The sequence below is a fragment of the Pongo abelii genome, chromosome 1, assembly GCF_028885655.2.
Source record: "Pongo abelii isolate AG06213 chromosome 1, NHGRI_mPonAbe1-v2.0_pri, whole genome shotgun sequence".
NCBI lineage: Eukaryota > Metazoa > Chordata > Mammalia > Primates > Hominidae > Pongo > Pongo abelii.
Window position 1 is genome coordinate 39931538 of NC_071985.2, and position 144179 is coordinate 40075716.

Genomic DNA, 144179 nt, shown 5'->3' on the forward strand with positions numbered 1-144179 from the left:
CACTCCCATCGGACCATGCTTACCCTTCCAAGTAAACAAAAAAAGGGATCCTCTTAAGGTTTGGTATAAAGAGTAGAAAAGGGAGATGCGCTCATGAGGACAGAGCAATCCTTCCTCTGTTTAAGAGCGATTCTTGCATCACCTCTTTCTGCACTGTCTTTTACATTTAATTAGATCTCCAGATTGAGCTTTCTGGACAGCCAAATGACAAGACATGGTGATGTGCCAGGGTGGAAGAGGGAAGGGAAAATGAATCAGGAGAAAGAATTGGCTACATGAGAAGTCAGAAAAACAAACCAAAAAATGGTATGTGTAAAGGCCCTGGGATGGAAAGGAGCCACACCTGCTGGAGAAAGACAGAGTAGTGCATTGTGACTGGGCAGGTAGAGTAGTGGGGAGAGTAGCCCAAATGCAGCTGGTGAGGCAGGAAAAGGAGCAGATCATTCAAGGCCTTGAAGGCATGATAGGACAGATAATGAGGAGGAAGAGGGGACACCAAAGAGTAAATATCACTTATTTCAAAAGATATCTCCAGTTGGAGGTTGGATAACAGAGAATAGAATGTGCTCCTGATCAGGGAATGAGGGCTGGAGGGAGGGAATGGAAATTATAGGACCATAGAGATGGGCTGGCTCACAGGCGTGAATCAATGCAAGACTCGCTGCTTTAGTATTTATTTATGTTAAAAATAAGACACCAGACTGCTAGTATTTCCAGGAATAGATATTTTACACTGCTGTGTCTTGGACAACATTGTTCCTGCGGCCTGCAAAATGCTCATCTTTTATTTGAGCTGGATCTTTAAAAACTCTCCTCTCCTGAGCATCCTTCCCTGGGTCTACAGGCAAATGATGACTCCCTCTCTTTTCTCCCAAAGCTCTTGCCTCTCTGCAATGGCACCTGCCCTACTCTGCTTGGGTTAAAATTGGTATGATAGATGTCAGTGTTGCCCCTTAGATGATAAGCCCTCTGAGGGTAGAAGCCAGGCTTCAATGACCTCTACACTTCCACAAAGTCCTGAAAATTGAAGGGCTAAATAAATCCTAAAAAAGAGAGTTTTCTGGTGTGTCCTGAGTTTGACACCATTTGCCATTTGACACCGTGGAAGGGAGGAGGAGGACAATGGATGATAAGTACATGGGCTTTGCATTAGTCTGTTCTTATGCTGCTAATAAAGACGTACCAGAGACTGGGTAATTTATAAAGGAAAGAGGTTTAATGGACTGACAGTTCCATGTGGCTGGGGAGGCCTTGAAATCATGGCAGAAGGTAAGGGGGAGCAAGTCACATCTTACATGGATGGCAGCAGGCAAACAGAAAGAACTTGTGCGGAGGAACTCCTCTTTATAAAACCATCAGATCTCATGAGACTTATTCACTATCACGAGAACAGCATGAGAAAGACCCATGATTCAATTACCTTCCACTGGGTCCCTCCCATGACCTGTGAGAACTATGGGAGCTACAATTCAAAATGAGATTTGGGTGGGGGACACAGCCCAACCATATCAGGCTTACCATGGGCTGCCCCCATGGACACACAGAATCCTGAAGAATGTACAAAATGGCCCATTATTTGGTTTGTGTTGCATCTTCCAATTTCTTTAGATGCTGCAGAGAGTTGGGTGTCAAGGGTGGGCCATTCATCCAGGATGTCTGGCTGGGTCTTCATGGCCACTCTGCCTAGAAGGAAGGTATCAGTTCTTCCCACCTGGACTTTCTTCTTTTCTCCTGTTTCCCTGGGCCTCTCCATCCTATGTATTCTTTCCCAGATCTTTAATCCTCCTCCTCAGCCTCTGCCAGTGTTCATCAAGCATTTGGTCATGTCTAGCTGTACCTTGGATAACATGGGGGTAGCAGGGGATCTTGCAGGTGGAATGTCTACAAGGCATGTAGATTTTCATCTGTCCATCCGACCCTCTCTTCATGTGTGTGATTTGTGTCTATGTGCTAAAAGAATCTATCACCTCTACTGCTTTAAATCATATTCCCAAATGATCCCAGACTGGGTCTATGTCATGTTCCAGGAAGAGTTGGTGGAGGGCAGGATGAATCTCATCACCCTCAGCTTCTGGTTCTGGCTATGACCTAGTCACTTCCTGTGGGAACCTGCTTCTGGTCCTCAGCAGAGACTGGAGGACCTTTCACCTCTGCATCCTTTATTATCCACATGTATTTCTGTATCCAGAGCTGGAGGCATTTGCAATGACTCTCCAAGGTCACCAGGATGTGACCGGGAAAGGCCAGCAGGAGGGGAGTCAAAGGAAGTGGGTAGACATAAGTATCCCTAGCCTCATCCAAACTTTTATCAAAGCTACTTACAACGTATCTGATTGAGCGATTCCATTTTAACCTTGTTTTTCTGTTTTTTCCCAACCTTCTAGGGAATACACAAGTAACAAAGGGAGAAATTACAATGGTGAGAATTTCACCAAGGAATCTAGCCCATGTCATCATGTTTACAGATAGCCCTGGATTCAACTTGGGACTGGGGCTTAGGGAACCTGGCACCTTTATTAGCTGGGTAACCTGGGATGAGTCTAACCTTCATGAGTTGTCTTCTTATCCGTCAAATTGGGCTAAAGATCTCAGTCTACCCCAGAAGTCTACTGTCAGGGTCAAACAAAACGAAAGAATGTGTATAAAAACATCAAAAGTAATGTCACCTTTGTCCCCTACCCCTAGAATCTCGAGTCTACCTACCTCCAGGTGCTGCCCCGCCCCGCCCCGCTGGGACACGGTGATTTTCCAGCAGGATAGCTCTCTGGGAGATGGGATGGCCAGGCTCCCTCACTCCCAAGAATGAGCTGCACTGCCCTCTAGTGACAGTGTCCTGTCTAGCAACAGGCCCAGAGGTGCCTGTGTCCTCCCCGCTGGCTGACTGGTGGGGAGAACGGATCATTTTCTTGGTAGCACTGTGTCTGACCAACCCCTTCTTCTGCCTTGCCTCACAATTCTCCATATTTCTTCTGTATAAGTTTCAAGCGGTAACCCATTGAATAACCGGAGCATCATATTTCTGATACGGGCAGTAACTGCTGCTCCTTTCCTTTAATATTTTAAGAACCAACAGATATTTGCAGGTGTCTCTTGTGGGTAAGGCAATGCCCAGGCAGTGAGCTGCCACTGCTCCCCCACCGCCCATCTCTCTCTTCTGCCTTAAGAGGGAGCTGTCCGCAGCCTTCCTCAGCAAGTCAGCCTTCTGGAGACTTCCCAGGGACAATTACTGGGCCCCCTCCCCACTTGTGGAAAGGACTCAGTGGGATCACAGGGATTGCCTGAGAGTCTTCTCTGTCCCCCACAGTGACCATCATAGAGCAGGCATGGCACAGGCATTCTGGAAAGTTCTTCTGAGTGAATAGATGACCTTTACGAATCCCTTCCTTGGATAGATCCTGACATTCTGTAATATGTGCACACCTTTTTGAGACTCACTGTAGTGCAGAGGCTGAGTCAGACAGTTTTAAAAACGTTTCTGAGCCTCAGTTTCTCAAGCATAAATTGGGTATAAGAAGGTCATAAGCGCTAAATAAGATAATGTATGTGAATTGCTTGGAAAATGACAAGCACTCAGGAAGAGGATGCATTGGGGATCTGAATCAGTTTGAGACACAGCAGAGACCAACATGGTATGTAAGGTGTCTCAGTGATCTGGGCGAAGGGAGCAAATGGGGTTAAGGAGGGGGCAGTGTTTGCACAGAAGGCGAGAGGGTGCATACGCATGCTCACCCATAAGCCAGAGGTCTGGGACGGAGGACTTCCATGTATAGTGAGATCTCAGCTTAAGATCCTGTGATTTAGAGGTTACAGGCACCCTCATCTCTTGGGATAACTGTCTAGAGGAACCCTACTGAGCTCCTGAGCACTCTCATCTCCAAGGAGTCCAATCAATGTATGCCTTAGTTAGGGGACTTAGAAAGAGGGAGGCAAGTGAAAGACAAAACCTTTCCCTTATAATGGGTTTGGGAGGGTGACACCCACGACTCTTGAGCAACTAGAATGCCTAGGACTTGGGAGCCAAACAGCCTTCTGGGGACACATCCAGCCCCAGCTGGCCCTAGGGAGAGTAGCAAGAAGAAAATCCTTCTTCCAGTTGTCCTTTCCCTTTGCATTCCCTGCAGGGAGGTGAACCCCTCTCACTCCCACCCTCCTTCTCTTTTCCCTTCTTCTAGGCTTTCAGGAGGAGGAGAGTTTCTGAGGGAGCAGCAGCATCATCAGCTACATGTTCTCCTCTGCTGTTGTTCCTAAGATGTAATATATAAATAATATGACTGACAATAAGTAGAAATCAGCAGAAATAATGTACTCCTGAGGAAGGAAACAATTGCTTGATTTAAACACCAGATCTCTTGTCTGAGTGCTCTCAGTGCCATGGTCCACATTTGACCTTCAGAGATGGATTGAAAGAACCTCACATAGCGGTGGAATGCAGGCACAATGCTTCCAGAGTAAGGTCTGTGGGCCGAGAACAATGGCCTGGCTCCTTCTCTGTGCAGTGAATTGGAAACGAGTCACAATAGCCACTCCAGATCCAAGGCTGGTTCCTTCCGCTCCATGTTGGAGACAAGTCCTCAGCATGAGGACAGAAAGCAGGCTGGCATTGCCAGTCCTTGTTATGGATTGTTTTGATATTAGCTTTCAGCATTTCTACCTCCCCACAATAGGTGGAGGGAAGGAGAAAGAATGGTCTGCCCAGGTTTTCCAAAACCTTGGGAAAAACAACCAGCCTAAAGGATTGCAAAGAGACAAAGAATTATATTCTTGTGAAGGTGGCAAGGCCAGGTGATGTGGTCATGCCAGAAAATTATTGATTGATTTTGGGGTCCAGAGGACTCTAAATGGGGATACTGAAATCAGCCCCTTGTTTGGCAGCAAGATGGTGTGAACGGGAGAGAAGGGAAAGGGGAAGGAGAAACTTCTGTCCTCTCCTGGGTTTGGGCATGAGAAGGCAGATTTCAAAGACAGAAGAAAAGGGCAGCACCAAGGCAGACCCTGTTCCTTTTATAGCCCTAGGAAGCTCTGCAAGTGTCAGCCGACGAAGTAAGCCCAGGCCAGGCATTTTGGACATTTCTTTGTAAGGTAAGGTTGATCTTATCATAGCCTGTAACCCAACTGAAAATGGAAAGATTTAGAGACCAGAAGGGGCTCCGTATCTAGAGAGGGTGGTGATAGGGAATGGGTGCTATGTCCAACAAGTCATCACATCCCAAAGTTCCCATGAGAGGCGAGGTGGGGCATCACAACAAGTGTGCATACAGCAGGGTTCCCATAGAATAGGGAGTCTAAGAGAAGACAGTATCTGAGATTTTCAGGCCATGTGCCTTTGCATGGGCCATTTCCTCTGCCTGGAGTGTTCGCTCCTTTTCTGTTTAGAGGATTCCTAACTATGCTTCAAGAGCAGCTCACATCTTGCCACCTCTATGAAATCCTCCATAACAAAATAATCCTCTCTCTCTACAACATTTGGCAATACCTCACTCATAATTCCATTATATGCAAAATTTTCAATTATTAAATTAATCCATTTCACTAAATTTTGAGCCCTTAGAGTTCATTCTGTGGCTTTAACTACCCAGTGTGTAGCAGCTAGTAATTTACTAATTCATCCAACAAACGTAAATTAAAATTCAGGAAGCAGGCTGGCAGGTAGCGTGAGGAGGTTTGGTGGGAGAATTCAGGGCAAGAGCCATCAAGGCAACAAGCTCAAGGTGAGAGTGGAAACAAAAAGCTAGGATGTGTCTTTGTCCTAGTAGATTTGGACACTGGGCAGAGTTTCAGTGCAGGGATGGCAACATGGGAATCTCCTGTTCAGGGAGGAGAACTGGTTGTGGGAGCAAGGCAGAGACTTATACACAGTTCAGCATTGGGCCTGAGAAAGGCTGGATGCTGATTGAGTCTCACGAACATTGAACTGAAAGGGCTTTGAGGCTCCTTAAAGGAAGACGGTCCTGGTGTCTAGGCTTGGGACCATGCTGAGTCTGCTGCTGGGGACATAGCCTTGAAGTGATCTCAGTTGCAGCTGAGGAGCTGAGGGTGCAATGAGCCAACAAGTCAATAGGCCAGACTCTTGACATTGCTTTGTCCTCTTTTTCTCCAAAAAGGGAACACAGGCATAGATATCCCAGCCTTCTAACCAGAGCAAGGCAGCATTAGTGTCTGATGGAATCCCGAAGGAATCTGCCTCCTGCCACCATTAAATATTGGACATTTTGTGCATACAATTGGCATATGAAACCTGCAGCAGAGACACTGATGAACCATCCATACAGGTACTACCTGCTTCCTCTGTGTTCCACAGAGCCTACTTCTAGTTTTTTTTTTTTTTTTGAGACAGAGTCTCGCTCTGTCGTCCAGGCTGGAGTGCAGTGATGCGATCTGGGCTCACTGCAAGCCCCGCCTCCCAGGTTCACGGCATTCTCCTGCCTCAGCCTCCTGAGTAGCTGGGACTACAGGCACCCGCCACCACGCCCAGCTAACTTTTTTGTATTTTTTAGTAGAGATGGGGTTTCGCCATGTTAGCCAGCATGGCCTCGATCTCCTGATCTTGTGATCCGCCTGCCTCGCCCTCCCAAAGTCCTGGGATTACAGGTGTGAGCCACCGCACCCAGCCGCCTACTTCTAGTTTTTAAATTCAAGGACTGTTCTGTGCCTTTTATCTTCCCTAGAAGAGTATGGCACAATTTCTTCCTTCAGAGCAAGACCCCTGAGAGAGATTCTGCTTCTAGCCCATGGATTGGAGAAGGGTATGTTAGAGCTCAGGTGTGTAAAACAAAACACGTCTATGGGTGATGTTTAGTCAACATGAAAACAACTGGAATGTGACAAGAAAAAGTCAATCAATCACAAATCTTAGTATAAAGACAGTTCAGAGCCAGGCATGGTGGCTCATGCCTGTAATCCTAGCACTTTGAGAGGCTGATGAGGGCAGATTGCCTGAGCTCAGGAGTTCGAGACCAGCCTGGGCAACATGGTAAAACTCTGTCTCCATAAAATACAAAAAATTAGCTGGGCTTGGTGGAACGCACCTGTAGTCCCAGCTACTCAGGAGGCTGAGGCACGAAAATTGCTTGGACCTGGGAGGCAGAGGTTGCTGTCAGCTGAGATTGCACCACTGCACTCCGGCCTGGGCAACAGAGTAAGACTCCATCTAAAAAAACAAAACAAACAAAACAAACAAACGAACAGTTCAGGTCCTAGCGTCTCTTTGCAAATTCTTATCTCATAGAAGAGCTTTTCATTCTAAATTTGAGTCCCTGTCGGGTGACTTCAGATGAATCTGAGCCTTAGTTTTATCTACAGAACAGGAAGAATAATGCAATATTGACAGCCAGTGAGGTCTGATGAGCATAGAGAACATCTGCGAGGTCTAAACAGCACCCTTTCCCCTTTCTGCACTTCTACCCCCTTTCTGCTGGAAAATGCTCATTTCCCCATTATGTGACTCTAATGGGCATCACGACTTCTGTGTAGAACCTACCCCTGTTCACAGTTGATGGGTCAAGTCATGAGCTCAAGTCCATTTAGTTCAGTTTTGCTGCCAGATGAACTTACTTCAAATTTATATTTTAAAAAATTCTATTTAGATTTCCAGGGCACTTTGAATTTGGGGATTATGGAGCATGGGCTGTGGAATTGTAAGTAGTTGAGTCTAGGCATATTTGGATCATACATCTAATAGAGTCTGTCGTCTCTATTAGAACATGAATTCTTTGAAGGCAGGGATGAACACCACCCCTGTCCTACAGTCACTTCAAGTTGAGCATGTCCAGAAATGCACCTAAACAGGGAGTGAGAAACCATAACATATTAGATAGTGAAGTGAAGCCGGGAACATGAAGGATTGGGGTAAAGCAGAGCCATACAATGACCCTGACATCTTCTTCCCCACCTGTTCCTCCACCTGTGTCCTCTGTTGTCTTCTCCATCAGACTCACCTAGAAGTCTGAGCCACTTGCAGTCTCCACCCTCCTTTACTCCGCAACATCTGATAAGCCTCCAAGCCTTGCTGATTTTACCTCCTAAATATTTCTTATATTTGCATGTTCTTCTCCATCTCTTCATGGGTTGACTTCATCATCTCTTACCTGGATTATAGTAAAAGCCTCTGAGTTGGTCTTATTTCCTCTAGTTTTGTCCTTCTCCCATTCCCATTCTTTCCTAGCCCTGCTGGATTGATGGAACATGTCACTCTTGTTTAAAATTTTACCAATAAGTGACCAGCATGACCAACATGGTGAAACCCCATCTCTACTAAAAATACACAAATTAGCTGGGCGTGGTGGTATATGCCTGTAATCCCAGCTACTTGAGTGGCTGAGGCAGGAGAATCACTTGAACCCAGGAGGCAGATGCTGCAGTGAGCCAAGATTGCACCACTGCACTCCAGCCTGGGTGACAGAGTGAGACTCTGTCTAAAATATAAAATAAAATAAAATAAAATAAAATAAAATAAAATAAAATCTGATTAATGAACGTGGCTTTTTTTGTTTGCTTTATCCCCTGGCCATTGACATCCCCATCTAGCCTGGAAGATGGGTTGGTCGTTAGGGGAGGCATGCCCTCCCATTTGGGGTGAATTGTGTCCCTCCAAAATTTATATGCTGAGGTCCTAACCCCCAGTACCCCAGAATGTGACCTCATTCGGAAGTGGGGTCATTGCAGATGTAATTAGTTAATTTTAGATGAGGTCATACTGGCGGAGGGTGGGCCCCTAATGCAGTAAGACTGATGTCCTTATAAAAAGGGGAACTTTGGACACAGACACACACAGGGAGAATGCCACACGAACATAAAAATTCATGATCATAGGGATGATGCTTCTATGAGCCAAAGAATGCCAAAAATTGCAAGCAAATCACCCAAATCTAGAAGAGAAACATGGAACAGGTTCTCCCTCACAGCCCTTAGAAGGAACCAACCCTGTCAACTCCTTGATCTCAGACTTCTTGCCTCTAGAATTGTGAAACAGTAAATTTCTGTCATTTTAGCCACCCAGTTTGTGACCTTTGTTAGGCAGTCCTAGCAAACTAACGCACCTCTGCAGCGATGGTTAAGACTGAACTCTGGGGCAGGAAGCTTGCTTGGCTGGGCAGGGCTGCAGTAAGGAATTATGGGGCTCAGCATGCCTCCCGGCTCAAGTGCTGGAGCGAGAGCTCCCAAGCATCCCAAGTCTGCCTTTACCACCCTCTCAAGACATGGATTCGCTGACAGCATGAAATCTTGGATCTCCATTTTTTCCCTTTCGATCTGAGTCAGAGCCCATGGGGTGCCCTTCAGGAGCTGTGGGTGCAATATGCTTTCTATGTCAGAATTAGCCAAGAGGTGGGCTGCTGTTGACTTTTTCCAAAGCACAATCCCCGCTGCTGGTCCATCTGATAGGTACTCTTGCAAGAGAGGAAAGATATGTTTCATGCCTTTAACCACCTGGAGACTGGACCAGAAAGAATTGCTTTAGCCACTACTCCATGTGCCCTTAGTAATGCTAAGCACACCTTCAAGCAGGTTGGAGACCTCTCATAACACCGATCGTCGATGCAAAATAACTTGTTGGAGTGCTTAGTCAATTTCCAACCATTCCTTCTTCTCTGCTGGATCTCTGGTTGCAGACATGGGTTTGAGTTGTCAGCAAGAATTGTGAAAGTTGAGTGTGTGTGTGTGTGTGTGTGTGACTGAGAGAGAAAGAGAGATGGATGGAATGACTGACATGTATCTTTGATGGCTGTCCAACCAAAAGACAGGATTTTCAGATTTCTTGAAAACTGTAGTGATTCAAAATCATTGCCAGGGAGATTTTGAACTTTTCTTAAGAAAAACAGGAAATGAGAGACTCGTAAAACCCAGGGAGGAAATCTGACATTTTGAGGCCACTGACTGTCTCCATTTGAGACACTAACAAGAACCATCGAGCATCCTGTGTTTCGGATTAAACAGATTCTTCTTGGTGAGGGAACATTCCCCGCGAGATAACCTTTGAAGGCGGACCTGTAGCTTACATTTGAAGCTATGAGACTATCGCCCTCTGCTGGCCAGAGGCTCTTTGCAGCTAAATTCTACGCATCCACCAACGAGGAAAACAAATTCATCTAATCCAGTGAGTCCAGGTGGGATTTTTCCATCTCATATATATATATATTTCATTTCCCAACTTATTGTGGGGAGGGGGTATTTGGTGAGACAGAATAAAGAAACAGAGTTTTTAATAGCATACTCATTGAAGTTATAAGAGGCTATCACAATCAGTAGGGAGAAAGGTTATTTTTTGTGTAGATGCTTCAACCTGAAGAATTGCTTTTTCTTGCTGATGTTAAGACTTAAAGCCTCTTATGATGATATTGTCAAATAAGAACCTGCCACTGGCCCACCAGGGTAGAGAAAGAGTAGATGCTCGGGTCAGGGTGGGGACTCTACAGTTTGTAGTGTCTTTCCAGATAGAATGGGGCCAAGGGGAAGTGTAGGGGGAAACAGGGAGGAAAGTGGACATAAGAAGATTCCTGGCTCCCCTCCTAAGGGGGATCTGTATGACCTGGGAAGAATTCTTTGAGCAATGCAAAAAAAAAAAAAAATTGTCCATCCTACTGATCAATTTACTAGGAAGAGTGTGATTTTAGGGGGAACAGATACTACCTGAATGGCCTTCCAGACATTGTGGGGCATTAGTGAGGACCCTGAAAGCCCTTCTGTTGGAATTGGATCCCATTTTGACATATTTGGGCATATTTGGGATATCAGTAGAGATGCTTGGGTGGGGATCCCCTCTCTGTAGAACTGTATTCGGATTATTTGGGTTTGAACTATTCACTCATCTATTAATAATAATCAGGCCTTCTACTATAGTCTCCTCTTATCTTCAAAAATAAAGTTAGCTGGATAGTGATAGAGCAGAACAGTGATTTAAAACATGGACTCTGGTGTCAGACTAGCTGGATTATAATTCCAGCTGTGTCTCTTATAGCTCTATGACCTGGGTGAGCTATGTAATCACACTTTGCCTCAGTTTCCTCATTTATAAAATGGATATAAATGGTACTTATCATGTAAGGTTATTGTGAGGGTTAAATGAGTTGATACACAAAAACTACTCAGAACAGTTCCTGGAACATAGTGAGCACTCAGTAGTTATTGTCTGTCATCATCATCATCATCATCATCATCATCATCATCATTATCATAAATGACTAAGACTTATGAGGCCAAATATTTGTCCCCGCTAACCACAACCCCATTTTGCTGTGATCACACATGTTCTTGAGAGTGAAAAGAGATATGCTTGCGTGTTATGGTTGACAGTACTGTTCCATGAAAGGGCCGCATGTATAAGGCGACCCCCAAATGCAGAAGGAGCCAAGTAACCAAATAAAGAGGCAGACAAATCCAGTTTGTCAGTTTTGAATGATTTATTATGGGGAACTAACAGGCAGAAGCAAGGTCTTGGGTGGTCCCAAGACAGGTAGATCTCTGCACCACAACACCCCTGAGACCCAGGGCTTATATCTTGAAGAAAAAGCATACATGCTCTGGAAGGGATGTGTAGATGGCTATGGGTGTCACAGCCTTTGATTTCTGCAACTACAAGGGTTGTTTTGGGGGAAACTTAATGAATAGATGTTCCTACATAAAGAGTAATACATCAACTAGACATTTTGGAGGCATTCCTGGACTCGGGGTTAGTGAGAAGTTACATGATGAATTACCATTTAAAATAAAGTCATTCTTGTCCCCGAAAGTACAAGTGTTCGCCAACATCCAATCCACTTCTTCTAGAGACATGGAAGACTCCTGCCTGGAATGTGGGCAGGGCCATGTGAGTAGCTCTGGTCAATGAAATGTGAGTGCATGTGGCTTATGTCATCACTTCTGGGCTGAGACAGTTAAGCCCCAACATGATTCTTCAGTTTCTTTTCCTGTGTCACAGCAACCAAGAAGGTCATATGTTCCAGAAGCTGCAGCTATAAGGTGGGTGAGGGGACCTATGTGGGCCTGGGCTCTTGAGTGACTATGTGGAGCAGAGCTGTACTGACTCTTTCTTATCCATGGGTAGCACAAGTGAAAAATAAACTTCTGTGGTGCAAAGTCACTGAGATTCAGGAGCTGTTACCAAAGCGGAGCCGAGCTCAGTCGTTCCCAGTCTGGTCCCAGGTAAGTAACAGGGGATGTTTAAGAGATGCAAACCCCCAGGCTTCACCCCACGCAAGCTGAATCAGAGGCTGAGGATGGGGCCAGAGTCTGGGTTTTAACAACTCCCCCAGGTAATTCTGATCTAGCTCAGGATTGAGAACCACAGCTGTAACTGATCTTGAATGAAACAGGTGCCAGAAGCCTGAGGTGAGATCTCACTCTGTCAGCTTCCAGTTACACAGGGAGCTTGCCCCAGAGGCCACCAGTGTTTGGGATGATCCATTCTGCTTTACTTCTTTCCTTTGGTAGAGATATTTAAGCACTAAACACCTGAGAATATTTAACTACAAATATACTGATGTGGTTTGGCTGTGTCCCCACCCAAATCTCATTGTGAATTGTAGCTCCCATGATTCCCGTGTGTTGTGGGAGGGACCTGGTGGGAGATAATTGAATCATGGGGATAGATACTGTTCTCATGGTAGTGAATAAGTCTCACTAGATCTGATAGTTTTATAAGGGGAAACCCCTTTCGCTTGACCCTCATTTTTTCTTTGTTAGCCACCACGTAAGACGTTCCTTTGCTCTTCCTTCATCTTCCACCATGATTGTGATGCCTCCTCAGCCACGCTGAACTGTGAGTCAATTAAACCTCTTTCTTTTGTAAATTCCCCAGTCTTGAGTATGTCTTTATCAGCAGCGTGAAAACGGACTAATACATATACTAAGGCCCAAGCTACTTACCTGAAGTTAACAAATCACCTGGAAATAGGTTCAGTTGTAGCTTTAAGAAGGTGAATGCTTTCTAGATCTTCCCAGTTATGTCTGAAATCATCAGGTTCATTGGGCTCTTTCTCATTCTTTGCTTGACAGCCCCTCTCTGAAGCAGAGAAGAAAGAGTCTGATGATCCTTATTTCACAGAGGAGGAAAGTGAGGCTCCAGGCAGTCAAGTTATTTATCCACAGCCTGGAGACATAGCTTTGCCCTGCATACAGCCCTAGTGCTGCACCTCACACAAGCAGTACTCAGTGAAGAGTTGTAGAAAAATGAAGATACAAAGACATTTGCTGGCCTCACACGTCGCTTAATTGTCTGAGCTTGTCTGAGTCTCGGTCGGGTGCTCATTGCTGTGCCTGGGCGGGTGCCCCAAGAACTAAAGTTGAGGGTGGAGGCAAAGCTAAGGGTAGACACGGGAGGGACAAAGCAAAGGGCTGGGAAGGAACAATCTGATCCAGCCCTCTCTTAGCCCTTTGCAAGGCAGCAGCCGTCCCAGAGAAGTAAGAGCCTGTAGTCAGCAGGGGGCGGTGTTGTTCTAACAAATACCTTAATAATGGCTGGTGAGAAGGCTGCCCGCGCATCTAAGCTTGGGCAATACTGATGGAACTGAATTGATCGAGGCCAGAGGATCTGGTCCCTTTGAAAAACAAAAACAGCGAAAAAGATGGGCACCTATATACCCACTACCTATACTGGGCATTTTCTGCAAAATTCTTTCAATTTTTCTGTCTGGAAAACGTTATAATAAAATTTTGGAAGAAAAAAGAGGATGGAGCCCTCCTAGGCTGTGCCTGTCTCAGCCCTGCTGCTGCGGTTGGTGCACCCATCTGGGTCCAGGCCCATAGCCACGGGGGGCAGTGGCATGAGTCTTCACGGAGCGTCTTATTCTTGATACTCATCGTATTCTCCCTGCCCAGAGGTATGGTCTGCCAGCTCTCTTCTTTGCTTGCTCCTTTTTCTCCTCTGCTATTTCTCCTTCTTCCTGTCCCCCTCATACTCTGTCCTCTACCTCCATATCTGACTGTGAGTCAGGTGGATGGTTCATGAGTCAGCAGGGCCAGTACTGGGGATGTGAGGGGTTAGGCGTGAAAGACACATCAGATCCCGTCCCTTCAGAGTTTATAGTCGTGGAAAGACAAACCCACAGAGGCAGAACTTAGAGAAAGAAGACAGGAAATCATGACATCATGTTCTCTGGGCCATAGGATACATGCAAGTTTCAACCTCGATTCAATCTTGGCAAAGGCTCTCTAGTTGTTCAGGACTTCCCCATCATGAGCTTTCTGGAAGGCACCTCTTCCATGTCCAAACATCCTGCAGGGTTTCGCAAGATAGAGCCCATCCCTATACCCAAGAGACAAGCGGTGGATTTCTTGATTTGGCTGTGAGGGGGCAGGTCAGCTCAGCTCAGCTCAGCTCATCCAAGAGGTCTCACATAAGCCTTCTTGTGGTATTCTATAATCCATCCTTCCACCTACCTGAACCATTCCAAGGCTCTGTGACCCGAGGATGACCCAGATTTGAGTTCAGCCTCCTAGTACCACTCTATCCAGAGGCGGAACTCAGCCGGGTTCTAAATCAGCCTGGCTCCATGACCCCAGATACTAGCTTAGCCTTCTAAGGAAGGAAGCCATTTCCTGCTGCTCTGCTGCCAGAAGCCAGGATACCCCATCCAGAACTGGGTGTGGGGAGATGAGAGGCACCATTAGCAGCCATGGCTACACTGGCATTAGGAGATTAATGAGGCTTTTTGAATAACAAATGTAGCTTCAGCCAACTGTTGGCAATTAGTTAGAGCAAAGCCATGCTGTGCTCTGACTCTGTCCGCTGGGACCTCCAAAGGAGCATTACAACAGGAAGGACTAGACCCGGAGGGAAAGAGTTGAAATTCCACCTTCCACATTCCAGGCTGGCCCTGTAGGTGTACAGTGACCCTGGGCTAAGTCTTCTCATAACCGTCTTTATCTGAGATCATGTTGAGAGATATGTAAGGCAATGAGGGGCCTTGAGAGATCATTTTGTCTACCAGCCTGCCTCCTCTCAGGACCACACAGCAGTGCTTCTCGAGGTTTAATGTGTATATAGGTCACCTTGGAACCTTGCTCCCAGGTGACTGCTGATGTTGCTGGTCCAGGAACTACTTTGAATAGCAAGACCGAGAGAGAGAGAGAGAGAGGAGAGAGAGAAAGATATGGGGGCAGGGGAGCATGCTTTGGAGCCCAGAGCACATTTATTTCATTAAGTTGAGATTTTAGTCTCTATAATTCATTCATCATTTACTTCATCATTCATTCAACAGCATCTACTCTGCTAGGCAACTCAATTCACATGTATTGGTACAGAGACAAGGGTGAAAATAGTCTGGAGTAACCAGAGAGTCTCCTGGGACAGGAGGAGAAGCCTGGGGAAAGCAGAGTGGGTACAGGACTGGGCCCCTAGGGTGGGCCTAGCTGCAGGCTAGCAGATGCTGCTGTACTCCTCCCTTCCAGGAAGGCCCTACCAAAGCTGCAGTGACTACAGGCCCACAGCCAAGGCAGGCAGGCGGCAGGGAGAAGTAATGCTCACATCATCTTCTCTTTAAGAAAGAAAATGCGTCTTAAAAGCAGTGGGAGCTAATTTGCTCTTCTGTAATCAATCACCCAGTACAGGAAACAAAAACACAGGGAGATTCGAGGCAGGCAGGCAGGCAGGGGGACTCTGTAGAGAGGATGGTCTTCACTTCATGGGTTTAACAAAATAAATCTTAAGGACATGTGGCATGAACATGTGTATGTTTGGGGGTGAGGAGGTGTGTATGTGGGGGGCCATGTTTAAAGTGGTGCCAATCTTCTCCAGGCTTCCAAGCAGTCTCGCCTCATCTTGCCTGTCTTTTGATCTATATGGGGGTAGTGGGGAACTATTATTTCAATTAAGGCTTCTCTGAGCTCTTACCTCTAGAAAAGGAAAACAGTCATGTGCGGTGGCTCACACCTGTAATCCCAGCACTTTGGGAGGCTGAGGCCAGTGGATCACTTAAGGTCAGGAGTTCAAGACCAGCCTGGCCAACATGGTGAAACCCCATTTCTACTAAAAACATAAAAATTAGCCAGGCGTGCTGGTGCATGCCTGTAGTCCCAGCTACTCGGGAGGCTGAGGCAGGAGAATTGCTTGAACCTGAGAGGTAGGGGCTGCAATGAGCTGAGATTGTGCCACTGCACTCCAGCCTGGGCGACAGAGGGAGACTGTCTCAAAAAAAAAAAAGGGGAAAACATCCAGATGTCACCCTGGAAACAAGGAGCTTAGATTTACCTCCACCTTTCAGCTCATCGCTGGCTACCTTCTGTTCTCTCCCGAGCCTTGGCTTCCCTGTCTGTAGAATGGGGAGATTCTCACTCTTCCCTCTCTGTCCCACACCACTGAGGTGAGGAAAACGACAGTGTTACTAAACCAAACCTGGTGTAAGGTAAGCTCCAGGGGAACCTGGTGCTCGGGCTATTTCCATCTGAGCCTTGGGGTTGGGGTGAGAACAGCCCACGACAGTGTTAGACAGTGGCTGTGGAAACAGCACCCCTTGGGAATGCCGTATGGTGTGGCACGTGTTTTCTAACTGTTCTGTCCCCACTGCTCAAAGAAGTGTCCCAGCCAGGTCCCTTTCTCATTTGCTGTCTTTCCTTCCCTGTCTTTTCTTCCTTTTTTTCTCCCTCTCCGTCATACTGTTTCTTTTATCCCTGTATCTATTGTGACTATAGTTTCCAAATTAAAAATTGGGACATAGCCTGACAATATGTCAGAGTATTTGAGATAAGGACATCCACAGGCATTCTGGGATGGGTGAGCTAAACACCCCTCTCCATGTGCTGCCTCCTCTGCCTGTGTCTGCTCTGGGCGCCAACTCCATGGTCATATGACAACACGTTGGGGTCAATGTCATGCCAAATACCCAGATGTTTAGAAATGTCCGGATGGTAGATTTAATGTTTGCTGTTTTGTATATTCTGAGTGCCCTGTGCACACAATTCAGTAAAAACAAATACATGAATAAATTTTAAAAACCTCTGCAACCCAAGCAGTGATTTGTTTAGCATCTTGTCTTCAAAACAAGTGGTAGAGATTGGGTTTTTTTCCTTCCTCCTGGCATTATTTTGGTGGTATGCAATGCAGACTTCATATAAGCCATCTCTGACCAAACTCTCTGAATACCTTCCTAGGAAGAGACTCTTCTGTGCAAAGAACCCCATTCTTTGGTTTCCTGAAGCCACATAATCTGTATAACAGTGAGTGTGGTCCCTGGTTCAAATCCTTACCACATCATCCATCTGTCCATCCACCCACCCACCTGCTTTTTCTTCATTCCTTCCCTCCCTCCCTTTTTCCCTTGCTCCCTTTCTCCCTCCTTCTCTCCTTCCAAACTTATATGTCCCCTACACACCCTGCACTGTGCTAGATACTGATCCTTGTCTGCTAGGACTCGGGGTTTATTGGGTAAGACAGACGTGCACACAGCAGTTGTAGAACATGTTCAAGTGCAATTCTTCCCCAGACCTATCTCTGGATATTTTCCCCTTCTCTTCCTGACTTCATGTCCCATGCCTCCACCAGCTTCCCTGTACCCACTGTGTTTCCAGGGTGGGAGCTCAAAAAATATTAGAGAAGGGCCACTCCTTTGTAGCAGGGAGATTTCCTTCCCAAACATGTGTGGGTGTCTAGAAGAAAGAGAGATTTATACCCACAACTTTGAATGGTGTCCTTTTCTCTCGTCTCTCTCTAGAACACCTAGTTGATGTCTCCCCACAGAACAGCAGGCCTCCTGCCATGGAAGGCAGCACCTCTCATCTAGGGTGGGGGACATTTCTTCCTGCAGAATGTCCTCCCCTTGCATCCCCACCCCCATGTGGGAGCAGATGGACAGGGGGATGGAGCCAGTTGTTTGTTTCAGTTCTGGCTGGTATCGGCCTGGTGGGAGAGAGTGTAACCAAGAAGAGAGAAGGCTTGTGGCTTTGGGAGCTTAATTAAACATATTTACAAAGTCCAGGCCTGGTTAGCTAGTGAGGAACAATGAGACAGAGGATGGTATTGCATTATAAGATTAATAAACCAATTAAAGAAAGACTGCAGCAGCCTGGTGGCCCCACTGGGGCAGGAGGCAAATTTGACAGCTGCTCTTTTTTGATGATTGCCACAAATTTCGGAAGAAAAGACAGCCTGGGCTTCCCCCAGTCCACGAGAGAATACCCCAGGCTGTTGTCCTGTCTAATCGCTCAGACTGCTAGTCAAGTTGTTTTCCAAGCCTGTAGGTCAGATGTCATGTTTAGCCAACTGGGGGAAAAAAAACTAAAAAAAAAACCAACAAAACAAAAGCTACTTCTTCTTCTGTAATCCTAAAAAAAAAAGGCACACATATGAGACCATTTATTTTTTCTCAGGACGCACCATTCCCAGGAAGAGTGGGATAGTAGATAGGCAGGGGAATTTGGGGAGCTCCTGCAGGCAGTTCGCAGAAAAGCCTCCCTGAGGAGAGCCTGCCTCCCGTTGGTCTGTCTCTTGCCCGTTCTATCAACGTTAGCATGCTGCTCCACAGCTCTGGTTCTCTTGCAATCAGATTACTGTTAGGATTTTTGCACATGTTACATTATGTTTAAATGACTGCCCCTTGCCATTGCCTGGGACATAATTAGTAAAAACAGGCCCTTATGCAAAGTCCAATGAAGACTCTGACTTTATGAAGCAACAAAACAAGCACCTCGACTCAGGGAGTGGCAGTGGGGAGTGAGACCAATAGGACTCTCTTTTCTCACGACCTCCCCTCCTCATTAACATTATTTTCTCAAGACCCCTAAAGGCATGCCCCTTTCCTAAACACTCCTGGGCCAGGGCCCAAAAGCTCCTGCTCAAAACCAGGAATGAGGCTGTGAACACATAGTTTCCCTACATGATGGGAAGTGTGAGTTAGGAGCCCGCACCTTCAGTGATAGCCAAAAGCATAAGAAAGTGTGTTGGGGCTCCTTTCTCTTGCTTAGCTGTACCAGCCCCGGGAGCTCAGGGACCCCAGTGTTCATGGCATCAGCTGCCTAGGCTTGGTTTTCACAGCTGTCAGACTGCTCCTATTAGGAGCTGAAAGGATGCTAAGATGGCCACGCAAGTTTCAGAAGAGGTTCTAGGTATTTCAGTTCCTTCATTTGGAAAAAAAAAAAAAAAAAAAAAGAAGGGGGATAGTAATATAGTAAAATCAATTCTGCCCACTTTATAACATTGGCAGAGAAGCAAGGGGAATAAGGTATTTGGAGAGTTCTAGGTAAACATGACTATTTGTTGTTATCAGGCAGTGCTTTAATTCCTTCCTATCTGGAATAAAATAAGGAATGAATGACTCAGACTGACTTGGGTCTTACCAATTGTGATCCTGGCAACTTGTTGGAACTCTCAGACTCTAATTTTTAAATGGGAATGACAATGCTTGAGGTCAAAGTGTGGCTTTTGGCATCATTATCAGGTTTTTGTCCCTTCCTAGCTGCTTAGTCTTGCAAGATTTATATTCTCATCTGAAAAATGAGATAATTCCCACCTCATAGGATTATTCTAGAAATTGATTAAATCATTTATGTAAAGTTTCCAGCTCTGTGTCTGGTACATAGTAAATGCTTAGTGTAATAATAACCACATATAAAAATAATCTTTTCTTTTTCTTTTTTCTTTATTGAGACAGGGTCTTGCTCTGTTGCCCAGGCTGGAGTGCAGTGACAGGATCACAGCTCATTGCAGCCTCAACCTCCCGGGTTCAAGCAATCCTCCCACCTCAGCCTCCTGAGTAGCTGGGACTATAGTCATGCACCACCACACCCGGCTAATTTTTGTAGTGTTTGTAGAGATGGGGTTTCCCCATGTTGCCCAGGAGGGTCTTGATCTTGAGCTCAAATGATCTGCTTGCCTCTTCCTCCCAGAGTGCTGGGATTATAGGCATGAGCCACTTAGCCCAGACAATAATCTCGATTTTTCTTGTTACTAAATGAGATTATCTAGACAGCATCCTGCACAGTATCTAGCACATGGCAGATATTCAATAAATAAAGGTCTCCACCCTCTCTCCTTCCTAAATAAATGAAACCAGTCCATATAATAAAAAACCTGGCCCATCTCAGTCTTCTTTTGAACAGGAAGGCTATTGCAGCATAGAATGGTTAGAGCCTGAGAAGGTCACATACCTTTAAAAGCTGCTCCACAGGGTCACTGCTTTCTCCAGGAAAGAAGAAATGGACGTAAGAGGCCGGGCACCGTGGCTCACGCCTGTAATCCCAACACTTTGGGAGGCTGAGGCAGGTGGATCACGAGGTCAGGAGATCAAGACCATCCTGGCCAACATGGTGAAACCCCATCGTTACTAAAAATACAAAAATTAGCCAGGCATGGTGGCATGTGTCTGTAATCCCAGCTACTCAGGAGGCTGAGGAAGGAGAATCCCTTGAACCTGAGAGCCAGAGGTTGCAGTGAGCCGAGATCATGCCACTTACTGTGCTCCAGCTTGGGCAACAAAGTGAGACTCTGTCTCCAAAAGAAAAAAAAAAGAAATAGCCATAAGGAATGAAGTGGGAAGAACAAGGACAGAAAAATCACAACTCCACAGGAAGCACAGGGCTGGCCTCTCCTGCGAGGACCCCCCCCTTCTCCCCACGCTCAAAGACAGCGCCTTTCAGTTTTCCTCACACGCCTCTGAAAGTACTCTGAAAGTCTATGTAGCTCCTCAAACATCTTTAAGCTAATATCTACAATTTTCTCCATTAAGTTTGGAATCATTCCAAAAGGTATAATTTCAGGGTGTTATAAGTACTGACTCTTTAAAATGAAACCATTACTACTTGTTCAATGTATTCAATGGAATTGGAATACTATAGTTATCTATCATCATCCCTTAAAAACTATGTGAACAGACTGTTCTCTATTATTTCAATTTGGTTTTTTTTTGAAGTTTTGTACAGGCAGGGTCTCCCAGTGTTGCTCAGGCTGGTCTTGAATTCCTGGTTTCAAGAGATCCTCCCACCTTGGCCTCCCAAAGTGCTGGGATTACAGGTGTGAGCTACCACGCCCAGCCTCAAAGTGCTATTTAACATTGAGAAATTTTATTTCATTCTCTGATCTTCTTAAACTCACCTTTGTATTCTAACTCCCGCAGAATTTTATTCTAATGTGATGTTTTTATGCTTGACAGTCTTTTTTAAGTGTACAGTTCAGTAATGTTAAGTTCATTCATATTGTTGTGTGTAATCAGACATTTTAATAGTAGTATGTTTCCATAAGTTTCCAAATGTCAAAATTACTTCTTCAATGAGTAATCATTATATTTCAGTGTACACGTTACCAAAAAACATAAATATAACATAAATTTTGTCAATGCTAACTTAAACATAGTAGAAATTTATTGGGACTACATCTCTTAATGAGATTAGTGAGATCCTCCAATTAGATAATAAATATTCCTTTTTGCTAGAATGATAAAGGATATAAATCAATTCTATTCTTTATTGAAAACTTGTTTCACTTTTATAAATGTGCACATTGATTAATTTTGCTTACACGCGTAAGTTGATGGGAACAGGTGTTTTATTATGGTAACTTCATCAATTATTTGAAATCTTTTTGGGTTCAAATGCTCCAAATCACACAGTGACCTATCATCAAAAATTATTTTCTCTTTCAATTCTGTCAAAAGAGAAAAAGACTTCCTAAGGTATTTCTTGCCCATAATTAGAACCATTCTCTTTCTCAATTTCTGGGAATATCCAAAAAGCCTTTTCCAAAATTTATTTAATGACTATTAATTAGATCTTTTATTCATTTTTTTTTTTTTTTTACTTAGCAGCAACTTGTCTCATTCAACTTATTAAGAAAAGATTGAGGCCAGGCACGGTGGCTCACAACCTGTAATCCCAGCACTTTGGGAGGCCGAGGTGGGTGGATCACGAGGTCAGGAGACCGAGACCATCCTGGCCAACATGGTGAAACCCCGTCTCTACTAAAAATACAAAAAAAATTAGTGGGGTGTGGTGGCACATGCCTGTAATCCCAGCTACTTGGGAGGCTGAGGCATGAGAATCACTTGAACCCAGAAGGCGGAAGTTGCAGTGAGCTGAGATCCACTGCACTCCAGCCTGGCAACAGAGCAAGACTCCATCTCAAAAAAAAAAAAAAAGAAAAGAAAAGATTGAAAAATTAAAATATTGTAAATTTCAATATACTTTTTTCAATGCATTTTAAAAAGTCAGATGCATTTGTTTTATTGCATGCTTCGAGTGTCTTTTTGTCAAAACCATATAGCTCAGATTTAGCTCATTCAATTTATGAAAAATGCCTTGTGCATAATCTCTTTAGCAAAGCCAGTCTTTCTTGTCAAACCAGTATGCAAATCAGACTTACTTTCTACAAAAAAAGTCTGACTTAAATTTTTAATTCAAATCAACATCATATATTTGAAGGAATATTATAAAAACTACTGTAAGAGGGATTACTTATAATCTTGTAAAAAGATTACTAAAAAGCAGTCAAGATTAAAATCATGAAGGATATAATGTAATTAATCTATTTTATGGTAAATTATAAACGCAAGAATAAATCTCCATGCTGTTTCTCATTACTTAGTCACAATTAAATGTTATATGCAGCCAAAAATGCAAGTTATTTATGAAACAAAAGAAAATACATAATAAAAGTGTGGCAAATATGCATGCATATGCGTACTGAGCTTTAGAGTTGGCTTTTGGGAATAATTAAATTAAAATCTTGTATAAAAAACAGAAATAACTCCTTTAATTTCATTAGACATTGAGATAAACTCTCCAACTGATTTAATGAAAAAGAAATGTATAAGTTACTAAAGATGAATTGGTCCAGTAGCTAGCATTTAATTTTATTTTTTGATTAATAGAAGGTGTAGGAGAAACAAATTTTAAACATTTTATAAGATGAAATAGTCTCAGGATTGATTGTAACTGGAATACATATTACATTATTTGATAAAATAGATTTTAAGAACCTATTGAATAATGCACACTGCATTCAAAAGAAAGCACATACAATTTCTCTCTGTGGTTTTATCTGGCTTAACTTGTAAGTGTTAGTAGCCCTGAATACATTTTATTTGTGTTTAAAAGAATTAACATTACAAACCTGTGCTGCTTTGGTTATTCAAAGAGCCTTTCTTCCCTTCCCTTTTCCTTCCCCTTTTCCTTCCCTTTTCCTTCCCTTTTCCTTCCTTCCTTCCTTCCTTCCTTCCTTCCTTCCTTCCTTCCCTCCTTCCTTCCTTCCTTCCTTCCTTCCTTCCTTCCTTCCTTCCTTCCTCCTTTCCTTCTTCTTTTTGGTCATCCTAGGGTTGGTACTGAGAATATTTGAAAAGAGCTGCTTATGTTTAATATGTGAGGAAAAAAGGACATTCTTTTAGCCTTCGTTATTCTTTATGATGTCTTTTCTTTGCTCTCCTGGGACCCTGTCAAAAGCAATGCATTCTTGGACAAGCCTTGAGGAATGCAGAGAAGAGGTCCTTACCCCAAATTGCCAACATTCCACTGCCGCTACTCTATAGGATGACTGATTAAAGACCACTTCTACAAGGGCCCGTTACTGAGCTTGTAGCTTGCTCTTGACTAAAGCAGGGAAGGACTGAAGGCCTTAAGATGAGCTTTGTGCCTTAATTTATCAATAAGAAAACACACCCCTGAAAAATGTTTTTAATTGTCCTTTTTGTTTGGTGCCCTGAAAACTTTTCCATTCTGGAGAGTAAAGCACAGTAAAGTTGCGAATGGGTGAGGGAAACTCCTTTCTTTTGTAAAGTGAGAGAAAGGCAATTAAAAAGTGCAGGGGTGGGGAGAGCAAAGGGGACCGATAGGACACTAGGAAATAGTAAATGCGGTTTGAGTATCTTAGTATCTCCCAGCAATGGATCAAAATAGCCATATCTGAATACCCCTCAGAAGGTCCTCATGGATGGAATTATTTCCAAACACTCAAGCTCACACAAGCTCACACTCACCAAACATTCCCAAACACACACCTTCACACCTACAAACACTGTTGTACACACGGATGTATACTCACAGGCTCACCTATGTACACACCGTTATCCATATACACTCACAAACTCTTTCATACACTTTCACACTCACACATGAAAACACACACATCCACACACGTACGCACACTCACCTTTTCTTCACTCACACACACCTACACTTACCCACATTGCAGAAGTTGGTAGAAGGCTCAGAGAGGTCTTTCATTTGCTCCAGGTCACACAGCACAACTGTGTACCCCAGTTTTAAGACTACTGCTCTAGGATATCATGTACAGCTCCCCTCACCCAGGCCGAAAGTCTCGCTTTCCTTCTAGGAGACTGGGAGAGATGTGATTTTTTTAATGGAGATGGTTCAGCCCCTTCCTTGTCGAGGAGGAGAAGGTGCCAGGTCCTGGCAGGTCAGCATGAAACCCTGGCTGCCCACTGCTGTGTCAGCAAAACTCTGCCTGCCCTGGGGATCAGCAGGGTTTTTCTCTGAGGCACCTCAGCCAGGGCAACTTGTCTGAATAGCACAAATACCTAGAAATATACTTCATTGTCAATCAGGTATGGCATTAGTCACTGGTTGGCGGCAAACAGAAATCACTGTTAATGTGCCCAGACACACTTGTACACCTTGTGGTCCTGTTAGTCCAGTGGGAGGCAGTGTGGTCACCTAAGCAGTCACCTTGGGATATAGTGCCAGGCCTGCCCCAGTAGTGCTGTGTGACCTGGAGCAAATAAAGACCTCTCTGGGCCTCCCACTAACCTCTGCAATGTGTGTGAGTGTATGTATGGATGTGTGAGCGTGTGTGTAAATACGTGTATGTGTGTGTGCAGAGGTGTGTACACTTGAGCATGTTTCAGTGAGTCTGAGGCAGTGTGAGAGGGTTTGAGAGTGTATGGCATATGTGCGTGATGCTACTGTGCAAGTGTGTGAGTGTGAGAGTGTGTAATGAGTGTGAGCATTTGTGTGCAATGAGTGTGAGTGTGTGTGCATGTACATATAGATGGTGGAGAAAGAGAGGGTCAAGTAGAAGGGAATCTTTAAGGGAATTTCCAAAGTATATTAGTATCTCCCAGTGACAGGTGAGGACACAGGAGACTTTTTCTTCTATCAACAGATACTGATTTGTTCTATACAACATACATAGTTTGCTGCTAGGCTCAGTGTTGAAGTTGAATGATAAAGAAGACAAATACAGCCCTTGCCCTCATGGAGCTGACAGTCTCAGATTCCAATAAGAACACAGTCATTTGCAATTCAGTGTGAGAGTTGCAAGAGGGGCTGTAGGGAGTGCTATGGTCTGGATGTTTGTGTCCCCACAACATTCATATGCTGAAGCCCAAGGTGATGGTATTAGGGTAAAGGGCCTTTGGGGAAGTAGCAGGTCATAAGGGTGGGGCCTCAGAAGGACACTCATAAGAGAGACCCTCACCGGTTCCACCAAGTGAGGATACACTGAGAAGTTTGCAGTCCACAGCTGGAAGAGGGTCCTCACCAGAACCTGACCATGCTGGCACCCCAGTCTCGAACTTGCCTCCAGAACAGTGGGAAATACATTTCTGTTGCTTACGAGCTGCCCAGTCCTATGGTAATTTGTTATTGTGGCTTGAATGGACTAAGACAGAGAGCTACGGGAGCACAGAGGAGGAGCACCCGGACAGACAGGAGGAGAGGCCGGGCCTTGCTGCTGAGACCTAAACCACAGAGCGGAGAGCTGGGTGGGGTAGAAGCAGCGGGGCTCTAGGCCTGTGTTTCCACTATGGTAGCCACTAGCCACATGCGACTGTCGAGTACTTGAAAACAATGGCAAGTCCACACTGAGATGTGCTGTAAGTGTGGAAAACACACCAGATTTGGAAGACTTGGTACGGAAAAAAATGTAAACTATCGCATTAATCATTTTTATATTGATTCCATGTTGAAGTGATAACATTCTGGATAGATTGAATTATAAAATATGGTTATTCATGATACCATCACTCCTTTCTTTCACTTTTTTTGCACTGTGGCTACTAGAAAACTCACGATTGCCTATGTGACTCCCATTCTGTTTTTATTGGCTGGCACTGCTCTAAGCAACAAGAACGGTCTGCGCAGAGCTCAGAGGCAGGTGGGAGTTCGATGGATTTGGGGAATTGGAAGGGATTTTTAATTGCTGAGCTTGGGGTTTAGGGAGGTCACGGGGCAGCCTCATGAAGCGTCCCAGTGAGCCCTTCAAAGAAGCCTGACTGTGTCCTGAAGGCATCAGGAAGGATTTCAGGCAGGGATGTGATCAGATCAGACTGATGTGCTTCAGAAACCCTATTCTTGCTTTATTCATGGAAAAAGGGATGAGGAACGAGAGCAACACTGAAAATAGGGAAGATGAGTCAGAGGCTCTAGCAGGCAGGGGACTGGTGAGAGATGACCGTGGCCGGGGCTTGGTGTTCTCAGTGTGGATCGAGAGAAGTGAACCATCAAAATGAGTACTTTCATTACAGACACCTGGGATTTATTTCAGCAGGGAACTCTAGGAGAGTTAAAGTTTCCAGTGTCTGCATCTTATACTCATGGAATCCTCAAGCTACAGATGAATAGGGCAGGAAAGGAGTTTTCAAAGTGATTTGGACATTCCTCTTTAGGGGCTCTGATAGAGCAGGGCCCTTTTTAATCCCCAACCTGAAGAACTACCTAACAGGCAGGTGCTTTTCTTCCTGGGATGAAGAGAAGAGATTTTCTTCCCAACAGAAGCTTGTCAAAGCAGCAGTAGCTTGAGGGTACCCCAGGATGTGGGCCACAACACCCATGGAGCCTGTTTTGCATGTCATTTCTAACAATTGTCTCTGCAGGCTGCCGTCCCAGAGAACATCTGAGCCAGTGATTTTAGGTTTTCTTTCTGCGGAAGCCAGCGCTTTGGCAGATGCTTGTGGAATGATAGGGTGCCTGTCTGGGCTGGCTTCCTGGTGCTGTCCGCTTTTCCAGCCCACAGTATAACAGCCTCTGGCATTTGATGCACCTGACTTAGAAAATCAGCCGTTACTTGCCAGCTGTTCTTAAAATGGTCTCCCAATTGCTTTTCCCATTGCTGATCTTGTCCACTTCCCCCTACATCTAATTCTTTATTTGTGATGCTAAATCTGATTACCTTCCTCGTCTGCCTCAAAGTGTTCCAAGATGCGGCATGTACCATAGACCAAAGCCCAGCACTCCTCCACAGGGTATTCATGGCTCTCTAAAATCTGCTCTTCTTCTTCTGTGACCTCATCTCCCATCATTCTTTCCAAGTCTGTAGCCCTCTAATGATGCCCAGCTGTCTGCTAGCCTCGGAACACATCACACCTTGACTCATGCTGTTTTCTGCCTGCTATCAGCTTTCTGTTTTCTCTCCCTAGTTCCAAGTCCCAGGTAAAACTACTACAGGTTGCACATCCCTAATCTGAAAATTCAAAATCCAAAATATTTCAAAATCTGAAATGTTTTGAGCACCGATGTGGTGCCACATGTGGAAAATTCCACACCCGACCTCATGTGATGGGTCACAGTCAAAACACAATCAAAACTCTGTTTCATGAACAAAATTATTTAAGAATACTGTATAAAATTACCTTCAGTCTATGTGTATAAGATATATGTGAAATATAAATGAATTTCATGTTTAGACTTGAGTCCTATCCCCAAGATATCTCATTATGTATATGCAAATATTCCCAAATCTGAATAAATACAAAATGCAAAACACTTCTGGTCCCAAGCATTTTGGATAAGGGATACTCAACCTGTACCTTCTCCTTGAAGCCCTGTGTACTGTCTCTTATTGTGAGGAATCCCAACCTCCACTGCCTTCCACATGTTACTCTGTTATAGGACTTGGTCTGGCCAGTCTTGTGTTATTTCTTGCTTATAGGTTTTCCTTCCCCATTATGCCGTGAGTTCCTGACAGCCAGGAACTCTGTCTGCTTTGTGTTTATAACCTAGAGATACACAATAAATACTGGCTGAGTGACAGAATAACTTCATGGAGCCCTTGGGGTTGACAGTGTCCTACTTTAGTCTTTCATAGGGACCTGGAATATTTATGGCAACCTGGGGTAGGAGGCAGTGCTGGGACAAGGATGAGGTGAGTGAGGGGACCAGGGTGCAAAATATAAGAAGGCACCCCCTCTCTCGTGCTGATCTGGGCTTGCCCGACCCTGAGGGTGGGCACCTTCTAGGTGCCCCTCTTGTTTTCCCCTCATCCCAGCCCTGGCATGAGGGAGGGATGAGAGAAATCTTGGGATCTGAAATGAGTCTTGCCACAGGGCATCTACAGGGACAGGCTAGGCTGTCAGTTCCTCTCATTCTGACACATGGAGCTATCTGAACAAGTGAGCTCAACCCATGTCTAAGGGGCCCAGAAGTCCCAGCATGAATCCAGAGCCTACTGGCATGAGGAGAGTGGCCACAGAGATGTGGCACCACAGATGGGATGGCCTGGGGAATGGCTGACATTTGGAACACTCTGGAGACAGGCAGAAGGGTAGCCCTCACATGCAGTCTCTTTAAGGGAGCAAGGTACCAGCCTGTGGGCCGGAACACGAAGCCAGAGGACAGTCTTAGGATGCAGAGCTAGTACAAGCATAGAGATGAGTGGGGCCCATAGCTATTGACCGAGGCCTGGGATAGGATCAAGTCCTACAGAGATCTGAGGTACCAGGGTAATTAGTTGGAACTTCTGAGAGGGGTCATGTTTCCATGGGCAGGCCTCAGTGGACGAGATGAGGTGGAAAGAACAGAAATAGTTACATTCTGGGAGTCAGTGTAGACATTTAGTCAATGTCACTGGGAACATTATGTCCTTTGTCTGATGGCATCACAAAAGAGTAGGGGAGTCATGTGGGGCCAAGCACTCAGCTCTGGGGCACTGGAGCCCATCTCTGAGGGTATGAAATCCACCAGATCCATCTGAAGGAAGGAGAGATGAAAAGAGGAACGGTGAGGTAGAGTCTTTAAATATGGGTCAAGACATACTAGGATTGGTTTGGGGATGGGGGCAGTGTTGCTTTCATGAAGAGCAACCAACAGGCTTGGTTATAATCCTCTAGAAATGGTACCCAATTGCTAGGTCGTAGACTGGGGCTGAGTCTGAATACACAAGGAATTATGTTTAAAACACAGTTTTATGGACATCAAGATTTGGAGATTCTGGTTCAGTAGGTCTAGAGTCATTTTCAATGAATTCTCAAGGTGATATGCTGCACGATATCACTATAGGGGGTGACTAGCTAGAAACAAAGTTAAAGGAGGCAAAGAGACTGGTGGTTCATTTGGAGTTAGTCTCATATTTTCCTTTAGGTCTCACTGAAGGTATGAAAGACTCCCAATACGAGGTACCACTGATATGTAGGCAGAAATTAAGTGCACATTTTTAAGGCTACTAAATATTTCCAGCAGCTGTCCTTCCCTTTCCTCTGTATCACCCTTTTCATATGTCTTAGTGCTCATTTTCTTGCTTTAGCATGGTTGTTCTCAAACTTTGCATGCCAAAGAATCACCATGGAATAATTGTCTTCCATTAAACTAGTCCCTGGTGACAAAAAGGTTGGGGACCATTGACCTAGAGGGTTTCATTAAACACCCATTGCTGGGTCCCACCCAAAAACTTTTGAGTAAGTAGGTCTGGGCTGGAGTGAGGCCTAATAATTTGCATGTCTAACAACTTCCAGAGCGATGATGCTGCTGTGCAGGGACCACACTTTGAGAACCACTGATGTGGTAGGACAAAAGGTGTAGTACATGCTTAATTGTTCAGCAGGAGAACAGACAGAAAGGAACAGAAGAAATATTTGAAGTAATAATGGCCAACATTTTTCTAAAACTAGTGACAGATATCAAACCACAGATCCAAGAAGCTCAGAGAACACCAAGCGAGATAAATACCAAAAAATTCACACCTAAGCATATCATATTCAAACTGCGGAAAACCAAAAACGAAGAAAAAAATCTTGAAAGATGTCAGAGAGAGGAAAATACCTTACTTACAGAGAAACAAGGATAAGAATTACAGTGGACTTGTCAGAAACTATGCAAGCAAAGAGAGAGGGGTGAAATATCTAAGAAAACTCACCAACCTGAAGTGTATATCCAGTGAAATTGCTCTTCAGAAGTGAAGGACAGATCAAGACCTCCTCAGACCAAAAAAAAAGCAAAAAACAAAAAAACGAGAGAATTCATTGCCAGTGAACAGTGAACTTGCTCCTCTAGAAATGTTAGAGGAAGTTCTTCAGAAACTCAGGTCTATGTGAGAAAGAATAAGCACCAGAATAGGGATAAGTGAAGGTAAAATGAAAATTTTTATTTTTCTCATTCTTAATTGATCAAATAGATAAGTTTTCAAAGTAATAATAGTAACAATATATTGGGCAATTACAGTGTATGGATAAGTGAAATGAATGGAAGCAATGTTATAAGAGATGGGCGAGGAAATTGGGAATACTTTGCTATAAGGTACCTATACTACCTGTGAAGCAAATAGTGTTATTTGAAAGTAGATTTGCATTAGTTGTAAATGTGTATTACTTACAGAAGTAAGGACTCCAGATGACTGCGACTCCAAGATATGATCTAAGGCCTAGGGTCCTTTCATATCTGTGCTCTAATATCCTTAGCTTATTACTTCTATCCCCAAAGTCATTACATTGTCGCAGATGACTAATGATGTGCTGGCCATCACATCCTTGTTCTAGGAAGAAAATTGGAGCAAGTGGTTAAGGGTATTAGTATGCTCCCCCTTGGTGAGTATCTCCTTGAGGGGATTTCTTGGAAGCCCCATCCCATGACTTCTACTTGCATCTCTCATTGGTCACCTCTAGCTGCTGTGGAGGCTAGGAAGTGTAGACATAGAGCTGGGCACATTGTTGCCCTGAATTAAGTCAGAGTTTTATAAGCAAAGAGGAATTGAAGAAAGAATGTTGAGTAGGCAAATAGTCTCTACATAAACATCCAACTGAACATTCCTCAGGGCCAAGTTTGAAAAATGTTGATATGTTACTTTCCCACTAGTCTTCAGTGTTTTGTTCTACACACATGCTAAACGGTCTTGGTTGGTCTCTTTCTGTGTCTCTGTGTACTTTTGTCTTTCTTTCACACACATATATACAGAAATACCCATACATGTTCACATATGTATCTTAGGTTACTCATAGAATATAAGAGACAAATAAAAAGTTATAGCAGGAGGAAATGTTAAATATTGTCTACCTTGATGGCTCTCAACCCTGGTTGCACAGTGGCTGTCAGCCTTGGTTCCCCACAATCACTGGGGAAATTAGAAAAATATCTATGCCTGAACCCTACCAAATTTAATAATCATCTTTGAAGATAATGCCCAGATAGTCATCTTTTTTTTTTTTCTAAAAGCCCCTAGTTGGTGCTAATCTATAGCCAGAGTTGAAAGCCCCTGATCTAGACCAACTTCATCATCTTATAGGGCAAATGTCTGTGAAATTATTGCTTGCATGTTTATTTCTCATATTAGATTGAAAACCTTATATGAACAGCAAAGGTATCTGTTAATCACTATATTCATCCCCAGGGCATGGCACAAGGCTGGCACAAAGTTGAATGAATAACTGAGTCAATGGATGAGTAAACCAAGGCCCAGGGAGGGGAAGGAACTTAGGCAATGTCATGCAGCAAATACACATGTGACAGAACCAGCATTAGAATCTTTGTCTTTTGACTCCTTGCTTGGTGTTCTTTCAGTTATCCCATGACTTCCATGGTTGGATGGTCACACCTTGGAACGCTTTACTCCAGAACTGGTAGCTGTGCTTTTGTCTTCCTACAGGCCACATTGCCTGCTGTTGTAATTATTTGGGAGTCACAGGTTTGGAACTAGATCTTATTTTTTTGAGCATCACCAGCTGACCCACCACAAACGACTGATTTTAATAACTAAGGTGGGGAAGTGGTGGCTGGAAGGGAAGATGGGGAAATAAGCCCCACGCCGGCTCAGGCTTTTGAAGTACCATACCTTCATTTTAGGACTTCACTTGGCAAAGGCCACTTTGCTGTTCTTCAGCCTTCCCTACTGTGACCTACGTAAACTTGAATTTTCCATCTTCTCTAGCCAATTGCTCAATTTTAATTACCTGTCTGGTTGAAAAGTCCTGAAAACTAATTCACAGCAAGGTGTTAATGATTGATAAGCTTTGATGGAATACATCTTCCTGGAATCTTTGCATATCAGCCAGGGACAGTGTCCTGACTCAAAATAAGGGACGTCTAATTGCAACATTTTGAGTAGAAGGGAACAGAACTGTGAGGGGCAAGTCAGGGTGTAAACAGGGTGGCCTTCCTGGAGAGACTATCCTCAAATCAATCAGAGGAAGGCAGCCAGGAGTTTATCTTTGAGTAAGGCATCTGAAAGGCACTATTGGGGGTCAAAGTCTCAAGTCTACCTGGGTTAGAGGTGTACTTTGAACACAGAATTCTCACCTATTACCCGTGGTATGAGACCAGCAGCTTCCCTGGGATTCTGTAGGGGGCTTGGCCAATGGGCTCAGACCCCTAGTGGTCAAGGAGGAAGAAAACATATCGGTGCCTGAGGCGGAGCTCTTAATAAATGTTAACTCTCTTTCTTCTGTCAGCAGGGACTGCTCAGCCTGCAGCTCCAGAGGGAACAATTAGGTTGTTTATCCAAACCTCAGCCACTTTGCTATGTAATTGATTTTTCATTGAGTGTATTTAGGAAGTGGTTATTTACATGAATACAGGCACACCAGGGACATGGCAGCATCTGATCATAGGAAATGGGAGGGGACCGAGATCAAAGGGGTTGCTGGAGGAGGAATAGTAGGAGGGAGGGTGGGCTTTGGAGGCAGACATCCTAGGCTGAGATTCTGACTCTGCTGCTGACTGTGCAGATATGGGCAAATTATTAACCCTCCTTGGCCCTGGTCTTTTTTTTAAGAGGGTTGTAGCAACCCTACTTCCTAGTAGGGTTGCTACAAGGATTAAGCTAAACCATGCTTGCGAAACACTAAGAACCGAGCCTGCCGTATCATATACACTTAGTAGGCTGTTGTTATTATTACTACTACTACTATTGTCCATGCCTGGGAAGCTTTCCTATCCTCCACTTAGCCTGCTGCTTCCTATGTCTCAGCAGTTAGCCTAAGTCTCGCCCCTTCCCCAAAGCCTTCCCTGACAGCCACAGTCCCATCTAGTTCCTGCCATTTTCCATAAACATTTATGAGATTTAATCTGTAGCATCATATTTTAAACCTCACTTGCAAGCCACAGTATTTTATCCTTTTCTTCCCCTTGTCTAAACCGAGTGTTAGCAAACTACAGCTCACGGACAAAATTCTGGTCTCTTGACTAAGTTCATTTAGCCCACGGGCTAAGAATAGTTTTTACATTTTTAAATGGTAGAAAAAAATCCAAAGAAGAATATTTTGTGACACATGAAAACTATATCAATTCAAATTTCAGTATGCAGAAATATTTTATTGGAATGCAGCCACAACCACTCATTTACATGTTCTCTATGGCCGTTTGTGTGCTACGACAGCAGAGTTGAGTAGTTGGGACGGAGACCATATGACCCTCCAAGTAAAAAATATTTACTGTTTAGTCCTTTGCAGGTAAGTTTGCTAGCCCTAGACCACAAGCTTCTCTCCAGCAGACAATGTGTGCCATTCTTGTTTGAATCCTCAATAGCACATGGCAGAAAGCTCAGGTATATTGCAGGGGAGCAATAAAACCTATGCCTTGCTGATTGCAGCAACTCAGTTTTGCCAGAGAGGACAAACAAGGGGTCTCTTGTCCGTCCTCCCTCTGCTCCTGGTTTCAGGGTGTGGGTGGAAGGCTGTAGGGCAGGTGTTTGTGGTGAGCTGTGTTCATGGTGGATTTGAAACCCTTAAAGGCAGAGAGACTAGCTCTTATTGCAGTGCTTAGAAAACAAGATGGAAAGGAGAAGGAAATGAATATTAACAGGCACCAACATGCACCAGGCAAGGTGCTGTGTCTTTTGTACACTTTTCCTCATTTTTTATGTATTCATGTATTCAGTAAATATTTATCAAGTGCCTACCCTGGACCAGGCCCTGTTCTAGGCACTAGGAATGCAGCAGTGAGCAAAGCAGACAAAAAATTTTCTGCCATCATTGAGTTTACTTTCTATTTAGAGGTGGAGTAGGCATTCTAAAATAATAAATAAGCACAATATATTAAAATATTTTAATATTAAGTATAATAGTATTGTATATTAGATGGAATAAATAAATGCAAAGGAGAAAATAAAGCAAGGATGGGAGAGAATACTTGCCAGTTTTTTTGTTGGCGGGGAGGGCAGTGTTGGAATTTTAAATAGGGAGGTCAGAAGAGACCTCTCTGACAAGATGACTTGAGCAAAGACTAAGGTGTGAGCTTTGTAGCTATTTGGGGAGAAGAACTTTATAGGCAGGGGAAACAGCAAGTGAAAAGGCCCTGGGGCAGATGAGAACTTTGTGGGTCCAAGGAACAGCAAGAAGTGCAGTGTGGCTGGAGTGAGGAGACAGAGGAGAGGGCAATGGGAGAAGAAGGTAGAGAGGTAAGGAGGAAGGGGAGGGGGGAAGGAGACAATTTATGAAACATGATATGCCTCACATATCACTGTACGAGCTTAGCTTGTACCCTGAGATAGGAAATCATGAAAGAGTTTTGAATGCAGGATTGCATTCAAAATATCTGATTTCCATTTTAAAACAATAGCTGTATGAGGTAGGTGTTGCTTGGTTTCATCCTACAGATAAGAAAATTGAAGTTCAGAAAGGCCTGGTGGCACATGATTATACAATCAGGGAGGGGCAGGGGTGGGATTTGAACCTAGGCTTCACCAGATTCTCTCTCCTACCCTCACTCTCTCCCTGCCTGGCTGGCACAGAGTTGAGGCTCAATAATTGTTCATTAGGTATATTCAAAGTAACTTCTGAGGCTTGGACAGTGAACGAACTGCACACCCCACATGCTGTCCCATCTGCTCAGCCCTCCTTGGTGCCGGGGACAGCTAGTAACTTGGTCTAGGGGCTGGCCGGCAGGTCCCTTATGTTTTCCTTAACCTTGCACCAGCTATACAGCGGCCAAATGACAAACATTAATTAAAGTACGAGGGAACAACTTAATTAGCCCCTAATAGTCACATGCTGCCAATTAAACACGTCGATGGCTAGTTTACTCTGGAGCTTAATTAGGTGTTTCTCAATAAATCTAGCCACGTGCCACCACCTGTCAGTTTAGGAGCCAAATCTTTTCTTGGATGTGTCCTCTCTTAGGAGGAGAAGGATGGCTGGTTTGGGAGGAGAAGTGAAATCTGATATTGGAATATCTCAAGATTATTTCATGGTCCTGTTGCATATTTTACACTTGATGGAAATCACTGTGCAGGTAATATTTCACTTCCTGTCTGTGCCACTGCTGCACCTCTGGCAACAAGATCCTTTAGCTAAAGGGCCCTTAAGAGAGGAAAACTGGAATGTGCACTGCAGCTTTCCCCTTGTGTAGGTAATGTGGAATCCTACTCTTTGGTGCCAAACTGTCAACTGCCTAAGCACAGGCTATCCTCTTAATAATGGTGAAATTGAATTTGTAATGAATGAAGGGCTAGGGTTTAATAGCACCACAGGGGAGAAAGTTTTAGGCTCCTGCAAGGTCGGTATGTGTAACTGAACCAAGAGACTGCTGAAGACATCAGCCTGTATCTGTTGATGGAGTAGCCACAACAAGGGAGATGTTGCCCACTGGCACCTGGCACTATTCAGGGACATGAGCATTGAGTGTGGGGTGGCATTTTCCAAGAAATGTATACAAGCACAGACATTTCCCAGGGATGCTGACCAGCTTGGCAAGGGGACCTGGAAATCAAATCGGTTAAGGAATGGAGGAAGATATTGAAAGTGCTGAGTCTGGAGCCTAGGTATTTCTTGGGATCAGGAACTGGGTAAGGTAGGCATCATGGAACTGATGACAAGCTGCCATAAGCAGAGGGCATAAGCAAATTTCATGTTGCCCCGTAGGGCAGTACGAGTGTCCAGAGGTGAGTGTTACCATAACCCATGCTTTTAACTACTGTACTTTCTGGACGAAGAGTACAGGTTAGCAGGTTTACAGCCTTCCCCATAGCTGGAGCCATTTCTTCCCCATTTGCAGGCTGTGGCAATTTTTTTTTTTGTTGTTGAGATGGAGTCTTGCTCTGTTGCCTAGGCTAGAGTGCAGTGGCGTGATGTTGGCTCACTGCAACCTCCGCCTCCTGGGTTCAAGCTATTCTCTGCCTCAGCCTCCCAAGTAGCTGGGATTACAGGCGCCTGAGGCTGTGGCAATTTTAAGACAGGACCCGAAATGTCTTTGACTCTCTTCTCACCAAGAGGAGGGGTCTCTGCCCCCTTTCCTTGAATCAGCGCTTTGTGACTACTTCACTATTAGAATACAGGGGAAGTAGCAATGTGCCAGTGTCCAGCCCTGGGCCTTAAGAAACTGGAGGCCCAGTTTCTTAACTGGGTGAGAAGTGGAAGGGGCCACTTCTCTCTTCTGGGATGCTCACTGCTGGAACCCAGCCACTGCACTGTGGGGAGGCAGACAAGTACATGGACAGCCATGTTAGATGTTTCAGCTGACAGCTCCAGCTGAGGCCCCAGCCAGAAGCCAGCATCAACTGCCAGACACCTGAGCAAGCCTTCTGATGATTCTCTGCATGGAGCAAAACGAGCTGTCCCCACCAAACCCTGCTCACATTGCACGTTTGTGAACAAAATAAATGCTTGTTGTTTCCAGCCCTATATTTGGGATGGCTTATTAGACATCCGGAACATAAGCCAAGGCAGGCTCCCAATCCTCAGAACCTGAAGTGTCAGATATTTCTGTCTCTGCAGTAAGCCAGGTTAGCCTGACCTTGATTCATTGCCTGGTGCATAGTAGTGTCTCAGAGTATTTGTTTAGTGGATGAATGAATACATGTTCCCGTCATGCAAACTGGACTGTTGCCTTAGTCCTAAGATGGGATCTTCCTTGAGTTACCCTAGTTAAGTGTTTTTTAAACCTTGGTTTTAACAATGGTGTCCATTTTTCAAATACAATCTGAAGGTATTCAAAATATGTAAATGATCTAAGTGTGGAGTTCCTTTAGGTGAATTGAGGGGAGGGCTTTCAGCCCTACCAGCTCAGCCTCCCACTCACCACCTCACCAGGACCCCAAGGAACTTGGTTTCTGTGGCGCTCACCTGGAGAACCCAATGCCCTTGTTGATATAATTCTTACCTTTTGCTTTTGGTCCTGCTCCTGAGTCATCTCTCAACCACTTTTCTCTTCTTTTTTCTCCCAGGGGTAGCCACCACAGGCCCACAGGCTAAAATTGAGCTGGAGTAAGTGGCAACAGAGAGTCTTTATTGTCCCCTAAGAGCCCTGGTAAACTTCTGAGAAATTAAGTGCTCATTTCCCAGCAGATAAAAGTGAGCATTTGGCCAGGCACAGTGGCTCACGCCTCTAATCCCAGCACTTTGGGAGGCTGAGGTGAGTGGATCGCTTGAGCCCAGGAGTTGGAGACCAGCCTGGGTGAAACCTTGTCTCTACAAAAAAAAAAAAAAAAATTAGCCAGGTGTGGTGGTGCATGCCTGTAGCCCCAACTACTTAGGAGGCTGAGGTGGGAGGACTGCGTGAGCCCAGGAGGTCGAGGCTGCCATGAGCGAAGGTTGCACCACTGTTCTCCAGCCTGGGTGACAGAGCAAGACCCTGTCGAAAGAAAGAAAGAAAGAGAGAAAGAGGGAAAGAGGGAAAGAGAGAAAGAGGGAAAGAGAGAAAGAAAGAAAGACCGAAGGGAAGAGAGAGAGAAAGAAAGAAAAAGAAAGAAAAAGCAAGCAAGCAAGCAAGCAAGAAAGCAAGCCAGTCCCCGGCCCCTGAACCCTAGGACCCCATGGGGCAATGGTGCTGGCCCTTCCTTTGGGAGGAGATTGAGCTGGCTGTGGTCTGCCTTGCCACGATGGGGGAAGGGCAGGGGGCTGCGAGAAGGGATTCTCCACTTGTGGGTGATGGAGCATTTAGCAAAGGGGATCAGGAACACTTGCCTTTGGGCTGAAGCAGAGAGGCTCTGAGCTGTCACCTGGGGGCAGGCTGAGCGCTCACCAGACCTGGGTGGGAGGAACTTAGGTGTAAACATGGCCTTGGAACGGAGAATGTGAGGCCTGAGGGGAGCAACAGTTCATTTTTTGTCCGTGACTAGACTTAGGAGGCTCGGCCCAGGAGTGGACTTGGGGTTGAGACTGGGGTGCAGGGTAGTGGAGGGGTGATAAGAAATGGGGTCAGAAGGTACAAGGACATCAGAGAGGGACCAATGAAGTGGTCCAGGCTGGGAGGGCGGCCAGGGAAAGGACGGCTGGCAAAGAGCAAGGCAGGGTGTCAGAGAAAGGCAGCTGATCCAGAAGCTCACCCAGTTGGAAGTGCCTGAGGGTAGGAATACAGGAAAGAGAATGTGGGAGGGATCTGGGGAAGGGATCATCAAACTTGCTGAAGGCTCTGAGGGAGCCACTCAGTTTCCTCCTGAACTCCAGAGGGATCCTGTGGCCCAGGCCTAAGGGACCATTGCTTCTTTAGAGAGTCAGTGTGATGCAGTAGGAGAAATGCTGTCTAGGAGTCAGGGGGTCTGGCCTCTCGTCTGATTTGGCCACTGGCCAGTCATTTTGGTTTTCTGAGTCTTTCACTCCCTTGTCTGTAAAATGAGAAAGTTGATTGTTATTGATTTCCTGGTCCATTTGGGTTCTAGCAATTGCATGATTCACTTCGACCCAATAAACACAAGTGGGTCAGGTACAGCCATGGGCCCTGGTGGTGCAGGTGGACCAGTTCCCCATGACTTCATGGAGCTCATGCTGTAGTGAGGAAAGTGGACATTTCTACAGGTAGCAGGGCTACCAAGTGAAAGTGGGAAGAAAAGCGTGATTTTATTACTAGGACCGGGTCAAAAGTGAGGGGTAGGTATTAAGGAGGGGGTAGAAAACCTTCAAAATGGGAGCTGAAGGAAGAGCTGGTTGATTTGGAGGTGAGACAGGGAGGTCTGGGAGGGTGTGCTCAAGGGTTCAGAGCAGAACCAAGTTGAGGTAAGAAAAGATGAGGGAAATGTTTGTTTGTCCTTGGCCCATTGTGGACCTTTGGCCTGCTCTGAACAATTGGCTTCCTGTGCTGGACAAACGGGTGTGGGCAGGCCGCCCTAGTCCCCTTTGTTCTGGACACATTGTAGGGGTGTAGCTCAGCAGCAGAAGTTCTCCAATCCATCTCCTTCATTTGAAACATGTACTAATTTTTTAAAGTATTGATTTTCACTTTAGAAAAATTAAAGAATTGAAAACACAAATAATTCATAACGTTAGCAGCCAGTAACACAGTGCCCATCCTTAGTTCTCACTCTCTCACTACACACACACACACACACACACACACACACAGGCATGCAGGCACACACAGAGGATTAGATTAGGCTATTTTTCTTGCTTGGCAATATATTGGAACATCTCTTCTTGTCGATAAATATGAATCGATATCATCATTTTTAATGGCTTCATAGTAATTTTATTGTGTGAACATAACATAAATTATTTAACAATTCCTATTGTTTGAACTTTAAATTTCTTTCCCTTTTTAAGTTTGCTATAAGTAATGCTTTGATGGAAATAGTATTATGCATAGATCTTTGCACCTTACCTTATTATTTCCTAGAATATAATGATTTTACAGCTTTCGATATACATTACCATATTATTCTCTAGAATTAGTTGTTCTCACCTATTCCCAAAAGCAGTGGATAGATGTCCATTTCCCACCCCCCATGCTGAAACCAGGCATTATAATGCTTTTTAATCTTAGCCATCTGAAAAGTAAAAAGGGCATATCATTGTTTTAAGTCATATTTCTTTTATTTCCACCGAGGCTGAAAATGGTTTACATTTTTTATTGTCATTTACACTTCTTCTTTCACGATTTGCTTTTACATATCATTCTGCTGTTTTACCCCCCATGGTGCATATATTAGTTTCCTAGGGCTGCCATAACAAATTACTACAAACTTGGTGACTTAAAGCAACAGAAATTTATTCTTTCATAGTTCTAGAGGCTAGATATCTGAAATCAAGGTGTTGGTAGGTCTACGTTCCCTCTGAAGACTCTTAAGAAAGAATTCTTCTTTGCCTCTTTCTAGCTTCTGGGGGTTGCTGGCATTCTTTGGCATTCCTTGGCTTACAGCTGCGTTACGCAATTTCTGTCTCCTTCAAATGACTGTCTTCTCTCCATGCTTATCCGTGTGTCTCTAAATCTTCATCTCCTTATAAGGACACCAATTATTGGATTTAGGGCATACTCTAATGCAGTATTTCATCTTAACTTGACTGCATCTGCAAAGACCCTACTTCCGAATCAGGTTGCGTTCATTGGCCCTAGGGCATTAGGACTTGAACATATATTTTTAGGGGACACAATTCAGTCCCCTATAATGTGCTTGACTTTTTCTTATTAATTTGTAATAGCTTTATGCTTCACCTTTTAGATCCACTGACTCACACCTGCCTCTCTGCTTGCCCAGAGAGGTACAGAGAAGTAATGACTTGGACTTGAGGAAGGTAGGTTCTTTTGGTTAACCACAGTGTGAGTCATGAGTATTGTGGGTCTTAGGAGTTCCTGCATTAACCCTTTATTTCCGGAGAAGATAAGTGGTGGTGGGAGGGAAAGAGGAGGGCATTTTTTCTGGTGCTCTATGAGTGGCTGTTGGCAGATCTACCACTAACAGGTCAGTTTGGTAGGTGGACAATGATTGGGATAGGAGAGAGACTGAGCAAGCGGTGATAGTCTCTGAATCATAAATTGGTAAATGAATGACCCCTGAGGCTGGGTAGGAGTCATCCAGCTCTATCAGGACTTTCTGGGCTCATTTGAGATTGTTTTGCTAATAGTGGTTTCTTAAAAGCATCATGCATTTTCTTTCCTGCTTCTTAAGCACTCAAGCATTTCAATGGCAGCTTAGCCCTGAACTTACAGGTTTCTTGCACTTGAATGGATCATGTTCGTAGTAAGAAGCAGAACGATTGGAAGCTAAGAAGACTCTCTGCAGTCCTTGACCTCTGCAAGTTGCTTTCTTAGATGGGTAGCAGAATGAAGAAGAATCGGCTCAAATTTCCAGTTTGGTTAAGCTGAAGCAGTAGTCTAGTGGGGAGTTTCATTAGGGGCCCAGATCCAGATCCTTCTCTTCAGCAACATTGCCTCTGAAGAACAGGTCTGCAGAGTGAAGAGCAATATGGGGTTCCTGAGAGTTCTAGGGTCTCTATAAGTGGGAAAGGCCTTATTCCAAGGTGACAAGGGGCCAGTGTGTCAGGTAGTCTGCCCTCTAGTGGGCCTGGGACAAGAACAAGTGTGGGCAGCTCAACCTGTATCTTTCACTGGGGTGGCAAGTGGCATCAGGGCTGGAGGAAAGAGTTGGGATAGAGGATGGTGTCCCATGTCTACCACTGCCAGCTCCTGCTCAGAAAAGAATGTCAGCATCAAATTCAAGTGACTTCCTGGAGCTGAAAGCCTACTATAACAAAAGTGTTGGAATAGAAAACTCCTAAATTTAGGAGAAAACATAGGCCTGGGTTTGAACCCCAGTTCTGCAATTTACTAGCTGAGTATCATGAGTTAATTTTCTTAATCTCTTTACATTTCAATTTTGTTTTGTACAAGTAAGATAGTATTTTGGTAAACTGTTTATAGGATAAAATTAAGTAATGTGTGAGGAAAAATGCATCATAGGGTCTTGCAGATAATAGGTACTAAATAAATAGTAGTTTATTTCTTTCTTCTAGTGTCTTTTTATTCTATATAATATGAATTGAGCAATACCACTGAATGTTTTTCTCCCAAATCATTCCTCCATCCAGCTAGTTGAAGTTCTATAATTCCATGTCTCATTTCTTTGTTAAGATATTCTCCCTTAAATATGCTTTTGAAAAGTTACTGCTGTTTTTGGCTGATCAGAAATCAATATATCTCTGACCTACTAGGCCTTTGTAGGACATATAAATGCCAATGCTGATGTAGAAAGGTGGAGGAAGAGAGCCAGAGTGCAGTTCATCTCTGGGAGAGCAGACCAGAGTGGCTTCCATGGGCACATGCTGGATTGAAGGTGAGAGACACAGGAAGTGTGGCACATGGGAGAGCCTGGGCCACACTTCATTCTCCCTCAGCAAATGTCAGTCACAGGCTGTCTGATCTGTCTTCTATGAAAGTGGGGATGTGGGCATCCTGAGGACTTGAGTAGAGTGTGAAGATAAGGCCATTACCCACCTACAGGTGAGGAATATGGGACTGAGAAAGTCATCTAGGTGAGCAGTTGCATTCCAAATCCAGGCAGGCTATGGAAACAAAGCTTCAATTTGGAGAGGCTAGTCAGAAAGGGAGAATCTAAGTGAGGGACAGCATTCAGGAAAGCCAGAGGTTCAAAGCCAAGATAAGCCAGGGGGCCTGGGCTCTGCCCTGAGATGGTGGCTGCAGAGATGTTTTCTAGAGTGCCTGCAGCCCTGGGCAGGAGCAAGGATGGTTGGATGGAGTGTAATAGGGTTTTTTTCCCTGCAATCCAAAACCTGCCAGGAGTCCCCCACTCCCTGATTGGTTCTAAGCACTCTTCTTGTCTCTTACCTAATAGTGAGAAGACGTGACTACTAAAGTTGAGGCCCCAAGTCTCAGCTCCTTCCCCCTCCGAAGCATGAGTGGAGGATTCACTTAAGGCCACTTTGGTGAGACTAGATCAACTCTTCTCAAAACTACTTCATTCCTTTGGAATAAAATCTTGATTTTAGACTTTCCCAATATTCCTCATGGTATTGCAGTGGCCAGGAACTGTATTCTGTACTCAGGGCAGCTGAGACACTCTGGCATCAAGACCTAGCTCCCAGGTGCATTGGCCCCTCAAAAATCAGTCTTTTGAAGGATAAGGCATTTTCATCACCAGGGGGAACGAAAGACCACGAGGACTCCCATGATCTTCCTCCCAGGGGGTTCATAATTCCATAAGCTAAGACTGAATTATGTGTTTTGGGGGAACATTGTGCTCTGTGTGATTGAATGTGTGATTCATTTGACACTGAGAATAAAACCAGGTTGAATAATAAGAAAATACAAGCCTCAGAGGATTTGAAGTAAAGCCTTGAAATCATTGTCGAATCATAAATTAACACCCATAACAAGAGTAAAAATTTACCCTGAATTTAGGACACTCTGTTTTTATTTTTTTCAACTGAGTTTAAATGCTTTCCATAAATCCTAGATATTTGGGGGCTGTAAAGATGATTAAACACCTAAAATGTAGTTCCCTTGGACATAAGAAGAAAAATATTAAGCACTTTCTTAAACAAAGTCCGTAAGTGAGGACTGAGTTATGGTTTCTTTGAATAGTGAGGCTATGCCTTCCCTACTGAGGTCAAAAGGAAATGAAGAGAAGGGAAATCAATTGGAAAATGACTCTCATGCTTGAATCATTATTTTCTTCTTCCATCAGGCACCTGCTATTGGTTTTTATGAGTAATAGTAAAGTGATTAAAAACATACTGAAACCTTGACACAGAGTCTGGGGGAGGGGGCCTGAGCAAAAGAGTCCTTGCTCCTTCATAATCCTGCCTCCTTGGTGTCCCTGTCCCTCATTTTCATCCATCTTTTGAGCATGATTCATGCCCTAATGCTGCCCTGATGCTAAAGCATTTGTATGGTGATTTGTCTTTCAAGAGAGTTGGTGCCTAGCCTTGCAAACAAACTACCAGCCCTTCTCACAAACACTGAACTATGCCATCCCCAGTGCCCAGAAAAAATGTACTGATGTTCCTCCCACTTGCTATAAATGAGTGCTTGCCTCTTGATATCTTTAGTCACAGTCAAGTGGTCAAGTCAATTAGCACTGAGCACCACTTCTCAGATCCTACCATTTGATGTGTGAGGTAGGGGAGTGGCAGGCTAGCCAGTGCACCCCCAGAGATTGGGGACAGAGGCTGCTTATTCATAGGCTCTGCTATCTCCATTTTTTAAAGATAATAACTTACCCAAGGTACTAGGTTAGTAAATGGCAGATTTGAGCCCAGGTCTGTTTAAGAGAAGAGGAACGTAAGAAGTTACAGAGAGGATAATGGGGACATCTAGATGAATTCTGAAGAAGGCTCACCATCCCCAGGGTTTCTTGACACCCTTCTGGTGTGCACTTGCTTAAGTGAGCTGTGTTTATTTGATGTATCGGAATGGATGGCCACCATGTATATACTTAGCATGATTCTGGGCACTGTGGGGTTAGAAAGGGCCAGCCAGACTTCACTCCTACAGCCTCTGCCACTGCAAACTTGAGTGAAAGCGGAACAAAGTTGGAGTCTTGAAATACTGGGAACCAGAGAACCTGCCACAGAGCTCAGCACAGGAGAGAGAGAGAGTCAATTCTCAAGCCTGGAGAAATCCCCTGGGGTGGTGGGGTGGAGCAGGAGGACCAGAGAAGCTGCTGAGGATTTGAGCAGAGTCAGCCTCCGAGACAGTTCTTTCATGTCTGTCTCAAAGGCTCCACTCTGTAATTTTGATGATTTTCCTGTGCATGAGCTCAGTCTCACTAATGCTGGTTACCTAATGAAAATCCCATTCTGGTGCCTTGGGACCCCTACCCTCCCTCTTCCTGGATCCACAAAACTAGTGGATTATGCCCTAGTCCATTACTTTGGGTCTAGCTGATAGTGGACATTCCTTGGATTGTGACTGCTTGTTGGTATTTACCAACAGCTACCTGGATTCTTTGTGCTCTGTCCTTTGCCCTTCCTTTCTCCTACCAGTGGGTCTTCCTCCAGCAACTGTGACCTGAGTCATGTTGGAGGTGATGACAGCCTTTAATAGTGTACCTCAGCTTCACCCTGGAGGGAAATGCCTGAAGACTCTGCCTCCACAGGCAGGTCAATGTCCTCAGCCCCCTCTCCCACTCCAGTGTGACATCCTTGAGCAGATCCTTGATCTGTTTCTCTTTCCACCTCCATGATTCTTCAAGGAAAGTCTAAAACCAAGATTTAGTTCTAAGAGAGTCTGCAATATTGCTAGATAAGCAAGAAGTACAAGCAAAAAATAAAAATAAAAAACAGCATTCCAAAGTAGGACACAGTCCAGTGCTAAGCTGTGTAATATGGCATGTGGTAGAAAATCTGAGAAGGGAAAGTAGCACAGGGCATTGGAATCAGGAACGGCTTCATGGAGGAGGTGAAACATGGCTTGGGCTTTGAGGATGGAGAGGTCAGTCTTCCATTTCCCCACTCTGGTTATAAGTGCTGTGTGCTTCCTCGGGAGAAGGGGGGTCCTTATTTATGTGGGCATCAAGGTCCCCAGTTTTTGGAGGATATGTGAGTGCCAGCAAAGGGGACCAGGAGGATAAGAAGGTCACACTCCCCTCTAGATAGTCATCAAGAGCTATTAGTTAGGCAAGCAGTTATTGACCAACAGATATTAAATCTTGGCTGCTTGTCCATATGGGTAATGATCATAATAGAATCTACTCTCTTGCCAAATGGATACAGATAAAATCTTGGAGAATAAAAAAAGACTTAGCTTTGTTGAGAGGGAACTCTCATTGAAATGGCATCTATGAAGAGCAGATGCCCTATTCTTAAGTAAGGCTGCAGGGAAGCTAAGGGTATGAGTGGAACACAGGATGGGGAGGTGGGAAATTAAGGCAGGGAAGGGGACTGGAGTCAAGTCTGGTACTGAAGCAGTAATACAGGGCTTTTGAACCAGAGGTTTGTATAACAGATACGTGTGGAACTTTGGTGAATTGCATACGTCAACTCCATTTTTATCCCAAGATTCTAATACAGGAGGTCTGGGTGAAGGGGAACCTCCAGCTGGAACGTAAGAGGATGTGGTTGTACTTACTCACATCCCCTGCCCACCTGAACCCTGGGAAGTGCTGACTGAATGAATGACAGAACCACTCTGAGAATGAACAGGACTTGGAAACCTGGTGGGGCAGTGATTCTCAAAGTGTGGTCTGTAAACCACCTGCATCTCAATCACCTTGGAGCTAATGAATGGAATCTCTAAGAGATGGAAACTAGCAATCTGCCTTTTCAACAAACACAACAGGACAGCAGATACTTAGACACTTACATACTAAGGTTTGAGAACCACAAGAGAAACAGTAAGTACAGAAGCCCATCAAGCTCATACAAGCAGTAAGTGTTAGAGCCGGGATTCAAACCCAGGTCTGACTGACTTTCCAGGATGTAAAGGAAACCCATCCTTTTGCTATTATGTCAAGCTGCCTCTAAGAGCAGGTAACAGGAAGAATTTCAGGCTGGCCGTGCTCAGGCAGGGGCGACTACAGGAAGATCAAATCTGGAGGTAGACAAAGAGGACCTCACCACAAAAACTGCTGGGCTGAGGCAAGACCCACACTTCAGAGGGATTGAATGGGGATGTTAATTAATACCTTTGTTCTTAACAATCAGCAGGGTTCCAGGAAGAAGGGCAAGAACCCCGGAGCTGGGTCAGAGGTACAAGGTAGGAACCTAGTTCCTAGTTCCTAGAAATAAGAAATATCTTAGGAATCGATGTGGATCCTCAGAGTGGATTCAGAAGCCAGGGATTCCTTAAATTCTCTCTGGCTAGGGTCAGGACTGATCCCCAAATCTGGTAAGTACTCTTAGCGAGGTAGACATTCAGTCCTGGGTAAGAAGCTGTGCTGTCCTATAGTTGTAAATACTGGTTGCCCATTATCAATTTGAAGGGTACTGAGAAGGCCTGTGATTATACTCATAAGGCAAAAGCTCCCACCCAGAGTTCTAGTCTTTCTATTGCCTTTAACACAGTGATCTTAGAGAGATTCTCTTCTTCACATGCTGACCCTAGGGCTGAAACTCAGCCTCTAACTCCTGGGCTTATTCCTGGGACAAATATTTATTTATTTCTCTTGGCTTTTCTGAATCTGATCTCTTTCTGATATTTGGAGAATTCTTGACCCTACAAGTCTCACTGAAATGTGGATCTGGACTCTGTTAACAAAGATCAGAAACTCAATTTTCCAGTCTTCTGAAGCTAGGGTGGGGAAAATGATGTGGACTTAACCAGTTAGATAATCAGAGAGAGCAATCTGAATTTTATTTGGGAGCGAGTGACCAAGGGCAGCAGAGGTAGGCTCAGCATCACAGCTGGTGGAGTTCTCATGGTGGTCATCACATTCTGGAGTCCAGCAGTGGCTGCGGAGGAGTCCTTGCTGTCGTTTCCATTGAATGAACTTTGCTCTGTGTCTGGCTGCATAGCCCCTCTGCTTCCTGGCAGTTCTGTAAATGACCCAACGTCCTTCTAGTTAATTACTTGGCTACTAAACAAGTCAGAATGTATTAAGTTTCCCTTAGGAAAACATAAACCCCTCTAGGTTTTTCAATGGAGAGAATTGGATATCAGGAATTGGATTGGTGGATGATGGGGAAGCTGAAAAGCCAAAGAATGGTGAAGAAACCAAAGAAGAACAGTTGCAGAATGTTGTTAATTACAAAGGACTGGAGTCACAGTGGGAAGAGGAGGCTGAAGCTAACCAATGTGAGCTTCAATCATGCCTTGTCTAGTGGAGATGGAGCTTACCTGATGCAATGTAGTCAGAGGCATGGCCTGAGGCCAAGCAAGGAAGAAATAACTACCCTGACCTTCCTCCCCGTCTTTCCCCAGGCTGCCACCAGTGCACCACTGGCAGAACTACCCAGAGGCCAGCTGGCAAGAGGGCCTCATCATCCCTGCAAGACATAGCAGAGCAAGGGAAAGGTGGGGAATCGATGGCAAATGACAAGCCCACAGTTAGTCTCTGCAGCTTTCAAATAAGAACATTGTTGATCAGATGCTAAAAGAGGACATCACCACAAGAATATATTAGAGACAAAAAATTTACAGGCTGGGTATTTCTTAGGTCAAGTAATATTCTGTCTAGCAAGAAAACTATGGGTACATAGCGCAATCATAGACTTTACTTAGTTGTGCTTAACACTCATGTCTGTTTTGGTTTGTTTATTTCACCGTATTTCATACCCTTGGGCTGTCTGGCCTTCTCTTTTAACCTGGAATCCTGAGGAGGGGAGGGAGGTCAGTAATAGCCACCTCCCTCTGCAAACTTCCACATCTCCAGTCCTTTCCAGACTTCTTTTACCACCTTGACCTGAGGTTTTTATTCTGCCAACTGGTTAGGGTGCCATAGTTCATTGTGAGAATGATCTAAGGGAGTCTTAAGTCATCAGGTCATCAGGGAGGTGCTAGACACCTGGCAGAGGAGAGCTCCAGAGTTATAAGAGGCCCCAAACACCTGCAGCCCTGTGGGGGGAGATGGGAAAGCCTGCCTTCAGGTGAAAGAATCCATCCCTTATAGTTTATGACCCTGAGCACTCAGCCCCTACACTTCCTTTTTCTTGCTTTGAATTAAAATTAGGAACTGAGTTTTTTTCATCTTGATACCTTCAGTACTTAACATAGACCACTGTAACCGTGGTGACAAAAAAAAAAAAAAAAAAACTATGAATGAGTAAATAAGAGAAACAATGAATGAATAACAGCTGCTATGACAATTAAGGCATATGCTCCATTGTGTGGCCATGTGAGATAAATGTCCCCTAACTCACTGCTCTTTCTGTGGCTGACCCTGGAGATGGGCACGCGCACCTCGCTGCCTTTCCTGCTGTGGGAGGTGAGAGGACTGGGGAACCCAGAAGCCCAGAAGATGCTCCTGCCAGTAGAGGGCTCTTCCTCTTCACTGCTCCGAAGGGATGGCACAGCGGCTGAGCACGATGCTGTGGTGGTGTCTGCCCACCTCTGTCCTTTCACCCACATCTCCCCTGTCACACTACTGGCCAGGTCAGGCTGGCATGGGAAATTTGCCTTAGGAGACCTGCAAGCTTATGGCTTTCTTTTTTTAAATGGTAGTTTCTATGATAGGGAAGGAGTGGGGACTATTATCCTAAAGCCAAACTCACTAAATTTTCAATATGGCAAAAGAAAATAAAGCAAGGGGAGACTTAGCACATCTTAGCTTATAAATTCTGGCTGTCCTATGTGACTTTCTGTTCCGAGTGAATGCGTGATTTTTCCAATGACAAAGAAGGTTCCAGAGCCCCATAACTTGGAAATGGCTTGGTCTTGGTCTATATTGATGGATATCTTTCTACCTCCACCTATTTCTCCATGAAAGCCTTCCCCTTACACACACACACACACACACACACACACACACACAGTGTACACTGGTGTTCTGCCAGCCCCAAGGCCTCCTTCCTACTGTTAATTTATGATTCCTCTTTCCTGGTGTCTGTTTTGGCTGATACTAAAGTGGCTAGTACCTCTTTGGAGATCTTTGGAAAACGCCAGTGAGTTGGAAAAGACCAGGACATGGAATCTGAAGAATAACTCTGGATGACATCTGGTTGGATGAAAAATGGGGACAGTCTGACCCCAAGCAGCTTGCCAGAAGCTAGGAACAGATGCTTCTCAAGGGGAAACTGTCATCATCGCATCTCCTGAGTGGCCCATTTTCTGCTCTATAGGAGGTAAATAAACATAACACCACCTGAAAATTGGCGTTTTGAAAAAAAGACTTTTTTTTGAAAACCATCATGGAGGTTCTAACATTGAAAACTGGAAGCCCCTGGAGCCAGAGTCACGGGAGGAAGTAGGAATGTGAGGGCCAACGGACTAACCAGTCTCTCTTACTGGGGCCATCTATTAACCCCAAAGATGATGTCTACTTCAGTTTCTACGGTAACAGCTTTAGGGCTGCCCAGTGGGCATCTAGTGGGAGAGAAGGTGCATATTTGGGGGAAATTCTTTAAACACCAAGCTGTTGTGTGTCTCCCACACGGTGTGTGCGGGGGTCTGTGTATCTGTGCTTCACTAGCATCCTTCTCTTTCTCTTCCTTTCTCATCTTTTCACTCTGTCTTTCCACTTCTGTCTCCTCTTGTCTCTGTCTCACTCTCTACTTTGTCTGTCTTCTGTCTCATAGTTTCCCTCTCCACCTACTTTTCTTTCTCAGGTTTTCATTCTTCCTCCTCAGCTTGGCTCTCATTTTCTTATTGTGCTGGGTTGAATAGTGTCCCCCCAAAATTTCCGTCCTACCTGGAGCCTCAGAATGTGGTTCTATTTGGAAACTGGATCATTGCGAATGACCTATTTAATTGGTTATTTAATTATTCAATTGGTTATTTAATTAATGGCCATCTCAGTTAAGATGAGGTCATTCTGGTACAGGTGCACCATGAATCCAATATGATGGTATCCTCATAAGGAGAGGAGAAGAGACACAAAAACAGACACACCCTGGCAGATCACTGTGTGACTACGGAAACAGAGACTGAAGCAATGTGTCTACAAGCCAAGGAACACCATGAATTGCTGGCAATAACCCAAAACTACAAAGAGGCAAGGAAGGAATCTTCCCTAGCACCTTCAGAGAGAACATGACCCTGCTGACATCTTGATTTTGGATCTCTAGCTCCCAGAACGGTGAGATAATATGTTCTTTTAAGCCACCAATTTGTGGTACCCTAGGAAACAAATGAATTTATCACCAAGTTCATGCATACTTCTTCTCCCTATGCATAGCACACCCCCCACACACCCCACCCCCCTACTGCCTTTTTTCAGATTCAAACCATTGATCTCACCTATTGCATTTCTGGCATCAGGTGTCAGCTGGCTCATTTTCTTTGAGGGCAAAGTTCATATCCACTGGATTCACACCTCAGTTGCCACGTGGGCTGCTTTTCTGCTCAGAAATGTCAGGAGTTTTTAAATAGTTCATAAAAGGGACCCCCTTTTGACCTGACCCTCCCAGGTAAGTATGCTGTCTTTGAGGACCACAGAAAGGTTCAAGAATCCGGGTTTTCAATCTCCACATGGCCCTGGGCAAGTCTCTTAACCTCCCTGAATTCTTTCAATGGCTTCATCAATTAAAAAAAAGGCAACTGCTTTTAGTCTTTCCTGCCTCTGGAGAATGTTGTTAGTGTGAAAAGACCTTCAAAAGAACAACAAAGAATGCTGTTCACATTTATAGCCCTTTATTATTCAGACTTAGGAGGCTGGGATGAAATAAATATTTATGGAACCCGGAAGGTGACATGGAATTTTATGGATATTATTATGTTGGATCCGTAAAGCAACCTACCAAATAAGTGATTCCCATTTTAAGTGAGGAGAAAATTGACTCGAAGCAAAGAAACATCACTTTCATAAGAAACAGTGAAGATTCTAATTAAACCCAGATTTCCTGACGTCCAATTTAGAGATTACTACATTACACTGTGACCCTCTTATTTGTTGATTTATTATTATTTTTTATGGCACACTTCCTTCCCATCTTGAAATATTTCTCTGACCCTTCAGGAGAAGCCACAGACTCAATAGAGTCTGGTTCCATGTATAAGGAGAGGTTTAATTTTCAAGTACAAATATTAACAACAGGCCCATAGATGAAACATTTTGGAGGAACAATCGATGTTGGCAGACAGGAGCCTATCAGGAGGTAAAGGATTTGTAAAAGTGAGGTTTAAGGCAAACCTTTGGAGGGAAGATGAGAAATGCTGCCTTCAGAAAGGAGGAAGGGTCAAATTCAAGATCCACAGTGGGCTAGAGAGTGTGTGAATCTGGGCCTGAGCTCTGCAGTGGGGAGAGTTTGGAAATGTAGAATTCTGTCTGCATAGCATGCATTATGTCTTTATGTGATACGTATGCGTCAGAGAAGAGAATTTCTTTTCTGTCGCAGGCATCGTCTAAAACTGCACACACTTGAGAAATCACCACTCTCTCTCCTTTCTCATTTCTGCACTTTCTGCACATCTTTCTACTTGCTGAGCCTTTCCTCTCATTCCAGAGCAACAGAAGCACCAGCCCCTTCTTTAGGAGCTGTTTATCTGGCATCTGCCTCTCTGCTGAGAGAGCAGACCCCTCTTCTTCCCTTCTTTAAGCCCCATTTGTATCTTCCATCCTCCCACTCTGAATGTGATTAGAGGAAGAAAATCTCATAAAAAGGAAACTCAAACGTCAGGTAATTACAGCCCATAATTTGTTTATCTTTCAGAAGCCCATATTGGAGGAGCATTACTCACTCTGAGGATCCTGGCATAGGCAGATGCATCACTTATATTGAAGTATATTATCTGCTGTGATATTTATGATGAAATGAGTTTGCCAGCCATCATCTATCAGGTCACAAACTCTTACTCAGCCTTGAAAAATGGCTTTTAATACACCCTTGTTGCAAGATTGGGGTGGATGTACAATTTGTGACTTTCCTACCTCTGCTGCTCCCGGGAACAGGGTGTACAGGGCTGTGTACAGGGTGAACAGGGTGGGGAGCTGTGTTCCTTTGCCTTATTCACAACCCCCACCCTTGGTGCAGTGAGACCATGAGTTCCTTAAGGACAGTCCATGTCTTACTCATTTTGTGTCCTCTTTGTACAGGGTCCGGCACATGGTTGATGTCAACAAATGTATGTTGAAACAAAATGAATTGATTCACATGTGAGGAGATTTAGCTTCTGGGATCATGACCCCATAAATTCCTGGAGGAAAAGTAAAAGATGTACTTAACATCACCTGAGATCACTTATTAGCTCACTTATTCAATCATGCATTTGCACATTCATACAACAAATGCTTATCAAAAACTATTGTGTGGAAGGCACTGTGCTAATTGCTAAGTGGGCTAAAAAGATAAAATAAAATACGGCTTCTGGTCAGGTGTGATGGCTTACACCTGTAATCCCAGCACTTTTGAGAGGCTGAGGTGGGAGAATCGCTTGGGCTCATGGGTTTGACACCAGCCTGGGCAACATGGCAAGACCTTGTCTCTACTAAATTGTTTTTAATGAAAAATTAGCCAGCTGTGGTGGTGCACCTATAGTCGCAGCTACTTGGGAGGCTGAGTTGGGAGGATCGCTTGAATCCAGGAGGTCAAGACTTTAGTGAGCTGTGATCATGCCACTGCACTCCATCCTGGGTAACAGAACAAGACCCTGTCTCAAACAAACAAAAAACAAAACAAAAAACGTAACTTGTACCTTAAAAGAGCTTATGATCTAGTATTAAGGGTAAGAGAGAAATGAATGGTACAGGGAAGAAAATGAGGCCTTAAAAATGCTTTGAATGCTCTGAGGATGAACAGATTGCTTCTAGCTGGAGACATAGGCAGGAGTGGATATTTGAATAGAATTACAATGGATGGTATATTAATTGTTTTTTTGCGAATAAATTAAAGTGAATCTAGCTTTTGTAACAAAAGGTGTTCACAGGCAGCAGACTCTACTATCTCACAGAACCCATGAAAAAACTCAACAAATAAGTCTCTGGTAGGGGTGAGAAGCAAAGATCCTCAGGGACCCTGTGGTGGAATCTGTGGCCCTTCCCCCGAGAGTTCCCCTGTCAATGTAATTCAGTGCCAAACATTCTTTGTTTCTCTGATGAAACCTTCAGTTTCCAGGAGATCTAATGTGATTAATCAAGCAGAGTGTCAGGACTCCAGTCTGTAAACTCATTAGCTATGGCCAGGGGAACTGTCCCCAGAAACATGGCTGCTAAGACCCCTCTTTGTGCAGTGGAAGCAGTTCCCAAGAACAAGGGCTGAGCAGCCTCTCTGGCTGGGGGCACCTACATGTGGGTAAGATCTGGAGGTGTGTGGACGTGATCACGAAGGACATTGCAGATGTGGGGAAGCACAGGGCTGAAAGCCTCCCACCAGGACTCTCTGTCTGGCTCCATCTGTTCTCCCCAGGCTCAGGCATGGTCATTTGTTCCCCCAGCTCCCTTCCTGATGGGCTCAGGTATGAGTTTGTGTGTGTGTGTTTGCGCCTGGGAGCGTGTGTGTTTGCACCCGGGAGCATGTAAGTGAATGCAAGTGTGAGCACTTGTGTTTGGTTACTTTGTATGTGCAAGTCTGAGCACGTGTATGAGTACATCTGAGTATGTGCGTGTGCCAGTGTGAGTGTGTGTGTGTATGTCTGGTGCGAGTGTAATATGTGCAGTGTGTGTGTGTGAGTGTGATTATGTCGTGTGTGAGTGCGATTATGTCCTGTGTGTGAGTGTCATTATGTCCTCTGCATGTGTGTGATTAAGTCCTGTGTGTGTGAGTGTGATTATGTCCTCTGTGTGTGTGTGTGTGAGCATGATTATGTCCTCTGTGTGTGTATGAGTGTGATTATGTCCTGTGAGTATGTGTGAGTGTGATTATGTCCTGTGTGTGTGTGAGTGTGATTATGTCCTGTGAGTGTGTGTGTGAGTGTGATTATGTCCTGTGAGTGTGTGTGTGAGTGTGATTATGTCCTGTGTGTGTGTGTGTGTGATTATATCCTGTGAGTGTGTGTGTGATTATGTCCTGTGTGTGTGTGTGAGAGTGTGATTATGTCCTCTGTGTGTGTGAGTGTGATTATGTCCTCTGTGTGTGTGTGTTTGTGTGTTGAATGTGATTATGTGTGTGCTGTTCTGGGTTCTACTTTGGGCCGGGTAGCAGGGTGGGGAGAGCATGATAAACAGCACAAACTTTCTCACTGCCAGAATGGGTTTCTTCTTAGCATAGCTTTTATGGACTACTATGTAAAAAGAGTTTCTGGTTCTCCACCTGAGAAAATTACTAAAATTACTAAATGCTCTCTGGTGTTAATCTGCCTTTAATATGTACTGGCCCAGACAACGGAGTAGAGCAGGGAATAGAAATATCCATTCTGCAACACAACAGTTTCTTCATGTCCAAACCTAGTAATTTCTTTCCTGAAGGAGGAATTCATTTCATCCTCTTGAACCTTCTCTGTTTGTTCCTTGCTATGCTAATCCCCAGGATGAACATAGCCACCGCCCCCTCTCTTCTAAACCACCTCTTTTCCACACAGAATCATTCTGGTTCTGTCCATTTGTTGTGGGCTCCTTTCTCAGCTCCTAAATGCATGGGCTGCTCGCTGGCAGGCTCTTTCTGTTCCTCTGGTTCATCTTGCTCACTCCTGTATGTGCCCACCGAAATCCCATGGAATCAACAACAGCTTTAAAAAGTGGGCTTTGTTTCCTTCTCTCTGCAGGGGATCAAACATAGGCACCTGCCTGTCCAAGGGGGTCTAAGTCATAGTAGAGAAGTGGTTTGCAAAGGCTCGTGGGATGGTGTGGCAGGCCCGTGGAGTTGAATAAAAATCCTGATGTCCTTCCTGGCATGAAGAGTGGAGCTGCCAAGCTGCCCCCAGGAGAAGCGTGCTGCCTATGCATCTCACTGGACTTCTGTGTACAGAAGAAATATTGGTGGTTTGACCAAACGCTCAGGCTCCCCACAACTCCTGTTGTTATATGGGAAAGAACAAGGTCTGGCCCACCTCTCTAAACCTTTATAAAGGAGCCAGCCGGTGCCTGCCACTTTGTTCCCCACTGGAGAAGACTGGCTGCATGCGTATCATGCACCATATTCCAGCAGCAGAGGCCCTGATTTTTTTTTATCAGCTGTAGTTCATTTGTAAATTATTAACCTTTCAAGAGCCAATATTTGCTCAGGGCCTTCCACTCCATCTCAAGTGTCGATACTGTGCTTGGGAGATTGCGGGGGAGGATGGTGCGGGGAGCTCAGTCTGACATGCTGTTGTTGGGGAGGAAAATGCTCTTTGTCTAGCAAGAGAGGAGGATCTGACTCAGCAGCAGTAGAACCTCAGGCCAGCCCTTTTCCCACCTGGGGCTGAGGAGACTCAGCCATGGGAGAGTCCACATAGGAGCAGGGGTCCTCAGTGCTCTCTAACCACATTGAGAGTCTACTCTGCCCCAAACCACTCCACTATGCCAGGCTGAGGCTTTTTAGGCCAATATATTTCTAAGGATAAAATGAAGGGAGTTCTGGACGATGCACTAAGAACACTCTCGAGATATTAGAGCCTTGCTTTGGATTTCAAGAGGGGAACTTTACTTGTCACCCTGGGTGAAGTCAATTCCTCTGTGAGTCTCCCCAATGAGACTGTGGGTACCTTAGGAGAAGAGACAGTGACTTATTCATCTCAGAATCCTCAGACTAGAATAAGGCCTGGGATTTATCAGGCATTCAGTAAATTCTTGCTGAATGAGCAATTAACTTGAGGTCTTCAGGGTTCCTGGGACAAAAGAGTTGGCCTTTATAAAAGCACATTCGTAATTCAATCTGTACAAGTAGTACAATTCAGTATGGTATGTTACAAGTCAGTTATTGAATATTACACATTGCCACAATGATCTTCAGTAATAAAGACACAGTCCACAAAATATTCTCTCTCGTAGGTCACTACAGTTGACCAGTTGACTCCAATGATCTCATTAAATAGCTTGAGGTTGAAAATAACCTAGTGTTTCTCTTACCCAATACACTATTTGCTGATTGAACAACATAAAGTTTCCAAAAGTGGAAAGGGCATTATGAGGAAAGGTATTAAAATTAAAATAAAGCTATCATCTTAACTTTTAATAAAACTATGTACAATACTGAAGATACTTTATAGCAAGATGAAAAAATTAGAGTCCTTGGTGTTGTACAGATGAATTCTAGTCCCAGCATTATTCCATAATATGTACCTTGGGCAAATTAACAACTCTGAGACTCAGTTTTCTCATCTTTAAAATGGGGATACTCTATCTACCTCTTAAAGTTATTGTGAGGACCGAATGAGTTAATACTTGGAGAGGACTCAGAGCAGGGCATAGTTAAGGACCCAGTAAGAGCTAACTTTCATTACTATCATCACTACCATCACAAAGAATAAGTGAGAAAACGTACCTTGAGGATCTTGCATAGTACCTGGAATAAAATAGGCTCTTAATAGATGAAAGCCAATTAGTACTAGTAATTAGAGTTTAAAATGATAAGATTTTAAGGCATGTAGAAAACAAGAATATCTTGTGTTTCTGGCAACCAAAGTCATTCTATCCCACGCCATGGGGATCTCCTATTTCTCCAGAAATATGGAGGCTACAAGAGAGAACTAACATTTATTGGGCACTTACATTGTACTAATTACTGTGCTAGGGGCCTTAAAAACATTTTTTCCATTTAAGCAAATAATCCTAATATTTTAGATAATTTACCTGAAACCCACAGAGATTATGTATTTCTCCAATGGTCACATTAGCTAATGATGGTAGGACTAAGATTTCAACCCAGATACATTTGGACTCTATAGCCTGTATGCTTTCCACTTTTCAGAAACTATCTTAAAAACAAAACAAAGCAAAAACTTTCTGGAACTCTCTGGAGCCCTTGGCTGTTCTCTGGACCTTCCTTAGCTGTGTCTGGGGGCAGGCACATCTTGGCTTAGGCTGAGCTTTTCTATTTGCCAAAAGAGTCATCTCAGAGGGCACAGCCTGGAGTGCAGCTCAACAAACATATGTGTGACAGCTAAGTGCCAAGCACCACATTAAGAACTGGACTTACAAGATGGTTAGGACCTGGTGGCAGCTGTCCTTGAGGAAGCCAGAGCCTGGAGAGACAGATCTCATGTAATTACTTAATCCCTGTGAAATGGTGGGAGGTAAAGGGCAGGAATGTGCACAGGGAGCTGCAGGAGCACAGAGGAGGACACTAGGGGAGTCTGGACTTTGAAGGAAGATTTCCTGGAAGAGAAAATGCCAGAACTGAATGTTGAAAGTTTAGTAACAGCCAGCTGAAGAAAAATGAGAGGAGGGTTCAGGAGAGGGGAGAGCAGGAGCAAAGACACAGAGATGAGAGATAGCATATAGTGTCATGGAACTCCAGGCCATTCAGATTTATCAAAGTGGAAAGTGCAATGCAGAAGTGAGTAGACAGAGATCAAGCAGAAGGGGCAGGCAAGGCCAGGGCTCAGAAGTCCTTATATGCATGTCTGAGAGTTTGAACCTTATTCAGAACATGCTGGCAGAGGAGTGATAGGTAGGAAGCTTGGAGCTGAGGTGAGCAAGACTGGAGGTAAGGGGTTATGAGTGGCTATTGTCCAGGGGAAAAGATGATGAAGGCAGTGATAATGGAAATGGGGCAGAATGCAGAGATGCAGGAAATGTTAGGAGGCCAAGCCTTCAGGATTTGCTGGTTAATTGGGTGTGGGAGAGAGGGAAAGAGAGGTTCAAGAATGATTTCCAAGAATTTTGCCTTAGACAACTAGGATTGATGGTGCAATTAACAGAATGTTAAGAGGAGAAGTAAGCTTACGAGAAATATAAAGCATCAATTGTTGTACTTATTGAATCTGGGGTGCTTGTGGGACACCTGAGTGAGATTGGAAGTGCAGCAGGCAGTGTATCCTGAGGCTAAAACTAACAGCCACATCCAAGCTCAGAAATTAGCAATGAATATGAATGTCTCTTCTTAACACTACCTGCCTCACTTTCTTACTCTCTATTTACAGGTTATAGCAGAGTACCAATATTCTGCAGAAAACCAAAACCTCACCTGCATTCCTACTCCTATCATGATGTTCTACCCACCGGGACCCTTGTTTATGCTGGTCTCTCCTTTTGAAAGAACGTTACACTTTTCTTCACCCAGCAAATTCTTACTCAGACTTCAAGACTCAGTCCAGAGTCTGGGGATAAATAATCTACAAATAGCCCCCAGGACTGTCATGGTCCTCAAGGCAGGCACACAAGCTAGTTTTCTTATGATACATAATAGATGTACATATTTTGGGGGTACATGTGATAATTTGATACATTCATATAATCAGTTCTGAGCAATTGGGATATCCATCACCTTAAATATTTATCTTTCCTTTTTGCTAGGAACATTCAAATTTTGAAATATTCTAGCTTTTTTTTTTTTTGAGACAGGGTCTCACTCTGTCACCCAGGCTGGACTCCCCTCTACCCAGGTGCAAGCAATCCTGCCTCAGCCCTCCAAGTAGCTGCAACTACAGGTGTGCACCACCATGTGGGCTAATTTTTGTATTTGTTGAAGAGACAGGTTTTTGCCATGTTGCCCAGGCTGATCTCAAACTCCTGGGCTCAAGCAATCTGCCTGCCTTGGTTTTCAAAAATGTTGGAATTACAGGCATAAGCCACCACACCTGGTGCACATTCTAGCTATTTTGAAATGTACAGTAGATTAATGTTAATGATAGTCACCCTGCTGATCCATTGAACACCATTATCTTATTTCTTCTATATAATTATATATTTGTATTCATTAATCAACTTCTCTTCATTCCCCCTTCCCTCCACTTTCCCAGCCTCCAGCAACTACCAATCTGCTCTTTATCTTTATGGGATCTACTTTTTAAGCTCCCACATATGAGTGAGAAGATGCAATATTTGTCTCTGTGCTTGGCTTATTTCACTTAACCTAATGACCTCCAGTTCCATGCACATTGCTACAAATGACAGAATTTCATTATTTTTTATGGCTGAATAATATTCTGTTGTGTACATTTACATTTTATTTCTCTATTCATCTGTTGGGCACTTAGGTTGATTCCATATTTAGGCTATTGTGAATAGTGCTGCAATACACGTAAGTGTGCAGATATCTCTTTGATATCTTGATTTCCTTTCTTTTGAATATATACCCAGTGGTGGAATTGCTGAATCATAAGTTAGTTCTAATTTTAGTATTTTGAGGAACTTCCATACTGTTTTCCATAATGGCTGTACTGATTTATGTACCAACAGTGACAAGCTAGTTTTAAAAAATAACCCAGAGTTACATTAGCAGATGCTTTGTGCATCATTTCTTCTTTCAATTCTTCTGGGAACTGAAGTTTCTCACACTGCAAGCCCAAGAGTAGTGGCTGCAAATCAAGAAACTTCTCTTCTAATGGGGTTGTGCATGGAGTACCCCCAGGCTACCCGGGCACTGGGGTTTCTCAGCCACTCCACTGAAATTTGTATTGGCTTATTGAAAGTCAATCACAAGTCAAAACAACAGACTCACATAGGAGAACACTGTTGTTTGGGCCCAGCAGCTCTGAAATCAATACCTTTAATGGTAGAACCTAAAAATAAAATAAATAGGAAGGAAGGAAGGAGAAAGAAAGAAAGAGAGAAAGAAAGACAAAGAAGAAAGAAAGAGAAAGAAGAAAGAAAGAGAAAGGAAGAGAGGGAAAAAGAAAGAAAGAAGAAAGAAAGGAAGGAAGGAAGAAAGAAAGAAGAAAGAAAGGAAGGAAGGAAGAAAGAAAGAAGAAAGAATGAATGAATAGAGGAGGAGGGAGAAAAAACGCAAGAAAGAAAAACAAGGGAAGATTTGTTGACTTTCTAGTATGTACCACACTGCATAAAAAGCTGTTGCTCTGTAGATTCATTCATCTTCCACTTATAAAGCACCTACTCTCTTCCAGACACACTAGGCACTGGGGATACAGAGATGAATATGCACTATGCTTACCATCTAGGGGGGCAGACAAATACCTAATGAAAGCACAACAGTATGAGTACTATGGACAAAAAGGGGAGAATAATTTTTTCTGGTGAGGGAGAAACGTGGGTTAGGGATGATATCATAGAGGCCTAGTAGGAGTTTCTAAGCAGAGATGGGATGGAAGAATATCTTAAACAGAGATTAGCAGGAACAAAGGCATGGAGCATGCACACCAGTATATTTGGGGATTATTGAGTACTTTGGCACAAACTGTCTCCTATTTTCCAATGCTCAATAGACTAGTTCCCTGAATATTTACTTTCTTCATTTGCTTTTAATAATTAAGCAGCAAGAAAGTGGCTTTGATTGTCAACTTCACTCTCGGGTTAATTAGATATTTCCAAATAACTTGCCAAATACTTGCTTTGATCCCAAGTTTGGCTCCTCCTTTCTTTCCCTTTCCCTAAACACTGATTTCTCTGGAGAGCTCTTGTTGGAGAATTGACTGGAGCTAATTATTCCAGATAATTAAGATTGCTAAGCAGAGCAATTTAATTTTTTCTATTTCTTTCTTTCTTGTTTTTTTTTTTTGAGAAATGTTAATGTCTGCATAACACGCCATCAATAAAACTCCTTTTAAAAGGTTAAGTTGGCTGAGTGCAATATTGAATTGAGAATGACTAGGATCAAATGAAATCCAGTAAAGATATTTAGCAGAGTAATGAAGTTTATTCTGGAACAAATGGCTTTTCCTTATCAGAATTTGCTTTTACTTGATGCAGTGCTGAAATAGGGAAGAACGAAGTCAGCCCAAGCCAATTGCATTAAAAGAAGTTTGTTTTCAGTGACTTTCCATTTACATTCTGTACCTGCCTTTCACTGTCCTCTACCCCTTCTCCTCTCCCTCCTAAGCACAAGGGTCTTATAATATGCTCTGACTTCCCCCTTCCCTTTATCTCCTCTAAATGTAGGCTGCTCCAAACATGCAATTCTCTCAAGTGTCCTGTGAGTAACAAATAAGTGACACATAGGTCAGAACCCATATAACAACTTTTGGGAGAAAGGTCAGAATATACAGTATTGAAAAAAACAACTTGAATTAGTTGCCAACATTTAAACATTTGGAGACTCCAGATACGTGTCCAGATTTCCAACTTCTAAAAGCCTGGCATTCCTACCTAATAGTAATTGACTGAAATAGACCAGGAGCTGTCCCCTTTAGGTCAGGTCTGTGGACTCCAGCTTGCCAATACCCTACCCAGCCGTCTTCACTCATTATCTTACCTGCTCAGCCCCATAGAAAAGCAGCCCCTGATGGGAGCTACTCTTTCCATTTTCTCCCTCTTCTATTATACCCAAACTAGCATTTTCTATTTTCTTGGAGAGATTTAAATTTTGTGATGAGAAAATAATCTGATTTAAAAAATTCATTTACTGAGAGTAAATGACGGATAGTCTGTTCAATCCTACCAGGAGTGTTGCATTTTCAAATTATCTCACTTGAATCTCCAACTGTTAACATTTTGGGCCATGTGCCCAAAAAAAAAAAAAAGAGGTGAGGAATATAGGTAGTATAGGAGGAGTATTGTTGGTTAGCCGGACTTGCCTGGCTTATCTCCAAGTACTTTGATGGTTATAGTGTCCTTTAATGGAGAGAACATGGGCTTTGTACTCAAACAGATCTGCGTTCACACCTGTACCATCACTTATATCTCTGATGACCTTCGCAGGGTTTCTGAGCCTGTTTCCACATCTGGAAAATATACTTGAAGGGGCTCTGCTGAGCTGGCATATGTAAAGTGTTTGAAACAGTAGTTGCCCAAGAAGTGTTGCTCTCTTCACTGCCACTTTACTTCCACATGGGTTCTGGGGATGGATATTCTGAGTGGTGTCTGAATGACTACAAGGTCATGCCTCACTTTTTAGTTAAAAGTATTTATATTCAAAGTAAGTGTCAGATTATATAGTCACTATTAAAAGAGCACATGCTTAAATTAGTTGATTTGGTGATGTACATATGAGCCATAGTCCTAGCTAGGTACTGGAGAAAACATAATTCACTCAGTCATTCATTGTTTTATCAGTATACTCATTTGTTCAACAAACTTTTATTGGGTGCTGTGTTCACCAGCTTTCACTAGGTTACGTTGTGATAAGTACAACCCCAAAACCCAGTGGCTTACAACCAAATACTTATTTCTTGTTCATATTGCATGCTCGTTGCCAGTCAGCTGTCATTCTAATCCTGTTCCAATCTGTTTCCTGGTATCTAGGATCCAGGATGGAGGAGCAGCTGTATCTGAGACATGCCATTCTCATGGCAGAGGGACGAAAGGAGCTAGTAAAATCGTGGAATGCTTCTTGAAGCGTTTTTCTGGAATGGGAACACTGTCACTTTTATTCACATTTTATTGGCCAAGACAAGTCACATAATTATGCTTGACATAAATGGGCAAGGTACCCTTCCTTTAGGAAGGCACTGCAAGTCACAAGCAATGGGTAGGAAAGGTTAATAATCATACAGGGGAGAGGGAAGATAGGTGTTCAGGAACATTATTATCTTAGTCTGTTTTATGTTGCCGTAATAGAATACCTGATACTGGATACTTTGTAAAGAAAAGAAGTTTATTTAGCTCACAGTTCTGCAGGCTGGGAAGTTCAAGGGCATGGCGCTGGCTTCTGATAAGGTCTTTCCTGTTGTGTCATAACATGGTGGAAGGTCGTGGGAAGTGGGCATGTATGAAGGAGCCTAATATGAAGGGCATCCATGCTTTATAACAATCCATTCTTGCAGGTAATCCATTCCCCTAAGAGCTAATCTAGTCTTATGAGAGTGAGAACTCATTCACTGTTTTAAGAATGGCATCAAGACCCATGAGGTGCAGCCCCTATGACTTAAACACCTCTCATTGGACCCCATCTCCCAGTATGGCCACATTAGTGACTAAACTTCAGTATGAGTTTTGGTGGAGACAAACCACATCCAAACCATAACATTCCACCCCATTGCATTGCACCCCTGGCCAACTCCCATCCCCTGACCAAAACTCATGTCCTTCTTACAGGTAAAATACAATCATTCCCTCTTAGTGGTCCCAAAAGTCTTAATTTGTTCTAGCAATGTAAAAGTCCAAAGATCAAAGTCTTATCTGAGCCTCAAGGCAAGTTCCTTTTAGTTCTGAGTTCATAAAATAAAAAACAAGTTATTTACTTCCAAGACACAATGGTGGAACAGGCATAGGGTAGACATTCCCACTACAAAATGGAGAAATACACCAAAAGATCAAAGATGTAACAGGTTCCAAGCAAAAACAAAACCCTTCAGGGTAAACATTAAATCTTAACCGTCTGGAATGATCCCCTTTGACTCCATGTCCCACATTCTGGGCACACTGGTGTGAGTGGTGAGCTCTCAAGGCCTTGCACAGCCCTGTCCTCATGGCTTTGCTGGGCATATCCCACTTGGTTGCTCTCATGAGTTGGAGTCAAATGCTTGTGGCTTTTTTGAGCTGATTGACTTTGCATGTTGTCAGTGGCTCTACAATTCTGGGGTCCCAGTGGCACCCTTGCCCCTGTATCTCCACTAGGCATTGCCCTGGTGGCGACTCGCTGTGGCAGCTCCAACCCTACATTTCCTCTTGTCATTGCCCTAGTAGAGGCTGTCTGCAGTGCTCCTCCCCTGTGACAAGTCTTTGCTTGGGCCCACAGGCTTTTCCATATATCCTTTGGAATCTTGGTGGAGGAAGACATACTTCATAGCTCTCACATTCTGCAGGCCTAAAGAGTTAACACCACACGATTCCAAGGCTTACTGCTTGCACCCTCTGGAGTGGCTACATGAGTCTCTTTTTCTCACCTGGGGTCACCTGAAACATTGCAGTAGTATCCTGAGGGGAGCTAGCATCCCAAGGCAGCACAGGGCAGCAGTGCCCCAGACCTGTCTCCTGAAACCATTCTGTCTTCCTAGGCTTCTGGGTCTGTAATGGGAAGGGTGCCCTCAAAAACCTTAAACATGCCTTTGAACCCTTTTCCTCATTGTTTTGACTATAAGCACCTGATTCCCTTTTAGCCATGGTAATCTCTTTAGTAAGTGTTGCTCCACCAAACTCTTAATGCCTCTCTTGAAAAATGTTTTTTTTATTCTCTGCCACATGGCCAGGCTGTGAATTTTCCAGATCTTTCTACTTTGCTTCCCTTTTTTCCTAGCAGTTCACTGTAAGCAGTTAGAAGTAAACATGCAGCAGCCTGAGCGCTTTGCTGCTTAGAAATTCCTTCTACAGATATGCTGTATTATTGCTCTTAAGTTTGGCCTTCCACAAAACCCTAGGGCATGGACAAAATATAGCCACATTCTTTGCAACCATATAATAAGGCTGACCATTGCTCCAGTTTCCAGATCAATATCCTCATTTCCATCTGAGACCCCATCAGAATGGCCTTTATGGTCCATTTTCTATCAGCATTTTGGTCATGACTGCTTAACTGATCTCTAAGAAGTTCCAATCTTTCCCTCATCTTTTTGTCTTCTTCTGAGCCCTCACTAGAATCACACTTAATGTTTAATTCATAGCAATACAGGCTTCTGCTGGTCTGCTCCTCCAAACTTTTTCAACTCTTGCCTCTTAACCATTTCCAAGCTGCTTCTATACTTTCAGATTTCTTTACAGCAATATCCCACTCCTGGCACCAATTTCCTATCTTAGTCTGTTTTGTGCTGCTATAACAGAATACTTGAGACTGGGCAATTTATAAACAAAAGAGGTTTATTTATCTCATGGTTCTGCAGGCTGAGAAGTTCAGGGGCATGGCACCAGCTTCTGGTGAGGACTTTTGTGCTTTGTTATAACATGGTGGAAGGTCAAAGGGGAAGTAAACACAGGAAGGGGCCAAACATGAAGTATGTTCTCACTTTATAACAACCACTCTTATGAGAACTAATCCATTTCTGCTAGAACTAACCCTGTGTTATGAAAAGAACTCACTTCAGCAAAAACAGCACCAAGGCACCCAAGAGGGTGAAACTCCTATGACCCAAACGTCTCCCATCAGGCCTCACCTCCAACACTGCCTCACTGGCAGTCAAACTTAATGAGTTTTGGTGAGGACAAACCACATACAAACCATAGCAACTATCTAAGTGATGGGCATAAAGAGAAGGATAAGATGTGGACTTTTCCCTCAAATAACTCATAGCTTAAAGAAGAAGATGGATATGCTGATGATTATGGTGAAATAATTAATGGCCATAATAGCTCACAATGGGCATTGGGTTAAGTAATTTACATGTATTAAACAGTTTAATCTTCACACAACTCTGTGAAGTAGGAACTATTATTATCTCCATCCCATTTTATAAATGAGGAACAGAGACACCCAGCCATCAAGAAAGATCACAGCCGAGATCAGACAAGTAATAAGTAGCAGAGAATAGACTTGAATCTGGGTTATCTGGCTCAGGAATCTGTTTGCTTGGCCACAGCAAATGGTAGAGTGTCACAGAGTGCTCCAGATGCACCGGCTAGAGGTGGGGAAGTGGTGACAGGAGATGATACTTAAGGGTAGAGGAGAATTTAGCAGGTGACAGAAAAGTCACTCCTGCTGGAGAGGCAGGAAGGTGCAGAGGCTGAGGTGTGAGCAGTGTCCGGAGTGATACCAGGAGCAATTTGGTGCTGGAAAAGCCGGAGGTATGAGGCTGTAGAGTGGTAGGGAGGCCAGCTCATGGGGGACTCACCTTAGGGAGCTACTTAGGGTGAATTTAGGAGTATGGGAGTGGACACAGAGAGAACAGTCTGAGGCCATTGTAATATGCTCCTCTATCCCTTTCACCAAAAGGCATTTCTTATTAGGAAATCCATTTTTCTATTTGCGTAATCATTTTTACTCCTGCATACGTGCGCCTGTCTCTCTGGACAGTGGTGCTGGCTGTGGGGTTTGGGCTGGTGCACCCTGAGTTGATAAAAGAGATGACCAGTCTGGGCAGGCTGCAGTATTTTCTACTGGATTTCACAAGTCTGCAGAAACACTGAGCGTTTTTGTTTTCCCTAAGAAACAGAATGTTGGCAGCTTTATTTTTCTCAAGGGTACAGCACTGAATGTTATTTATTGTTCTGACTCTGAATTTCGTGCTGCCTTTTTTCTGTTTCCTGCTGACAGGTGATTTGCTCTTGAACAATTAACAGAGTGAAGGCTGTGTTCCGTCTCCTCACAGTCTCCTGCCGGGCACCCTTGGGAGCACAGGAGGAGAAAGGCTTTCTTCTTGATCCTATTACTGCTGCCCAGCATCAAGAAGGATTAATTAACCCACCAGGTTTTGCTTCATTATGAGGAAAAAAGAAAAGCCAGTGACAGTGGAATTCAAACATTGAACAGGCAAAGGAATCAGTGCTCAAGCACCTTATGAACATTTCGAAGACTTAGCTGGGCGGTGTGGCACAATGTAAAGTGGGGTGACTTGGTGCAAGTTACACACCCCTGCAGCCCTGTTTCTTCATCCTGAGAGTTCACACTTCAATTCTACAAATTGATGGCCTGCTTTGAGCTAAGCCCCGCCCACTCTGAACTAAGCCCTGCCTACTTTGATTCCCTACTCTGAGCTAAGGAACAGTCTTTCATCCCCATGAAAGCTTTCTGTCTAGAAGGAACTAAAGAGCATAATTATACTTATTTTCCAGTGCTGTTGTTAGAATTAATTAAATGTGGTATAGCATGTGAAAGTACTCTGTAACTAAACATTGTATAAATGTTAATTATTCTAATTTTCATATTTGATATTCAGGCATTCAAACAATTATTGAGCACTTATTAGGGCAAAGAACTATACTTGCAGCTAACAGTTACGTGAAAGAATTCGAAGACATTGGTTTTGCTGTTTAGGAAGTTCCCACGTGGCAGAGCAATTAAGACACACACATGAAATATTTAAACAACAAAGTTGGGCCTAAAGAAGTTTCATGTCACATGCTAATCATGGCTGGTTGGCTATGGCTATCTGGAGTATTATGCTGAAAATGATTCTGAAGCTTTTTCTGGGATCAATTGAAAAGGATGTTCTGGTGGATTAGCAATGAATGCCATGGGCATAAGTTGGGCATGTAGTGGTACATGGACTAGTTGTTTATAGTGCCTAATACAAGGTAGCAAACATAATGATAAAAGTAACTGTTATTGAAATTCAGCCAAAGTTCGTAGCAGTGTAGGCTCGTATGACTGGCAAAGAATGTAGAGGAGCTAGAGATTAAGCTTGACCTTGAATTACGAATAGGACTTCAGTGAAGATAGGAGACTATTTCAGAATGCAGGGCATCTGGTAGGGAGTAGTGGATGGTGGAGAGTAAGGAAATCAGTACCTGATTCAAAGCCTGGGTCTCCCAGAAGTGAGCTATGTGGCTTGGGCCACTTTATCTCCTGAGGTCTCAGAGTTTTCATATATAAAATTGTAGAGCTTGTCTTGATGGTTTTGAACATTCTTTCTAATTCTGCACAACAGTCCATTTGTGGGTTAGATGAGCCTTTACCAAACTGTATTTCATGGAACAATGGTGCCAAGAGCTGTTCTGTGAAGAGTAAGTTTCATCATCAAATAATTTTGAGAAATTCTGAATTCTATATACTTGTTGATTCCTATTTCTTTCCTTCCATTCTTTCTTGAATCCACTCTGATTGGTCCTTAAAGTTGGAGTTTATTTTTATTATTATTGTTATTGTCATGGTAGTAAAGATGGACAAAGACAGATTTCACAAACATCTCAAAATAAAAGTCAATAGGGCTTGGTGATTAATTGCATATAGGCAGTGCAGGAGAGGGTCTAAGCAAAGATGGCAAATATTTCAAACTAGAAAATGAATAGAATAAGCCAGGGAATTATTGATGGACAAAAGAGGTTGAACCAGTTTGGTGGACATGGAGCAGGGGTGCGGAGGGAGAATACCATCCTGGAGGCTAGGTACCTCATGGGTACAGGAAGAGATGCATCTAGGTTGCTCACAGCTATGGAAGATTATTGCAAAGGTGTAGGAAAAGGTGAAGGAGGTAATCTCAGCAGCAGCAGCAAGAGCACAACGTTGGGGTCTATAGAGACCACCTTACTTTGCCTAGGACTAAGAAATTTCTCAGGACACGAGCCTTTCAGTTAAAAAACTAGGTAAGTTCTGTACAAAAAAAGTTAGTTGTATTATTAGGGGATCAATTTTCCTTATTCTAGAATGGACAGCTGGATTCATAATCAAAGGACAATGTGTTGTTGCCAGCAATTTCTGTTGAGCATTTTATGAACAGAGTTTCGATTAGCCCCTTAACAGGTGGCTGGTGTCTCCTGTGCCTAGCACATGTAGAGGCATCTTTAGCCCGTCCAACCCTCTCTGGTCTTCCTGGGTATGGCTGGGTAATATTTGGATCCACCTCTTAATGGAGTATGCCATATGCAGTGGGAAAAACAGAGAGGACCGCTTTCATACCATGTTCGTGTGATAGAATGAATAATTGTTTCATGGGTTCCTCCCCGAGTCCATCCAGTTCAGAGGAAAGATGATTAGGACTTTCCTCCAGCTGACTTTAAGGGAGGGTGTGATGTTTAGGTAGAGGAGTATTTACAAACTCAGGGGAAAGAGTTGCATTTGGGCTTAAAAAATCCTGAATATCCTTTTTTAAAAGAAATGCCTGGTCAAATGCTGTAGGGAATTACTGAGGAAGATCTTGAAAGAGGGATGGAGAAGGAAGAGGAAAGACAGAAAAGAGAGAGTAGGAGAGAAAAAGAGAGGAGAGAGAGAGAGAAAGGTTTGCCACAACCAGGTTTTCCCACCCCCACCTAGGGCATTAGAACCTTCCACTATTGCAGCTAAGAGAATAGAGCATGTGAACAGCTTGTACGTTTACTTAAACACCAATGGTTTCAGCTTCTCATACTGCACTCTACTCAAAGGTACAGTAGATTCAGGGACCTGTCACTTAAGACAACTCTTCACCTTCCAACCAACCAAAGTGCATTTTGCAATGTCAATGCCATTTCACAGAGAGGGGCATTCATCAGGGGTGTCTGAAGCCCAGGCCAGCCTGAGAAGGAGGTGCCAAGGCTTGGGAGTTGAGGGACCCAGGTCCTAGCTTTTTCTCCACTGGGCTCCATTGTGTGATCACGGGCAACTGGCTTAACGTCTCTGGACTTTGTTCTTCCAACCTTTAAAATGAAGGAAGGACCCACACTTTTTGTTGAAAGAAGCTGGAGAGAGTAACTGCTGAGCCCAGGGAGAGGAGGGCAGATGCAGGGCTATTGTAGCCTGCTCTCATGAATATAAACACTCTAGAGTTTAGTCATCCCCAAAGGCCCTTTGTTCCTTATTGGTTACTCAGGATTTCCAGTCACCCGGGGCTCTCAAAAGTCAACAGGAGCCACTCAGCTAACCTCAGGGGTTTGATATAACCAGCAGGTGAAAGAGGCCACAAAGGCCTCCCCAAACTTGAGCGAGTTGTCAGCCCTTAAGCCCTCGAGCCTGTAGCAGGGGATGAAATATCCTTTGATTTTCACATCCCATTGATCCAGGGCTTATCCATGAAGGCAGGCTGGAACCTGGAGCATAGGGTGAAGGCAGATGTGGCAGGTTGGCTCTAGGCAGAATCACGTGGTAGACCCGTCCTCGGCACCTGATTCTACATCTGCAAAAGTGAGTGATAACTGTTGGAGTAATAGTCCTCAGGAGTGCCTGTTAAAAGGGATCAAAGCTTTGTGCTAAAGGGGGTCCTGGGAAGTATAAGAGCAGCCAAAAGGTACAGGCTGAGAGCAGCCAAAAGGTACAGGATGTGGAATAGGGGCACGGAGGCAGCGTTGGTAACCAGCCCTGCACAGACACTCATTAAGGCCCAACCATGAGCTGTGACCAGAGAGTTGGGATATGCATTTGGAAGTTGAAGTCCAAGTTTACATCTTTCATTGTGAGTCCTTAGTGGACCCATCTACCTGTTGATGGTGAACAGGTCCAAGACTGTAATGAGGTGTAAGTACCATTAGGTGGCGATACATGAATGCCTTTCCCATCTGGTTCTAAAAGAAGAGCGCTATGGGTTTGTCTCCCAGCTCAGGCTTATAAGCAGCACATCCATGTTCCCTGCATCTGTAGATCAGCTTTAGCACCCACAGTGCCAGCTGCAAGTGGGGGTAGTGTGTGTGTTTTTCGAGCGCGTGCATGCACACATGCCAATTGGTGTGTATTTTCACCTCAATGTCGGTGACCAGCAAATGAGGCATCAGTGGCACCCTGGCAGCAACTGACTACCTGGGCTACACTCTGTGAAAATGGATTGCCTCTGTCTTCTCTGCTTGATCTTCAATGGGGGAAAAGAGTTAAATTCGATTTCCAGGAGCTCTTCATGACAGCCAACTTCAGCACAAGTTCCCATTTCCAGAGAGGCTGCCGAGTCTCTTATTTGTAAAGGCCTCCTCCCTTTGCCCTGAGCGACTAGCCTTCCCCTACTTCTGCGTCTTTGCCTCTGTGCCACAGTTTTGTGGTCGATGACACCCTCTCCCTATCCTGCACCTTCTCCTGGTCTTGCCAACATGGCTCAACACTTTGTGCCTAAATACAGGACTTGCACCAGCCTCCTACGTCCCCATGGAGGGCCCAGTGACAAAGGAACAAAACCAGTCTTTCTCTGCTCATCTGGGTGCATAGGACTCACCCTGAGGGAAGCTGGAAGTGGCAACAAATTTTTGTTTATAAATAAAAACAAAGACAACTTGTTGTTCCAAAGGAAAATGCCTCCTGGTGAAAGAAACACTTAAAACCACTGAAGAATTAGTTTCGTTTTGTCCTTGGTGGCCACCCTGTCAGCAGGTTTCCTTGATCTTATGTTGGTGACAGAGTCTCAAACTGAATGCCAAGGGAAGGATTTCACACATATTCCTTGGATTTGTAGCTGAGGTACAGCCCTGGGCCTGGGGCCATGGAGAAGACCCAGCCTGCAAAATTCAATCAAGGCTCTGCAGATTTTACCCAGTTTGGAGATCTACTAGCTACCACACTCGACACACACACACACACACACACACACACACAATGATGGATGTCATTCTTGTCTGCAACACGCTGTAGTGACTGGGCCCAAGTCAGGCACGGCTTCTTGTGTGAACTGAAACACCATTCTTTTCTTCCCTGTGTGAAAAAATAGAATACAAGGGTGGGTGATCTTATGAAAACACTACTGAATCTGTTCCATTTTACATATTCACAAAATTGAGGCCACTTAATGTAATAGATAAAAATAATACAGAGACAACTACAATAGGAAACAAAAGGGGAGAAATGAGAGAAGAAACAATACTCAGTGAATACTGGGACTCAGGAGAGGAAGCAATGGCAGCCACTTCGGAGTAGGAAGGTGAGCACTAGGAAGGGCCCCCCGCCCTCTGCAATAAGCTTTGATGGATGGATGGAATTTTTTTCAAGGTATTCTTTATTAAAAAACATCTTTATTGAGATATACTTCAAATACTATAAAATTCACTCATTTAAAGCATGCAATGCAATGGTTTTTAGTATATTCACAGAGGTAAACAACCGTTGCCACAATCTAAGTTTAGAACATCTTTGTCACCTCCAAAAGAAACACTGCACTCATGAGCAGTCAGCCCCATTCACCCCTCACTCCCCAGCCCTAGGCAACCACTAGTCTACTTTCTGTCTCTATAGATTTGCCTATTCTAGATATTTTATATTAATGGCATTATAGTTTTTTGTGGCTGGCTTCTTCAACTTAGCGTAATGTTTTCAAGGTTTGTCCATGTTGTAAAAGGTGTCAGTACTTCATTTCTTTTCATGGCCAAAAAATATTCCATTGTATAGATATTCCCCATGTTTGTTTATTCATTCATCTATTAACGAACATTTGGGTTGCTTCCACTTTTTGGCTATTATGCGTAATGGTGCAGTTCTTTCATCTGCATGTTTTTATGTGGACATGTTTTCATTTCTCTTGGGTATATACCTAGGAGTGGAATTGCTAGGTCATATATTATCCCTATGTCTAACTTTTTGAGGAATTGCCAAACTGTTTTTCAAACTGGCTGTATCTTACCACATTCCCACCAGCAATAAATAAGAGTTTCAATTTATCAGTATCCTTGTTATTGTCTGTCTTTTTGATGATAGACATCCTGGAGGGTGTGAAGTGCTATCTCATTGTGGTTTTGTTTTGCATTTCCCTGATGACTAATGATGTTGAGCATCTTTTCATGTGCTTATTGGCTATTTGTATTTTTTTTCTTTTGGTGTGGGAGGGCATATGTCTATTCAAATCCTGGGCCCAGGTCAGGCACAGATGCTTTTTAATTGGGTTGTCTTTTTATTTTTGAGTGGATGGCTGAGTTTTTGAGAGGTGTAGGAGTGTAGGGGTGAAAGCTTAGATGTGGAAAAGTGGGCACTTGTAAGGAGTAAGGAGTAAAACAGATTGGTTTCAAAGTGTAGCATTTTCATGAGAGATGTGAATCTGCATTTAACAGAGAAGGCTGCCAAACTTCTCTAATTATTTATCAGTTTGGGGTAACAATGAGATAAAATGAGATAAAGAACCCGTGTTTATACGTAAGAGGAATTCATAAATAGAAGCTGATGCCATTGCTATTATTGGATGCCTAAAATGGGCTGATCACTGTCCTTGGAGTATTACGTATGATCTTATTTAATCCTCCTAACAACTCTATCAATTTATCCATTTTTCAGGTTGGGAAAGTAATCGTCAGTAAAGTTAAATACCTTGCCCCAGGTCACCCAGCTAATAAATGACAAAAGCAAACTTCAAACCCAGGCTTGTCAGTCTCTGAAGTGCTAGGGAGCTGTACAGCACTGCTTGAGAGATAAAACTAGAAAGTTTGGGGATCTTAGGCTTTGTACAGGACCTTGGCTATTTAGAAAAAACATATGTTTCATTTGGAGTCACTGGAGAATTAACATTTTGAGCAGGGGAGACTAGGAGCTACATTTTGGAAAGATAAAACTGGATGGTAAGTGTGTTAGGCCATTCTTGCATTGCTATAAAGAGATACTTGAGACTGGGTAATTTAAAAGAAAAGAGGTTTAATTGACTCACAGTTCTGCAGGCTGTACAGGAAGCATCTGCTTGGCTTCTAGTGAGGCCTTGGGCTGCTTACAATCATGGGGGGGGGGTGAAGCAGGAACAGGCATCTCACATGGTGAGAGCGAGAGCAAGAAAGAGAGATTGGGAGGTGCCAGACACTTTTGAACAATCAGATCTCATGTGAACTCATCACCAAGGAGACGGCACTAAGCCATTCATGAGGGATCCACCCCCATGGTCCAGACACCTTCCACCAGGCCACACCTCCAACACTGGGGATGACATTTCAGCATGAGATTTGGCAGGGACACACATTCAAACCATATCAGTTGGAGTAGAGGAGACTAGAAGCTGAGACACATATTAGCAGGCTATTAAAATCATCCAGGTGAAGCATAAAGAGGCCAGAACTGAGCAGGTCACAGGGAGCCAGGAAGGAAGGCAGGTATGCAGTGGTGTGCTGGAGCCAGCTTGGGCCACCTCACAAGAACCAGTTATGAAATCTTCAGCCAATTTTTTTTTTTTTTTTTTTGAAACACAGTCTTGCTCTGTCGCCCAGGCTGGAGTGCAGTGGCCCCATCTCCTTGGCTCACTGCAATCTCCACCTCCCAGGTTCAAGCAATTCTTCTGCCTCAGCCTCCTGGGTAGCCGGGACTACAGGCGTGCAGCACCACGCCTGGCTAGTTTTTGTATTTTTAGTAGAGACAGAGTTTCACCATATTGGCCAGGCTGGTCACAAACTCCTGAACTCGTGACCTGCCCGCCTCGGCCTCCCAAAGTGCTGAGATTACAGCCGTGAGCCACCACGCCCGGCCAGCCAATTGTTAGACATGGCCATTACTATAAATTAAGTTAAAAAACTTACAATTTAAAAATTTATATTAAAAACAAAGGTAATATATACTTAATAGCCAGCTCAAGTTCTATGCCTTTGCCCTTCATGCCATGTCTCCTTGTTGTCTGCTCCATTGTTGGGCAGGGTTGCTTGAGTTCCGGGGGCTCTGCTCCCAAGATGCTAATTTATGAAGCAATCCTTCATCTGGACATCATCCGTCAGGTGGGGAAGGAGGGCCTGTGATCCCGTCAGCCTGAGTAAAGGCAACACAGAAGAGGTCCATCAGACAAAATGGGACAGATGGATGGCGGACTTCCCAGTGTCAGGGAAATATTGATTCAGGCAAATATATGATCTATCACATGAATATCCCGGAGGCTGTTGCAAATAGAGACACTGCAATATGGGTAGTGTTTTCCACATGATGAAGGATGGCTTTTTGGTGCTGCATCATTGCAATGAGAAGTGATGCGTGGGGCCCCAGCCTCACGCCTTGAGTCATGCATTATGGAAACACTGATGCTCTTTCATCCCCACAGGTAAGTGGAGAAATGTACAATTATGATCCTAATAAAATCAGAGAGGGAGAGAGATGATGGCAGCTTCTCCAGGGATCCAGGGTTGCCTAGGACCAGGCAGGGTGCCAGGCTGCTAATTGGACTTTCTGGGAGTTGCCTGCTGGGGGAGTTGTGGGTGTGGAGTAACTGCCCACTCACTGCACCCTCTGTCTTGCCTCAGAGTAATGAACACACAGGAGCCCTTATCAAGCCTTGGTCATTATCATAATCAGAGATGGAATTATCTTTATCACAGGTGTCATAGATTTACACTAGCACTGCGTTCTCTACTGCACTCTGAATTGTCATGTGAGCCTAATAACAATTTGCTTTACCGATGCAGGAACTGCACTCTGGGAGCTTATGTGGCTCACTGAAGCTATTCTGCTGTGTGGCAAAAAAAGCCAAGACCAGAATCCAGGCTTCCCAAATAGTGGGTGGATGATTTCCACGATATATCAGCTTTCAAAGCATGCTACAGAGAAGGCTTAACTCAGAAAACTTTTCTACCCTATTTGGAAATCTCAAATGCTGCACTTCATCCAGACTAGCAATAAAGGAAGAGAGACTGTTGTTTGCCCACCTTCCTACTATGGGCTTGAGGAAAGCTGTACCTGGATTCTAGTCTCAGCTGTGTGGCTTCCCATTCTTTGTCTCCCAAATACTTAATCCTTTGTTTTTTTTGTTGTTGTTTTTTTCTTTATTTTATTTTATTATTATTATACTTTAAGTTTTAGGGTACATGTGCACAATGTGCAGGTTTGTTACATATGTATACATGTACCATGTTGGTGTGCTGCACCCATTAACTCGTCATTTAGCATTAGGTATATCTCTTAATGCTATCCCTCCCCCTACCCCCCACCCCACAACAGACCCCAGAGTGTGATGTCCCCTTTCCTGTGTCCATGTGTTCTCATTGTTCAATTCCCACCTATGAGTGAGAACATGTGGTGTTTGGTTTTTGTCCTTGCGATAGTTTGCTGAGAATGATAGTTTCCAGTTTCATCCATGTCCCTACAAAGGACATGAACTCTTCATTTTTTATGGCTGCATAGTATTCCATGGTGTATATGTTTTTTGTTTTTTGAGACAGGGTCTCAGTCTGTTGTCCAGGCTGGAGTGCAGTGGCACAATCATGACTCACTGCAGCCTTGACCTTCTGGGCTCAAGTGATCCTTCCACCTCAGCCTCCCCAGTAGCTGCGGCTACAGGTGTGTGCCACTACACCCAGCTAATTAAAAAAATCTTTTTTGTAAAGACAGTATCTCGCCATCTTGCCTAGGCTGGTTCTCTCACCTCAGCCCCACAAAGTGCTGGGATTACAGGTGTGAGCCCCAAATACTTAGTATTTCTAAGCCTCAGTTACCACATCTGTAAAATGGAGATTAATTCATTCAACATGTATTAATTGAGCCTCTGTTTTGTGTCAGGTACTATGATAGACACTGATAATAATAGTGCCTATCTCATAGGTATTTTGGCAAAAATTAAATGAAATGAAGGCAAGTAAAGGGCTAAGCAAAGTGCCTGGCTAATGATAAACATTCAACTGGTGTTGGCAATTAACATGAATAAAGTTCCCCGATATGTCCCTATTTCTTCGTTTTGCAAATATTTATTTAAGGGCCTGATATAATCTGAGGGTTCAGGAATGAATAAAGCATAGTTCCTGCCATTGAGGAGTTCTGTCTTATAGCACAGGCTATCCTGGTTTGAATTCTGACCTGGCTACTGGCTATAAATTTTTGAGCAATCCCATAATCTTTTTGAACTTCTCGAAATAGGGATAATAATACTCACTTAAAGGCTTTTATGAGGTGTTGAGATTATATATGTAAGTGTCTAACCCAGTACCTAGAACATGATTGGCATTCAATTAATGATGCTAATTATCATTATTGTATTCTCATTGTTATTGGATTATCGTTAAGCAGATACTTTCAACGCAGTGTGAATGGTGAATGTACTTGACTAGCACACAACTGTCATTCAATTAATAGTGCTGACAATCATTATCATTAGATAAATAGATACTTTCAATGCAGTGTGAATATACTTCAGGAAACAAAAGGCAAAGCACTCATAAAGGGGCAAGTTCACAGAGCTGGTTCTTGACAGATATATTGAAATTGTTCTGGAAAAAAAAGGAAGAAAGAAGCTTCTATAGCGGGGAAATAAAATTTGCAAAGGCTAGAATGTTCAAGAGGAGGGGACCAGCTGTGCCTGGCTGGAGGAAAGGGAGAGTTGGGGAGGGTGCAGCAGGGTCAGGCAAGAAAGATGGAGCAAAGTTGTAGAAGGTCTTGTGAGACCCTAAAGAGTTTGTCTTGTAGAATTGACACTGAGGAGTTGTTGCAGGTTTATAAGAGCATATTCTGGGACAGGAGACAGAGACCAGGCTTTGATTACCTGTAGCATGCAGGCAATTTCTCTGGGGTCCTCTCACCCTACCTTATTCCTCCGGCTAAATACCCAGCCAGTAGCTCTGAAACTGTCCGTACTGTCGGAGTGCTGAGCCTGAGGTGAGCATGTCCACCACAGGCTGTCTTGCTGGGAGCGCTGCTGAACACCTGAATTCACCTCTAAATGCAGAAGGAAGAAAGATCTCCAGCCAGGCTGTTTGACCTCCACTTAGCAGAGCTCAGTTTCTGAAGAGTCTGTATTCCAGAGACTTCAAGGCAGAGACAACATCCCTGTGGTTGATACCAAGAGCTCGATATGGGTGATTCTACCAACCAGTGTCCCTGGGGAGAAACAAGATAAAAGCAGACGTGAGCAAAAACTCACAGGTCTATGGAGTGAGAAAAGTTTCAGATCCCTCACTGTTCTATTTCTCTTTCATCTCCTTTGTATGTTGGGGCATTTCCTGAGGGCTGGCTTTCTGTTTTACGTTAATGATGAGCTGTTTTCCAGTTACCCTTTTGAGATTTTAGTGCTGTTATTAACTTGTCAACAGGTTTCCCCTCTATTTTAATTACTCTTGCTCAGCAGCATATGGTGGGACATGGACACAACTGATATTTGAATTGTGTTTCCCATTGAGGAGTGGCTGTTTCATCTTCCCTGGTTACCTCTGAGTGAAAGTTACATTGTTGGTGTGGCATCTATGTGAGCCCAATGCTCTCCCTCATCATATACAGAAAACCCACTTTCTGGGGCAGGGAGCTCCTTTTCTTTGTGGCTTCTGGGAGTGTTTGAAGGATTTGTGAAATGTCTGACACCAAAGCAGGACTGTACTTATAGAGTGGGGAATCCAGGCCCAGACCTTAGTGGAACTTCTCCTTTCTCTCTTCTTAGGAGCTAACCCCCTTGGTAATATGTAAAATGGAGATGATGTTTACTAGATTAGCCCTCTCATATTGTCCTCAAACTTCAGGGCCCCAGGTGTTCCATGGAGAGTAGCCCAGTTGACACCTCCACTGGATCAAGGCCTCTTCTGACCTTTCCCTGATCATAGGAGACAAGGGAAGTCTGCTCTCTAGAATAATCCTACTGGGAAAGCCACTTAGACCTTAGTTAATGATCACCCATTCAAACTAATTTTTCCCATTTAAACACAAGTTTTCAGGATGCAATGCTTTAACCTAAAGAGTGTCTTTATGGCGGAGAAGAGCCCATCAGGGCAGATGGACTTTGGAAGCCTTGTTTTGCATTTCCTGTGTAGGCAGTTGCCTCTGTCTCTGCTGTGTCTGCCTGGTTAGCTTTTTTTTTTCCCCCCTGGTTTTCCTGAGAATTATCAGGAAATTACCTGGGTACTGGGGAATGATACATATCCCAAGATTGTATGACAAATATGGTTAAAGACAGGAGTGGTTCCTCACTTCCTGAATCCCTTTAGTCAGGACCTTGGAATTAGTATCCGGTTATACAGGGCCTGGTGCTGTCACCTCTTCTTTTGTGTAAGTTATGCTGACTCCCCAGCTAAGTCATAAGCTGCTTGAGGTCAGGGATCTGTACTTACATTTTGTGCATATAATGTTATAATAATAGATAATCTCTGTCCACAGTCATATAGTCTTTATTTTTATAGTTATTTTTAAACATTTAATAGTTTTAAAAACTTATGAAGGTTTTACAGATGAGGAGAGAGAAAGGTTGAAATGCATTGGCTGGCATCCCATAGCTAGTAAGTGACAGAACTGGGATTTGAACCTTTGAACTGGGCTTTGAATCAGGCTTAACAAAGCCAGTGATCTTTCTACTGCATCATACCATACAGCATAAGTACCAGGTCTCTTGATTTCCAGTCTTGACCTCTAGGCTACATGATTACTAAAGTGAGTCCATACCACAAGTTCTTGCTCCTGAACTTGGTAGCTTCATCTGTTTCCTCATCATTCCTGATGGTGGTGAGATGGCAGAGGAAAGCATATGAGGAGAGCTGGCAGCTGTGACTGAGTCTCTGTGTGCAGGAGTTTAGGCTTGCAGTCTGCTGGCTTCAATTTACCTCCCTTAATTGATTTTCATTTTATTTTGATCAAATATATACATGCACACAGTAGCAATCTTTTTCAAAAGGAGTCCCTCATTTGAATCACAAGATCACAGAATGTATTTTGATTGACATTTTCCCCCATTCTCCCGAGGATGGTAGAAAACTGGTGTCCCTCTAGATATGGGAGAGATTAATTCATTATATATAATGGATACCTTAGAACAATGGTGCTCAAAGTGTGGTGCTTGGAGCCCCAAATGTCTCTAAGACTCTTTTAGGACATCTGTGAGGTCAAATCATTTTTCATACTAATGCTAAGACGTTTTTCCTTTTCACTATGTTGACATTTGCACTGATTGTTTATAAATTGTGTTGTGTATAACTGCTGGCACCTTAGCATGAATCAAGCAATGCACCAAATTGTTCCTGATCACTGTATTTTTCATGACCATATATTTGCTATGAATAAAAAAGCATTTGTTTTCCTTAAGAATTCCTTCATTAGGTTCTAAAAAGTATTTTATGTGATGAAATAAGAAATATTCATAAAGCACTTCTGCTGTATACCACACTACCATTAATGTCCTGAGGAAAAGCAGCTGTGTGATTGTTTGAGTTGTGGGCTGAACTGACAGCCTTTTCCACTGAGCACCATTTTGCTTGAAAGAATGACCAATAGACAAACTATCATTATTCAGACTTCAGTTTTTGGCACATATTTTCCAAAAATGGATGAAATGGACAAGTCAGTTCAAGGAAAACAACTGATAATAAAATGAGCTTTCAAATGAAAATTAGAATTTTGGAAAACTTTTATCTGCTGCTGTGAGCTTGAAAACTCTCCCATCCTTAAAATATTTTTTTCTGATTAGATGATATTAATGTCTGTGATTTTTTGACGTTGTGTTGTAATCAAAGGTGTCAATGTTTGGAAGACCTGCAATATGAACCAATATTTTCCAAGTAACCAGTGCATGCTGTTACAAAATCATGCATGGATAAAAGAACCAAAGTACAAGATAGACCAGTATATTTTAGTATAATAGAGTACATAAAGTTCATTGATATGACTTCAGATTCCACATCACAAGTAACCTTTGAAGAACTATTATTTATTGTGTTTTTGTGTAGAATCAAAGAATAGCCACAATTATTGGAAAAGACTATTGAAATTCTTTTCATGTTGTGTGGCTGGATTTTCTTCATTTACTTCACCAACAACATATCCCAAAAGATTAAGTAAAGGAGATGTGAAGATAAGTTCAGAAGATGGTTGACTAGAAGCCCATAGTGCACATCCTGCTCAAAAAGACAGCTAGAACAGTGAAGAAACAATACTATTTTAATAAAAATAACTGAGGGAGAGCCCCAGAATGTGTCCAAGGGGTAACAGAAACCCTGGAGAGCACAGAAACTCAGGATAGTCACATAGAGAATGAAAGGAAATACCAGGCCTCCACCACCCCATCCCCAACCGGATCAGCTGGGAATCAGGAGAACCTTCTCCCTAAGGCAAGGAGATAAAGAAGAGGATCCTAGCAACCCCATCAACACCTTCACACCTAAGTCCTCACCATTCTGGTTCACCTGCAGTCCTCAGGGGCACTACACCCATTGGAGGGATCCATCTGGATTCCACATAGCTGTGCCTCAAAATGAAGGAGCCAACACTATGCCCCATCTCTTATGGTTTGCTACACCTTCTTGGGATTGGAACTATGGCTGGAGTGTATCTTGCTCTTGGGGTGAGTAGCCCCTTAATTCCTGAGGCTAAGCCACCAAACCACTCCAGCCCAGTGACCCAACATCCCCAAGCCATGCTGTGAGCAAAGCCGTGACCTCCTTGTGGAGCCAAGCAGAGATGAAGCTGCCCCACCTACCCCTGCCCTCGTCCTCTCAGACCATAGGTGAAGCAGCACCCAGCCTCCAGGAAAAACAGTACCTTGGCCACTCAGAGCAGTCATGCCTCCCTGGTGCCTAAGTTGAAGTAGCACCCTGCGTCCCAAGAAACAGTACCTTGGCTTTCCATAGTGGTCATGTACTCAAGCTGAAGCAGCACCCTGCATCCCCCAGAAACGGTGCCTGGGCTTCCCAGAATAGTCATGCTCTCACAGACATGAACTGAAGTGGCATATTACCTTCTGGGGAATCAGTACCCTGGCCAAGCTGTGCAGCTGGGCATCCCAGGGCTGAGCCGATGTGGTACCTCACATCTCAGAGAAACAGAGCAGTGATCGAGCTGACACACCTCACCTTACAAGCCAAACAACTCTAACATCCTGCTTCCCTGGAGCTGGACTAGCCTCCTTTAGGCTAAGCTGCTAAGATACTGCACTCTCTGGGGAGTGCAGTCATCATTGTGCTGTTTTCTGTCCCCATCATCCTCATCCCAGTGCTCTAATAATAGCTGAGCTTCACCATCCTGGGGTACTTGTTGCTGCTGCACCTGGCTTCACAGAGTCTGGGATACTGCTGAAACCCACCACCACAGAGTCTAGAATTACCACTACACAGTACCTCATCTCTTGGGACCTGAGTTGCTACTGTGACCTATTAGCTCAAGTTCCTGAATTGCAGCTATACCCTGCTCCCTGGACCCAAAGCTCCAGAGCACTCCACCTTCCAGCGTTGTACCCTACCCCTCCTGGGGGAGAATCACAGTTACAATCTGGATCCCTGGGTCTGAGCTGCTAGGAGGTGCCTCAGAATCACAGATCCTGGCTTTGTGGGCAACCTACATCCCTGCCACAGGGAGCAAGCCTGCAATGGAAAACCCAGATGCCACAATAGGTTCATGAGACCCTCAGGCTAGGACCCCAGTCCCAAAGCCACTCTGAACACCTGCACCTGGAACCCAATGCTGCTGCAGCTGCTTGTAGAACCAGGTCAGACCTGACATTAAAAAGGATCCCCTTGGGTAAGTCTTCCCATTGTGGGAAAAATGACAATAAGAGGACCCCAAAAGCCCTTGACACCAAGGATATTAATAACCTACACAATTGCTATGACTGCCATAAACTTCTACAGCCTGAGGCATCCATGGTTATTGCTTATGTTGAATGTAGCTGAAGAAGCTGCACAAAGACTACACCACTGAACCTATGCAAGAACAGTCACCACATCTCTTCCAACCAGCACTGTAACGTTTAACTGCAGGTGCAAGTCTTTCTCTATAAAAGTGACACTAGAAAGTTTGGAAGAGACAGTTGTTCTACCAGATGCACAGACATCAATGCAGAGACAAAAGAAACACAAAAAAGTAAAGAACTGTTATACCACCAAAGGCACATAATAACTCTCTAGTAACAGATCCCAAGGAAAAGAAAATCAATGAATTGCCAGAAAAAGAATTGAAAATAACCATCTGAAGCTGAAGAATTCAGTGAATGAAATGAAGAGTGCAATAGAGAGTTTCAGTAGCAGGCTTGATTGAGCAGGAGAAAAAATTCTGAACTCAAATATAGATCATTTGAAGTCACACTCTCAGAGAAAGAAAAAGAAATAAGAAAGAAAATGAATGAAGAAAGCTTACAAGACTTGTGGAACACTATTAAGTGAACAAATATTTGTATTATGGGTATTCTAGAAAAAGAAGTGAAGAAAAATGTAGAAAACCTAGTTAATAAAATAATAGCTGAAAACTTTCCAAGTCTGGGGAGAAATATGGACATCCAGATCCAGGAAGCTCAAAAGTCTCCAAATAGATTCAACCCAAAAAGAGCCTCCATAAGACACATTATATTCAAATTGTCAGAAGTAAAAAATAGAGATAATTGTAAAACTGCAAGAGAAAATCATCAAATCACATATAGGGGAATCTCCATTACACTAACAACAGATTTCTCTGAAGAAACCTTACGTCAGTAGAGAATAGGATTATATATTCAAAGGGCTGAAATAAAAAATTGCCAGCCAAGAATACAAAGCCTAATAAAGCTATCCTTCAGGAATGAGGAAGAAATAAAGACTTTCTCAAACAAGCAAAAAATGAGGAAATTCGTCACTACTAGACAGTCTTAGAAGAAATGTTCGATCAAGGTAGTCCTATATCTGGAAACAAAAAGATGATAATCACTATCATGAAAACACATAAAATTATGAACTCATTGATAGAGTAGACACACAATGGAGAATAAGAAATATGACCCAACTATATGCTGCCTTAAATAAACTCACTTGACCTATAGACACATATAGACTGAAAGTGAAGAGATGGAAAAAGATATTTCACGCAGATGGAAATCAGAGGTGAGCAGGAGTAGCTGCTATACTTACATTACATAAAATAGATATTAAGTCAAAAACTAAAAAGATACAAAAAAAGTAATTATATAATAATAAAAGAGCCAATTCAGCAAGAGTATATAACAGTTGTAAATATATATACACCTTAAGACTGGAACACTCAGATATATAAAGCAAATATGATTAGATCTAAATGGAGAGATAGACTCCAATTTAGGTTGGGGACTTCAACACTCCACCCACAGCATTGGACAGATCATGTACACAGAAAATCAGCAAGAGACATTGAATTTAAACTGCACTTTAGACCAAATGGACCAAATAGACATTTTCAGAACTTTTAATCCAACAGCTACAGAATACTCATTTTTTTTCATCAGCACAGGGAATATTCTCTGGGATAGAGTACATGTTAGGCCACAGAACAAGCCTCAAAAGAGGTAAAATAATTGAAATTGTATCAAATATCTTTTCTGATCACATGGAATAAAACTAAAAGTTAGTACCAAGAACAACTTTGGAACCATATAAATAAACGAAGATTAAACAACATGCTCCTAAATGACAAATGGGTCAATTAATAAATTAAGAAGGAAATTAAATAATTTCTTGAAACAAATGAAAATAGATACACAATATACCCAAACTTATAGGATACAGCAAAAGTAGTCTTTAAAAGAAAATTTAATAGCAATAAATGGCTCTATTATAAAAGCAGACAGATTGCAAATAAACAACCTAATAAGGCATTTCAAGGGCCTAGACAACCAAGAAAAACCAAAATCCAAAATTAAAGGAGGAAGGAAAAAATAAAGATAGGAGCAGAAATCAACAATATAGAGTCTAAAAAATTTTAAAAGATCAAAGAAACAGTTGCTTTTTTGAAAAGATAAACAAAATTGACAAACCATTAGATAGATTAACCAAGAAAAAAAAAGATGAAAGATCTAAATGAATAAAGTCAAAAACTAAAAAGGAGACATTACAATTAACATTGCACAAATACAAAGAATCATAGACTATTATGAACAACTAATTGCCAATTAATTAGAAAACCCAGCAGAAATCAGCCAGGAGCAGTGGCTCATGCCTGTAATCCCAGCGCTTTGGGAGGCCGAGGCAGGCAGATCACGAGGTCAGGGGATCGAGACCATACTGGCTAACACAGTGAAACCCCGTCTCTACTAAAAAAAATACAAAAAATTAGCCAGGCATGGTGGCGGGCACCTGTGTAGTCCCAGCTACTCGGGAGGCTGAGGCAGGAGAATGGCGTGAACCCGGGAGGCGCAGCTTGCAGTGAGCTGAGATCACGCCACTGCACTCCAGCTCCAGCCTAGGCAACAAAGTGAGACTCCGTCTCAAAAAAAAAAAAAAAAAACAAACCTAGAAGAAGTTGATAAATTCGTGGACAGTGTATCTTGCAACCTACCAAGATAGAACCAAGAAGAAATAGAAAATCTGAACAGACAAATTATGAGTAAAGAGATTTAATCTGTAATAAAATGTCTCCCATCAAAGAAAAGCCTAGGATCTAATCACTTCATTGCATAATTCTAGCGAACATTTAAGGAAGAACCAACACCAATTCTCAAATTCTTCCAGAAAATTTCAGGGGAGAGAATTCTTTCGAATTCATTCTATGTAGCCTACATTACCCTGATTGCAAATCCCTGATGAAAATATGGGCAAAAATCCTCAACAAAATAATAGCAAATTCAGCAGCCCATAAAATGATCATTCACCATGATCAAGTGGGAATTATCCAAGGATGCAAAGATGGTTTAACATATGCATATTAATAAATGTGATACATCACATTAACAAAATGATAGACAAGAATTGTATTATCATCTGAATAGATGCAGAAACATCGTATGATAAAATTCACCATCCCCTCATGATAAAAAACTTTCAATAAGTTAGTATACAAGGAACATACCTCAACACAATAAAGCCTATCTATAACAAACCCACAGCCAACACTATAATGAATGGGGAAAAGTTGAAAGCTTTTCCTCTAAGATTTGGAGCAAGACAAAGATGTTCACTTCCAATACTTTTATTCAAGGTAGTACTGGAAACCCTAGCCAGACCAATTAGTCAAGAGAAAGAAATAAGCAGCATACAAATTGGAAAAGAGAAAGTCAAATTGTCCATTTGCAGAAAACATGGTGCCATATATCCAAAAGTTTCACCAGAAATCTCTTAGAAGTGACAAACAAATTTAGTGAAGTTGCAGGATACAAAATAAACTGCCATAGTTTGGTTTGACTCCTCCAAATCTCATGTTGAAATTTGATCCCCAGAGTTGGAAATGAGGCCTCTTGGGAGGTATTTGGGTATGAGGGGAATCCCTCATGAATGGTTTGGTGCTGCCCTTGTGGTAATGAGTTCTCATTCTACTAGTTTCCATGAAAGCTGGTTGTTAAAAAAAGCCTGGCACCTGCTCCCTGCTCTCTTGCTTCCTCTTTCATCACGTGATCTCTACACATCAGCTCTCCTTCCCCTTTCACCATGAATGGAAGCAGCTTGAGGCCCTCACAAGATGCAGATGCCAGTGCCATGCTTCTTGTACAGCCTGCAGATTCATAAGCCAAAGAAACTTCTTTTCTTTATAAATAACTTATCTTCAGGCATTCCTTTATAGCAACACAAGATGGACTAAGACATCACTATACAAAAATCAGTAGCATTTCTATACCCCAACAATGAAGTAGCAGAAAAAGAAATCAAGAAAGCGATCTCATTTACAATATCTACAAAAAACAAAACTAGGAATAAATTTAACCAAAGAGGTAAAAAACTCTACAAGAAAAACTATAAAGCAGTTCTGGAAGAAATTTAAGAAAACACACAAAAAAGGAACGATTTCCATGTTCTTATTGATTTCCATGTTTCTTATCCCAGTTAGAATGGCTATTATCATCAAAAAGACAAAAAAAAGTACAGGTGAAGATGCAGAGAAAAGGGAACTCTCATACGCTGTTGGTGGAAATGTAAATCAGTACAGCTATTATGGACAATAGTATGTAGTTTCCTCAAAAAACTACAAATAGAACTATCTTATGATCCAGCAACCCCACTGGTGCATAAATATCCTAAGAAAAGGGAATCAGTATGTCAAAAAGATATCTGCACCCCCATGTTTATTGCAGCACTATTCATAACAGCCAAGATGCAGAATCAACCTAAGTGTTCATTATCAATGGGAGAAAGAAGAAAAGATGTGGTATATATACACAATAGATTATTATCAGCCATAAAAAAGAATGAGATCCTGTCATTTGTGGCAACATAGATGAGCCTGGAGGACAGTATGTTAAATGAAATAAGCCAGAGACAGAAACACAAATATTGCATGTTCTGACTGATATATGAGTGTTAAATAAAATTGATTTAATGGAGGTAGAGAGTGGCATGGCGGATACCAGAGAATGGAAAAGGTAGAGTGGAGAGGGAGATGAAGAAAAGTTGGTTAATGGGTACAAAAATATAATTAGATAAAAGGAATAAGTTCTAGTGTTTGACAGCATAGGAGGATGACTATAGTTAACTGTAACTATATTGTTGTATACTTCAAAATAGCTAGAAATGAAGATTTGGAATGTTTCCAGCACAAGAAATAATAAATGTTTGAGGTAAAAAGAAGCAGATATGTAAATCCAAATATCTTCTATTAAGTCAGACTTTGAACACATTTGCAAAAAATAAAGGCCAGTTGTGGTGGCTTGAGCCTGTAGTCCCAGCACTTTGGGAGGTCAAGGTGAGTGGATCGCTGCTTAAGCCCAGGAGTTCGAAACTAGCCTGGACAACATGACAAAATCTTATCTCCACAAAAAATACAAAAATTAGCCTGGCGTGGTGATGTGTGCCTGTAGTCTCAGCTACTTGGGGGGCTGAGGTGGGAAGACGTTTGATCCTGGGAGGTGGATGTTGAAGTGAGCTGGGATCATACCACTGCACTCCAGCCTGGGTGACAGAGTGAGACCCTGTCTCAAAAACTAAAATAAAAATAAAAAAAATTAAAACAATGTACTATTTTTTCTATTTTTTGAAAACATATTTGTATAAAAACATGTTTTATTAATATGTAATAGGTTTATTATGCTATTTTAAAATAAATATTTAACATTTTTTATTTTTCTTAGTTTTTATTTTTAATATGGTAAATTTCAGTACATATAGTCCATAGAAACCCAAATTCTTTGGAATACTCAATGAATTTTAATAATTTAAAGGGATCCTGAAATTAAAAATATTTAAGAACCATTGCCTTAGAGCCTTAGGTTTAAATCTCTCACAGACTGCAGAACTTTAGGGTGAAAAATTCTACAACAATTGCTATGCAAAAGGCAGTCAATTTTATGTTATCTGATAGCTTTTTAAGAAAGGATGCCTAGGAAGTAAATTTCTTAAACCTTGGGTGTCTTAAAATGTCATTATTGTACTCTGATTCTTAATTGTGAATTGATACTTTTGTTGGGTATAGAATTCCAGGTTGAAAATACTTTCCTTCAGAATTTGATGAACTTCCCACAAATTTTTAGCTCCAAGTATTGCTCTTAAAAATTCCAGGCCACTCATGATAGTGTGTGCCTTGTCTCAGCTTCTTGAGAGGCTGAGGTTGAAGGATCACTTGAGCCTGGTAGTGCGAGACCAGCCTAGGCAACATAGTGAGACCCTGTCTCAAAAATAAAAAAAAAAGGAAAAAATCAAAAAGTCCAAAGACATTTCGGATATCTCCTTTTTCTTGAGTGCTCTAAAATACCATGTTTCTATGATGGTATGAGCTTGTCCTTATCCACTTCTATTTTTATGATTATTTGGTGGACCTTTTCCATTTGGAAACTTATGTCTTTTAGTTTTGGTAAATTCTCTTCATTTGTTTCATGCATGTTTCATATTCTTGGTTGTCTTTTTCTAGAATTTCTTCCATTTGAATATTGGACCTTCTGGAATGAGTTTTCTAATTTTCTTTGTCTTTCTTGCTATAGGCAGAACATCTGTGTCCTCCCCAAATTCATATGTTAAAATCCAACCCCCAATGTGATGGTATTTGTAGGTGGGGGTCTTTGGAAGGTGATTAGGTCATGAGGGCTCTGCCTTTATGAATGGGATTAGTGCCCTTCTAAAAAGGACACAGAGAGCTCACTCACCCTCTTTTGCCATGTGATGTTACAGTGAGAAGATGGCCGTGAATCTGCCAGCACCTTGATCTTGGACTTACTAGTGTCTAGAACTGTAAGAAATAAGTTCGTAAGCCACCTAGTCTATGGTATTCTGTTGTAGCAGCCCAAACAAAGACATTTTTATTCTGTTTTCCCTTGTGTTCTGTCTCTCTCTCTCTCTCTCTCTCCTCCTTCCCTCCCCTCTGGCTTATATACCCTAAGAAATTTTCTCAATTTAACATTTGAAGTCTTATATTGGGTATTTTATTTGTGCAATTATGTTTTTAATTTCCAAGAGCACTTTTCTGTTTACTTAGCTTTCCTTCACTACAGTATGCTGCTTATGTTTCATGGATACAATATCTGTCTTGTTATCTTCCTGAGAACATTGATGATACAAAACTTTATACTTTTGTTTTCCTTGAATTTTCTGTTTTTTGCAAGTTGTTATTTTCTCCTTGATTTTGTTGTTTATTTTTTCCACTACAGGACTCCCTCAGATATTTAGATGTCCCTGGTCATTTGTTCATGTTTATGAATGAGTACTAAAAAGCAAACTTAAATCCCTGAACACATACGTTCAGTTTGTTGACTATTGAGCCTCACTATAATGTGTTCTGTGCGGACCATTTGTTGAGAAACCTCCCATGTGAAAATCTAGCCCTTTCCTTTGGGCTGGCCTGACTCTCCAAGAAACGTCTTTCAAATATCTACCTTATAGGCCTGGCTGCAAGCATTCTGGAAACTGACTGGAAGGAGAAGGCTGAAGATCACAATGCACTGAACATAATATTCATTTTAGGCTTGATTAAAGTATGGCACCTGTCTCTACCCTTCAACCCTCTCTGTCATTCCAAATACCACTGGTTTTACTCTCTTTAGAGATGATATCTTCAGCTCATGTTGGATGGGGAACAGGAAGTCACCCAGACACTTGGGAGAAAGAGATCTGGCTGTCTGTTTATATTTTTACACAATGTAATATTTATACAAGATACAATATACAAATATTATATGCAAACCATATTAGTAACACATATGTAAATTATGAAGCATATTAACAAAATGAACATCAATTAAGAACAAAGGCATTCCAAATATTTTTGTACCTACCTCTGCGTTTCTTCCCTTTTCCCCCTCCCTGCCTCTTTCACCATCCTGACCCAGAGGTAATTACTGTCATGAATTTTGTATTAATCATTTCCCTGCTTTTAAAATATAGTTTAATCATATATGTATATATCCATAAACAATGTATGTTTTCAGTTTTGCCTGTTTTGAGGTTTGTAAGTATGGTACCATAGTAATAGTTTTTCTATGAATTGCCTTGTATGTCATTCAAGGCATATTTCTAGGAGCAACTGCTTCTAAGCTGACTTTAGACCCTTTCTCCTATTTTCAGTTTCACTTTCATCCCCACTTCCAGAATTGCCTTGTTGCCAATTCCAGAGCCTTTGGAAGTTCCTCAGTATACATTGATTTATTTGCTGGATTTCTCTACCACTAGCTTAGTGTTTAACTTTTTCAAGTTTGTTAAATCACTAAGCTACTTTATCTGAGTAGTAGCCCAACTTATAAAATGTTGTTGCTTGCATCATTTTGTATTGTTTGTCTTTGAGAGTTATGTTTAAAAATCCCTTTGCTGTAATATTAATAAGATTTTTGGAGAGAGCAAATCTAACCATGTGTGTTTAATCTTTTATCATTCAAATATTTACAAGTCCTTACTTCCTTTGAATAGATTAAAATCACTCAGGATGGTCTAATCCCACCAGATTTTAGTTTTCCTGTCTACCATCCCCACTTTCAGAACCTGCTCGTGTGTGTGTGTGTGTGTGTGTGTGTGTGTGTGATGCACGCCTTTAGAAAAAAAAAAGCATAGTCATGTATATGTACAAACATGCAAGTAGGGCTAAAATCCTACTTTTTGCATGCGGTTTTTGATCATTTATTTGAGCGTATTGAATGTCTATTATATGTTATGCATTACATTAGGTACACAAGGATATAAAATCTAGTTATAGTTTCTTGCAAAGAGAGTTTATTGTACTGAGAAAGAAAAAAATCTATAAAATAGCACAGTGTGATATGTACTACTTTGAAATTTCAAGGCATTAGAGTTAGGTTGTGTAGGGTTGAACAAGGCATGAGAGATGATGGTTGGAGTAGGTAAGAACTTGTAGAGGAGGTGAGGCTTCATTTGAGCTCTAAGGGTATACTTTGGAGAAGAGACAAGGAGTGCAGAGAGTGTTCCAGGAGGGAGGAACTCACTGCCTCCTTGCCTACTGAGCTCTAGCTACACTGGCTTTTCATATCCCTGGATGTGTCATGATCTTCCCCTTTATAGGAAGTACATTCATGCTGTTTTCCTGCCAGGATGGTCTTTCTCCCATTCTTGTTTTAGCTTAATCCTATTTGGCTTTGAAGACTTAATTTAAAATTTTACTTATTTAAGAAAGCTTTCTTTAACTTCCTCAGTGCAAATTACAGCTCCCCCACCACATGTTATACTCTTATATCATGTATCATATTTTTCCTTCTCAGTTTCTTCACAGATTTTTAGTTGTACATTTACTTGTGTGACTACTTGTCTAATGTGTATTTCTTACATTAAATAGAAAACTCCAAGATGCAAGAGACTGGCTGTTGTCACAACTACCTCACTGGTGCTTAGCATATTGTGTGGCCCATGGAGGAGTTACCTGGACCTGTATGGACAAGGAAAGGTGAGCAGGAGAAGGAGTTTGGAGTAGCCAGACTCAAAACAGTCCTCCACAAATCTCCACCTCTTGATATTTATACTATTGTAATAGACCCCGTTAAACCCAAAAATCAGAGACAGGTCTCAGTTAATTTAGAAAGTTTATCTTGTCAAAGTTGAGGATGTATGCCTGTGACAGAGCCTCAGGAGGTCCTGATGACATGTGTTGAAGGTGGTCAGAGCAGTTTGGTTTTATATATTTTAGGGAGACATGAGCTATCAACCAACATATGTAAGAGGAACATTGGTTCAGTCTGGAAAGGTGGAACAACTAGAAGCAAAGGCAGGAAGACTCAGCAGGGAGAGAGCTTCCAGGTTGTAGGTAGATAAGAGACAAATGGTTGCATTCTTTTGAGCTTCTGATTAACCTCTCCAAAGGAGGCAATCAGATACGCATTTATCTCAGTGAGCAGAGGGGTGACTTTGAATAGAATGGGAGACAGGTTTGCACTAAGCAGTTCCCAGCTTGAGTGATTTTGAGGCCTCAATATTTATTTTCCTTTCACAACCCCTCCCACATGGCAGCAGGATTATTCTCTGTGACCAATAGAATATGCATTTTCCTCCTGAGTTTATGTTATAAAAAAGCAGAACTTCCATTGTGGCTTCTCTCTTTTTCTATCACTCACTCTGAGGGAGACCACCTCCATGTCTTGAGGACACTAAGACAGCCCTGTGGAATAGCCCATGTGGCAAGGAACTGAGGTGTTCAGCTGGTGAGAGGCTGAGGCTGCCCAATAACCACATGCATGAGCTTGGAAGCAGATCCTCCAGTCTTCAGAAGATTGCAGCTCAGCCCACAGTTTGACTGCAACCTCAGAGGCTAGCCAGAACCACTTAACTAAGTTGCTCCAAAATTTCTGAACCTCAGAAATTGCGTGAGATAATAAATGTTGTTTTAAGCTGCTAACTTTTAGGATAATTTGTCATATAGCAACAGATAACTAATACAAGGCTTAATGAGAGAAATAGGTGCATGAGAATAATCCTGCTCCTTCCTTTGATTCATTTAAACGGTGCTTGTCAGTGACTTCCCCTGATTGGATTTTGAACCCATCTTTCTGAAGAGTCTTTATTTTTCTCCAAGACATCCCCTAGTTGAACAGCTCTCCATATTCCTGAGTTTCAATGGTCTGGTGCTTGTTGAAGAGGCTCTGACTACAACCTCAGCACAGATCTTACAGTTGATTGAAAAGCCCCAGCTGATACTGAGTTCAAGTTGCTTTAGGGTGTGGTGAAGAAGATTCCTTTTCTGAGATTTACAAAGATGCCGCATCTTGAAGATTCTCTCTCTGGAGGGAAGAGAGAAGGTTTGTTAAAGTGTGTCCTTGGATGCCACATGTGCATCATTACATTTCAAATTTGGGGGGACTTGCTGCTTTTCAGAGGGCCACAAAAGATTAAGGTCTGTGCTATGCTTCTGAGGCAGAGTGGGGCAGTGGGGGAGAGCTTGAGTTTAAAGTCACGTGGACTGAGTTTGAGTGTTGTTCTTCTTTTTAGTACCTGTATGTGTCATTTCACCTCTCTAAGCCTCAGTTTCATCACCTATAAAATGGAGTTACTGATACCATCCGTCTTCTCCACAGAATTGATGGAAGGATTATATGAGCCAATGTATTTAGCACAGCACCCGATGAATAGTAAGTGCCCTTAAATGGTGACTATTTTGATTGCAAATGACAGAATCAGAAGTTAGTGCCAAGTCCAGATCTGCCTCTAATTAGCCATTTGGGTTTGGGCAAAACATTTAACTTCTTGATGTCTTAATTTCCTTATTTATAACATGAGGGGTTTTGGCAAGTTGGTATTTTCCAAAGTAAAATCCACAGTGCTATTTGCATCAGAATCAAAACCATTTGCTTAGTAAAATACTACAAATTCCCAGGTCCACCCCAGCCTCACAAAGTCGGAATCTCTTAAATGGAACTCAGGAATCTATGTTTCAATAAAGTCCTCATATTATTCCTGTGCACACTGCCTGCTCTGCCATTGTATAAATCTATCTAATGGATTTAAGTACCAGTTAGATTAGGAACTTACCACCAGGGCCTGAGGGATCCTGGGACAAGAGATGAAATAGTATGTATTATCTTATTCTGTATGAATTTTCCATCAGGTAGGTAAGATTTAAGACGTTCTTCTTTAGACCACACCAGGATATCCAGATCTGACGAATTAGTGTACTTCTTCCTTATGCCCACAGGAGGTCAGTGAAACATTAGGCCTATCCTTTTTGAAATTTCAGAACAAAAGAATTTTGAACAGTGCCAAACTAGAAGTAGAATGTTTGCGTATTGCAAAAAGATAAGCTTTATTTACTAACAGACTTCCCAGGTGAGTGTTCGAGTTTTTATGCAGACAAAAATCTAGCGGTGCCTTGCTTTTTACAGAGGAAGGTACATTAGCTTTCAGGTTCATAAACTTTAAGTCCATCAATAGGTTTGCTAAAATAATTGTCCTTGGAGCTCTGGGAGTCATTTTAGGGAAGAGAAAATTCTCTGCTTTGAATTTCTCTAGGGCGCCTCGTTAGGAGAGGTCAAAATGTCGGACATGTGTTGGTTCAGATGTCTGCTTGATGGGCCTGGAGGAGAAGATTATTAGCAAGCTAGAATTGGGCTAATAGGGGCTCAGAGAGGCTAGACCATCTGACTGGAGATACATAGTGGTGGAATGGAGATCAGACCCAGGTCTACCACCTCATCATCAAGGGCCTTCTTAATAAGATAGAATTAATGTCATAGAGTATTCCAGCCAATGTTCTCTTAGCCGATTTATACCATTCTGTTTATCTTTTATTGAGCTTCTGTCTGGAGCTCAGCAGCTGGTCTTTTCCTGAACTCAGTTTTATTTTATTTTCTTCGTTTAGAACCACAGTAACCAAGTGAGAGTAGAAGTAGGATAATTGTAATGGGCACAGGTATCTGCGTCTCCTTCCCAAGCCCTTGTGACTGCCTTGACATAAGCCCTTTAGAGCTGGCCGCACTGACTGCTCACTCAGGTGACCCTCTGAGGCTGCAGGACTCTGAAGTGTTTTCTACCTCTCATCTGCATGTAGATGGCTTAATGACTGATATATTAAAAACCAAGAAAGTGCTGGGTCTTAGATCTAGCAAGTGTTAGACACTTGACACAAAGAGAAGGATCATCTTGATCAACATGAACTAATTAATTAATTAGCTTACTTGCCAGACAGTGCATGAGAAACTCCTACATGCCAGGCGTTTTCCTGGGCTCTAGGATTTCAAAGATGAGCAAGGTATGGGCTCTACTATGAAGGAAATTGATCACAAGCTGAGAAGGTGAAAAATAAAATCAATGACCCTAATATACTCTGAAAGTGCTATGATGGGCATATGCCTGGAAGGACATGGAAACATAAACAGGAGGCCGTCTCCCACCTGATGGGGATAAGTTGGTGAATGACAGTTTTCATGCATCCTTGGGAATATTTCATATAAAATTTGTGGCAGGTGTGGGGTAAAAGACAAGGAGATATAAAAAAGTATCTCTGTAGACAGGGCCTTGGACTCATTACTTACAGGGTTCCCTGTAGGGCTGAGGAATATGACAGGCCAACCACACTGGACAAGAAGGTAAATCCTCCAGTTCAGTGTGAAGGGCTCATCCCCTTAGAGAGGATTGCTGGACAGGGTAAGCCTTCCAGACTGCAGAAAGGGATCTGATCCTCATGTCACCTACCATTGCCATCCCAAGGGCCCTTGGTCAGCATAGAGGTTCTGAGTGAATCCTCAGTGCAAGTTCCCCTGAATCCACTGACAGGCCCATCTAGCCAGGTTGCAGGGGGACCATGGGCTCTCCTGGTCTAGATTGATCTGTATTGGCTTAGGTCACTTCTGTAAACATGTTCTGGGTGCTGACTATATATTTCACCATACAAAACTTGCTTCTTCCACATTACTCTTTTACTGTCTCTCATTGGCTGGCCAATTCATCCTCATTTGTTCAGGTTGTCCCAGTATTAAACCTGAAAGTATTATGTCCCAGGAACCCCCTCAGTGCAAGGCAATCTGGGATGATTGGGTATTCTACAGTCCTTCTGTCCCTCCACACTTCTTTATTTACATTTGCTTCCCTTTCTTTTCTTTTTGCCTGCAGGCTCAGGCTTTGCAGTTATTATAAGGGCAATGTTTCACCCCTGCAGCGGGTCTGTTTTGCAGTGCCTGCCCACATCATATTCCCTTCTGGGGAATTCTGGGGAATATCCCTCTGTTACTCCAAAGATCCCCTTTCTGTAGTGGATACCTCCTCCTTCTGGCTGAAGATTTGACTAGAATTGGATTCTGTTTGGCAAATCATGACTAGGGTTGAGCTGGATCTTAAGCTGCACTCTTTCTCATTCTTTCTTTCTTTCTCTCTCTCTCTCTTTTCCTCTCTTTATCTGCATATATGTGGCTCCACAGCCAGGAAATGATTGGATTGCTTTGCCTCCACTCTGTAGAAATGCCCCAACTAGACAAAGAGTGACAGGCTGGCTCAGAGGCACCCAGCTGTCTCTGTCTACGTCCATGCCCAACTGATCTGCTGAGTAGCAGGGATGATCTCTCTAGCAAAACCTACTACTGCTTGTGCCATAGCAAATGAATTGACTTCCTAGGGCTGTCATAACAAAGTACCACCAACTGGGTTGCTTAAAACAATAGAAATGTATTTCTTCACGGTTCTGGAGACTTTAAGTCCAAAATCAGGGTGTCAGTATGGCCCTGCTTCTTCTGAGACTCTGGATAGACATTTCCCTTGTCTCTTCCTGCTTCTGGTGGGTGGCCAGTGATCTTTGGTGTTACAGCAGCAGCACGTCAATCTCTACCTCTGTCACCACATGGCATTCTCCCTGTGGGTCTCTGAGACTCTTCTTTCTTTTAAGGATACCAGTCATAATGAATTAAGGGCCCATCTTACTCTGGGATGACCTCATTTTAACTAATTACATCCACAATGACCCTAGTTTCAAATAATGTCATATTCTGAGGTGCTATGGGTCAGAGCTTCAACATATTTTATTAGGGGACATAATTCAGCCTATAATAGCCAGCAAGTGGAAAAGGATGGATAGGGGCCACTTTCTTTAAAAGGTGGCTATGTATGCAGCAGTTGCTAAGGCTTCATATAGCCTTCCTTCAGATCACTTAATTGGCCTTTGGGGAAGCTTTTATTCTGTTCTTGTCTTTTTGTTTGTTTGTTTGTCTTCTTGCATCTGGTCCTGTCTTGTTCCCTTTTTCCATTCTCCAAATCTTTTCAAGCCACTGCTCCTAGGTCCCACTATACCTTCCTCTAGGGAAGCTCTTTGCTTCCATAGCTCCAGGACTTACTGCACACTTCTTCTCAGCTTGAACCACTTCCTCTGAGTCATTTTTACTCTCAACCCTGGGAATCTACAGAAGGGCTGGGGATGGTGATGACAGGGACAAGCAGACTCCACATAAAGTATTGCCAAATAATGAAGATTTAACCTATCTAGAAATCTGTGTATTCACTTGATCAGTTATTCATATTGTGGATTTCCCGTGTAATGTCATTTAGGAAAGGGATTCTGCTCTTTGAAAGGTATGGAAATTATAGCTCTAAGACTGTCAGTGAGAGGAGGCCTGTGACCATAGAGCTGAAAGTCTGATTTGCGTGACAACCTGGAGACTTATTGTAGAACTGGGTAAGCATTTAGTGTTAGCACTGGCTTGAGGTCTCAGAAGTCACCCCCTTCAGTTGTTTTCACACTTTCAAAGTGTAGGGAAGAAAGACTTTTCCTTTATCCTTTAGGTTCAATAGCTAGGTCTATGAAGTAAACTGACAACAGGCATATTAACAGAAGAGTAGGTTACAAATGTATTAATGTTTAATGTTAGATGCACAGGGGCATCCTGGGGGGAAAACAAATACCCCCAAAAGTGGTGATATTTAAAAAGCTATATATCATCTTAATAGGGGAGGGGGAGAGGGATGTAGGCCACCTGAGGGAGAGTAAGTGATTTTTAGAAAAGATGAATGGGCTCTTTAAAGAGTAAATAGGATATGATAATTTGTGACAAAGTTTGTCTGGGTTTAGTGTCAACTTCTACAGATGCTCTTTGACTTAAGATGGGGTTACATCCTGATAAATGCATCATAAGTCAAAAATGCATTTAGTTTGCCTAACCTACTGAAGCTACTGAACATCATAGCTTAGCCTAGCCTGCATTACATGCGCTCAGCTTACATTAGCCTACAGTTGGATCAAATCATCTAATACAAAGCCTGTCTTATAATAAAGTGTTGAGTATCTCATTTAGTTTGCTAAATACCATACTGAAAGTGAAAATACAGAATGGTTGTATGGGTACTCAAAATACTACTGAATGCCTATATCACCTTTGCATCACCCTGAAGTTGAGAAATCATAAATTGAACCATCCTAAGTCAAGGATCGTCTGTAGCCTCCTCTGCTGTGATAAGAGTCAACCTTCCCTGGTTGATGAAACTCCCAGCAAAGGGATTTATGCCAATTGAATTCTTTTTGAAGGATCTGTCTTCAGGCAGATAAGGAGACTTCAGTGAAAGCCTCTCCCTGCATCTGCTATTTTTCAAGTGTTTTTCGCTCAAAATAATCAAAATACTAAGGCGACATAATTTGGGGTGGCATGTCCTGCACCCCTTCAACATCATATTTTGGGGTGGCATATTCTGATCTCTGACATAAAGATGTGCAATCTCACTCCACATTCCCCTCCACCCCCTTAAAGCTAAGCAGTTACCCAACATGGAAAATGAATACAACTTGGCAGATGTTCTAATGGCCAGGCCCAGAGTCCTGCCTCTTTCCGTTTTTTTTTTTTTTTTTTTTTTAGCCATTGCTGAAGATCTTGAAGGAACTCTACATTTGAAAATCTCTAAGTGCTGGTCCAACCTGTAAGTTTTAGATGAAAATAAGGCCCAGAGGGGAGCAGAGATTTGCCCAAGGCCTCACAGTGATTGTTGGCAGAGCCCCAAGTGGCAGAGAGCTTTCCCATGATAAGTGCAGAGCTTGGGCATCCAGCCAAGAGCAGAACAGGCCTCCTCTTGCTTTGACATCCATCATTCCTATCCCTTGGCCGGCAATTTTATCCTCTTGCTGCTCCACCCACTCCGCTCTTACTCATCCTTCCATGTTAAGCCCAAGCATTGCCTCCTTTGTGGAGTCTTATTAAACTGCTTATGCCAACTTAACTCCTTCCTTGTTCCCACAGCCCCTTTTGTCATCTATGTCAGAGCAGTTCTCATGTTCTACTGTGTGGACTTGTCTCTGGGCCAGTCGCTGCCACTTCTTATTACTGTATAACTTACTTCATTCCAAAAAGATTTCAGACAGATGTTTTTCTTGTTATTCTGAGGGTTCAACAGTGTAACTCCTGCACCTAGCACAGTGTCAGCACATAGTAGGTGCTTATTTTTAGAACAAAAGATTGTGTGCAGTTTGGTAGAAGAAGCTGGGTAGAAATCAGCTTATATTCAAAGCCAATGTGCCCCAAATTTTAATGCACATTAAAGCATCTGGGAATTGTGTTAAAATTTGGATTCTGATTCAGGAGGTGTAGGTTAGGGCCTGTGATTCTGCATTAAACAAGTATCCAGTGGATACAGATGCTGTTGGTACGCAGACCACATTTTTGAGAAACATAAGAGAGAAGATTACAGTGTGCCCAGTTAGCCATACTGTTAAGAGACAGGAGAGCAGGGATAGGATGGGGATCATTATAAAGGTTTCAGGTCACATCCAGAAGGCATGCAGACAGCTGGGATTCAGAATGAGCCTTAAAGATATGCCCCCAGTTGGTGATTTCTGTCTGCCTGAAATAGACTTTCAGCTTTGTTTACTTTGGTAAACAAAGTCTCTCACCATTCAGCACATTGAGGCCTTCAGAAGGGAAGATAGACTGAAAAATCTCTTGGCAATAATTCAATTCTTATGGGGAGAGGTGTGATGTTCCATCATAAAGATGGTAAAATTCATACTCTCTCTCACACACAAGGCTTGTCCAGGGTTATTCAAACCACAGGGAATTGATTAAAAGAAAATGGCAATTAGATTTTCATCACATCTATGTAACACCTTCCGTATCCTAACCTCCTTAGTACCTCACTGCAATCGCTTGCTTTAATTATCTTCCAGGAAGACTGGGACCTTGTCTGGGTTGTTTGCTAACAAACCCTTAGCACCTAGCATGGTGTCTTGCATCTAGAAGGAACTCTAGGGATATTTCTTAAATAAATAAATACAGAATTTGACCATTGCAGGGTTTCCATTTGTACACTCCATCAAAATTTTGTGGTTGTGTTCAGCCTATTACAATATGTCACTAATGAGGTCAAGACTGTAGGTATGGGTCACCTGAATGAGTGGCACAGATCTGCCCTGTCCCCCACCCATACTTGTCAACATGCTCCACAGCCTTCAAGAAAATAGGACCTATCAGAGATTTAGAAGATTGGGTGAGAATACGGCTATGTGTGCTGGGAATGGCACTTGGCAATGGCATCGTCATCCATGAAGATGATGACTGATGTTGTAGGCATCTCGCTGTATCAGCTCTTATCAGTGGTGCTCTAGGTCGATTTCATTCTCTACTATCTTTCAACTGTATACCCATCTGTAGAACACAAAGTCTTACCCACAGGAGGAGTTAAGGAGGGGAAGCAGGGCCTATTTCCAATTCAAAGGAGAGAACTGGACTCTGTTTTTGTATTTGTTCTGCCCTTATGCTTCCTTTGGTTGCTTTCTTGTGCCTGATATGTGTTCCTCAGAAGACATTCAAAATTACTTCATAGAAAGGTCTTATTTCACATAAGAGCCAATCAAACTGCAAAGGAGGTTTCCTGTGTGCCCAGGAAGAGGAAACGGAATGATGAGCATCTAGCTACGCTCTGTCAAAATCAGCAATTTTTTCTCAGCCCCACGATATTTCTAGATTATTTCATCCATTCATTAAATAAGAGCTAAGTTATTGGGCATTAATATGTGTGAGGCACTGTGCTAATCACCCACATACGTTAATTTATCAATCCCTTACAAAACTCTTATAAGGTAGGCAGTGTTTTTATCTCCATTTCACACAGATAAGGAAAATGAGACAATGGAAGATGAATTGAGTGAATTGAATGGCCCCAGGTTGCACAGTTAGAAATTGGCAGAGTCGGGCTAGAATTCAGGTCTATTTGATTCCTAAAGCACTGTACAACACTGTGTTAATTGACTTCTGGCTTCCACCTGATAGGACCAATTTTTTTGCAACCTTCTCCTTGGAAGTTACTCACTTTCTTTGTTTCTCTTTCCACCTACCCTTCCTTCAGCTCCAGCCTGGAGATCAGGTTGAAATTCTCTAGGCATTCATTCCTTCTTTCAACCATTATTGTTCAACATTGTTCCTTCGCCAGGCTATGACACCCACAGCTTGTTGTCACCTACTGACCTGCTGGCCATGGCCATCTCTTCATTGAAGTATTCAGCTTCTGGCTTATGGTCTTCCTCTGCAAACCATTTCTTATCATTGCCTGGGCAACCTCAATGTCCATGTGGATGATATGCTTAATTCCACAGCCTCAGAGTCTCTGCTTGCCACACAGAAATTCATTCCAGCCCCTCTCAGTGGAGACATCTGGATCCTGCTATCACGAGGGACTGTTTTGTCTCTCAATTCTACCTCCACATCAGTCTCATCATGGACCTTGTAGAACACTGACCTTCTCCACCTTTCTAGGCCATTGCTCCCTCCTGGCTTCATTCCTCTTCCTATATAACCTGTAATCCATAGACAACCATTTCACGAGGCACCAAAGGAGTAAAGTTGGATAGTGTCACAGGGTAGAAAGGAATCAGGAAATGGAAGTTAGATGCTGGGAAGAGGAAGTCTTCTCATCATATCACTGAGGAGCAGTTCTGCTCTGGGACCAGAAGGGAGGTGTGGGAGTTGTTAGGCTCCTACTTGAAGTAATCCTTTTCTGTCTAGGTAAAGTTGTGCCAGGTAGGGTATCTGGGAATCATAGCCCTGGATCTGGTCCAGGTGGTCAAGTTTTTCTCAAGGTATGATCTTGTAGACCACCTTATTAGAATTATCTGGGGGGTCATTGCTAAAGGATAGATTTTTATTTCCCATCCCAAGCCTCCTGAGTCAGAGTCTTTGGGGTTGGGCCTAGGAATCTGAATTTTAAGCAAAATTCGTTGTGATTATTATCTACTTTAGGGTTTGAGGATCATTGATTTAGTCTGGCTAGACTGACAGCCTTCAGGAGGAGCTAAAAATCTCTGTCACATCCCACTAATACCCCTGAGATTCACTCCAAGTTGGACAGAATTCAGACTTGCCAATCAGTTGTGATTTTTCTTTGAAGCCCCTTACAACTAGTTCCACTCCTTTCCCTGAAGCGCCTAGAGTGGGACAAACATTCTTGGCTCAGGAACAAACAGAAATTCCACCCCAAATCCCCATCTTCTTCCCTTTTGCCTCCTCCCCACATTGAGAAAAACTTGCAGTACCTCTCTCTCTGTGCTGGGAAGGGGCTGGGGGGAGGGCATCAGTGTGATCAGGAAAGAGATTAATCTACCAGGGTAGGCGTTGAGAGATAAAAATCCAGTCTTTTATAACTTTTTAAAACCTGCCTCAGGGAGAGGACAGTGAACCAGGACTCCATGTACTGGTAGGAGCTTGATAGTTCCTTATCCATGTTGAGATAAATCAGATCAATTAAGTTCTCCTCAGAACACAGCATTTCTTTTTCTGCATGGTGCTTTCCAAACAGCGACTCTGCCTCCAGGGTCCCCACAGCCTCCTCCCAGTGCTGTAAAGCAGGTGCATTGCTACCTGTTTCTGGGACAGATGGTTTCTATCATTTGAAATACCACAGGGTTTGAACTCATAAGACTTGATTCAAATCCAAGTTTTACTCTCTACCTGCTACGTGGCCTTTCATAAGTCACCAAACCCTTTTCTCTATTTCCTGATCTCCAGAAAGGAAAGGATCCTAGTCCTCCTTACCTTCTCACAGGGCTTTTGAGGACAAATGATTCTTGTTTCAAAAAGGTTGGAGCTGTGAACTGTTAGGAGCAGGAGTCAACCTGAGCAATACCTGGAAGCCTCCTCCACCAGGAGCTCCACCTGCAGCTGGGCTTCCAGCAATCCACAAATATTGGTGAGCACTAGAATGGGGCCATGCTTACAAATTCACATTCCCTGGCCCTACTGGGCAATCAGCAGTGCTCCATATAGTTCTAAAGCAGATGGCCCAGTGGCCCGGGTATCATATCTAAGCAACCCTTTGAGGAGATGAAGAGGGTTGGATGCTCCATGAGACAGAAGAACTTTGCTTTCCGTGGCCCACCAAGGAGTTGAGCTGTAGACCGAACTCACAGCTGCCAGTTTCCATCAAGAGATGGGAAGCTACTTAGTCAACTTCCTGCTGGTTTTCAAACACACTAAAGTTTGGGTGGTCAGGCAGGCTTTTAGGGCTACTGGATTTTGAAGGACTCCTGGTTCAATTCATGATCTAAGTTTCTCTTCCTCTGTCCTCCCCTCATCAATACATGGCAACCTGGGTCTCCTTACCTCAGGCTCATGAACTGGGAATAACCTGTCAGGCCAACTGCTTCTGTGTGTCAGGGCTGACTCAGGTTCAGTGGGTTCCCATTTCTTCATGTGCTTATTTTTAAAGGACCATTATTTTCTTTGCCTGAAGGAAAGCTTACTGGTAAGTATTTCAGGAGCCAGGGAAGGGGCTTAGATAACACTGTAGAGCTGGCTCACTTGGCTATTTGAGAGAATTTATCAGAAACTATTAACCAGGAAAACAGTGACATCTTATCACTCTCACCCAAGCCGTATGGACCAGCGGCTCTTTTTAAATCATAAAGATGATGTCAGTTTCCCACTTAAAACCTTCCAATGATTTCTCATTCCACTTGGAATAAAATCTCAACTCCTTACTCTGGCCCTTGTCTACTGCTGGGGACTGACCTGATACTCCTCCATCTCCTCACACTGCCGCTGAACTGGCTTTTTCTTGCCATTAGATATCTCTTTAAATGCCACTTCCTCATAGTGGCCTTCCCTGACTATTCAATCTAATGTTGCCCCTCTCTATCACACGACCCTATTTTCATTCTCTGCAGAGTACTCATCACTCTCACACATTTCTCATTTATTTCTTTATTTCTGTCTCTTTTCCTTAGAACAGATGACAGAGATCTCATGTTCACCTCTATAATCCCTGCTTCTAGCACTGTGCCTGACACATAACAGCCTCTCAGAAAATACTTGTTGACTCTGAATAAATTGCCTTTGGAGACAGAGACTAATTGCAGGCCTAAGCCTTACTAGCTGGGTGATCTGAGCCTCGGTTTCTTCTTTGTTAAATGGAGCTAATAACACTGGGCTTGCAGGGGTGTATTTAATAGAAAAAAATACGTAACAGTGTCTTGAACATGGGAGTTACTCACTAAATAAGTACATACATACATTTTTCTTCTTCTTTTTTTTTTTTTTCTCTCCTCTGGCCCTGGCTCTGCCTCTTGTGAGCCCTGAGGCCTTGGAGAGTCATTTTTGTTCTCTAGGCTGTATGAGAGGAAGAGACTGTCTGATCATCACAGACAGTGCAGGCTGAGTTTGTTTTTTACAAGGTGGAAGGAAACCAGGCCTCTTTTTCTCCAGCTGCATGGCCAAAAGGGCTTCCCTAAGCTAGATCAGATATGCTCTGCCCCTGCCTCAATGGATATGGTGGGGAACTTGGGAAAGGAAGCTAGTGAAAGGGATCACCCTTTGAATACTAAGCAGAATCTTAATTTCTCCTTGAATTGGCAAGCTTTATATTATGGGCCTGCTGTTGGCAGATAGTAGGGAAACCTTGATGGCGGCTGAGTTAAATATGGCAGGAATTTACAGTGGAATAAAAGGTGCCAGATTAATAGGGTTTCTTTTCTCTGAACTGTAAATTGGAAGACCTGGTGCCTGATCGGCTACTAAATCTTTAGTCCCATGGGCTTCTAGATAGACATCTTTGGGAGCACCAGACTGGCAGCCAAAGGTTGATGCAAATAGTGATCTCACCAGGGGATTTGCTCTGCAAGGGGCGCTGGGTTGAAGGGCAAAGGGACCCACCATATGTGCGTTGTGACAACAACATTTGAGCTAGCCTCTGAACACTGCTAAGGGGACAGGTCAGCCTTTCCCCACATCATCTCAGGATATGGCCTGGGTAGAGGGCAGCAGATGACAAGCAGGTATATTTAAGCATCCTCTGGTAGCACTTCCTCCCCTCTCTCCTCTCCCTCCGCTTCCTAGATGCATGCTGCTGAGAGATGGAAAATGGCCCGGGCCTGTGACTGCTTAGGGCCACTCCTACAAGCCCCTAGGGACATTTTCTTTGGTAAAATACCCTCCAGCATTTTAAGGAGCAGGGTCTTGGCACATTGAAAGATTGAGTTATCACTGGCTTGAAGTTGGGTAGGATGGGACAGAGAACAGGATGGAGGCTGGTCTGATTGTTTCTCAAGGCTCTCTCTAGCACTGCTTCCTAAGAATTCTGGAAACTAGATTGAGGGCAGGGAAACCATTTCATTTAATTGTCGCAGTAAACTTCGAGGTAGGTAGGACTGGGATTGATTTCATTCTAGGAATGAAGAAATCAAGGTTTAACAAGATTGGGTGACTTGCTCACAGTTGAACAGCAACAGCTGAAAAGAAAACAAATTTTCTAGACAACTCAGGCCCCGATGCTTTCTCCCTAGATGCCTTCGATCTCAAGTAGCCACTGTCTATAGAGAGGAGTAAGGGAGTGGTGGTGAGGATGTGAACATGGTGATGATGGTATTTTTTCCTGCTGCTTCCAGCCTTTTTTATGGGCAGGAGACATGCCTGTGGACCATGAGGGTTGGCATGACAGGAGCAGCATAATCTCAGAGCAGCTCCTTAGTAGGGGTTGCTAACCCTTTCAGTGCCCTTATGGGACTTAGAAAAGAAGCTTGTTTGGAATAAATGTAGTCCTTTGGCAGGCCTGGATTTTAGCCTCAACTTACCCATTTTAGCTAGTACTCTTGCAGAGAATAATGTGCACATCCAGCTGCTCTCCTGAGGAGAATTCAAATCTCAGCTTCAAAAGAAGAATCCCCATTGCAAAGGCTTTTCATGTACCTCTCTAGTCTTCCCTCTGTTACCTTAAGCTAAGAATACTCAGACAGCTTACCAGCTGCCTATCTGGGGCTTCCAGTAGAACTCCACCAGGCCATTTAATCTAGGAAACCAGAACAAAATGGCAGAGGTTGAGGGAAATGCCCTGAAGTTGACAGTCAAGTGAGGGCCACCCAGGTGCCACGTCTGTTGGTGTCTTCTACCATTTTTCCTGGTGGCTTGTACTGTCTCCCTGGCCAGTCTTGGAGTGCTCCCAGCCCTTCTCCGAGCCAGCATCATTAAAGCACTTTGGCTGGAGCCTCCACGGACATGCAGCCGAATATTTATGTCCAATCTATTTTTTTTTAATGTCAACAATTCAACTTACTTTTTGCCTTTTTCTTTGCTGCATTAGGAGAAGTCAATTTCTCTTATAGACAGGGAGGTGACCTTCCTTAGAATGAAATACAGACATTTTCCCTGCTAGCCATTGTACTTTTGAAGACCAAGCCATCCTTCCCCTAAAGCAAACCTTCTTATTGTGTGTGTGTGTGTGTGTGTGTGTCTGTGTGTTTGCCTGTGTATACACACTAATTATTTAGGATAGCATTAAAATTACACTTAAAAGTTTAATGAAAGAAAAGAATAAAACAAAAATTTGGAGTGGGAGGGCAATGTGGATATGTTCTGGAATTGAAGAGAGACTGGAAAAGAAGGAAAAAGGAGGGTTATCTGGAATCAGGATTTCTGCTAAGCCTGAGTAGTTGGAGTGGAACAGCCGCCTGGAATGCCAGCCAGTTGGGCAGAGAGGACCACTGGAGGGGTACCATTTGGGTTTCTAGGAAGTGGGCTGGATCAGGGCAATTGCCAGGAAACAACGTGCCTGACATTCCCCACTCATACAAGGGGGAGTACCACATCATCTGCCCCTAAGGTCCTCATCAGCCAAAAGTCCAGCGGCTTGACCAGGTTGTAACTATTTTCTTTATCACCGTCTGGATCTCCTGTGAGGATGTCTGTCTGCAGAGGTCCTAGGTCAGCTACAATGGTGAAAAGGAATCCTGATCACACAGCAAGAATAGGGGAAGAGCTGCTACACCAGTTTGACAGGGTTAAGCTGAGCAAATGCAGGTCCAAGGAGTTAAACATGGGAGCCTTGATTTCTCAAATAGATGACCTCCTCAAAATTGATAGAATTATTTGTTGGTGAGGTCAAATCCAATTGCAAAGGCATAAAGGGAGCTTATAGTTTTGAAGAACTCAACTGCAGATTATTTTATGAAATAACTCGTTGGTCATAAGCTGACTTGGCCCTCATTATTTAACTTAAGTAAAACACTGTACAAATCCAAACCTTTTGGAAAGTGTGTTTTCCTCAACCTAACTGGAAATCCAGACACTTGTAATCTCCTCCCATAGATGAGAAGCAATAGGCCCCCTTGGACCTGGAGGAGAGAAGTATGTCCCAGGGATCTTCTCATCTTTTCTCCTCTACCCACATTCAAGCTGGAATGCATTTGTGCGGTTTGCTAGGGCCAGACTTCTCAGAAGGAAGACTCACTGGTTGCTGTAGTTAGAAAGAATGTCAAAAGTCATCTGATCTACCCTATCATCTGTAGTAGTAGCAACCTACTCTTGAGGAATGGCCACTTTAGGAAAAGGACCACTGGGCCTCATTTGACTTTGGTTCCCCAGCACCTAGAACATCATTTGACAAGTGACGGGTGCTCAATTAATGCTGACTGAATGACTGACTGACCGATTGACTAAGTGAATGAATATTTCTTGGCAACTACTCAAACACCTTTGGGGACAGGCAGCTTAACTATCTTAGAGAGCAATATATTCTTCCGAGAGATCTCTCTGATTATTAGGAACTTGTTTAAATTGAATCAAAGGCTGACTTCCTGGCAGATTTTCTCTGTGTATTGGTTTTGTTCTCTGAAGGCAGCAAAGAAGTCAGTCTCTTCATTCTCTCACCATAGCTTTGCTGTCCCATTCCACCTGGTACTCTTTCTTCAGCAACCAGTCACCTTGTGCTTTTCTCATATCCATTGAGTGTTAAACCCATGGATGCCTTTCCATAGCAGTGCTCTGTGATTTAGGTCTCTCATTTCCTTTTGGCTCTGATGAATGAACATGTCTTAGGCACCATTCTTTCTCAGCCAGCTGCAATTACAGAAAACTAGCTAAAAGGAGAAGCTATCACTAGTGGCGATAGAATCAGTGATGTTTATTTTCTTCCTTACATTTTCTTGTTATAACAGAATATGTTTGCAAAGAGAATGCATTATTTTAATAAGGAAGAAAACTATAAAGCTATTTCAATTGTGGAAAAAACCATACTAACAATCTGGTTTATTACAGAGTGTTGATAAACACTCTATTATTGGCCTAGGGAAACTTTATCAAATATCTGCTAAGTACCAGGCACTGAACTGGATAATACAGAGATGAGCAAAAATAACCTTTTCCTTCAGTTGGCTCTCAGTATACTTGCTCACTTATGCCCTATGTAAAGAAAAAGCCCAGGTTGCTATGGGAGCATGGAGGAGGGGCACTGAAGGTCAACTAAGAGAGAAGCAAAGAACTTATATAAATAGGTGTTCAACAGGTAACAAGGAAGAGAGAACTAAACGTGAAGACTCACTGGTATGTGGTATGTGAAAGACGGAAGCTCTTTCGAGGAACATGCCCAGGTTTGATGGGTCTTGAGGTAGGGTGTGAAGCAGACAGGAGCAGGAGCTAAGAGGAAAGAGGGGATGAGAGCAGGGAGGGCTTGCTGCTAGAAGTTTAGACTTCATTCTGTATGCATGCACATGGGGATGGGAGGGCGGGGTGTAGGCATTTAAACCAGGAGAACTAATAACTTTGTCTAGACCTTTAGTTTTTTTTCGTTTTTCTTTTTGAGACAGAGTCTTGCTCTATCACCCAGACTGGAGTGTAGTGGCACGATCTCAGCTCACTTCAACCTCCGCTTCCCAGGTTCAAGTGATTCTCCTGTCTCAGCCTCCCGAGTATCTGGGATTACAGGCATGCACCATCATGCCCAGCTAATTTTTGTATTTTTAGTAGAGACAGGGTTTCACATTTTGGCCAAGCTGGTCTGGAACTCCTGACCTCAGGTGACCCACCCACCTCAGCCTCCCAAAGTCCTGGGATCACAGGAATGAGCCACTGTACCCAGCCCAGACCTTTAATTTTTTAATGGTAAAATGTCTGATAACATGGTGGTTAATAGGAAAGATTTTCTGGGTTGGGGATGGATAAGATGGATATTCTTTCATCCTTCAAATAGTGCTGTGCAGGTAACTACTAAGCCCTGTTCATTCTCCTGCTGTGCCATAGGAAATAGGTAAAATAATTGAAATAATTACCAGGGCTTAAGAACGTGTATTCTAGAACCAGTTTTTCTAAATTTAAATCTCTGCTTCACTACCTATTTACTGTGTGATCTTGGCTTCTCTGTGTCTCAATTTCCTCATTGCTAAATATGCCTACCTCATTGAGTTGTTGGGAAGAATAAATGAATTAGCATACGGATAGCTCTTTGAGCCATGCTTGGCTATTAAAAAGTTAATATGGGGTTGTTATTACTGTTAGCAGCAGTGAATTTGTACAGGTCTGCAGCAACCTCAGTTCTTGTATCTTCAGAAGAATGAATTCAGCCAAGAGGCATGAGGCAGAGGGAGAGACCAAGGCAAGTTTTAGAGCAGGAGTGAAAGTTTATTAAGAAGTTTTAGAGCAAGAGTGAAAGGAAGTAAAGTACACTTGGAAGAGGGCCAAGTGGACAACTTGAGAGATCAACTGTGTGGTTTGACTTTTGACTTGGGGTTTTATATGCTGGCATGCTTCCAGGGGGATTGCATCCCTTCTCCCCTGATTCTTCCCTTGGGGTAGGCTGTCTGCATGTGCAATGGCCTGCCAGCACTCGGGAGGGGCTGCATGGGTAGTATGTTTACTGAAGTTGTGTGCATGCTCACTTGAATGTTTTTCCCTCGCCAGTCAAGTATTCCCAGAAAAATGTCATCTACCAGTTAAACTCCACCATTTTGCCTCTTACTGTGCATGCTTGAGCCCACTCACCCAACTCTTGAGATCTTATCAGGCAGCTGCTGATCACTAGTGTCAGGTGTTTTCTATTTATTGGGAGACTGCCTTTCCCTTGTGCTGGCTGTGACCAATTATTATTTTAGAGAGACAGTTAACAACCACCTGACCATCACCTGATTGTTGGCTGACCTTCCTGGTGGTAGGGAGCACCCTCTCCTGCCCTGCTTATGTCTGCCTAACTACCTACTGTAACATTACAAGGCATGTCTCATCTTATCATCATTATTCTATCTATGAGGGGAGAAGAAGAGCCTAACGGGATTTGGAGTTAGAAGCAGCATGCCACCATTACTAATTGATTGTGTGACTTGGGCAATTTAACTTCCAAGAGACCTAGTTTTCCTGCTGAAAATGCAGATGATAAAAATTCCTACTTCACAGGGTCTTGTGGAGATCAAATGAGATAATGGATTCAAAAGCACTTTATAAATTGTAAATTGATGAATACTAGCCACTATGTTAATATTCCCTCACTAGTTCTCTCATAAACAGGGCAGGAATGGATCTCCCTATTGCACAGAGAAACTGAGGGCCAAAGGGGTTCAGTAATTTATTGCAATTCTCCTATGAGTTTGGGTTGGGTCTGGCCTAGGACGCTGCCTCTGCGCTCAGCAATTTCCCCACATTATCTGGACCAAGTATGCTCTGTCTGCTATATCCAGACCCAGAATCCATACAAATAAAAGCAAAATCCTGGGCTGGCCTCCTCTTGCCACTTTACTGTATTCTAATTGCCTCTTATTTCAGCAATATAAATGATTAAACCAGGAACTTGATTTTAATAGGCCTTAGGTCAGTCTTAGCATTCTGCATCCTTGGTCAATTTCCCCAGGATTTCTTAGCTAATCTGGGGGAGAGGAAACTGTCCTGGAGTGGTTCATTTGCATCAGAACCACTATAATTTGTAAGTAAATGGCATTGCTTTTAAATGCAAAGGAGCATACTTGAGTTGACAGAGCAGATAGTCTTTGATTCTTCAAATACTGCAATCCCTAATGTTCTGGAAATAATCTTTCCATCTCTCCAATTACACTCCTCCCAGGAGAAGTCCCCTTAACCCTTCTTAAAAATATAGCCATTAAAGTTTTTCTAATCAGGGGCAACTCTCCTTGCCTATAGGGGGACTTATTTGAGGAACAATTCTCAACTCCAGCAGACACACAGAGATGCTATCAAGTGCAAATCATTGAGCAACAAAGGTGTGTAAGATACTGTCCTAGCCATTAGGAAGTTTACAATCTCCAAAGAGAGATAATGGTGCAACACATGTAGGAGAAAGCAGAATGTGGTATTTTAAGAGTGCTGCAAAGTTTTTCATGACTTAGGGTCTGAACCTGCTTAGGAGATTAGGATAGACAAGGATAGAAGATGGTTACTCGGTGGGACCTCAAAGGCTGATATGATGTCTCCACCAAGACAACTCTCCACTGTCTCTCACCTTTTACTCACCTCACAATGTCAGTTCAGCTGCTCTCCTCAATTCTTGATCATCTACCATTTGAAAGTTAAAACATCATTGTCTCCAGGAGTCCACTGGAAAGGGGACTTTGCTATCTAAAGTGAATTAGTGTATCCAATTTACTAGCTCCTTCTTTTTCAGCCTTTGTTCTATACCCTCCATGCTTATTTCTTCCATACTTTGAGCAGTTCTCTGAATGCTAAGGATAGATGGTTCAATAGGGGGTCAGAATTAGAAATGGATGGAATCCAGGCTCTGGCCCTGGCCAGTGATATAACCTTGGGAAGTTTGTTAAATCCTCCAACTTCACACTCCTCTTCTGTAAAATGACAGTGATATGGTCTGAAAGTTTGAGTCCCCCAACCCCATTCATAGGTTGAAAACCTAACCCCTAAGGCAATGGTATTAGGAAGTGAGATCTTTGAGAAGTGATTGGGTCATGAGGGTGGAGACCTCATGAATGGGATTAATACCTTTATAAAAAAGGCTTGAGAGAGACCCCTTATTCCCTCTACCATGTGAGGACAGTGAGAAGGCACCATCTATAATCTATTTCCAGAAAATGGATTCTCACCAGACACCAAATCTGCCTTGACCTTGGACTTCTCAGCCTCCAGAACTGTGAGAAATATATTTTCACTGTTTATAAGCCACCTGTCAGGCCTCTGAGCCCAAGTTAAGCCATCATAAACCCAGTGACCTGCATGTATACATCCAGATGGCCTGGAGCAACTGAAGAATCACAAAAGAAGTGGAACAGCCAGTTCTTGCCTTAACTGGTGACATTCCACCATTGCGATTTGTTCCTGCCCCACCCTAACTAATCAATCGACCTTGTGACATTCTTCCCCTGGACAACGCGTCTCATGATCACCCCACCCTGCACCTAGTGACCCCTGCCCCTGCCCACAAGAGAGAACCACCTTTAACTGTAATTTTCCACTGCCTACCCAAATCCTATAAAACTGCCCCACCCCATCTCCCTTTGCAGACTCCTTTTTCGGACTCAGTCCGCCTGCACCCAGGTGATTAAAAAGCTTTATTGCTCACACAAAGGCTTTTTGGTGGTCTCTTCACAGGGACACGTGTAACACCACCCAGTTGGTGGTATTTTGTTGTAGCAGCTTGAAAGACTAAGACAGAAAATTGGTATTGAGAAGTAGGGGTGCTATAGTAACAAATACCTAAAATGTGGAAGCAGGTTTGGAACTAGGTAAGTGGGTAGAGCCTGGAAGAGTTTTGAAGTTCATGATTTAGAAAAGCCTACAGTTGCTGTGAATTGGCTAGTGAGGGTGATTCTGGTGAGGGCTAAGGAGAGGAGGAGAGCTGTAAAGAAACCCTCAGTATTCTTACAGGATACCTTATAGGTTATGAACGGAATGCTAATAGAAATATGGATAGTAAAGGTCATTTGGATGAGGTCTCAGATGGAAATGAGGAACATGTTATTGGAAACTGAAGGAAAGGTGACCTGTTATACACACTGGCAAAGAACAACTTGGCTGAATGTTGTTCATCTCGTAGTGTTTTGTGGAAGGTAGAATTTGTAAAGAATGAAATTGGATATTTAGCTGAAGCTATATTTTTAATTTTTATTTTTGGGATAGGATCTTACTCTGTTGCCCAGGCTGGAGTGCTTTGGTATGATAGCTCACTGCAGCCTCCACGCCTGGGCTCAAGTGATCCTCCTGCCTCAGCCTTCTGAGTAGCTAAGATTACAGGTGTGTGCCACCACATGTGGCTAATTTTTTTTTTATTTATTTTATTTTTTTTGTAGAGATGAGGGTCTCACTTAGCTGAAGCTATTTTTAAGCAGTCTTGAAGGTATGGCCTAGTTTCTCTTGATTGCTTATAGTAAATGTGAGGGGAAAAAAAGGAATGATTTAAAGACTGATCAAAATGACAGCAGAACTTAAAAATCTCAAAAATTCACAGCCTATCTATATTGGAAAAAATGAGAAAGCCTGTTTGAGAAAGAAAATGAAAGATGTGGCCAAAATGGATAGAAAATTAGTATGAATCAGCCATCTAAATAGAGGCCAGGACTTATTGTCTAAGACAATAGAAGAATGACTCTAAAGGTATCTTGGAGATCATCACGGCTGTCCCTCCCATCACAGTCCCAGAGTGCAGGCGCCTGCAGAGCAGAACGATTTTAAAGGAAAGGAGAGCACACCTCCTGCTTAGTGCTGCCTCATCATGGGCTCTGCTCTTCACACTCCATTTCTATGCTCCTCAACTGCCCCAAGTGTGGCTCCAGGGGGCCTGGTACGGTTTGTGCTGCACCCTGCAAAGGTATAGGGGCTTGACTGCCTCCACCCAGATTCCAAAAGATGCTCCAAAAGCTGAAGGACCCAGGCAAAGAGCTGCTGTGGAGGTAGGGCTACTGCAAAGAACTAGGGCAATGCCCAGCAAATTCATTAAGGTGGATCATGACCCCAGGCTGGTAAAGACATCAGCATTTCATTCTGGCCTAGGAAAGCTGCAGTCACATTATTCCAACCCTTGAGGGGTGCAGTGTGGGTTGCATGCCACAAAACCATGGGAGCAGGGCTGCTCAAATCCAAAGGGGAAAGACAGCCACCCCAGTAGGTCCAGAAGGCATACCTCCACTCTAGTGGTTTCAGAGGGCAGACCACCAACTCAACAAAGATTGTTTTAGGGCTGCAAGACTGAATGTTCTTGGCCTTGTTGGATTTTGGACTTGCTTGAGATATGTCACTTCTTTCTACTTTCCTATTTCTCCCTTGTATAATGGGAATGACTGTCCTATGCCCATTCCACAATTATATATTGTAGGTACAAAACTAGTTTGATTTCACAGGCTTATAGCTGGAAGGGGATGGGGAATTTGCTCAGAATGAATCATACCTTAAGTCTCACCCATATTTCATCTCATCTAAATATCATATTGAGATGACATTTAGATGAGACTTTGGAATTCAGACTCTTGAGTTGATGCTGGAATGAGTTAAGACTTTGGGGGCTATTCAGATGGAAGAAATGTATTTTGCATGCAAGAAGGAAATGAATTTGGAGGGTAAATCAGAATGTCAGAATGTTTGTAGTAAGTGTTTATAATTTTATGTTGCCTCAGCATCTATTTTAAAATACGTTTAACTTTCTTATATTAGAAGCAGGTTTCAGTCATCCTTGACACTGTTCCTAGTACTATATCCCACCCAAATGGCTCCAGCTGGTGGCCAGAGATAAAACTTAGAGGCATCTTTCCTGCCTAACAGGCTGGGCTCAACATTTTCCTGCCATTTCCTTTAAACTGACCATTTAAACAATTTGCCCAAGGACTTAATGTGATCACCTCTCAGTCACAGTGTGGCCTCCTAGAACTAGAGCCCACTTGTATTCAACTGACCCATTAAAACTCCCCTTGGGCAACCTGTTTGGATAACACCCTGTACCCAATAAAAACACTGGCCCATGGGTGCCTTCTCTCTCCCTCTGCCTGCATTCCCTGGTATGTGGCCTCCAGGCATGCCATCAACACCCCCAGGGTCTGTAAGTACTAAAAAGTCTTAAACTTTCACATTGTTTTTGCGTCATTTCAGTGGCACCTGTGATCAGACTCCTGATGGTGAGGCCTGCCTTGAGAAGATTCATGCAGGTGGATCTCCTCCTGGTGTTATTGGCATCTCTGGTGACTGCTGGAAACAACAGCTAAGTTAATATAGAAGCTCAAAGTAGCTGATTCAAAACAGCCTCTCCTCCCAAATTTATATGTTGAAATCCTAACCCCCAAGGTGATAGTATTAAGAGGTGGAGCATTTGAGGAGATGAATAAGACAGGGGGAAGAGCCCTCATGAATGAGATTTTATTAAAGAGACCTGAGGGAGACCCCTCACTCCATCCAACATGTGAGGATACAGTAAGAAGATGCTACATATGAACCAGAAAACGGACCCTCACAAGACACCAGATCTGCCAGTGCCTTTATCTGGACTTCCCAGCCCCCAGAACTGTGAGACATTTTTGTTGTTTGTAAGACACCTAGTCTATGCTATTTTGTTACAGCCATCCAAACAGACTAAGATAGACAGGAGTAACAACTATCACACTGAGGAAATGGGGAGGTGTCGTTCATATACATAAAGCAATTGTATAAAAACTTTTGTATAATTTATATAAAGCAATTTGGATAAAACTTGTATTTTCTCTTATGACTATAAGTCATCGGTTGTATTGGGTGTATTAGCTCATGTAGCAGACCAGAATATACTGCTCCCAAATATGCCACTCTGGCATATGAATTATTTTGAGCTAGAGGCAATTGAGATAAAGCAGACACAGGATGAGTTTTCTGCTCTCTCCCTATCTGCCTGAAAGTGGAACATAAATTCTTCTTGTGAAGGTATTCCACCCACCCTACTTTTTGTACCAGTTAGGGGAAGGCAACATCATCACCAGAGATGAGATGACACTGAAAATAATATACGTAAACAAACCTTGCTAAGTAACCGTTATCTATCATTGAGTGTCACCCATATATTTACCTTCCCACAGTTTACCATCCCTAAAAAGCACAGAAATGCCTTTCCTTTGTCTTATCACTTCTCTACAAATTGATCATTCATTGTCTGAATGGCATAAAAGCCTCCAAGCCTAACTGCTTCTTTGGAGGCTTTTCTCTTCTTTATGAAGCTCTCTTGTGCCATATAAAACTTTTAATTTTAAATAAGTATGTATGCTTTTCTCCTGTTAAATTGCCTATGTCAGTTTATTTGGCAAGACCAGCCACTAAAAATAAGAGGGTAAGGGGATTTTTTTTCCTTTCCTACATTCATTTATTGGGTTTGTAGAAAGATTTTTTTCCAATACTCAGTACTTAGTAGATGATAAATAAGTGCCTACTGACTGGATGAATGCTCTTTTCATCTTTATACATTTGCATGCACATTTGTCCTCATTTGGAACATTGGCACCTTAATCCTTCTCTTCCCTTCAAAATAATCTGGTTAACTACTATAGTTATTTTAAAAGTAGCCCTGAACCCCACTCCCAGCTTAGATAGCTTCAGTTATGGAACAGGGAAAGGATGGGGAGAAAGATGAGATGACTTAGTTTTCTAGAATATTCAAAAATAACCACTGCCTCTCCCTAGAAAAGGTTGTACCTCCCTGCTCCACTGATGGCAGGTTTTACCATGTGACTTGCTTTGCCTAACAGGGTCCTATGCCATTTCTAAGAAGGAGCTGTAAGAGCCAATGTGTGGATCACCGCTCTCTTTGTTTAGGGCACTATAATGAAAATACCTTATGAACAACTGTTATTCCTTACAGTTCTGGAGGTTAGGAAGTCCAAGATCAAGGTGCTGGCAGATTTGGTGTCTGGTGAGGGCTCCTTCCTCTTAGTAACTTCTTGCTGTATCTTCACACAGTAGAAGGGGTGGGGCAGCTCTCTGGGGCTCCTTTTATAAGGATACTAATCGCATTCATGAGGGAGCACTTCACCAAAGTCCCCCATCTTCTAATACCATTCCACTGGGACTTGGGATTTCAACACATGAATTTGGTGGGGGACACACACATTCAGGTCATAGCAACCAGGCTACCTTTTTCCTCAGTTACCCACTACCAGCCATGCTCTTCCACTTGCCTGGATCGTGGAGAGAAAGCATGGTGCTGTGGTTTGGGTGAAGTTTGTCTCCACCAAAACTCATGTTAAAGTTTAATTGCCAGTGCTGATGCATTTGGGACATCATGGGGCCCAGTGGGAGGTGTTTGGGCCATGGAGTGGATCCTTCATGAAAAGATTCATACCACCTCACAGGGGTATGTTCTACCTCTCTCAGGAATATATTAACTCCTGAGAATGTAAGTTGCTATAAACCCAGGATGCCCTTTGCATTTGGCCCCTTCGTACCTCTCTCTTACCCCTTTGACCTTTCAGCATGTTACGTTGTAGCAGGAAAAATTCTTGCCAGAAGCCAGTGCCATTACCATGAACTTCCCAGCCTGCAGAACAGTGAGCTATGTAAGCCTCTTTTCTTTATAAATTGCCCACTCTCAGGTATTCTGTTACAGAAGCACAAAATGGACTAAGACACATGGGCAGAGCCCTAGCTGGCCCACAGTGCACGTGTATGAGTGAGAAATAGACCTTTAATGTTGTTAGTTCCTGAGATTTTGGGGTTGTCACTTCAGCTTATCCTGACTAGTACAACATATTTGCGGCTCTTCTTCCTCTGAATTGCTGCACAGCCTTCTTCTTCCACCCTGATTACATTAAATTCATGTCTTACATTTTCCAAATCTATATCTCAGGCCACAGTCCTCACCTTGTGGATAGCCTGCTGGCACCACAAACACAGCATGTGTAGAAGCAAAGTACTATATTCCTCTCCCAAAACCTGTGTCTTTTCCCACTGTTTCTTTCTAATCCACACACCCAGCTAGAGGACTCTGAGACATCACTGAGGCCATTCCCAAACCCATTCTCCCACTAGGAGATGAACTTATCACTTCTACTCCTGAAATGTCTCCATTCTGTTTCTCCTTTGAAATTTCCTAACCACTAATCTGGCTTTCCTTTTGTCATCTCAGTGCCTGCAAGAGCTCTTCCACTGGGTTTCCCTGCCTTTTGTCTCTTTCCTAAGATTAATATGCTCTGGGGTGAGAATATGAATGGAGATCCTGATGCTAAATGTCTAAATATTTAAAACTCATAAATCAACCTAAAGAAACTTGCATTTTTGCCTTCTGATTTAAGAAATATACCTTCATAATGACCTGGAAGCTCAGATTCAAATTTAAAGTGTTTAGACTCCTCAGAGTTATATGGTGAAATGTTGTAGCATGTGAAGTACTGACTCCTGGACCCTGGCCCATTGTCCACACTCCCTTGTTTGCATCGCAACTCCATCCCATAATAGGAGAGGATGTGTAGACAGTTGTGAGAGTTTTGGGTCTGCACATGTGAGATTCATCCACACCTCCTGTAAGCAGCCAAGCTTTGGCCACCCCTAGGCCTAGGGTGAAAACGTCAATAGCACAGTCTACTCTTATGGTGAAGAACAAGGAAAGATAATGATTTGTGCCACGGAAGCAGGCCCGGAGTCATATGTGCAGGGAATTTCAGGATTCTGAGTGAACTGAGCTCACTCTAGAGGGAAGGACACAGGCTTGGATAATGATGTTTTCTTGGCTCATGTACTTTTGCCCTATGGATAGAAGCAGAACTGGAGATGGGCCAGAGAGGGTCCTTCTAAAGTAGAGGGTCCAGGGCAGGGGCCTCTTTTCCTGGATCTACAGCAATTACTTAATCCATAATCATGAGCGACATTTATTGAGTACATTGGGTTGCCAAGCATTGTTCCAAATTATTTGCCAATAAAGAAACTCAGGCACATCTCTTAATTTGCCCGAGTCACACAGTTCATAGAAGGCAAAGCTAAGGATTAAAGCCAGACAATTTGGGCTGAGTAAGGTGGCTCATGCTTGCAATCCCAGCACTTTGGGAGGCTGAGGCAGGTGGATCATCTGAGGTCAGGCGTTCAAGACCAGCCTGGCCAACATGGTGAAACCCTATCTCTACTAAAAATACAAAAATTACCTGGGCGTGATGGCACACACCTGTAATCCCAGCTACTTGAGAGGCTGAGGTGGGAGAATCTCTTGAATCTGGGAGGCAGAGGATACAGTGAGCCGAGATCATGCCATTGCACTCTAGCCTGGGTGACAGAGCAAGACTGTCTTAAAAAAATAAAAAAAAGCCAGACAATTTGATCCCAGAACTACTACACATATCATGCTACACTGTCCCTAGAATCATCTTCTTCTTTTTTTTTTTTTTGAGATGGAGTCTCGCTGTTGCCCAGGCTGGAGTGCAGTGGTGCAATCTCGGCTCACTGCAAGCCCTGCTTCCTGGGTTCATGCTATTCTGCTGCCCCAGCCTCACAAGTAGCTGGGACTACAGGCACCCGCCACCAAGCCTGGCTAATTTTTTGTATTTTTGGTAGAGACAGGGTTTCACCATGTTAGCCAGGATGGTCTCTATCTCCTGATCTCGTGATCCGCCTGCCTCAACCTCCCAAAGTGCTGAGATTACAGGCGTGAGCCACCGCACTTGGCCTAGAATCACCTTCTAAATCACAGATATAATTGAACCCATCTCCTCTTCACCAAAATGCAGTGTTACCCCGTGAGAGTAGTATAGTGGAAAGAAAACAAGATTTGGAGCCAGAACATTTTGGTTTCAATGCAAGCTCTACCATCTGCTAGCTCTGTCTCTTAATCAAGGAACTTTGCCTTTTTATAAAATTAGGAGAATAACAATTCATCCCCCATTGGGGACCAAGTGAGTAGTGAATGTGAAAAGCTATAAAGCTCTATTATTATTAAGCCTGCTATTATTAAGATCATATTCCAGTTACTGTATACTGGATACACAACAAATTACTCTAAAATGTATTGTCATCAAAGAATCATTTACTATGCTCCTGAACTCCATGGGTCAGGAATTTCAACAGGGCATTTCCTCTGCTCCACAATATCTGGGGTATCAGGTGGAAGACGTGAGGGCTGGAAACTGTAGTCATGTGAATACTTCCCATTCCACATGCATGATTGTTGATGCTGGCTGTTGGCTGAGACGTTAGCTAGTGCTGAGGGTTAAGACACTCACCTGGGGCTTCTGCATGTGGCCTGGGCTTTTTTACATCATAATGGTTGGGAGATTGAGATAAAGAGGGAGAGAGAGAGAGAGAGGGAGAGAGAGAGAGAGAGAGAGAAAGAGAGAGAGAGAGATAGGGAGATAGAGATTGGGGGGATATATGCTTTTTATGGCCTAGCCTCAAAGTCATGGAATATCACTTCTGCTATTCTATTGGTCTGATCAGTTACAGTCTGCTCAGATTCAGGGAGAAAAGAATGAACTACATCTCTTGATGGGGAGTGGCGAAGTTCTAGAAGAGCATGTGAGACTTGAAAATATTACTGTGGCCAATTTTGGAAAATATGATTAGCCACAGGTGATCATAAGCTTAATCATCATCTATATGTAGACTAAAACCTGATGCCCTTACACAGCACCTTAGGCAATCCACAATCTGGCTTCCTCTTTCCCATTCTCTTACTTTAATATTCTATGCCCATCTTGCTGAGTGATGGTGTCTCAACAGTATAAGGAACTTGCATGTTGACCTTTTGGGTGCACATACTGCTCCTTCTACTTGGAATACTCCCTTTCCCCACTCACAGTGACTGTGGATATTCTACTCATCCCTTTGGTGAACTCTTTCCTCTTCTCAACTCACAGGACTCTAGGCTAAGTAGAGCTAACCCAGGGATAGACATGATTTCAAATATTTAGCTCCACTGTCAGTTTAGAAACTAGAAGTATCATAACTGCAGTTCTTACCTAAGTGTCTATAGATGGTCAGTTGTGTTGTGATTGTCTCCTTTCACTAAACAGTGAGCTATGGAGTAGCAGAATATGCCACCCCAAAATATACCGCTTACTCAAAAAGATTATTTTGAACTAAAGGCAATTGAGAAGAAGACAATCAAGAAAAACACTTTACTCTCTCCCTATTTGCCTAAAATCAGGACATGAATTTGTTAAGGTGTTCTTTCTCCCCTCTCTACTAAAAAGGATGAAAGTTAATCACTGGAAACAACTTTAGACCCTATCAGCCTGGAGATGGCACCAGAAGAATCTACATAGCAAACTTTACTAACTAGCCCTTATTTTCTGTTATTTATATGTTTTCCTTGCTACAATTTGCCATCCTAAAAAGTCAAAGTCCTTTTTTTGTCTTGTCATTTCCTTAAATTTTTATTTTCCTTTTATTAAGATGTTACATAAGTTAAAATTCTAACCATCACTTTTAGTTAATCATTTTTTGGCTACTCCCATGTATATGCATCAAACAAATGCTAATACATTTGTTTGTTTTTGTAGGAAACCAGAATATACCACCTTAAAATATGCCTCTTTGGCATAAGGATTATTTTGAGCTCATTATTCTGAGAAGCTGCAGACACAGGAGAAGTCTTGGAAACAGTAGAAGTTGCCCTTTTGTAAGGGAAATGTAAATCTATTAAGGAAATATCCATTTGTAAGGGTGTCTCCTTCTCTGTACCAGGAATAGAAGAATGACTCTAACTCATGAGAGCCTCTTGCTAATGGAGAAGGCACAGACTTAAATCTGCATAACGAACTTAACCCTTGCCCGTGCTTTTTCTCATCATTATAATAATTATCATCATAATATGCCCTCCCCATACCCTTCTTGCTTTGTTTCAGCAAATGATGGTATTTAAGCCTGAATCCCAGGATAGCTGTTTGAGATTTGCTTGTTTCTCTGGATATCTCCTGTATGTACATGAACTATATAGGTTTTTAAACTTCTGTTTGTTTTTCTCCTGTTAATCTGTCTTTTGTTACAGGAGTCTCTTCCAATTAAGAGTTATGAAGAGTAGAGAGAACATTATTTTTCCTCTCCTACATTTTTCTCTTGTTAATCTGTCTTTAGTTGGTTCCATTTATGGGCCATAGCTGGACAACCTGAGATGGGTAGAAGGAAAAGGTTTTTTCTTCCTCTACAGAGCTTTCTGGGTTTATTTCTCCCTATCACACCCTGCCTCCACTCTTATCCCTTCTCCTTTCTACTTCCAGCTGGGTGCGGTGCCTAATAGATACTCAATAACATTTGTTTGTTCAAGCATCTCTGTCCTCATTAATTCACCTAGGATTTTCTCTTACTGAACAGATTTTCTAGGGAATGGATAGAGCCAAAATTGAATTTGGCAGTTTCAAATTCAATTTTTCAGATGTTTAAGCATTCTTTTTTCTGCTTGTTAGAAGCCTTTATCTATACATGGTTACTGAATTGCCTTAGTTTGCTGTATTTTTTTTAAAGTCTCTCTTATTTAAGCAGCTGGTTGTTTAAAGGTACTCTCCAAATACACTGGTTCCTTTTATTTTATAATAATGTGACATTGTAGTTTCTGCAAGTTTTGAATAATCACAGATTCTTGTAATATCTAGAGTTGTGTAATTTAAATGCTTTTGGAAGCCACTGGTTTATTTGTGAAATACTTACATTCTTTTGCATGTGTGTAACTCCCCAGTGGAAAGGTTCTTCTTACCTGTGGCACAGAAAAGCCAATAGCCTGAGACAGTGGTGTTGCAGTAAAGAAAGTGTTTTCTTATTGCAAAGCAGCCAACTAGAAAGGATGAGAGATATTTCTCAACTCTGCCTCCCTGAGAGCTCAGAGACTAGGATTTTTAAGGACAATTTGGCAGGTAAGGGGCTCAGGAACGTGTGCTGCTGATTGGTTGGGGATGAAATTATCATCAGTTTCTAGGTAGAGGTCATAGAACCATTGAGTCAGTTGCTTGGTATAAGTCATGGGTTGGGGTGATGTCAGTTGGTCGTCAGAGTGCAAACATCTGAAAAATATCTCAAAAATCAATCTTAGGCTTTACATTAGTGATGTTATCTATAGAAGCAAGTAGGGAAGTTTCAGATCTCATGATCTTTTGCTACATGACTCCTGAGCAGTAAGGAATTATAAGAAAGCAAGCTAGGGGTCAGGCACAGTGGCTTACACCTGTAATCCCAATGCTTTGGGAGGCCAAGGTGGGCAGATCATTTTAGGTCAGGAGTTCAAAATCAGCCTGGCCAACATGGTGAAAGCCCGTCTCTACTAAAAATAAAAAATTAGCTAGGCATGGTGGTAGACGTCTGTAATTCCAGCTACTTGGGAGGCTGAGGCAGGAGAATCATTGAGCCCAGGAGGTGGAGGTTGCAGTGAGCCGAGATTGTGCTACTGCTGCACTCCAGCCTGAGAAACAGAGCGAGACTCCATCTCAACAAAAAAATAAATAAATAAATAAAGAAAGAAAGAAAGAAAGAAAGAAAGAAAAGCAAGCTAGGGACAATGGCTGGTTATTGTTTAACTATGCCTACAGCTTAGCAGAATTCAGGTCCCTGCTTTAATCCTAACCTTGTGGCCTTTCATTAATCTTACAAAGGCAGTTTCAGTCTCCAGAAGGGGTCAGTTTTAGGAAAGACTATTATCATCCTTGCTTCAAAGTTAAACTCTAAACTAAAGCAATCCTCCTACCTCAGCCTCCCAGGTAGCTGGGACTACAGGCACACACCACCATGCCTGGCTAATTTTTGTATTTTTCTGTAGAGATGGAGTTTTGCCATGTTTCCCAGGCTGGTTTTGAACTCCTAGCCTTAAGCAATCTGCCTGAGTTGGCTTCCCAAGGTTTTGGAACTACAGACATGAGCCACCACACTGGCCTATCTTTCTTAATTCCTCAACTCCCTTTCCTCTCCTAGCTTCTATCATTCCTTTTCATCCCATATCTCTATGGTATAGAGAAGAAAGTTGTTAAAGACCAGAACTGAAGGTGTTAAATTGTCAAAGTACTTGGTGATTACTGGATGGGAGTCCTAGCATGTCAAAATAGAAGAGGTCATTAGAACAACCAAGTCCACTTCCCTAAATTTAATGGATAGTGTTTCAGTCTGGGAAGCTATAACAAAAACCATAAACTGGGTGGCTTATAAACAACAGAAATTTATTTCTCACAGTTCTAGAGGCTGGAAGTCCAAGATCAAGATGCCAGCATGCTCAGTGTTTGGTGGCGGCCTGCTTTCTGGTTCACGGATGGCACCTTTTTGCTGTGTTGTCACACAGTAGAAAGAAAGGGCTAGCTGTCTAGTGCTCTGAGGTTTCTTTTATAAAGGCACTATTTCCAGTCATGAGGGCTCCACCTTCATGCTCTAATCACTTCCCAAAGGCCTCATCTCATGTCCTAATACCATCACCTTGGAGGTTACATTTCAGCATACAAACTTTGAGGGAACACTGACATTCAAACCAAAGCGATGAGGAAACTGAGACTCGGAGGATTTATTCTGGAGGCTCTTCACAAGTTCTTCTTGGATATAATGTGAATGACAGAAAGAAGGACCAAAAAAGCCAAAACTAAAAACAAAAAACCCAAAACCAAAGCCAAAAATAAAAACAACAAAGGTTCTTGATCTGAAGAGGATCTTCACAGTCAAAGGGGAAAGATGACAATGAATACAGTGGGGTCTTCAGGCCCCTTACAGCCAAGCAGGACCTTAGCCTATTCCCTCAGAGCAAGGGGAAATGAATTACTGAGACGCTGGAGTTTAACATGCTATTCTTACTAATAAGCTCTCTTAGCTACAACCCCAAAAATGCCACTAGATGTTCAGAGAAGATTCATAATGACACTTAAGTTTGCAAAGGCTCTCATTTTGAAACTGCAGCCATAACACATTATCCACGTTATACTGAGCTCATATTTAATTCTGACAAAGACAAATATGAGGTGGTGAGGACTTGATGTTTTTTCCTCCATCACTGGAGAGAAGACATGTTGGCCATATTGTTTTTGACACAGCGCCTCAATTAGGTCTTAAAGAATAGGTAGCACATGCTCAATGAAATAGGAGATGCTGCACTGATCTGGGGAGAATTTAGCAGCTTGGTTTGAGGTTTAAGTTTGATGTTCACCCACCAGGGACCCACCAGTCACAATAATTACATTTCTGTCTTCTCATAATATGATTTATTTAGATGTTGCTTTATGAATTAATTCCCTCTAATTGCTGCTCCTCTCACTGTAAATCAAGGTTTCTTGCTTTCTGTAGTACGACGAACATGATCCTACAGTGCAGTAATTAGTCCAATTAGGAAGCAAGGCAGATGTGGAAAACCAATTAGTTTCAGGAATATGTCTGTGCCTATGTATCCCAGGCACTGTTCAATTGAAATTTAATAGCAACTTAATAAAACATTGTTTTATTCATAAACTATCTCTTCCTTCCAAGCTCCCATTTGTTTGTTTATCTGTTCATTTCTAGAGGAGCCAGTGCCAACGTGCTTCATGCTTGGCGAATCTCTTTCCATGCAGAGATTATTGTTATTTTCTCCCTGTGGTGAAAGTGAAGGGATCCTTATTTGTAGAAGGAGGCAAAGACTAGTGGCTTGGGAAAAGGGTGGGTTTTTGGCCTCTTCCCCCTCTTCATCTTAAATACAACCATCACTTGATTCAGGGACATAAACCAGGAGACAACAACAATGTATTTTGTGCACACACACACAAACACACACTCATACACACATACACATACAGATACATATACACATATGTATACATATACACATAGATGAAGATGCACACATATATGTAGACACACATACACATAATCCCTGTCATGACCCCTGGAAGCAACCCTGGGCTCAAGCTCACCTTGTGTCTATCAATCTCACTGAGGCTTCTGCTGCCTGAGTCTGGGTCTGACTCAAGGGACATCCCATTTCCTGAGGTTTATTCAACTGGGAAATGGGAACAAAATGAATTATTAACCCTATGGTTCCAAAAGATAATAACTTATTTCTCAAAGTTCTGAAGTATTAACTCACAAAACACCAAAAAAACAAAAGGGTTTAACAATACAAACTGATTGTGCTCCAATTTGAGGGAAAGGAATGGATATGACAGCACCCTGTTATGTGTGCAAACCATTTAATCCAGTGTAAAAGGTGGAAGAGGCTGATCCCAGCCATTGATCTAGTTTAGAGTCTGAGGTTGAAGCAGTGTTCACAATGAAGAAAAACTGATATTTCTCTATTTGGTGAAGGACAAGAGGACATGGGGAACCCCATCGGTGGGTGGGCAGACAACTGGCTGACTCTCATTGGTACCCCAGCCCAGTTCTCTCTGCAAAGTGGAAGGCAGGAAGGAGTCCCTTCCACTTTGCTGGAACAAAGCAAGTGTGGACAACATACAATCTCAGATAGAAAGAAACTTTTAGAGAGTGCAAAGTTCATTCTATTTCATAGAAGAATCAGAAGCCCTGAGAAGAGAAATGGTTTCCTTCCCCAAGGTGGCAGAGCTAAAATTAGCTCAAGAGTCTCTTGATATGCCATGCCATGTCCTGCACAGTATTCTGCTGCCTCTCTTTGGGGAACAAATCTCTAGTTCCAGAACATCTACATACAAGAGTTATTAAAAAAATCTATCACCAAACAATCACAGTTACTGAAAATCCCTATTCACTGCTCAGTCTGATAGGTAAATTACCCAACTTTGATTTATGTAACTCATTATCATTGCACAGTCGCTGCAGTGATATGCTCCATTTGTCTCCTTGATCATTATGTGGTTGGTTTTCTCTGTCCTGAAAGAAAGACCTTAATAATAACCAGCAAGGGTAACACAATTAGCAAGATGTGGCATTAACGTGTGCAGTTGGCCCCTTGTGTGTGCATGTGGGCATGCTTGTGTATGTGTTGGGGAGGTGAGGGTGTTGAGAATGTTCAACGCAATAGGTAACTAAGCCTATCTTTTGGGAAGAACAACTGCTTTCCCTCCTGACCCAGGAGAGGAATGGGATATATGAAAGTTCTGTTTACCTCCTCAGACAATTCAATCAGAGAACCCTTGGATGCAAGCTGGAGTGTGTGGGGCAAAGGAAGATGGAATAATGTCAGTGTGGAAAGAAAGAGAAAGGATTGTGATAAATCTGTGGCAGATTTCAGAAGATGGTTGCCTGGTGACCTGGGGGATAAGGTCATTCATCCCAGATTGCAGAAAGTCATTATTGCTCTTCTGATTGTATCTCTCCCTTGGGGGACATGTGACAGTGTTCGGGCTACAAACGCCTACCACTCTGGAGTGGATGATTCACCAACCTCAGCTGATTGAGGTGGTTAAAGTGGAAGCAGGAGGAGCAGAAATGCTTTCCTTGCCTTTCCTAGGCTTTCACTGGAAGAGGCACTTTTTTATGGGGGTGGAGGTGATTAATAAGGCAATTATCAATCAAACCAATGTAATTTTTTAAAAGTCTGTTGCAATATCTGAAAATTCAATACAATTCAATTTGACATATACTTATTAAAGGATACCCAAGAGGTAAAAATAAGTGTATACTACACTGGAGCGTATGGGTTATTTAAAGGATTCCTGTCCTCAGAGGAGTTGACAGTCTATGCAGGCATAAGTCAATGGTCCAAGGGTCTGTAAGACAAAGTAATATATGATGAGTGATACAGGAAGCATCCAAGTATGGTGAGGCAGAGAGAACGGTTGAGGCAATTAGGAAGCTTCCTGGGGAATGAATGTGTGAGCTGTATCCTGAAAAACGGGTGGGTTTTGGATAAGCAGAGAAGGGCATTGCAGGCAGGAGGAACAGCACAGAAGTCAAGCGGTGGTGGAGAGCACAGATGACTTTAGAGAGTAGCAACTCTCCAGGTCATCTAGAACCACAATAGCAGTACGCTGTGAATGTGGTTTGGTATGGAACATGGGGACCAAGGTACCTGCCCTGAGTTTAGTGGGCCCTGGGCAATGACAGAATCTTCAGCCATATTCTTGGGACTTTTTCTAACACAGAAACGATTTCAGTGATTGATTCCATCTGCTCTGCTAAATGAGTGTTTCAGAAAATGAAATGCATCAACCCATTGCAAATGACATATTTAATTCCATGCCCCTCACGGCTCTTATTAGATGAGTTTTCAAGCACACACCCCTTGCAGCCTTATCTACAATGGTAATATTGAGTTATGCATGAGTCCAAAGACTTGTAAACTATTGCTGTGAGGTAAGCGTTTGCAGTAACAGAGCAGCATAATTTTTCTCTGTTACTAATAGGGGAGGGGAGGATAATAAAAATAAGAATTATTTAAGTTTCTTTCAGGGACCCCAAGGAGAATAAAGAGGCCACACTTTCTCTCATGTCTGTTACTTGGAGAGAAACGGGAGCCAGGACAAAGACTCAAAGACTTCACGGCTCTCCCCACGGCTCCCATTGATTGTGTGGAAGAGCTGTCTTTGGGGCATCTGCTTTCCCAAGCAATCAATGCAACAACACGAGTGAGAAATGAGTAACAGCAACTGCTTAGCATCCATTCTTCCTTGTAATTAATATCACGTGGCTACACAGACAGCCGGGAGCTGTCTGGTGAGAAATGCTCATTCAGGGAAACCAAGCAACAAACAGACACGAAAACGTGTTTCACACAATTCTTGGAAAATGCAAAAGGGAAGGGGCTTACCTCAAAGCTGTCTATAACTGAATTATCACTGGAGGTTTGTGTTTGGTCTTTTTTTTCTTTTCCTCTGACAAATCAGCTCATATATTTTCTTGCGACTGAGACAAGCACTGTTTTAATTGTTCCATTAAAAGAGGTGTTGAAATGTTACTAATTGTCAAATGCAATTAAGTGTAGCAACATGTCACAGGTAAATTAACGAGAAGCCAGGTGCTTGGGGGGTGGTGCTTAGCATTCAAGGGGATGGGAATAATTGTTAGCCTTCCTGGGGGTGACTCATGCTTGCCTAACCATGCAGCACTATGCACTGAACTGGCCCCTGATCACAGCTTTTAAGTGTTTCTGACTCATCAGTGGCCATTTGCTGTGAGTCGTTTTTAGCTGCTCTGTCTCTCAAAGCTTGATGGTGATGCTGTGAGCAGGGTGTTGGTAATTTTAATAGGAAAAGACAATTGTTTTTCTTGAATAACCCAGAAAAAGGGAACAGTATTTGCAAAGAATCCAGAGGCTCACGTCTGGAACTCTCTACCCTTCCCCCTTCACACGCCATGACAGAGATAGATGGCAACCATAGTGCCTGATTGTCCCATAAAGACAAAATAAAAGCCAAGATAAAAGCCAAAGATGAGCTGGAAAACACAGAGAGCTACAGAGAGCTGCACCCATAAGTTTAGAAGTGCCTTATGGACATGGTGCTGTTGTCTCAGTAGGTTAGTTAGGTTTCACATTCCTTCAGTTGATTTCCTATTTATTCGTTTATTCTTTCCACATGCTGTGTGCAGTGGATCACACAGAAGTATAAAACATAACCTTATGCCCTCTGCTTTCATTTTCAACTACAGTCATGCACCACATGATGATATTTCAGTCATTGAAAAACCACATATGCAACATTGGTCCCATAAGATTATAAGGGAGCTGAAAAATTCCTGTTGCCTAGTGACATAGCTTTCATAACATCATGGCTCAACACATAACTTTTTCCAAGTTTAGATACATTTAAATACACAAATACTTACCATTGTGTTACAGTTGTCTGCAGTATTCAGTACAGTAACATGCAGTACAGGTTTGTAGCCTGGGAGCAAGAGGCCATACCGTATAGCTTAGGTGTGTAGTAGGCTATACCATCTAGGTTTGTAGATGTATGCTCTATGGTGTTTGCACAATGACAAAATCGCCTAAAGATGCATTTCTCAGAATATGTTCCTGTTGTTAAGTGACACACTGAATGTATCTTATCTAGATTAAGCACACACATTTTCAACTAGCTTGTAAGCTATTGACAGTAGGTCCTGGGCTCTATTCTTTGAACCTGAAACACCTAGCACAGCACCTGGCACATATTAAGAACTCAGTAAGTATTTAATGAATAAACAAAAATAGAAGAGCAAGGCAGGAAAGGAAATTTCTTCATGGGAAGAGGGTACACTAAGTTAGGTAGAAATGCCAAAATTTCCGTGGCAGGTGGTGCAAGAAGGAATTGAGTTCAAGGAGGTAAAAAGTTAAATGATAGTTACCAGAGAATGAGAAGGGTGTATGTGTGTGTGGTGTAGGGGAGGGAGTGTATAGGTATGAAGAGGGGTTGGTTAATGGGTACAAACATTAGCTGGATAGAAGGAATAAGTTCTAGTGTTCCATAGCATAGTAGACTGACTATAGTTAATGATGTATTGTGTATTTCAAAATAGCTAGAAGAGATTTGAAATGTCTCCAAACAAAGAAATGATAAATGTTCAAGGTAATCCTAAATACTAAATCAGGATACCCTAAATAGCCTGATTTGATCATTACACATTATATGCATGTATCAAAATATCACATCTACCACGTGAATATGTGCAAATATTATGTATCAGGAAGGAAGGAAGGAAGGAAGAAGGAAGGAAGGGGAAAGGAAAGGAATTAGTTCAGTGAGAGAATCACAACACAGATACCTGGAATTTTGGGGCAAGGCTGTATTATCTGTAACAGAGAATTACATACCATTTGAAAAACAGCTCATAAAGTGTTAATGCTCCCCATAGGGCTGGAATGCTTGATCATCAGACATTAAGTTAGCATGCATTTGGGATTGGCCATCGTGAGCTAAGTTTGTTCAGAGCCACCAAGTCATAAGGTCAGGAGGGCCTGGCTTTCTGAGGGCCTGGCTTTCTCACGATGGAAGTAATATATCTAGAATTGTACACAGACAGGACCAAAAGGCACAAGCAAGCTGCACTATCAGGTGGCCCAGGTCTCATGACCTCTGCCACAGTTACACCAGAACATTTTCCTCAGCTCACATATGTGGCTACACATGGTATTCCTTATGATCTGTTGATGAAAGAAGAAAAAAACCTGATTGTGATTCATGGATGGGTTGGCTTAGTTGTGGGTATGTTTGGTAGCTGAACTATAGCTCCACTCAGGATGAGATTGAAATGGGAGAAAATCTTCATAGTGGGAAGAGCTAAGGAAGCCCACCTAGTCATCCATTTTGTGTGTAAAAACAAGTGTTCCAAGACTAGAATGTATATGGACTCATGAGTTATGGGGAGTGGGTAGGCTGGCTAAGTAGGAGTTTGGATATAACAAGATTGGGGCTGGGCGCAATGGCTCACGCCTGTAATCCCAACACTTTGGGAGGCTGAGGTGGGAGGATCACCTGAGGTCAGGAGTTCGAGACCAGCCTGGACAACATGGTGAAACCCCGTCCCTACTAAAAATACAAAAATTAGCTGGGCGTGGTGGCAGCGCCTGTAATCCCAGTGACTCAGGAAGCTGAGATAGGAGAATCGCTTGAACCCAGGAGGCGGAGTTTGCAGCGAGCCGAGATTGTGCCACTGCACTCCAGCCTGGGTGACAGATCTGGCAAGACTCTGTCTCAAAAAAAAAAACAAAAAAACCAAAAAAAAGGATTGGAAGATTGGGACAAGGAGGTACGGGCTAGGGTCATGAAGATAGACATATGGAAGCAGGCCTAAAGTGTGAAGATTTTTATATCACATTTTTTATGCCTATTAGAGCACATTCTACCACAGAACAGATATTACGGAACCAAGTATGCTGAAAGGATCTATTATTGGCCACTCCTGTGTTGGCAAAATGGACCAATGAATATGAGTCATGCTGGCAGGGTTGGAGGCTGCCCATGGGCACAGCAGCATGAACACCCAAGGTTGATTTATCTACTGTCACTGTCTAATGACCAACCTGCTAGCAACAGAGAACAACAGATTCAACACCATCCCTCAAGGAGAACAACTGGCCACTTGGTGGCAAGTTGACTATATTGGATCTCTTCTACTTTGGAAGAGGCAGCACTTTATTTATTTATTTTTCCTTCAACTTTTATTTTAAGTTCTGGGTTACGTGTGCAGGATGTGCAGGTTTGTTACACAGGTAAATGTGTGCCATGGTGGTTTGCTGCACAGATCATCCCATCACTTAGGTATTAAGTCCAGCATTCATTAGCTATTCTTCCTGATGCTCTCTTAATCCCCACCCACCTCTGACAGACCCCAGTGTGTGTTGTTCCCCTCCATGTGTCCCTGTGTTCTCATCATTCAGCTCCCCCTTATAAGTGAGAGCATGCAGTGTTTGGTTTTCTGTTCCTGTGTTAGTCTGCCAAGCAAGGATAATGGCTTCCAACTCCATCCATGTCCCTGCAAAGGACATGATCTCGGTCCCTTTTACGACTGCATAGTATTCCATGGTGTATATGTACAACATTTTCTTTATCTAGTTCTATCATTGGTGGGCATTTAGGTTGATTCCATGTCTTTGCTGTTGTGAATAGGAGGCAGCACTTTATTTTGACATGAATATATGCATATTCCAGATATGGATTTGCCTGTCATGCCAACAGGATCACAGCCAGCATCACTACTGGAGCCTTGTAGAGTATCTAATCCATTGGCACAGGATTTCACATAACATGGCATCAGTACATGGGACATATTTTACTGCCAAAGAGTTCAGTTGGTGAGCACTTGATGGGGAATCTGCTGAACATATCACATACTACACCACCTAAAAATGCTGGCCTGATAGAGTGATGCAATAACTTACTCAAGGCACACAGTAGTGCCATCTCAGGGGATGTGGCGCTGTCTTTCAGGAAACAGCATATACCTTAAATAAAAAATTTTATACAGTGCTATGCACCTAATATGTAGGATTCGTAAGTATGGAAACCAAATGGTAGAAACCAGAGCCCCACTCCTAGTGAGCCACTTGGGGAACATGGGCTTCTCATCCCCAGAACTCAAGGCTCTGCATATATAAACGTTCCACTTTCTTTTCTTTTCTTCTTTTTTTTTTTTTGATGGAGTCTTGCTGTTTTACCAGGCTGGAGTGCAGTGGTGCAATCTTAGCTCACTGCAACCTCCGCCTCCCAGGTTCAAGCGGTTCTCCTGCCTCAGCCTCCCAAATAGCTGGGACTACAGGCACATGCCACCATGCCAAGCTAGTTTTGTATTCTTAGTAGAGATGGGGTTTCACCATGTTGGCCAGGATGGTCTCGATATCCTGCCCTTGTGATCTGCCGGCCTTGGCCTCCCAAAGTGCTGGGATTACAGACAGGCATGAGCCATCGTGCCAGGCCTCCATTTTCTAAAGGAAAAAATACTGCTGCCAAGGGACACAGCAGGCATCTGGCTGAATTATAAACTATTACTGCTTTGGCACTTTAGACTCATTGTGCTCAGGAACCAGCAGGCAGGAAGAGGAGTCACTAGTTGACTAGAGTGATTTACTCTGGTCAGCAGGAAGAGGTAGGGCTGCTAGGAGCAGAGAGAATTAGGTTTGATACTCAGATGATCCACTTGGGCATCTTTTGAGACTCTCTTGACCAATTTTAGAAGGATGTGCAGCAACCTTGGCCTGAGGAGGGCATGGTAACCAGGAGTTCAGATCCTTTTAGGGTCCAGCTCATGCCACCAATAGGATAGCAAAAGCAGCAGGGATACTAGCTGAGAGTAAGGGGATCTATAATGGATAACAGAGGATGGTGAGAATGTCAGTTGTAGCTCCAAAGCCAATTGCCATGGTCGGGACTGCAGGTCATCCCACTGACTTTCATCTTCCAAGTTCCCTCCCCAACCAGGGATTTACAAGAATGCTGGAGGAACTGCTCCTAGGACTTCAGTGAAAAAGTGGATCCAAATGGTGTAAGAGGTGCACTGTGCCGCGTGCTGTGATATGTTGCTCAGATCCCCTTTGGAGAATGAAGAATTAATTACTCCAGCTGCTGTGGTGGGTGCTGCTGGCAGATGACCCTAAGTTGTCAGCACTTCTTGGGGGATTGTCTCAACCTGAGAAAACAGCCTCAGCTGAGGTCATGCCTTCTTCCAGGGGCCACCCACATGCAATGACTTATCATCATAGGGATATAACAGCTCAGCTTATTCAACCCCAATGCAGGATAACTCTGAAGGGACATTTGAGCTCCAGAACTTTCTGTGAATCTGCTGAAGTTGTCATTAGACCCACATCATATCTCAACTTCTCCCTCTGCCCAAACTTGTTTTCTTCCTCTCTTCTATAGGTTTTGAATCATGAGAAATCTTTAAACGACATCTCTGTCTCATATTCTGCTTGCTGAGAAACTCTACTGCAAATACCTATCTTGCAAACTCCACCACTATTATTACCATCATTGGGTTGCCCTTCTCTCCACAGTCCACATTCCTTGCTGCCTAGAACAGTCAATAACAAATAATTTCCTTCCATGTTATAATTATGATCTAGTTTACCCTGTGGTTTCAGGCCTTGCTCAAAGACCATCACCAAGGAAGCTTCCCTGATTGATATTTTTCTATTCTGATCAAACTTTAAAATGTGGGTCCCACATCCCCGTCCTCTGGTGTTCTGTACCCTCTGGCATTGTGTTTGTTGCATTACAGTGCAGTGACTGTTTATGAGTCTGAATTTCTTCCTCCACGGTGAACTCCTAAATGCTGAGGACACGACCATGCCATTTTCCTCTTTCCAGCCCTGGTACCTAACACCGGGCCTGACTCATTGTGGCCTCTCATTCCGTGTTTGTTGCAGAATTAAATGCATTTGGATTTTACTGCTGCGAAAACAAGGACAGGCAGTCTGAACAGAGTTGTCATCATTGTCTAATTATTCTTGGGTGTGTAGCTGCTTATTCAATTTAAGAGAAAGCTCCTGACATTGCAGAGAAGGTGCTTTTTCATTTACTAGTAATTTTTCTATCTTCCTATAGAGCATGGTGCTCTCTTTTTCTCTTCTTTTCTCAGTAGGACCTGAGTAAACACTAATAGACTCACTGTAACAGGAGTGTAGAACAGAGCCTGGGTTGGCCCGAGGCAAAGTTGCAAAACAGCAAACATTTATCTTCAGTTCTTTACCATTTCTTTTCTATATTCTTTCCCCACTTCCAGCACTCCATTATCTCTGCTATTTCATTCTCCTCAGAAAGCTTAGTTCTAGGAAAAGGACTGATTTAGTCATTTATAGCTTGGTGTGACTTTAAGTCAGTATGCTGTCTCTTCCTGGAGTACTTGCACTTTTGCCTCACTTTTTATTCAAGAACAAAAGTCTCCATAAAAAGTTCAAAGGGCTCCCCACCTTCCGGTCAGAGTATCTGTTTTTGTTTTAAATTGCATTTTTGAAAAATAGTGCCATTATTTGACTCATATTTTCTTCCCCCTTGTATTGTATCCTCAAGGAGGGTAGGGACCTGTTTCTGTTTTGTCTTTGGCATTGTATCTCAGCACTCAGTATAGTGCTTTGTATACCATGAGTAATCTATAAATAATGACAAATGCACATTTATAAGTAATTGTATTCATATAAGTAAATTTATAAATAATAGTTGAATAGTTGGGCAGGTGTTTTAGAAGTAGGTGGAGAAGCTCCGCCCCAGAGATTCCCACTGACCTTACATCATCTGGCTCTCACCTCCTGTTTTCTCCAGGGCTACGCCCCTTGCTGTTTCTTACTTGAGCCTTCCACATTACCAGAAGCAATGGGTGGGAAGAGTAGAAGAGGCTGAAGCATGAGGAAAATTGTCAGTTCTGAAGCCCTGGAAAGAAGCCCCTGCTGGGTATCCAGGAGGGTGAAGATACTAAAGCATGGCAAGCATGGGGTGCTTTACTTGGGAAGGACCCTAGATGTCTTCCAGCTCAAGGGACTGAGACATACAGAAGTTAGGGGACTTAAACAGGGCCACTGTGTTCATTTGCCAGAGCTGCCATGACAAATTGCCACAGACTGGGTGACTTAAACAACAGAAATCGATTTTCTCATAGTCCTGGAAGCTACAGGTCTAAGATCAAGGTATTGTCAGGGTTGATGACCTCTGAGGCCTCTCTCTGTGACTTTAGACAACTGTCTTCACATGGGTTCCTTTATGCGTATCTGAGTCCTAATGTTTTTTCTTTTTCTTTCTATTTTGTTTTAGAGATGGGGTCTCACTCTATTGCCCAGGCTGAAGGGCAGTGGCATGATCTCGGCTCATTGCAACCTCTGCCTCCCGGACTCAAGCCATTCTCTTGCTTCAGCCTCCTGAGTAACTGGGATTACAGGCACACACCATCACACCCGGCTAATTTGTGTATTTTTAGTAGAGATGGGGTTTCTCCATGTTGGCCAGGCTGATCTCAAACTCCTGACCTCCAGTGATCTGCCTGCCTCAGCATCCCAAAGTGCTGGGATTACAGGCACGAGCCACAAATCTTTTATTCTTATAAGGACACCAGTCACAGTGGATTAGAACCCAGTCATATGACCCAATTTAAACTTAATTACCTCTTTAAAGGCCTTGTCTCCAAACACAGTCACATCAACATATGTGAGGTAGGACATCAACATATGATTTTTGGGGGAAGAGAATTCAGCCCATTATAGTCACCAGGCAAAGAGAGGCAGTATAGTCCAAGGGTTAAATGTACTATGTGTAGAGACAGACTAGATTTGGAACTCTGACACTGCCACTTAAAATCACGTGGGCCAATTTTTCAATCTCTTGATCCCTTAGTTTCCTCTTCTGTTAAATAAAAATAAAAATAATTACGGCAACGGCCCTGTTAAATGAGATGATGTATGCAAAGTACAATGTGTGGATATTGCCAGTAGTTAATAACTGCCAGTAGTAGTAGCTATTGAGTTTGTGTTGTTACTGTTGTTATTATTAGTTTCCTTTCCTTTTCTTTTTTCTTTTTTTTTTTTTGAGATAGTCTTGCTCTGTCACCCAGGCTGGAGTGCAGTGGCACGATCTCGGCTCACTGCAACCTCTGCCTCCCAGGTTCAGGTGATTCTCCTGCCTCAGCCTCCCAAGTAGCTGGGACTACAGGTGCACACTACCATGGCTGGGTAATTTTTATATTTTTAGTAGATGTGGAATTTTGCCATGTTGGTCAGGCTGGATTGAACTCCTGGGCTCAAGTGATCCACCAGCCTCAGCCTTCCAAAGTGCTGGGATTACAGGCATGAGCCACTGCTCCCTGCTTATTAGTTTCCATTTCTGTAAAATAGGGCTAATTGAAGTGCCCACCTACTTCTTAGAATTGTGAGGATTGCATGAGATAATGCATAGTGAAGAGCTTATATATTCCCTGGCACAGGGCAAGGCCTCAAAAAATATTAGTTGTGGTCATTGTCTTCATGAGACAAGAACCATTTTTCCAAAATCCTGTAGCTTCCTTTCATGCTACTAAATAGGATCTGACATAGCAAAATTGTCTGTGTATTTCATAAGACGCGAATTTTCTTATTTGATTAGTTTTCAAAAGAAAAGCCACCTATTTCATGCAGGTACTCTTATATCAACTATTAAAACCTGAAATGAAGCAACACAGGAGCACACACAACTTATAGCTAAAATTTTTTTTAGCCATAGGAAGGTGGGATCCGCGTTCTGAATTACGTGGTAGAAAAATGTTCTGGTTCAATGTGGGTGATTAACTGTTTGATATCTTGTCAGGCTTTGACAGTTCTCCCTCTGTTTTACACCTCTTACTATGTCTCATGTAATTAAGAAATGGTACTGAGTTCTTGTCATCCACCATTAAGGAGTAGTCACAGATAGTTTCATAACATCTGCTTTTTGCAACCTGCTAATTATCCATAAAAATCTGGCAGAGAGACCTGACAATTTATCCAGAACATAGAATATGAATGCAAAATAAGATCTTTGCTTCTACATACAGAGCGATGGTATAAAACTATCAGATACTTTCTAACCTCTTATTTTGCATGCAGCTATGTTGCCTGTTTAAATCAGAGTTAGGTGCATGTCTTCTCAATAAAGACTCAATTTTAAAAAGCATTTTTTGACACATTGAATGTGGGTCAGGAATACACTAATGGTGCTGTGTCAGAATCTGTTGTCAATTGCTGCCTCATTACTCTCCTTAGAATCCATTCAAAAACAGTTACTTCCCTCCCCTTATCTGCAAGCTTTGAGCTGCCCATGCCCTGATAGGAAGAACTGAGGAACTCTTGACTGGTCCAGATGCTTGCCTCTAGCAAGGTCAACTCTCAGCCTCCTCTTGCTTGTTTCTGGTAGTGGGTGCCTGTCTAGTCCACCAACCTGCCTGGCTTTCTGATTCATTACCTGACCTTGATTCTGGGAAACGCACTTTCTGAACTCTTACACTGTGTGTCTTTAGTCTGTTGAAACACTATATTATTTTGACTTTTGGCCATAGCATGTCTTCTTTCTACCTACACCTTCAAAATCCATTTGGACCCATAAATGACTTTTTTTTTCTGCCCTTTGGCTTTAAATCCACAGATGCCTATCTGAACATTTTCTTTTTCTTTTTTTCTTCCTTTTTTTTTTTTTTTTTGAGACAGAGTCTCACTCTGTCCCCCAGGCTGGAGTGCAATGGTGTGATCTCAGCTCACTGCAACCTCTGCCTCCCCAATTCAAGTGGTTCTCCCACCTCAGCCCCCCAAGTAGCTGGGACTACAGGCATGCACCACCATGCCCAGGTAATTTTTGTATTTTTAGTAGAGACAGGGTTTTGCCATGTTTACCAGGCTGTTCTTGAACTCCTGACCTCAGGTGATCTGCCTGCCTTGACCTCCCAAAGTGCTGGGATTACAGGCATGAGTCACCGTGCTCAGCCTGAACATTTTATTTTAGACCTCTACTTTGTTAAGATCTAGTCCTTCTGTGTCTTATAATTTCCTTATGGCTATGACCTCACAGCCTTGCCTCAGCCCTCCTTGTCCTGCTGTCTTTTCTTTTCTCTGTTTAGTAGGGGGAAAATAATCCTTCCTCTACCCTTTTAGGTTCAGTGGCTGGGGCCCACAAGTCAAACTAATAAATAGCAGATTAACAGAAGAAGAAAACAGATTTAATTGAGTAGGTATGCACAGAAGTTCATAAAGAAATGTGAAAGAAGGAGATTAGAATTCAGAACTTATATACTATCTTAACAAAGGGTGATAAAGTATGGAGAAAAAGCTAGACAAGGGAAAAGGAGTTTGGGCCCCTGTGGTGGGGGTAAGTTGTGGGAAGATGTTTAGAAAAATGTATGGTAATTAAGAGTTGTGTAATGAGGTCCAATAAGTCATCTCAAGTAATAAGTGTTGCCTCTAGAACAGTTATCTTTCTGGTACAACACAGGAAGGCACCCTTACAACTGGAAATTTATGTTACCTTTACAAACGAAAAAATTTATGTTGTTCTTAGGCAGTTAAGGGGAGGGAAAAATAACTTTTCCTATGTCTGCTTCTTCTCACTTGCCTTCAAGTCAAAATAATTCTCTTGCCAAGTTGGTATATTTGAGATGGCACGTTCTGATCCTTTTCAGTATCCTACTACAATTGAGATACATAAAAATAATTATTTTCGTATTTATCATTCATGAAGTACTTTTTGTACCTGAAATGACTTTGAAAGGTGAAAGGTAGGGACTTTGTTTTGCCTTGTAACATTTTACAAACTGAAGCACAGATTTACTGTTTTGCTGAAGGCCACAGACACTGGATTTGAACCTAGATCTATCCTGCTTCAGCTTAAGTTCTTCCCACCCAGTCACTGACTTTCTGATCCAACATCACTGCTTGGCCTGTTCATTTATTGATGGAGTTCGTTTCTCCAGTAAACATTGGAAAAGAAAAGTAGCTAAACATTATAAATATCCTTTAAAAACATATTTATATTCAATATTTAATTTTTTAATTTTTTCAGCTCTACAGATTCCAGTCCCAAAATAAGATAAAAAAAAAGAATGGAAGCACTGAGTTTTAGAGTGATGATAAATCCACATGGTAAAGTTAATGAGAGAGGAGTAGCTTCTCAGCACAGCAATAAAGTGACTTGTTAGAAACAACACCTGACAAAGAGGCAGAAGAAATGGGTCAGTTTAAGGCCTGGCCCAGAATCTTGACTTTTGATAACTTACTTAACTCCTTTCTTCTTAAATCTTGAAAATTGCCCACTAAGTTTAGGTCTGGATTTTCTGGTGGCCAAAGTGTACTCATGGTTACTTGCTCCAGGTTGGTGTTCACTTGTCAAACTACTTGAAGTTGCTTTATCTTAGTTTCTGGGTCACAAACATTTCATTTCTCAGTAACTACCTCACATATTAGGTGTTGGGGGTACTTTTACTATTCTAAACCACTGGTGTTTCCTGAATAGGGATCACCCAGGCCATTTTCACATTCAGAAAAGGCTCCATCTTCTTCATCATTTGTCAGAGCCTCTGCTGCTGTGACAAGCCAAGCATACCCTCCTGTGGCCTTCTCTGGGCCTCTCCCGTCTCCCCAGATTGGCTAAGACACCCATGACTTGAAAGAGAAGCCAAAGGAAAAGGAGAGACGCCAAGATGAGACATGAGTCTGGGCCTCATGCTAAACTGAGAGGAATAGTGTAGAAGAACGGGGTTTTGAATCTTGAGCCCCCTAAGCCTTTGCTATTCACAGTGTGATCCAGGCACCACAGTAACATCACTTGGGAGCTGGTGATAAGGGCTGAATCTAAGGCTCCATCCCACATGTGCTGAATCAGAATCTGCATTTTTACAAGATTCTCAGGTAAATTGTATGCATATTAAAGTTTAAAAAAGCATCATTGATTCATGAATCCATAGCAACTTTCAAAATTAGCTCTGAGTGGCAAGAAATGTTGAATAGAGCCCCCGTGGAGGGGCATAGGAAAGTTGCTGCCGTTGCTGGGAAGGACTCGACTCAGGAAGGAGGGAGCCTGGATCTAATTGCAGTAGACAAATTGACTCAGCTAAAAGCCAAGCGTTCAGGAGGGCAAAGTGGAGTGATGTGGGCTTCTGAGGTGAGGCCATTAACAGTTGGATTATAATGCAATGTGCCATAATGGCATAGTAATGAAATGTAATTGATATGGTTCTGTTATTAAAAGGGACACTTTCTTTGTTCAAGGCTTTCTTCCTTCTTAGAAGGCAGATGGTCACAGGGTAAGCTAATGAGACAAAAGGAACTCATTCCATAAAATGTCTTAGTTTCTCCTTTGGCCTGCTTTTTGTCTATTTTCAGGCGAGTATCTCCCTCATGTTGGCAATTTTGCCGGGTGAGTGTTCTCCAGCCAAGAACTTCATACTTTAAAATTAGCTGGATACTTAAAGGAGGGAGTGGTAATATGAAGCCAGGTGTCCAAGGGGTCCAGGTGACATAACGGTCCCCAGTCTCATCTCTGAAAGGTCTTGGGGAGTGACCTCCAGTCTGGGGATGACACTCCTGGTGTCAGAGCTGCCTCGACTTTGGAAATTTCTTTGATGGAGCCCACAGGATGGGGCTTCATCAAGAAGCTGCTTCTCCATTGCTAAGCTCAGTGCCCACGCCACAGCAACATGATTGCATCCTCCTCCCTGATCACTGGTTTGCTATTTCTTGCCTGATTTTTATTGATTGTTCTACTTTCTTGCATGCTCAAAAATTTTTTTTTGGCCGGGCACAGTGGCTCACACCTGTAATCCCAGCAATTTGGGAGGCCAAGGCAGGCAGATCACCTGAGATCAGGAGTCCGAGACCAGCCTGGCCAACATGGCCAAACCCCGTCTCTACTAAAAATACAAAAATTAGCCAGGCATGATGGTGTATGCCTGTAGTCCCAGCTACTTGGGAGGCTGAGACAGGAGAATCGCTTGAACCCAGGAGGTGGAGGTTGTCGTGAGCCAAGATCATGCCACTGCACTCCAGCCTGGGTGACAGTGTGAGACTCCATCTCAAAAAAGAAAACAAAAAACAAAAACAAAACAAACAAAAAAAAACCAGCTTTTTTTTTTCTTTATTAGCTCTTCACCAGCTTCTTTCTCACCAGTACTTTTCACCTGCCTTCGGAAAAATGAAGTAAAAATTTGAAATGGCACTTACCCTGGAAAAATTGTTGTATCTTTCTCATCGATCTCATGACAATTTAAAAAAGAAAACTCTCAAGGCTCCTACAGTATGATACACATACTAAATGTAAAGGTAAACAAAGCAATGAAAACTCTCCTAAAAGGAAGGTGATGGGAGGAGGAGATAATTGTGATAAAAGTTAAGGTTGACCTGAAGGTGTGACTAAATTGCACAGTAAGTTTAATGCTGGATTTCTGGCAGCCAAAGGTGTGCCTATGCTTACTTACTCCAGCTGAGTGGGCACTAGACAAGCTTCTCGAAGATACTTTTACTTAATACTGAGATTACCATCATCAATAATATTTTTGAGTGCATGAAATTTACTAGGCCTAGGCACTTGCTAACACCTTTGCATGCATTATCTTATCTAATTCTCAGCTATCATTAAGAGATAGGATAGAGTAGTAGCTCCAAGTGTGAACTCCAGAGTCAGGGAGCCCAGATTGGATCTTAGCTCTGCCACTCGCAGGCTATGTGACCTTGGGCTGGTCCCTTACCTTCTCTCCTCCATAAAACAGAAATATCAGTCATACCTTAAAATGGCTGGAGACATTAAATGATTTAATATATACAAAGCATGTAGTGTCTGGCTCTTAGTAAGAACTTGCTATTATTATCATTATTTCTATTTGACAGATAAGGAAATTGGGTCTTAGAGAGGTTAAGTGGCTGGCCCAAAGTCCCACAGCCATGTCAAATTGGCACCAGATCTAATTTGACCCCCTCTTAACCACTTCACATGCTGATTCAGAAGCTTTGGGCTGCTCTTGGCATCCTCTTGGGTGCAAATAAGAAATTCCTCAGTATTCGCCTTGAGCAGTCAATGTTCCATTATCTTTGGTGAGAGTCTCACATCTATGTATTATCTTCAGGGAACTTCTTCCAGCTGTTTGGCTTGGTGAGTCCACTGGGATAGTATCTATTTTCAATGTGACTTTAAGTAAAGTTTAAATAATGTGGAAGTTGCATTAAACATTATAGTGTGTATTTGTTTATCTATGGATTCTATTTATTTATATTTATTCTGAGCCACCCATCTCTTCCCAAACACAATTGAAAATAGCAGAAATTTAAGTCAATTGCTACTACATTTAAAGTCCACTTCAATGTCACATCCCCTAGAAAGATGCCTTCCTTGTTTCCCATGATCTCAGAATACACAGGTCTTCCTAGACCTGGGTAGTGACGTTGAGGTCCGATGTGGCTGTAATTCCCCCACTGCCCACCAGGTGTCCCACCGGTCCCTGCTATCTGACAGACAGCAGGAAAATGGCCATCTTCACCCCTCCGAAGGGGACAGAAGATTTGAAGGCGGATGGTGGAGAGATTGTGGGGAGGAGGGAGGGGGGCTATGACGAGACTCCCAGATGCTACTTCTTGTCTCCAGACAAAGAGAATTTTTCACATTATTCTTCTTTGATGTGTAGGTGTCTCTCCAGAAAGCCCAGCCAGTTCCCTGCAATTTAGGAAGCTTTTATTTCCACTAATGAACTGGTGTCTGGCCAGGGCTTTTCATCTCTGATCTTGAGGTTGGGGCTGCTGTCTGCCTCCTGTTCCTTTTGCCTGAGAGATCCTGACAGCCTCCCTTCCCTCCTCAGCCTCTCCTTTTTCTTCTAGGGGCTGAGTGAAAAAGAGACAAGAAAGAGACTGCCCCTTCTGCCTTGTAAGTTTCCTTAAATATCCCCTGAATCAAGGGAGTACCAGCGTGTGACTGTGGCACTAACTAGCCCTCTTGCCCACATTAACCTTATTTGTCCAGATTACTAGTGTTACTATGGTAGAAATATTTCCTCTCTGCTCTTGGGTAAGACTGTCATTTGCTTCTCTTGCAGTGGGGAGTAAGGGAATTTGGATCCACTGACAAAAATTTAGTAAGTGGGGCATTTTAAATTTCAAAGTAAATCTGTCTTCCTTTGCAGGTCGTTGGCTCCTTACCTGTCATCAGTACTTGCCTTTTTTTCCTCCCATTTTTCTTTTGGAAGATCACATACAAGTTGGGGAGGCTGCTCCAAAGCCACATGGTCTCTCAGATATTGCCAGCTGTACTGGGACTCTCTGGAGTCCCTTGTCCATCACCACAGGTCACCCCAGCAGAACCCGGGCATCTACCATAGACCTGAGGTATCCAAATTGGGGCAGCGCTCCAAGCGGTCTGCAAACTGGTGCCCTGATTATAGGTTATTCTGTGACTGAAGTTTCACCCAGAGATCGACTGAGAATGTGAATGAGATGTCTGCATTTAGCATCAGGTTTTGGAGCTTTGATGTGGGCTATTTCCTCCCGAAGGGCCTTGATAACAAAGACCACAGCACAGTCCTGTGGGAGTTTCCAGCTTCTCTACCCACTGCCTCATTATACGCATGGCTTTTAATATTCGGAGAGCCTTTGCCAATACACATTTTCTTGTGTACTGGGAAACTGGAGCCCGGATGCGATGTATTATTGATAGGATTGTAATTTACTCCTCTTGGGTTGTATCTACAGTGTATACCATTAGCAAAAAATATTAAATTACCAATGGTTGTGTATATTTGTCTATCCAGGTTTGGCTCAATGATATTTGCCTTTTGCCTCAATAAAAGATTGTGAATAATGAAAGCAGGATAATATTACTTTGTTGTTGTTGTTGTTGCAAGGGAATTTTGATGAAACAATTTTCTCTGTGTTGTGTTTTTGGTGAGCCATGCTTTGCAATGAAGACATGAGACATAAAAGAGTGGGGGTTGGACACAGAAGATGGATGAGCAGCTCGCTCTAGCTCTGGGCACACACTGGCTTCCCTGGCAAGCTGCTCTGGGCCAGGCTTGGGGCTTTC

General features: G+C 42.9%; 3 long non-coding RNA genes across 7 annotated transcripts; 2 read left to right on the plus strand and 1 right to left on the minus strand.

Moving 5' to 3' along the window:
• Window positions 1-11981: 11981 nt before the first annotated feature.
• On the plus strand, window positions 11982-92942 carry LOC112134959 (uncharacterized). Its single transcript, XR_008510183.2, has 5 exons — window positions 11982-12135; window positions 12676-12751; window positions 91125-91232; window positions 92355-92577; window positions 92768-92942. It is a non-coding gene; the product is annotated as an uncharacterized LOC112134959 (long non-coding RNA).
• On the minus strand, window positions 26499-28694 carry LOC129048118 (uncharacterized). Its single transcript, XR_008510184.1, has 3 exons — window positions 28583-28694; window positions 27675-27863; window positions 26499-27328 (listed from the first exon to the last, which is right to left on the minus strand). It is a non-coding gene; the product is annotated as an uncharacterized LOC129048118 (long non-coding RNA).
• On the plus strand, window positions 28749-42725 carry LOC112129393 (uncharacterized). 5 transcript variants are annotated; one of them, XR_002911776.2, is made up of 7 exons: window positions 28787-28863; window positions 29595-30207; window positions 35187-35298; window positions 37229-37416; window positions 40436-40508; window positions 41925-42046; window positions 42566-42725. It is a non-coding gene; the product is annotated as an uncharacterized LOC112129393 (long non-coding RNA). The 5 variants fall into 5 exon arrangements; XR_008510182.1 differs by lacking the exon at window positions 40436-40508 and having other exon boundaries at window positions 28759-28863; XR_008510179.1 differs by lacking the exon at window positions 40436-40508 and having other exon boundaries at window positions 28765-28863; window positions 29751-30207.
• Window positions 92943-144179: the final 51237 nt, after the last annotated feature.